We start from the raw sequence: 144,179 nt of genomic DNA, 5'->3' as shown, positions 1-144,179 counted from the left end.
GACTGGGACGGAGGGACCCAACATCCACCTTGAAGGAGTGCGCAGACTGCTGTGGCAGAGGCTTATCCGCTCCCCGTGTCACAGTGGAGGCTGTTGCCAGCATCACTCACCTTCCTGCATTCACGGAAACGACGTGACCTGTCATGGTGGCATTACCCATTCACCCCTACCCAGAGGGGACCGCTGCTGCTGTTGGCAGGGGTCACCATGACATACAATTTTATGTGCAACAGCAGTTGATCTGTCCCTCGTGGCCAAAAGCCGAAGCATCGTACAGCACCCACCTTCTGGCCTTCATGGAAAGGGTGTGAGGGAGAGGGACCCATTCCCCCCTGCTCAGAGGGGGCAGCAGGTGCTCATGGAAAGGGGGGCATGCGGTGCCACACTAACACCAGCAACAGCAGCAGAGATGCTCCTCGTGGCAGAAAGCAGCATCAGATCGCAGCACCACACCGTCCTGCCTTCACGGAAAGGACATGACTGGTTGTAGCGGCATTACCCATTCACCCCTGCCCAGAGGGGACAGCCGCTGCTGTTGGCAAGGGCCACTGTGATGTGCAATTTCATGTGCAACAGCAGTTGATCTGTCCCTCATGGCCAAAAGCCGAAGCATCAGACTGCACCCATGGCCTTCACGGAAAGGGTGTGCCCCCCTGCTCAGAGGGGGCAGCAGGTGCCTATGGAAAGGGGGGGCTATGTGGTGCCACACTAATACCAGAAACAGCTCCTGAGCTGCCCCTCATGCCCAAAAGCAGCAGCGGCAGACCTCAACCACCTTCCTGCCTTCACAGAAAGGACACGTGACTGGTTGAGGGACCCATTCCCCCCATGCACAGAGAGGATAGGGGTGCACCATGCAGCTCAAACCTGGCAGCTCAGCAAATGTGTATGAGCTGCCCCTCGTGGTCCAAAGAGGTGGCCGCAGACAGCACCCACCTTCTTGCCCTCACGGAAAGGGTGGGAGGGACCCATTCCCCCCTACTCAGATAGGACACCAGGTGCCATAGACGGGGGGGTACCATGCAGTGCCATTCTAACATTGGCAACAGCAGCAGAGCTGTTCCTCATGGCCAAAAGCAGCATCAGCTGGCAGCACCACACTTTCCTGACTTCACGGAAAGGACAGGATGGGAAAGACAGGAGAGGTTGGGAGGCATCTGATCAGATCCAGAGAGGGAGAGGTGTGAAGAGGGAACGGGAACTTGTCTGGGAGAGAAGGCAAAGGGTCACCAGCCATGGAAGCAGCCCCGAGAACTGAGGGAGGATTGAGCCCGCTGTGGAGGAGCTGGGCCTACAACCCCAAGGTGGCTCAGAGCCTGGGTAGGTCCAAGTCCATGGAAGGGTACCCCAGTAGGACATGAAGGGCAACATGTCCACCAGGTCCGGGTGCAGACATGTGCAGTGGGGACAGAGGAGGTCTCCCAGGTGGGAGAACACCCGCTCGCTCTGCATGCTGGTGGGAGGGCAGGATAGGATGTTGGTAGCAATGATGGACAGGTCCGGTCATCGGTCAGATTTCCTCGCCCAATATTGCAACGGATTGGCATGGGGGGGCTCGGGGGGCTCAGAAAGGTACTCACGCACCATGGCCCCCACCAAGTCCTCCACTGAAAGGGACGTGCCCACCGTGTAGCAGCCAACCACGCAGCCCACAGACGAGGCCTGGAGATAGAATGGGGCTATTTGGGCAGCTCTTCACTGGTGTGGCTGTCTTCCCACCTTCTTCCTCTCACCCTCACCCTCCTCTACCTCCACTGCCTGCCCCTCGCCCCTGCCCGGTTCCTTCTCTCCTGCCTTCTGTCTCTGGAAACAGAGCACCACTCTGCAGAGCTCCTTTTTCCGCTGCTGCAGCTGATCCGCCTGCATGGTGATGCCGCACTTGATGCGGGGGTCACAGAGGGAGACCAGTTGGTACGACACCTCACAGCATAGAGGATGCAAGCATTCAGCAACGCAGGCCTGGATCCTCCGGACAAAGTCCCGGAGCCTGGGGAGCAGCTCTTGCTCATGCTGGAGCTTCTGGGCCAGAAACTGGTTGAGGCCATGGATCAGAGAAAGGACCTCACCCAGGCTGGCCTCATAGGAGCACAAGAGCTCAGTGGCATCCTTGAAGGATTTCAGGATCTGGGACATCTAGGCAAGGAGTCTCCAGTCCATGGAGCTGAGGCTCAACTCCTCTCCCCTCCTCAGCACATCTGAAGAGGACAGGATGTCCTGCAATGGGCCCCTCTACTCCACCAGATGACATATCATGTCATAGGTGGAGTTCCAGCGGGTGGGCAGGTCCTGGAAGAGTTGGTGCTTGGGGTCCCCTGCCTCCCCTTGCCTCTGGAACAGCTCACGGGAAGAGTTTATGCTGCGGGAGAAGTGGGAAGCAATGCGGCGACAGCTGTCCCGCAGGTTGAGCGTCCGCAAGGTTCCCTCATCCCAGCTGTCCCTCAGCTTGCTCCCCAGCCAAGCATGTCCCTCATCATGAGGTGCAGCTTGTGCACCATGCACACCAGGCCCGGGAGGGATACCTCTTTCAGGGCTGCCAACATGTTGGCTCCTGCATCCATCACCATGAAGCCACGGACAAACCCTTCCACCCCGGATGTCCACTCACTCAGAGCCGCCTTTACAGTGGCGGCGATGTTCTTCCCGGTGTGGACCTCATCCATCCCCCGGGCCTGAAGAAGAACCGCCCTGTAGCCCAGGGTCAAGCTGGGCACCTTTTTACGGCTGCCAGATCTTGGCCTGGGGCGGCTGAGGTCCTCTGGTTGCCACCAGTGGGCAGTGATGGCAAGGTACCCATGATGGCAGCCACTCCACAGGTCAGCCGTGAAGTGCACCATTCTGCCTTGGGTGGCCGACAGCTCTCTGCACACCATGTCTCGCACTGACTCGTACAGGGCAGGCATGACTCGATGCCCAACGGTGCTCCGTGACGGCATAGAGAACCATGGGGCAAAGTGCTACAGCAGCTGTTGGAAGTCCACACCCACCACAGCCAATAGGGGGAAGCCTTGCAGGGCAAACATCTGCGCCACCACAGGAACGCCCGCCTCCTGAGCCCTTGACCTCACGCTTTTCAGCGGCACCACCCCCGAGCCCAATGGAACAACTTCCCCCAGGGTGGCCTGCCTGAGCCTTCTGCTCCAACCAGCCGCACCCTCGGGGCAAGGCTTCTTGCTCTGGGTGCATTCTGGATACCCTCCCACCAATCATGGATCAGACGAGCTGGTGGCCCTCGGTCTCCCCCCAAAGGACATTTCGCTGGCCAAGGACGAAGACCACAGGCTCAGGTGGTGCCTCTTCAGGTGCCTCTTCAGCGCCATTGATGACAGGTGCTTCGGGTCATTGCCCCTGCGCATGAGGCCATCACACAGACAGCACCGCACCACGTGGGGGTCAGTTGGAAGGGACCGAAAGTGCCTCCAAACATTGAGGTTGAACTGTGGCCCACTAATGGTTCCAGGGGAGGGAGGACGAAGGGTTACTGCTGGATGTGCCATGGAGCTGGCCATGGAAGGCAGAGTGATGGGTGGACTGCAGGCAAGGACAGCTCCACTGGTAGTTTGCGATGGGGACGGGCTGGATGTTTCCTCAAACCCCAACCATTCCTCCAAGGATCCCTCGGCCTCCTCCTCCCCAAAAATTTTCTGGAGTTCCTCTTCCACCGGCGGCAAGAGCTCTTCGGCCTCCTCCACTGTCTCAACAGGTGATTATTTGGGAGCGGGAGACTCTGTTGCTCCAGAGCCCTGCACAGCACTGCTTCCTGTGCTGCAACCGGGACAATCTCTGCACTTCCCCCCACGATCACTCTTGTCCCTCACCCGAAGCCTCATAGTGCCAGCAAACAACAATTGAGGAGAGGAAAGGAGATGACACTGTGAGCCCTTAGCCGAGGTGCCCACCGAGCTTGGCCCCAGGGCCTGGCAGCAGCCCTGGCACCAGAGGGAGGGAGAGACTAGAGCCCTAGCCCACCACTCCCACAGACCTGAACAGATCAGGCACTAATGTGAGCCCTCAGCCGAGGTGCCCACCAAGCTTAGCACCAAGGCCTGGCAACAGCCCTGGCACCAGAGGGAGGGAGGGACTAGAACCCTAGCCCACCAGTCCCACAGACCTGAACAGATCAGGCACTGATCAATAATAATCAATGTGAGCCCTCAGCTGAGGTGCCCGCTGAGCTTGGCCTCAGAGCCAGGCAGCAGCCCTGGAACCAGAGCCTATCCCCAAAATCCAAGCTCAGTTATACTGTGTCTCTCTCCCCAAAGCCTAGCAAGTAGCAAGCAGCAGCTCTGTCACACTCCACTGCTAGCTGAAAGTGAAACCCAGCCTGAGAGCCCACTGCTATTTATAAGCTGAGGACTCATTGAGAAACACAGGTCTGTGTTTGGATGTCAGAGCTGCCTATCAGGGTTTGCAGGGATGAGATTGGAGTGCCCGTGGCTACAGAACACCCCCTCCCCCTCCCTCCCCCGGGTGTCTTCTCCCAACTTGTAACCACTTTGCAGCTCCATGGTTGGAAGGAAGACCTGCTGATCAAGGTAAGCTGGGCTTCCATTCGGGTTTCCAGGGCGACTGAAGGAGCGCAGAGACAGTTCAGGCATTCCCCCGGCTCTGTTGCCAGGGGAATTGATTGATGGCGCCTGACTGTCTGGCTTCCCGAACCGCGGCCAAACGCACTGAACCAGCCTTCTTCTGAAAGCTGATTCATTGGCCGAGGACAATCACGAAATGCCGGGTCGCGATCGCACGATTGCCAATTTCATGGGTTTTTGAAGTTCGTAATGCAGTTCATGCCTATGTCTATTCAAGATACTCAACAGCCTCTTTCAATACCAGACTCCATACAATGTAAGACAGACAATATGTGAAAGAGGACTACTGATAGGAAAAACCCAACATGCTTTGGGTATTTTGTTTGCAAAATGTTTGGGACACTCAAAAACTTCATGCAATGCTGAAACAATTGCCCCAGAGACACAGCTGGAGATTCACTCTTTCATAAGCTTTATCTTTCTCAACAAGGAAGGAATATAGGGAATGGCTCTTTGAACCAACAATAGCTATGACTCATCAGTCCATGTGATGATGAATGCCATCAGCTGTGCAAGTTCATGGCGTGCTCAAAGCAGGCATTTCAAGTAGGCTAAGTAGAATTTTCTTTCCAAGTATTGAAGCATTGCTAAAAAGCACAAGACTTGAGCTCTCTCACTAATAATAAAAGGACCTGTCTGTCCGTCTATCAGTCAGTGGCAGGCATAATTCATCAGAAAATATAGCTTGGTGCCTCAAAATTGGCCACCAACTTCTAGGTGATCATGGGAGTTGCAGTGCTGAGAATGAAGGGAACTGGAACATCCTGGACCATGGAAACTAAAGTTCTTTGTTTGCGGTGGGCAAAACTCATCAGAAAATGAAGCAAAGAGGTTCGAATCCCCAATCTGTCACAGAAGCTTGCTGGGTGACCTTGGGCCAGTTACACCCTCTCACCCTAAGGTACATCACAGGGTTGTCATTGTGAGGATAAATGGAGGACAGGAGCTGCTTAGGGTCCACATTGGGGAAAAAAGACAGCTCAGACAGGCAGTGTGGAACACATATCCTCCTTTACAAAAGAACATCCCTAAAAACTTCCCTCAGCTATCATACCCAGTGTGGTGTAATGGTTACAAGGTCAGGCTAGGATCTAGGAAACCCTGGTTCAAATCCCCCTCTGCCACTGAAACTTGCTGGGTGACCTTCAGCCAGTCACACATTCTGAACTTCGGCCAGACACGTGTTCTCAATCGAACCTATCTCACAGGGGTTTTGTGAGGATAAAATGGGGGAGACAAGAACAATGTTAGCTACTTTCAGTCCCCATTAGGGGAAAGGTAGGGAATTACATTGGTTATAAATCCAATTTTGGCTATGGTTGCTATTGCTGTTGCTTCATCTGGGATTGCTGCTACACTTTTGGCAGAAGTCAGAACAGCTCATGCATTATAATAATAATAACTGCGCTTATATTCCACTCTTCTAGACAGATTAGTGCCTCATCCAGAGCAGTGAACAAGTTAGTATTATTATTATCCCCACAATACAGCTGGGGAGCTGGGGCTGAGAGGAGTGGCTTACTCAAGACCACCTACTGAGCTCATGGTAGTAGTGGGATTCAAACCAGTAGAGTGCTGATTTGTAGCCGAACCACTTTTATTCAAACTACCATTAAATATCTCAAATAGGGGTGTGCATAATGAAAAAAGAACCAAAAAGACACAAAAATTGCTGGTTATGCTTGCTGAAGTGACTTCTGGAATGGCAGAACAAATTCTGGAAACGAGGCTATAACAATTCCCCACCCCTACTTCGGCGAAAAGGTTTGTGTGTTTCGTTTTGGTTCTTATTGGGCAGAGGCCATGTAGGCAGGCCAGGCAGTGGGGTGGGCTATCTGGCAGCAACATATTTTCTTTCACAGCAAGTCTGTCTACACTCATCATGTAACCAACTGGATCCAAAGGAGAGAGATTAAGTTATTAATGTTAACTTTGTTGGCAGGAAGGTGTGCATGGTGCACATTAGTGCATTTTTTCAGTGCTTCCTGGGCAATGGCATTGGCATTGAGTGGCTCATAAGGATCAAATCGTAAGAGGTTTGGTTTGTGTGCCTTCCCCAAGCATTCCTTAGGGAACCTTGTTGTTGCATGGTCTCAAACTCAGTGATGGTTTAGAGTGAGAGCGGTCTTCTATGTGATTTTGATGCCAAAGTGTGCAAAAACAGGTACCCCAGAGTGGGGAAAGAGGCAGTGTGTGTTTGCACATGTGAGGCTAATGCCTACCTTGCGTACACACAGTACAGGCCAAAACTCATGAAAACATAAAAACCCAAACAGATCCAATCTGGCTCTGCCCCTGCTGGAACAAACAGTAATGGAATGGAATTATTCCACAGCCCCCTGGAATTGAAACTGGAACTGAAATTTTCTTGATTCACATCTCTAATCTCAAGCACAGTGAATTACAGGGTTAATAAATAGAATGAGCAGACACACTTCTAGTGAATAATAAATACAAGGAAGAGTTAACTAGTGGTCGTTAACTCAGTAAAAGTCTGTGTCAATGATCTATTTGCGGGGAGACCAGAAGGAGAGGAACTGCAAACATAGAAAGCAATGAGCATGTGTAAAGTATGCCTAGAAAATGAGAGAAAGAGAGCAGCATTAGTAATTAGTAACAGATGAGGGAACTTAAGACAGAGATGAAAATCAGAAGACTTCTTAATTTTTTTGTCTTATGCCACTGTAAGCATATTGCTGATACGCTGAAACCAAATGAGTAGTTGGGTAAGAAAGAAGAAGGTGAAGATATGGTTCAAGAGCTGATTTGCAAGAAATTCAACAACGAATAGACTTTTTAACTCTGGGTTGGGAAATTCCTGGAGATTTGGGAGTGGGACGGTGGGGTCTGAAGAGGGGAGGGGGGTATAATGCCATAGAGTTCATCCACACTTCAAAGCAGCGATTTTATCCAGGGGAACTGGTCTCTGTATTCTGGAGCTGTAATCCCAGGAGATTTCCAAGTATCAGCTGCAGGTTGGCAACCCTAGGTTAATGTCTTGTGTCTTTTCCAGAACACTATAGATGCCCATGGATCAAGTTTAACTTAGAAAGTGAGTCATAAATCATGCAGTGTCTCACTAGGCCATCCAACATCATTATCAAGTTATGATGGTTTCTCCAGAAGATTTTTTAATTCAGAATCTTTTGCCTCTTTTTTAGAGCATGCATTTTCAATTGTTTTCTTTTGCTTTGGATTCAGCTTCATTTACACTTGAAGAAGGCAATGGACATTTTCCAAAGCTGTCGTTGATATACTCCAAGCAGAAAGTGCATTTGAAATAGGTGTAAAATCTCACAAGGCTCACCTAAGTCCCACACAGAATGACAAGTCAGAGAAATAGCAATCTGTTTGTGAACCTAAGAATTGCATGCTGTAACTAAGTGCCTTACCGATAAGCCTAGTATAGGCCATACAAGCAGCTTAAAATGTGATTGTCATGGGTACTTTCTACATAATATATTCATCCCAAGGTGCACATAGATTTTTACTATTAGGTTTAGAGGGATTCAAGTGCATGTGCATCTGAATGTAAAACATAATAAAAAAGAGGAAGTTAACAATAAGATACGGTACTGGGTGGCCCAACAAGATGAGCTACGTTCAGAATAAACAGCAGGGTGGTCATTATTGCCAAAGCATATACATAAGAAAAGATACATTTTGTGGCATCTGATATTAAAAAAAAATCAGGTGAACCTGATCTCAGAAGCTAAGCAGGTTGGCCTTGGTTAGCAATTGGATAGGAGACCTCCAATGAAGATCGGGGTTGCAGAGGCAGGCAATGGTAAACCACCTCTGATAGTCTCAGGCTATAAAAACCCACCAGGGGTTGCCATAAGTCAGCTATGATTTGAGGGCACTCTCCACCACATGATTTTTAAAGGGCATTTTTAGCTCTTCTCCCTCGCAGGAGAGGACTGAGGAAAAGTAGCAATTGATCAGTTCTGCCCTCTCTCATCGCCTATTACAGTTTCACTTCCCTGTCCCTGCAATGGATCTACCATTTCCTTGTTTTTTTCTTGCTTTGAACATAAGCAAAAAACCCCTTTTTTGTTGTTCTTAGCATCTCTTGCTAGTAGAGATGGGCACGAACCCAAAAAAACAAACAAACCATGAGATTCGTGGTTAGTGGATTTTAACGAACAAAAAACTACGAACTGGCATGGAACTGGGGCCAGTTAGGACCCAGTTCGTGGTTCGTGGGGTTTAAATACCCCTTTCCAGCTGCTTAGCAGTGGCAGGGAAAGGGGCATTTAACAGTTTAAAGGGCCCTTTCCTGCCTTGCAAACAGCAGGTCCTTTTAAACTATCAGCAGGCAGGCAGCAGGGGCCTTTAAACTGCCCAAACCCCAGCCCCATCCCACCCCCACTCCCACACACCCCAGCCCCACACTTACCTTAAAGAGGCCTGTAGCGTCCTCCTCCTCCTGTGAGGGGTGGCAAAGCCGTTTTTGGCCTCCTCCACCCCTGCGCAGGCCCGCAGAGGGATGGAGGAGGACATTCTCGGCCTTGTCGCCCCTCTGCGGGCCTGTGCAGGGGTAGAGGAGGCTGAAAACGACCTCCTCTGTCCCACTACAGGCCCGCAGAGGGATGGAGGAGGCCGAGAACGGTCTTGCTGCCCCTCAAATGGTTGAGTTGCAGCCATTTGAGGGGCAGCAAGGCCATTTTCGGCCTCCTTCATCCCAGAAAGGCTGCAGCACAGCCTCCTCCATCCCTGCAAGGCTGCAGCATGGCCATTTGAGGGGCGGCAAGGCCATTCTCGGCCTCCTCCGTCCCTCTGCGGGCCCGTGTAGGGACAGAGAAGGCCAAAAACAGCCTTGCCGACCCTCTGCAGGCCCATGGTGGGACAGTCATTTTCAGTCTCCTCCACCCCTGCACGGGCCCGCAGAGGGGCAGAGGAGGCCGAAAATGGCGTTGCCGCCCCTCAAATGGCTGTGGCATGCAGCGGCCATTTAAGGGGCGGCAAGGCCATTCTCGGCCTCCTCTGTTCCTCTGTGGGCCTGTGCAGGGGCAGGGGGGGGGCAAAAACGGCCTTGCCGCCCCTCACAGGAGGAGGGGGGATGCCACGGCCTTCTTAAGGTAAGTGTGGGGTTGGGGCTGGGGGGTAGGGAGGCTGGGGTGGGGGTAGTGGGTAGAGGGGCCTGTGTTTGGAAAGTTTAAAGGGACCTGCCCTTGCAAGTCCCTTAAAGGGGCAGTTTAAATATCCATTTGGCCATTTAAACTGTCCCTGTAATACGACCCACCGAACCAGTATAAAGTTCATGGAAGTTCTGTGAAAAGAGCTTCCATGAACCAGCCTGTTTCATGGGGGGTTTGGGGTCGTAATTAGGTTCATGCCCATCTCTACTTGCTAGCCTAAGCTCATACTGAGCTTTAGCTTTTCTAACACTCTCCCTACAAGCATTGGTTATTTGTTTATATTCATCCTTGGTTATAAGGCCCTCCTACCATTTCCTAAATGACTCTTTTTTATTTCTCGATTCATTAGAAAGCTGTTTATGAAGCCACTGTGGCTTTTTAAAGCTCCTCCCATTTTTACTTCTCATAGGAATTGTTTGTGATTGTGCTTTCAGCTTTTCCCTTCCCCAAGAGTGTAAATTCCAAAATTACATGGTCACTGCTACCCAGTAGGATGCCCACTACTTTCACCTCCTCAACCAGTTCTTCCCTGTTGGTGAGTATCAAGTCCAAAACAGCAGAATCCCTTGTTTCCCTCTCTGCTTTCTGAAAAATGAAGTTGTCAGCAAGACAAGACATGAATTTATTTGACCTTTGCTAAAAATGAGAGTTAGACTTTCAACAGATATCCGGGTAATTGAAATCTCCCATGACCTCTGTGTCCCGTCTCTTTGTGATTTTTTAAATTTGTTCTAGGAGTTTCTCATCCAAATCCTCTGCTTGGCTTGGTGGTCTATAGTAGACTCCCACCATAGCATCAGTATTATTTCTTAAGTTAAGTGATAGCATAAGGTCTTTCTTGCCTTGGTATCTTCTTGGTGCTATTCAGTAAAACTGCTGGAAGGCATGAACCAAAACGAAACACACAAACTTTTTAGTAGGAGAGACTAATTTGAATTTTGTTTCCTGGATTTGGTTCAGTGTTCCAGAAGCTGCTTTAATAAGCCAAACCAGTGAGTTCTGTAAGTAATTTCAGCTCATTTTCCATTATGCACACCCCTAGCAGTGAATCCCACTGATCTGAATGGGCCCAACCTGAAATTTCCTGTGCCTAGATCAGACACACCCTGATCTGGATAGCCCAGGATAGCCCAATCCTGTCAGATTTCAGAAGGTAAGCAGGGTCAGCTCTGGTTAGAAGTTGGATGGGAGACCACCAAGGAAGTCCAAGATTGCTAGAGACAAGCAATGGCAAGCCAAATCTAATAACTTCTTCTCTTAAAAACCTACAGGATTGCCATGTCAGCTGTAACTTACCAGCACTTTCCACGACCAGACTAGAAACAACCATGTTCTGGATATCCTGGAATATCAGAATATCAGCAGCTGAATTCTGAAAGTTTTCATTTCTCAGGTGTGATGAGAGGTACAACTGAGGAGTGAGAGTGCTTCAGGCACCTGTCTAGCCAGAATACTAAGCATTGTCCCTGGTTGGTTGCCCAACAATTTCCCCAAGTCATGTTGCTTGGGGTGAGCTCTTATTTTATATATTTGCCTAAGCAATTCCAGATCTCTCACATGAACCTGATTGCAGGAACTGGTAAAGCTTTGCTTGAACTTATTGAGGAAAGGCAAAGTGGAGCAGGACAAGGGCAAAAATGAAAGGATAGCTATTTTCCTCCTCCAAGAATACCGACCGGCACCTTTGGACATATCGTTATATACTCCGTAAGATGAGAAAGGATCCCATGCTATTGGGTGGACAGTCAAAAAGCCAGATGCTCATGTGCTCCATTCTCCCATACATGCACTCTAGTGGTTGGCTGCTTGCATTCTTTGCAGAGTTGGAGGATGAGCCTTCCACCTGCCAATCATTTAAAAATACAGACCAAGGGCCAGGTGAGATAGATCTGGAACCAGAAGAGATCTCTCTATGCTGTTGAAGCTTTGTGATTTCTTCATTCCTCACTTAAAAGCAAATTGGAGGAGACTTCATTATGCAGGAGACTGCCTGTCCACATGTAAAATGAGCTGGCCTATTTTTTCAAAGTGGAATGGAAAATTCTACCTGCTGCTCTACTTGCTATGCTGAGTGTCATTTGTAGCATTTTTCATGTTCAGTCTGTTCTGCAAGTGAAAATTTTAATTGCCTGTAGAATGAGGACACTTTCTTCTATCCTCCTCAAGTAAAGAAGGATTCCATTGGAGACAGGCACAGTTCCTGAGAAGTCACCACACTTGATAGAAGACAAAACATATTTTCCCCACTGAAACCAATGGAAATTTAATCAGAATACAATAACTCTAAATGCATTCCATAACAATATTAAATACCTGATTTTTAAAAAAATGGTCTACTCAGAAGTAAGTCACATTTTATCCAATAAGGCTTTCTCTCAGGAAAATGGATTACAGATCATTCAAATTTTTGGGACTATGTTTCACATTTTCCCTTGGTTTTCCTTGTTTTATTTTTACCTGTGCAGTACTTTGATGTATTTTAATAAACCTTATTCGAATTAATCCTTTTCAGACAGTATCACAAGTGCTGCTTGCAAGCAACAACTCTGGAAGGAGTTCAGGATGTTTGCCACACTAATGAGATAATCCTGGGTTTGCTCACCAGAATTGTTACCATCAATTATGGTAAATTCTCCTGGAGAATTCATTCATGGCAAAGTTCATCCCTGCTTAGAAGTATCTTCAGCTGGTTTCTGTGAAAATTAATTCCATAAAACTTAACTAATGACAGCTCAGTCAGATAACATTATTATGATACTGATGCTTTTGGGACACAGTCAAAAGGATTTTGTGGAGCAGGAAAAGGGAACACTGCATTAAAAATGGTCTGTTTCAGATGAACTTTTTGTCATATTGATACAAGGGTTGACGAGATCCTGGTGAAGTTAAATAATTAATATTTTTAAAAAAGAAAAATTACAAATCATCAGTCATAACAAATCAGTTTCTTGGTCTCTCTTCTTGTGAGTTTACCATCAACGTAATGCAACAAACACATTATCATATCCTGATGTATCAAAAAGGTTGTGTGAATAGACCCCAAAGGAAACATGTTCTTGTATGTAGGAAAGTTAGCCTCAGCAGGAATGCTAAAATAGGTAATAAGTTTTCCATTTTGTTTTCATAACATTTCTAAAGCAAATTGCTGCTTGAAGTTGCTTCCCACGAAATGTTCCTTCTTACATCAAGCTGGTCAGAAAGAATTGGAACACCTTTGCTGAGCACAGAAATCAGCCTCAGCTGCTCTATGTTCATTTCTGTGGTGATAGAAGTTTCTTTGTGTAAATGCCTGGAACTGCCACAGTTCACAAATCATAAAAACAGTAGTATTCAAACCTACTGTCTCTCAAAGCAGTTATGGGGACGGGGATAGCTGCTTAAATACTTCAGTTTATAAAGCCTGTGGTATGAGAGATCAACAAATAACTGCCCTTGAGAAGTTTGCAGACAATTGGAGGGTTAAATGTGAAAGGCACAACAGGTACAAATCTCTGTTGAGTCATGAAGCTTTCCAAGCAGCCTTGGAGAAGGTGCCATTTCTCAGCCTTGTAGAGCTTCAGCTGGACAGATGCAATAAAAATGACAATGCCTTTTGTATATCCAAAAGGCTGCAGAAATGACAAATGTGAATGTCTACGGGACGTTTTTTAAAAATTACATTTAATAATTCCTGGCTATATAACTATGACTTCAACACAAAGCAATGATACTACTTTACATTTTATAGTAATTTTATTATTTATAAATTATGGGCTGGATCTTAAGAAGAGATTTCCACTCACGGAACAGAGTTCTCTCCCCTAGGGCTGTTGGACACTGAGGGAGATGGGAGGTGGAGGCGGGAGGAAGAACATTGCGGTTAGCTGTGATATCCTAGATCTTTTTTTTTTTTTTTGCTCTTCCTGCCTCAGGTAAATATCTTGGCCATGGACAAGATACTTGAGCCCAAGGGTGTGGGCTAAAGGGCAACAGCCAAAGGGCTTTTAACCCTTGACTTGAGGCTCTTGTCTTGTAATGTGGCCTGTTGGATTATAGTCTGGCCTCTTGTATATTTAAATTGCATTTTTGTACCTGATTATATTTGTATTGCTCTAAACCGTGTTGGGTACTGTTAGGGAGAAAACCAGCTAATAAATATTCTAACTAAACAAATTAACCTTCTCAGGTAGCACAGGAGCTGCAGAAGCCACAGAAATTGCAAATCCTCCTTGTGCAAGCAAAAATGCATTTTGCTTATGTATTAGTCCCTTTGTTTCTGACCTTATCTCGAGGACTAGAAATGTTGATGATAGCTTATGGGGGGAAAGAACTGTTTTGATTTTTAAGGTTCAGTGCCTTATTTTAACAATCATTATTTCTCTCTCAAAATACTTATTTTGAGGTGGGGATCTTTTCTTCTGCTTATAAAATAAATTATTGCCATCACCAGAACTGGGTTGGTTTAAGAATCTCCATAGTGATTAAAGCCCCAAACTGCCCCTTATCATTTTTCACACTTGTGTTCACTCACACTTTCTGACTTGTCTCCACTAGATCAGCTAAATTTCCCTTGAAAGATTGAGAACCTATTCGGCCCCACTCAGTCACAGTCCAGAAGGAATTCAGTTATTTCAAAAAGGCTCATTACATGAAATCCTTTTATTGCTTCTTGTTATTTATCTTTTTGTGCTATCACCTTTTCCTACCCCTTCTTCTTCTTCTTAATTCAAATTAATAAAGTCCCACAGAGAATGGTCCTTCTCTTCTATAGAAAATTCTTTTGAAAAGACTGAAAAGTCCTCAAATATCACAGTGCCCATAAAATGGTAACGTGGGGGTGGGGAGGAGAAACCTTTTTATTCTTTCCCTTAGACTTCAGTGACACTATGAAGTTTCACATAATTTGCAGACTGCATCTCATAAAATACTGGCAAAATTTATTCATTTCAAATTAAATAGATGTAGCACAGAGTAATCTTTCTCTATTAAATATGTCAGTTTTTGCAATTGTTTCTTAATATCCCTCACAGCTTCCATCTAAGATTAGCACTTTCTTTGCTGCCACAGTTTCACTAACCTCCTGAATTATTCACTGAAGCATAACCTTCAGATATCAGGTTAGAAAGGCCTTGATTATGGCAGGAAGTGAACTGTATAAACCATTTTTCTTTAAAGGAAACCCTCTCCATATAGAAAAGCCAGAATTCTGTATAAAATGTGTATAAAAATAAAAACACACCAAAGTTTATAATTGACAGGAATTTAGTCAACTGTGACCTTCTTGTATTTTGTTTATAATAATGTACATTAAACATCTGACAATACTGAAAAATTGTTTGAAAAAATTGATATTCATGGTGCTTATTTAAATGGAGCTGGTGGAACATAGTGGGTTTTTTTTTCTGTTTTAGTATTTAGGTACAAGGATAGTTACAGTGTTGGGCCTACATGGAATATGTCTTACACGGTTTATTTAAATTTTATATAATGGTTTTGCTCTGACTTGATTTAATGTAGAGTGCTTCATCACCATATCTGATTCCACAGTGACAGTGCAAAAAAAGCTTTTTTTTATGGCCAGCTTCCAAGACAGGCCATTACTTTGTGCCAGCCAAGTGTTGAAAAGTTGTTTGAACCTACCAAGAGGACAGCAGCTCCCTTTACTAGTGTTGAAATCCTAGAAACTCACCACTCATAGTTCTGCTATTTGATGACGTGGCCAGAGGCACCAAGGAGTTTGAAATATAACCCTGACACAGAACAGGCTAGAGGCACTAACTTTTTGAAGGCACTGCAATAGGAAGAAAAGTATTTTCTGCTCATATCCATTAGCCAGAAAGAGAAACTTTCAGCAAGCAATCCACCTTAAAAAGAAATGTCTTTCTTGCCATATAGAGTGATCCTCAAAGGACTGTTGTGATACAGATCCTTTTCAATAAATTGTGCTCAGTTACACCAATAATCAGCTTGAAGGTCATAGCTTTAGATAACAATATATAATTGTTCTTTCCCAATATCAAGCCCTTTTTTTCATAATTTATTTTATAGGTCTTTGCCATTTGCCCAAAGTAGTGCAATGATGGAAATTTATAACATTATGATGGCTAATTAAAAATCCAAAGGAGTTAGCCGTGTTAGTCTGTAGTCAAAAAATAGTAAAGAGTCCAGTAGCACCTTTAAGACTAACCAACTTCATTGTAGCATAAACTTTCGAGAATCATAGTTCTATGTATTGTCGAAGGCTTTCACGGCTGGAGAACGATGGTTGTTGTGGGTTTTCCGGGCTGTATTGCCGTGGTCTTGGCATTGTAGTTCCTGACGTTTCGCCAGCAGCTGTGGCTGGCATCTTCAGAGGTGTAGCACCAAAAGACGGAGATCTCTCAGTGTGAAGATGCCAGCCACAGCTGCTGGCGAAACGTCAGGAACTACAATGCCAAGACCACGGCAATACAGCCCGGAAAACCCACAACAACCAATCATAGTTCTCTTTGTCAGATGCAATTAAAAATTTAAAATGACATTAATATGATTTTCTGAACTATATTATTGATTACTGTAGAAGTGTACTAAACAGTTTTCGAAAAAATGAGCTTTGCTAGAGTTTGCACAGGTAAGTATGATGTGATTACCAAATATGTTCACACCCTTCCATAGTTTCTTTATCCATTATAGTCTGCATTCTAGATGACATCTTTGCGTAAACAAGGTACATGCAATAAATGTACTTGGGCCAGGTACTTGTATGTGGAGCCAATCTTGGGCCCAGCTTAACTGCCCTTTTGAGTAAGGAAGGACTCAGCCCACATTATCCCACGTCTAGGACTTTGCTTTGCACTGCTCTCACCTCTGTCGCCTTCCCTGAAATAACCTATATGCAGCCCGTAGCCGATTCTGACGGCAATGTTTCCCATAAAATGGCCTTATTTGCCCTGACTGCAAAAAAAAATATGGGCTAATGTGGTTCTTAAGAGACTCAATATTTGTAGGATTTTCACTGTTTTACCCATTTCACTTTTTATTGCTTTATCTTAAATTGTTAACTGAAAACTGTTCATTGGTTTTATCAGTTTCAATCTATACTGTTCTGACTTTGTTATATTAAGTTTAATCATTCATGTTTCTGTTTATACTCTCTGCTAGTTGTGATTTGTAATGGCCTATGGCTAAATACAATAAGTTTACTTTACTCTTACTCTATATGCAGCCCTTGCTTCATGAAGACATAAGCAGAGTCTTACTGGATTTGACCAACAGTGCATGTATTGAATCTAACATCTCAACAGTGGTCATATATAGAGATGGGCATCAACAGCAATAAGAATTTAAAAAAGCCACGAACAGCCCAATCAGCTGTTTGCAAACAAACTGTTTGTGAGGCCCCATTCTAAATGAACAGGTGGTCATTGCAAGCCTCGTTCATTGCTGTTTGTCAAGCCAGACAATCTGGCACCTGCAATCAATTCCCTTGGCAACCGGAGGCAGGGAGGGACTGAACTCTGTCTGCTGTTGCCCTGGAAACCCCAATCTAAGCCCAATTTAGCTTGATGGGCAGGTCTTCCTTTCAAGTGTGGAGCTCCAAATTTGTTACAGGGAAGCAAAGAGCAGGGGAAGGGGGGCTCCCAGCTCTGGTTTTGCAGACAGTGAGGGAGAGAGTTGATGTTGGCATTTTGAGAGAGAGACAGGGAGAGGGCATTGGAGGATGAATTTTCTTTGTGTGCGGTGGAACAGGGATCTACCTCTTCAGGTTCCAGGGCTGCTGCCAGGCTCTGGGGCCAAGCTATTATTTATTATTGGTACCTTTTCTGATGCGTGCTCAGGTAGAGTTTCTGGAAATGGTGTGGTAGAGATCTTGATGGCTGGAGGAGAGCCTGCTGGCCCCCATGAACAATGAACAACGAACATGTTCGTGTACAGGTCATGTTTGTCAATGATCGTTGTTCGTTGTTCATTGTTCGTGGATGGCAACGAACAACGAACACCATGTTCATTTTTTTTCTGTTCGTGCCCATGTCTAGTCATATATACATGCTTCTGGGAAGTACTTAGTAAAGAGATAAAGTAAAGTAAAGTTAGTAAAGGAATAAGTATACTATTGTGTATTGCCTGTTGCAACAAATATGCTCCTACTAGATAGTTTTGAAAATTGTTTAATTTGTCATATCATTTTGCTTATGCTTCATTTTAGCATCTTTTCTCTGCTCTGTATCAGATTTCTGCTTGTTTTCAGATTTCTTGTAACCTCACGCTATTGTACTGTTTATGGAATGACTCAGCTTTTGATCATATTGACTTGCACTGTGTAATCTGCCTTGCGTCTCAGTGAAAAAGGTGAACTATAAATAACATAAAAATAAATAAATCCCACAGGCAAAGTAGGAAGGCTGTTTGCTTCTTGTCAGTTGTTTGCTTCTACTTAACTATGAGTCTCTCTACCCGAGACCTCTTACACAATAATGCTCAAGTGTAGGGAGATGCAATGTTAGCCAGGAAGAGTAGTTTAAATTTCTCCTCTCGTGAAGATTGCTCCTCAGAGGGTTTCTTAATTTCATCTTTGCCTCCCAGAAGGGGAGGTGAAATTGACAGTGTTTTTGGCTCTGTCTTTGGCTCTGTCAGGTATCCCTACACTTGAGCGTCCTCGTGTAAGATGTCTCGTGTAGAGAAACTCTTATATTCAGGATCTTGCTTATTCTAAAAATGGAAGGTCCAATTAGATACTAAAGCTAATAGCCACTGAATTACCTGTCCTCCATGGATTTGTCTAACTGCCTTACCAGTAAGTTACTTACCAATTCTAGACTTTAATTATATATTGAATTCAAAAGTATTTTCCTTTTCTCTTGAATTGTCACACAATCAACTTTATTGGGTCATCCCAGACTCAACTTGTATTATAAGATGGGAAGAAAACCATTTCCTTTTGGTTCCCTTTTTCAGTTCTGTGGCTGTGAGTCCTTGTTCCAAACAGACGATGGTTGTAGGAAGAACCCTGTTAACGTGTATCTACAGCAGTCTCATCAGTTTGCCTGTGAAGTCCCTCTCTTCTCATTCCCCAACTGACGAGTGCTCGCCAGAGACCTTGCAGTGCTATGCCTTCCTCTGCTTACTCTTCCCAAGTGAATAAGCAATGAAGCCTCAAACAGCCAAGTTTGCTTCTAGGCATAATGCAGAGAAAACACAGGAATTTTAGTGATAAGAATATCTCTTTCTTATAGAAAAGAATTGAAATCATTTTGCATTTTTGAATAACAAACAGGGGGTGGAAAATAGCTGGGAGATTAGTTCAAGCATGTAATTTGCTACTCCCCTGGGGTGAACTGCAGCCATCCCTGAGAGAAACTGTGGGCCAATCTAAATGCTATATGACAGATGTGTGTAACAGTCTCCCAATGGGTGTTTCTTTAATGAAAAGTAACTGTAGGAGGTTTCAGTCTTTAGTGGTTTACTAGCAAGGGGAAGGTCTGCTTTCCCTGTTTGTATTTTTCCTCCTCTGAATCCACATAAGTTGCTTTTCAACCCAAGGAAAAAATATGGGTGTTCATATCCTGTTTCCACAGGTGAAACAGAAGCTTGGGAAGATAATTTTGAGTGGGAAAACAGTTGGAGAAGCCTTGCTCTCTTTCCCCAGCCTTTCCTTTGATGAGTTGCAGTTTCCTGCTGCTGAAATTTATTTTAAATATTTTTGGCAAAATGTGATTATATTTGCCCTGTTTGACAATTCATAGGGTTTGGATAGCATCTAGATTTCTGTAGGTGAAAGGAAGAGGGTGATTTTTGCCAATCCCTGCCAAGCATTAAATGTGCATTACAGTCCACAATGTGCATTTAAAATGAAATAAATGGGCTATCTCATTCCCCAAGAGCAGCATGGGGGTATTCTGAGCTGCTGTAGGAGGGAGAAAATAGCAAAAAAACTACCGCCTGCGCTCCTGCAGAAAATTTCTCAGGGTCCAGCCCCATATGTGTCTCTTCCAGCATTAGCCAGTGGTCCTGTAAAGCCGGAAGAGAGAGAGCTCATGTTTCGCACAAATGCTGTGCTGTGGAGAAGCACTATGGAGGCTGCATATTGGTGATTTTTCTATTTTGGTAGAATGTACATGACAATCAACTAGTGGACCATTGGCCAGTTTCTGGTTGACTACTATGCACCCAGTGAATGCTAGATCCTGCAAAGTATGCTGGACTAGGTAGAAGCTTGTATTTTCAGTTAGTAATGACACATATACGTTAGAAAGAGTGAATACTTTTGATCACTTAAGAAAAAATAATTTTGGTGTCAGAGAAAAATAATATGACTCCTTAGTTCTGAAAATATAAAACATGCTAATGGCCATGTAAATTGCAGGAGGAAATAATCATACAAAAGAAGATCGCTCATATGCTATGAAACCAAACTAAACTCATGTCTACATGACTAGTTTTAATTTTCCTGGCTCCAAAATCTGCTTCCCATTTAGAATGAAAAAAATATATTATCACATTATCACATTACAACATTAATTTCCTCCTGAAGTATTCAGAAAAAAAATGACTTTATAAACTAACTTCACCCAAGCCCACTCTCAAAATCCTGGCTGGATGAGGATTAATACTCCAGAAAAGGTGAAATATTGAGAGTAACTTGGTGTCAATAAAATGGAGAGAAATCAATCTGTTTATGTCCTGGAGTGGATAGTAAATCCTGAAACTGGAGATTTTAGGAAGAAATTTTTCAAAAATTGAATGCCTTTCCATGATTCTTTGTGGCCCAGCTTGTATTTAGAATATTAACAATGTTTATAACAATTATAACATGTATGCCTGATACGATTCTATAAGGCCTAGTCTCTGAACACAAATACAGCTTGATAGGAAAGCGTAATTATCTACCATTGCACAATTTCTTGGTTCTTTGAGTTATTGTCCTGCTATCAACATGACTTCTTTAGAGAAACCAATGTGGGATTTTACAAACAACTTCTGAAGGTTTTTGTTCCCTATCAAATCTAGGAAGATAGTATTTCATATGTTTTGTGAAACTTAATTTTTTATACATAATCTGAGATCCTCAACTAATGATGTATTCAGAGCTGTACAAAGAGATACACGTGTTCTTCAGGTTGTACCCATGGTTACTGTGTGAATTTTGAAACAGAAGGTGTAGTGCTAGGGAATAGTTTCAGACTGGTTGTATTTTTTATGTATTGTCACAGGTAAGTTAGGAAGTCAAATTATATGTTACAGCAAAATGTCAGAAAATTGGTGAATGTTAACACTTATCGATAACTTTAAATATTTTTAAGAAGTATGTTGAGAAATACTGACATCATCCATCTTTGTTTTTAACATTTCGTATTCTATTATGAATTAGAGATGTATGTAACAATACCAATACCAATACCAATACCAATACCAATACCAATACCAATACCAATACCAATAACAATAACAATAACAATAACAATAACAATAACATTTGATTTATATACCACCCTTCAGGACAACTTAATGCCCACTCAGAGCAGTTTACAACGTATGTTATTATTATTCTCACAACAATCACTCTGTGAGCTGGGTGGGGCTGAGAGAGCTCTGAAAGAGCTGTGACTGACCCAAGATCACTCAGCTCGCTTCAAGTGGAGGAGTGCTGAATCAAACCTGGTTTGCCAGATTAGAGTCCTGCCACTCTTAACCACTACACCAAACTGGCTTGTATATGCCTGTTTCCATGTGTTGCCACTTGCCACTGTAAGCCTTTTTGGCTCACTATTTTTATTGCTGATCACCCCAAATCCTTGTTTTTAAATATTACTATTTGTACTTAATTTACAAACCACCTCCCCCCCCCCCCGCCAAAAATCACCACAGTTGGGACTTCTCCTCACTGTCCCTTGCCATGTGACCAAAATGGTATCCTGAGGCAAAGACTTAGTCCTTCATGGCTTGTGCCCATCCAAGAAGAAGAGCAAAATGCAAAAGTGGCTTAAGATGGAAAAGATTTTCTTTTTGTGTTCTGGGAATTTATACTCTCACCTGCGGAATTTGTCTCCCCTCTGATTTTCCTGCCTCAAGAGAAAACTATCTATCCATTTCATTATCCAAACTGCTGTCCCCTGAAGTGTGAGTTTCTAGCTATGTGCAAGATGGCAATTACCTCCCCCCTGTGCTATTGACATAACTAAGAGGTTGGGGAATGGATGCATTGTTCCTGGTCATTAAGGATGAATTCTAGAGTACAGTGCATTTCTCCACAGCCTGATTGGCTGCAATCTGGACAACACAGGTATAGGGGTGTGCGTTGAGTAACCAATTTGGAAAAAATGCCCAAATCAGACCCAAACCCCAAACCCTGCTGGCCCCAATTCGGAAACCCCAATCAAAGGTTCCTGAAGCAATTCGGGTCACTTCGGGAAGCTTTGGGGCCTTTCCCGGAGCCTTTCTGGGGAAATCCCCCCCCCCACGGGCCAGTTGAAGTTTAAAGGGCTCCCTCTCACCACCTCACTTACCTGTGCCTTCCTGGTGGCAGTGTGGGTGGTGGAGGCGGCTGTGGCCTTCCATGCTGCCCAGCTTGCTGCTGCCACTGCGGAAGAAACAGCACAGGTGGCGGAAACACTGGATGCAGCCTTCCCTGCCACCCAGTTGGCTGCAGTAGTGGTGGAGGAAGGGGCACAGGCAGCGCAAGTGCAAGCTCCCCTGCCACCCAGCTGGTCTTCTTCCTGGCTTCATGGCCAGGTAAGTGGGGTGGGGTGGGGTGGGAAGGACAGGGGGACTAAGTGGGGGCTGGGGGCTGGGAGACAGTTTCCCCCTCACTTCAGTATGCTCCAAATCTTTACAGAGCATACCGAAGCAATTTAAATACCCAAAGTATTAAATACCCGGGTTATTACAAATAATTTTCCAGCTTCTGGTTTACCGAAAGAGCCTCTAAAATATCAATCCATTGAATTTTTCCTCAGTTAAACTACACACATGCACAAGGGACTCTGAAGAAGGCAAGTGTTGGTGGGTGCACTCTATGGTGGGAAACTGACTGGCAAAGGGGTAGTAATACAGAGGCATTAAAAAAAAATCTGCTTTATGTTCACTTTTTTCTTTTTTTACAGTGTCAATAAACTATTACCTTTACATCCTACTGTTTCTTGTTGGTACCATGTTTCCTTGGACTTTGCAGTTTTGTTCCCTTAATGAGGGGGTGTTGTTGCATTAATCTGCCAATGGCCAACTCCCAAGCGCAGGCAGGCCAGTAGCATGATTGTCTGGACCCCGCCCCCCGCCCCAGTCCTGTTTTTCATAAGATTTTTCTTTTTCTGTGGGCAGGCAGGATTGTTTTTGAAAGGGCAAAGTAGATGAATAGCTCAGAGGATAGAGACTAAGCAATCATAAACAGGTCTACTCAGGCATATGTCCCATGTTATTCAATAGTGTTTACTCCCAGAGAAGTCTCTTTAGTATTGCAGACTATGAGTCTCTCTATATGAGATCTCTTACATGAGGACACTCAAGTGAAGAGAGATGCAATGTTAGCTGGGAAGAGCAGTTTAAATTTCACCTCTCTACGGGAGCCAGCAAAGATTGCTCCTCAGAGGGTTTGTTAATTTCATCTTCCCGTCCTCAAAGACTATCAATTTCACCTCCCCTTCAGGGAGGCAAAGATGAAATAAATAAACCCTCTGGGAAGTGATCTCTGCCGGCTGTAGCTTCCTGGCTAACATTGTGTCTCCCTTCACTTATAACCTCGTGTAAGAGGTCTCTTGTAGAGAGACTCTATGATTAAAATCTTCTGGGGCTTTTTAGCAAGTGTGATTGATAGAGCAGACCACTGGCACCCTGCCCAGCAGCACGTTTCCTCTCAGTGACCAAGTGCCCTGATGGGAGTGGAGAGAAAGACCAGTGCCCAGGTAGTGCAGGGAAAAAAGAAGATGCATTTATGTGCATAATCCCCTTTTCCTTCCAACAGCGTTAAATAGGTGGTATAATGCAAAGGCTTTCTCCCCTTGTGATTTGATTTGAAGAATGCCAATATGGAAAGCAAGATGCTGCCAGTCCAGTGCCCACCTGCCTGCTGCCACTACTACGCAGTAAGAACTGAAACAAAACACACAAGCTTTTCAGAGCAAGGGTGCCATTAGTTTCCCACATTTGGTTCACCATTCCAGAAGCTGCTTTAATGAAATGAAACAGCAATTTCATTGAGTATATTTCTGGCTTGTTTGTTTCAGTTTGCACACCAAAGTGTGCACTATTTCTGTTGTGAGAGGGTAGATTTCCCCAAAGAGGCCACTGCAACATCACAGTCCATCTCCCAGATTTTTTAAAATGGTCACAACTCTTCTTAACTTTCTTTTAGCTTAAGAACGTAAGAAGAGCGTAAGAAAAGAGATGACTAATGGGTACGTGATGGAGGTTTATAAAATTATGCACAGGATAGAAAGAATAGACAGAACTTTTTCTCGCTCTCCCAAAATAGTAGATACAAGTGGGGGCCCGCAAAGACTTGCAGGGAGCATTTCATTTTCCCCTCCCCCACGATGTTCTTTCCCCCTTCCCTGCCACATATCCTCTCCTCTTTCATGTTTTCTTCTCTCCTTACCACCCACCTTTGTCAGCCTCTATCTTCACCTCCCCCCAGCAGCCCCTCTCCTATGGCCTAGTTGTGGGGTGCTGCTCTGTTGCATGATGGAGAATCTGCAAGGACTTGTGTGAGGTATTTCACTGTTCTCTGTACCCCTATTTCTTCTTTCACTCCACCTGGTGTCTTCCATATGCTCACCTTTCCCTACATCATTCTTTCCGTTAAACCCACTAAACAACTCTTTTTCCTGTTCTCCATCTTTATCTATATTTATTAATTACTTCATTTACATACTGTTTTTCTCTAAATTGGGGACCCAAAAGCAGCTTACATCATTCTCCTTGCTTCCATATTATCCTCACAACAACCCTGAGAGGTAGATCAGGCTGAGAGTGTGTGACTAGATTAAAGTCACCCAGTGAGCTTCAACAGCAGAGTGGTGTTTTGAACCTGGGTATCCCATGTCTTACTCCAAAACTCTAACCACTACACTATACTGGCTTTCCAGGGTGGAGTGAGGGCTGGGTAAGCCAAGTAAGTCACATAGGATCAAGTCATCTGGTGATTTCTTCTGGGCCTAACCCCAATAAGTTCTCCTTCAAAGGCCAAAATAGCACTGGAAAGAGTCCTGTGCCCGCCCCTGGCTGTTTACTGACAGAAACCAAGCCTGGACTACTGTTATGGTTGCCTAGCAACAGCCAATGAAACATCTGATTCTTAAAGCTACAGGGGCTCCTATTATCATTGTGGGGGGAGTTAAACCCTCCAATGTATTTATTTTTTATATTCCAGATTTGTCTGCAATCGGGATATTTTTCATATGTGTAGGAAAATCGTTCTTGTCTGTTCATGGCTTCAGTTTCCAGATTTAAGTATCCACAGATCAGGGCCACTTTGCTATTCGTATCTAAGATAAGACAGATAAAAGGAGTATGTAGTAATATGTAGTAATGGCCACAGGCATAGATAGCCTTAAAAAGGGATTGGACAGATTCATGGAGGATAGGTCTCTCAGTGGCCACTACCCATGGTGACTGAAGGGAATTTCCACATCCAGAGCAGTTAATCTCGATACATTGCTAGCAGGCAACATCAGAGGAAAGCCTTGGCCTCTATCCTATTGTTGGTCCTCTAGAGTAACTGGTTGGCCTCTATGTAAGACAGGATGTTGAACTAGATGGACCACTGATAAGTAGGCCTGTTCTTTGAACTGACTAGGCTCTATATACTGGCAGGATTAGTATGGGCCACTAGCATAATGGCAGTCATCTTTAAGCTGAAGGTATGTTTTCCAAGTCAGCTGCTCATTGGCATGGTGACTGTTGAGGGGTTGGGGAAGGGATCTTGGTGCTGAAACACAGCAGCAAGCCTTTGGGTTCTTTACAGTGTGAGGGGAAAAAAGAAGATAAGGCTTGGTCCACATGAAAAAACCCCTAGTTGACGAATATGTTTGTGGGACTTCCACACTTGCAAGGTAGTCATGGGATGCAGAATCGATGTTTGTCCGCGGCATCTTCGATTTTTCCCCCCTGCGGACATACCACAAGTTTATTTTGAAGCCAAGTCATGGCTGGCACAATCATTGTCACTGTAAATTCTATACTCCCCTTCTTTTTCTCTTCTCCCCCCTCTCCTATTCCCCGGGAGTTGATTGGTCTGTGCAGAATGAACCACTCCCACCCTCCTCAGCTCTCTGAACTCCTTGTCTACTGTTTTTTTTAGTAAGGCTGCTTCTCTGTTGGCTTCCTTCCTCCCGGGTATGCACGCACTCTCTTATTTTTCAAAGCCAGAAACAATTTCTAAGCATGCTGCTAATTGCCTGCTGGCTTTAAATGCCAGGAAAGAGTTAAATGGCTGCTTTTCCCTTCTTCCCTTGGGGTATGCAAATCAAGAGGCACAAGGAAAGAAGCCACAGCATTTTAACTCTTTCCTGACTTGTTTTTTTAAAAAAAGTAAATGAGAGTGGTACATATTTTCCCCGAGAACTCTGCCACCACTTGCCTCTCCAGTGGGCCAGGGACAGCCCAATCAGCAAAAGTGGGGGGGGATGGGTTCCAACATTGCAACGTTCCTACGCATGCTCAAAGTTTTTTTAAAAATGTGAATTGCAAAGCCACCAAATCCTGCAACTGCACTGAGGCTTCAAAGCAGGTCTGAAATGAAGCACAGACACCAAATCAAAACTGCAGTGGACAGTGTGAAATGAACAGGTGCAATGCCGAAGCCACTGCGATTGGGGCGAATACTCATAAATGGTGGTTTAAAGCATAAGTGCAAAAAGGGCCTAAACCTTGCTTAGACAATACTTCGTGTCTCCGTTTCGGGGTGCAAGGAACAATTTCCCCACAATGCGATAACCTGTTTGTATAAAGAGCCTCTGAAAGTCCGAGGCACACAGGGCATTTCCCAAGCTTCAGGCAAATAGTGCTTTCTTCAGGTACCCTCCTCCAGCCTACTAGCCTTATCACACACATGAAATAATTTACTTGCAGTCAAGCAGCCTCACTCAAAGTCACTAGTGTGCCAGTGAACCTCCCAGAGGCACAAACCTTATTCTATATATATCAAACAAAATTATAATTAGGGAAAACATAATAATCAGAAGCAAAACATAAATTAACCTACCTTTGTTTCAAAGCAGTCATTGCCAGATTTGGGTAAGCAAAATCAAGTACACTGAGGTGTCATGAATATCTTATAAAATCCCTTTAGATTTCTCTCTTGTTTCATTTCATCCTGAGAAGAGATCATAACACTTAGTACTTGCTTCAGACAACAATGCCTTCTTCCCACAAAATATGTGTTTCATTTGCCCAAAGATGTTTGTGACAAAAGTAGCAGATGAGCTTTTGTGACCCAAAGGGTTCTCTCCCCCTACCCAATCTTGCAAGACAATGGCTTGGATCCAAGTGATACCAAAGGCTATGAGCAGAGCAAAAACAGTCAGTAGCCCTGGCCAGGGCAATAATTCCAGATCAGTCGCTCTGCTTCTGCTTACACAAGAGGGTGCACAAGGAAAAGAACATGGGGGCGGGGGGGGGGGGCGGAATCCGATTTCATTTTGTCATCAAGGCTGTAATGCAAAGTGTGAAGCAGTCCTGCTCACAGAAGAAAGGGCATTTTTAGATCTAAGGCTACATCTGGATAAGGACAAATGTTCATGCCCATACTTTTCTGCTAATTACCTCTAACAGTCTATGGGTTTGTGTGTCAGAACAGTATTGGAGCATTATTACATATGTACTAAACATGAGATGGGTTGGGGATAACCCTACTCAATTCGTCTTTAATGTTTGACCACACTCATCTTCAAAATGGGAGGAAGGACGGGCTCCAGAGCACACATGTGGAGCAGGAGCAGCTTCCTTGGTCCCTGGTTTCCACCAAGTATGCTTTTGCATACAGAAGACGGCCCTGGAGGTGAGCTGTTTGTCTTACTGCCAAAGACAAGTTTGTAAGCCTGTACTGAAATAAGGGGTTGGGGCCTAGGGTCAAGGTCTGATTAGTAGACTGCAGATACCAGATTAGCAGATAACTGATGTGTACATAGGTTTGCATTAATTTGCATGTTTAGCAAAGGCTCATGGAGCATGTGTTTGAAAGGGCCGCCATGACTAGGAGAGGTGGTATAAAGCAGGACTGGGCTAGCTGAAAAGACTGGGCAGTAGAGAGGAGTGCTGAAGGTAGTGCTATTTGAGAGGCAAAGCTTGTTTCCAAGCTTTGGATCCAAATCAGACACAGAGCTGAAACTGCTAGCTGGGGAGGATTGAACCCTTATCCCTGGGAGAGCACTGCTGGCTAATAAGAGGTAAAGAAGCTGGGAAGACCAAAGAGCAGGAATTGTTGACTGCTCTTCATTGACTGCCTGAGATCAACACCCTAGTACAGAGCTGCCCCACTTCGTCTTGCCAGGAGGAAAGGGGAACTGCTCCTCAGGCAACGGACAAGCTCAAGGATTCATCCAGCAACTTCATAGAAAGAGTTCCTGCTGTTGCAAGAAGGCCTTCTGGATATTTGGGACTCTGTTCCGAGCGTAGCCTCTGGACGAACCCACAGCACTGTACGCGCCCTCTACCAAGTGGACTGTGAGTAGGACTCTGCTCTGGGGATGCTGGTTAGTGGAACCAGTATTGATAGCTTTGAGAACGTTTTCACAGTTGTGTTCTGTTGTATTTAAGTAAATTGGATTTACATTTTGAATTTGTGAACATTACTCTAGAAATTGAACCTGGCCCTCGGGACTCTGGGAGTTACACGTGTCTCCTTGTAAAATGTACTGTGTGCCCTGGCAGCTACTTCAGCATTCTAAAGAAATGGATCAAAGAGGACTTCCAAGCTATGAACCTGATCCTTTTAGGAACGTTTCACCCCTCTACCATAGGCATTTCCTCAATGAACTGCTCCACGAAGTCCCCTCTCTTAAACTCTTTTTGTGTCACTCTTATCCACCCTTCTATGCCAGTAGAGATCTGTTTGGCACATGATGGATATAGTTTTAATGCCTCAGGTGGTGCACTTTTTAATGGGGGGACTTGACCTGGGTTATATTACTTATTATTTATTCTGCTTGCTTTATTTAAGTTATCGTAACTTGAATGCTTTGAGGCTTATTTTAGCTGCAGTCTGATTTTAATGCCTATTCTTCAGTTAATTATTACAGTTTTAATTACACGGAAGTGCTTATCTGTTAAGAGATGTAGGGAAGAAATAAATAATATTAATTAAAAAAATAAAAGAACCCTTCCAGTAAATAAATGTAAGTAATTATGTTTCCAGGCATTTATCATTTTTAAAACAAAATCTGAACTAAGAGCCTTCAAGAAAACAGAAGTAGTAAAAGAACAATTTGAAAATCTTGCCCCATTCCAAATCACCCCTAATTTCTTGCATACTTGAGCAAGCTCATTTCCTTACCCACTCCCTTTTTAATATGAAACACTCAGCTGTTGCCAACCACCAGATAATACCTGGAGATGACCAAAATCAGTTCCACTAGAGAAAATGGCTGCTTAGGGGGACTCTTTTTGCATTATACCCCATTGAGAACATCCCCTCCCCAAACACTACCCCTTGCAGGCTCCACCCCCAAATATCCTGGGATTTCCCATTCGGTGCCTCATGGGGCATTCTCAGTCCCCATCAAGCATTGATAAAGAGAGTGCTGTTTCTTTTCACTGATCTACAAAATCATCTCTTTTTTTGCATACTCTTTGCTTTACTTAGTATTCAATGTAAGGCCTTTTTAGTGGTTATGTCTTACATGCATTTGAGAAGAACATGCTGATGCTGCACACGATCTTTTCAATACACACAATAAAGATTTTGATTGAAAGCAGCACTACAACGTAGATCTGCATGTACTGAAGGTGAAAATACACACGCTGCCCCTTTCAGAAAAAACAGTAATCGTGTGTATCAGGAAGAACGTGTCTAGTGCATTCTCCCCATACATGCGGTAAAAACATAATGACTGAAAAGATATATAGCGAGACTTATTCCGACTTCCACAAAAGAGTTCTGTAGGTTAGGCTGAGTGTTTGTGACCCAGTCACCCAGTGACCTTCCACAGCAGAGTGGAGATTTGAACCTAGGTCTCCCAGATCCAAGTCCAACACTCTAAGTACTATACAGTTCTGGCTCTCTAAAATATTAAAAGACCACAAATTCCCTACATTGATTTACAAACATCATAACTTGAACAGGGATATGGCCCAAGTTCTTTCCCAACATACTGGCCCTTTAAGAGCAAAAATATTCTTAAAGGACAAAACTGTTCCTAAAGGGCAGCTCCTATCTCTGTCTTTTGGATACTGAATAGCACTCCTGCTGTGTTTTTACACAGGAAACCAATCAAGCCTCCACCTTCGCATATTTCTAAACAATGCACAGTGTAGTGGATGGTCTATGCTCGGCATTGCATTTTGATCACGTTCTGATCCATGCACAAGAATTACATAAAATGTCACATTTAGTATATGCAAGAGAATATATTTTATATCTATGAGCACACATATGTACATACTTCATGCAAATACCATACAATCACCCTTTTAAAAAAATCAATGTAAAATACACAATCAAATGGCAGATTGGGAAGAAAATTTAAAACTCTGGTTAACAAGACATTCAGTGAAGCCTGCTGAACCTTTATAAAATACAAATTAACAGAAGTGTATTTGAATTGTTAAAATGAACATTGCCTTTCAAATTGGTTCTTGACTATTTTCTTATTATCATAAATATAAGAAAGCTATTGTTACAACGCCACCTAGTGGACAGTCAGATGGCTAGCAAGAGAAAATGCAAGTCTTTGTAAAGTTCAAGACGACTTACTCTCCAATAAAGTAACCTGCATAGGATTGTAGCCTAACAGTGGAAACCCATGTGCTCTTACAGAGACCTACTTAGTTCTATGGAGCTGACTTCCACATAAGTGTGCATAGCACTTTAGCCTAAGTATGGTTAGGCACTAAACTGCTAGGTAAGGCTGTATTACTACGCAACAGTTTTTTGTATTCTTTCCTACCCTATTTTCCTTTGTACAGAATATTCAGCTTGATGAAGAGTTCTAGGGAACTCAAAAGCTCGCAAATTGCTTAATGATGCACACTGTTTTGTATTTGTCCTAATAAAAGATAACTATTTGTTTCTACTTTTGGAATTTTTCAGAGGACCAATGCATCCACCTCCATTCTTCGTGAACCTTCATGTCACTGCTAATAACCATGAAGCAGGATCCAAGTATTTCTGATGAACAAAATATTTATTTTAAAAACCCTCTTCCTTTCATCTCCAGTTGCAGGAGATGCATATGCCATCACCTGATTTTTACTCTCCGTTGTACTCACCTATATGAATCACACATTTGTCTTTTTGAACTCATATATAGGTAATTTAAAAATGGAAGATGGGGAAGACACATTATCAATATGAAAGAGAAAAAAGGAGATATATATATATATTTCCAGCACTATCAACAAAACTCTAGCAAAGTATAACAAGATGTTATGTATCAGAACCCCTTTCTCTATGATATTGTAAACCATTTATAATGAAAAATTAGATAAAAGCAAAGCACAGCATATCCTAAACTAGTGGCAAAGAGAGTTTCAGGGGGGGAAATCCCTCCCCCATTCTTGCCTCCCTTAGCCATTGTTTCAAGAATAAAAGGTTCAAAGTCCATTTTTAAAATAACACTTTCCCCAATGCATAGCTAAGTAAGTAGATCTTTTGCTAGGAAAATTCAGATTATTGTGGTATCTTGAACATTTATGTGGCATGACTTTTCATATGCAAAAGCCCACCGCATCATATACAACTTTTTTCAAATGTACATTAAGCAGGTAAGCCTGCCATATAGTGTGCATAGAATATATCCCATGTACCTGAAAAGAGAAAACACTATACATGTAGTCACTGAAGTATATTTTTAGGGTATTTTTCCTCTATTCACAAAAATAAAGTTTCATCCCAACTAGGGAGGAAGTTTCAAAATTTATGATTAAGTATCTGGAAGATGTTAACAAGTAAAATACAGCCCCTAGCTTGAATTTTAATGGCAGCCTCAAACACTTTGGTTCCATGAAAACAGCACATCTGATTGTCAGATATTCATTACATTTTTGGAAATTATTCTGCCTTAATGCTACTGTCAGTGTTTAGGACCAACACTCAAGTTCAAATTTCAGTGAATAGCTATTCACTATTTAAGATTTGAAGCCGGTTCATTAGAAAAACTTCCAACCATACGTATAGCAACATATGTGTATGTATATACGTACAACCAAGAATGAAGATCATGTAAAACTTCACTCAAGGGCAGAATAACCAGAAATGCCACAGAACATTATCTTCTCATACCTTCCTGCTTTGGAATATCCTCCCCATCCTGTGTTGGACATCTGAGCAGATCTCCCATCACATACTATGGTTCTCCCTCTAGCTCAATGTATCGTCTTCCGCATATTATGTCCTCCGCATTGGTTATCGCAGGCCCTGTGCCAGTTCAAGGATATCCTCTTTTATGAGATAGCTGTAAGGGCTACAAGAAAAAGAAAAGATAAAAACAGCGGCTAGGACAAAATTTGACCATGGAGGGTCATATGAGAAACAAAACCTGCACATCTTTTGCTACCTCGCCTTACTTACTATTTCACTCTCCTCCTTCACCGCAGCACAACATACACACCAATTGTTCCTATTTACCTAGGAAAGTTTTCTGATACTTCATACATTACAAAGCTAAGAATAGCAACTATCTTAACTCAAATTAGTAACAATGCCTAACAGAGACTCAACACCACCCGATGTTCTCCAGAGACAAGCAATGAGGCAGAGTTTTCTTCTGAATCCACAAGCCTCTCTGCTCTCCCTCTCAGCTCCAAGTAACTGCTTGTCCAGACTACAAATAAGATTGTGTGTGTGTGTGTGTGTGTGTGTGTGTGTGTGTGTGTGTGTGTGTGTGTGTGTGTGTGTGTGTGTGTGTGTGTGTGTGTGTGTTATGGCTCTTATATCAGAGAAGACTGAAAGAGGATTGAAAAGCAGAATGTAAATTTAAGCATAAATAAAAATAAATGGCAACAATATTCTTCTACAAGCCTTTCATGAAGATAGCCAGTTCAGTAATATATCTGCTGCACGAATTGAGGATTAAAAAAAAATAACAGAGTAGTATACCAGCAGATAAATCATGGTTTGAGGAGAAGGATGCTTGTAGAAAAACAAGATTTGAGGCCATTGGCAACTTAGAGACTCAAAAGATTTTCAGGATGAAAGCTTTGAAGAGTCAGAACTCCCTTTTTCAGACGCCAAGAAGGGATCTCTGACTTTCGAATGCTTACACCCTGAAAATCTTGTTGGTCTCTAAGGCACCATTGAACTCAAAGCCTGCTGTTCCACTGCTAATATTCTGCTAATATTCCTTTCTGCAAAATATTTGATCTTAATTATACTGAAAATATTAATTTTGATTTTAATGGGTAATACAATTATTTTAACATATTAAGAAATTGATGTTAAGAAAGGCATTCCATTTACTAAAATTTTAAAATCATATCTGATGTCGTTCAGATTAAAAGATAAATATATGTTCTTCAAAAAGGGTGAGACAGATGCTATAAAGGGTGTGGTCAAAAAGGTACTTTTATCATTTATGGTGAGTATCAGATTTTTGGCATGGTAGTGCTGAAATTAAATAACGAAAGTGTGTATTATCATATGCTAGAACAATCAGTGCTACTTTTCTTAAGTAATTATAAAAAATACTCTCTTGTCTGGGGTGTTAGATGTTTGTTTGTAGCAATGGCTCTCCTTAGCAAAGGCATGCCAGTTATGTCTCTTCAAGAACCATGTCCTTACAGAAACTCAGACAACTAAAGCATGATAAATATAAATATTTATATTTATATTTATATATAAAAAATGGAAAATTTACTCATCCAAGGTTAGAATATTTAGGGAAATATGCCAAAAGCATTTAAAGAAATTTGATTCCATTTTATCAACTTCCAGTATTGCAAAGCCACCCAAAATATCAGGGGGGGGGGATCAAACCATTTCTTTCTTTCTTTTGGGAGGGGGCTTAAATAGCCTGTTGGACATGTACTGGAGAGATCTGAATATTAATCTTGGTTCTCTGTAGAAGATCATTTGTTGGCCTTGGGCAAGTCACCACTTTAACCTAGTCTACCTCACACTGTACTCAGGACTCTTACCTTTGATCTGAGAAAGATGGATTAAGGCATACGTTTAGCTGTCCCATGAAAACTAGTGGATAGAAAAGTACTTCGTTTGGGCTGAATTATTATGCAATTATTATACAATCTCCTAAGGCAATAATAGCCTTTTGTAATGCATACCCTGATAATTTAGGTCTATTGCCACTAATGTGGAACAATAAATTATTCTGCATGCCCACAAATACACAGAGTCAATCAGATATTTCTAGAAATCAGCAATGCTACAGTTTTCAGATTTGAAAACTGCCATTTTTCCTTGGGCTGTCTCATCTTTCTCTGAGGGAGGGGGGACTCCTCAACATAAATAGAGCATTCGCTGTTGTCTTTCTACTAAAGCTTTCTACTAAATTTAAGAAATAATAGATGCCTGTCTAGACAACCCTAAAATTGTTTTAGTTACTGATGTATGGATGACTGATAAATGTCATCTTGTCTGCCTGCAGTGCATTTGGCATCCTATCTACCAACATTTGTCTGTAGCTGACCTGATTCTGCATTTTTCGTTTGTAGGAAGCATTTAAAATTTTAGCACTCCAAAACTTTATAGATTCCATGGTGCAAAAAAATAAATGCTATCCTTTCTGCATTAGTCAGACTAGGAGGGAAGATCTGTGCTACTACGACTCTAAATAACCAGATGCATTGCATACCTTTCCAATTGAAATTGCAATTAATTCTTTCGCTTTATGTTCTCAATTCTCATGTCTTTTCACAGACCAAAGGAAACAAGAAATAAAGGAAATAATTAATGAATTTCACCCAAATATTCTTGCTTTTGAAGGCAGTGCAAATGTGTTGTTTACTGCTTATGACAAAATATGTATTTAACAACAACAACTCATATACTATATACCACTCTTTTAGACAGATTAGCGCCTCATTCAGAACAGTGAACAAGTTAGTTTTATTATTATCCCCACAATGCAGCTGGGGAGCTGGGGCTGAGAGGAGTGGCTTACCAAAGGCCACCTACTAAGCTTATGGCAGTAGTGGGATTCAAACCAGGAGAGTGCTGATTCGCAGCCGAATCACTTATCCACTGTGCTACAGCAAAAAAAATCATGTTTTTATCAAGAGCTTTGAGTCTGCAAGTAAGGAACAAAATATGATTGTTACCTAGAATTTCAAATGTGCTTGAGGCTTCTGTTGCTGGTGGGCTGCAGTGGATAGGGGAATCAATAAAATCCTTTTTTCCTGGAGGAAGTGAGCTACGCCAGCAGAAACCACCTTCAGATTCCATCCCATGTAAATCCCAGAGAGTAAAAGAAATATCAGGATAGCAAATTTATTTGTAGCAAAGAAGAGAAATTGTCTTCAGCCTCACTGATTTCAGCTCAAGTGAAAAATCAAAGGGATGGCAAGCCAGTGTGGTATAGTGCTTAGAATGTCAGGCCTGAATGTAGAACTGGGTTCAGAGAGGCATGCCAATTACGCCAATTACAAGCCTTGGCCAATACTCACTTGACCAAGAAGCTCAACAAGTTACCTTTAGCCAGTTGTTCTCTGTCAGCCTCCTCTACCCCACAGGTCGGTTCTGAAGATAGAATGAGAACCATTCTTTTGTTGATCTTTCTATCATATAACAATGATAACAGGGATTGGGAAAGCTGGGTGAAAATGTGCTTGGGTGAAAAAGCTCCTTGGAGGATGGTGGAATAAAACACACACAGAGAGTTGCAAAAGTAACAGCAATTATTGCCAAGCAGAAATTATATTCTACCCTCTTAAGCACATAAAGATATTAATTGGTGTAGATGTAGCTGAATTTCTACTTACATCATTCTGCTGCCTTTCATTTTGTCCACACAACAACCCCGTGAGGTAGGCTAGGCTGAGTGTATGACTGTCCCAAAGTCACCCAGCTGGCTTCCATGGCAGAGTGGCGATTCAAACCCAGACCTCCTAGATCTTAGTCCAGCACTCCAACCACTATACCACACTTGTTACCATGTGCATGACTGAAGTTGCAATAAACATGGATGTGGCAACGCTATGGCTTAGAGATTTAGCCTTTGTGTTTACAAAGCATATTACTGTTTTGTAAATTACATGGCCCTTTTAAAAGCTCACATTCTTTCATAGGAATGTGAATGCTATATCAAGAATAAAATGTTAATATTAAAGCACTCCTAAACATGTGCCTGTAAAGAAAACTGGCCCTGAGAAAGCTCAAATTTTTTTCAAGAAAAGCTTCTGAAGTGATTTTAATTCTAATATCATGAGCTAGACAAATTTACATAGTGAGCCAGGTCATTATGAATTCTGGGCCCCATCACTGCTTCACTAATGACAGCCTTGTGAGATATATTGATATTGTAGTTGAAGAAAATAAGAGGATATTGGCTTGGTAGAGGTTAGTAGTATTTTATTTTAACTTGTGTCTGACATGAAATTTGAATCCAGAATTTGAGGCACACAATTCATACCTTTAGTCTGTGCTCTGTGCTTGCTCTTACCTTTGCCATCACATGCTCATGCTTTACAAAATATTCATGGTCTATGCTGGTTGATTTGTAGGTATCACATTTACCCAGTATTTGGAGAGGGGGGAGAAAGGAATAAAGTTGAATCTGCAAGAAGTCTTACAAGAAGCAGAATTCCCAACTCTCAGCATTATACACAAGGCCCAGTCATGACAACTGTGCAAAGATTCTGTGTATGAACATACGGCTTCCAGGTCTTGGGTTTTTATTATTCACAGAGCAGTGTTGCTATTTTCAGAACAGCATTCAAAGGTATGACTGAACAAGCTCAGACATGAGTCAAACGAAGTCCTGGAAATGATACCAAGAAATAGCTGTAATAATACAGTGCAGTGGGAGTGTTGAGTAAAAATGCTCCCCCAACATATTTAAGATAAAAGAAAAGTAGGAAAAGGCACTGAGAGCCACTGTGATGTAATGGTTAGTGTGTTGGGCTAGAATCTGGGAGACCCATGTTTGAATCCCCACTCTGCCATGGAAAATTGCTGGGTGACCTTGAACCAGTGGCAACCCTGCCTCACAGGGTTGTTGTGAGAATAAAATGAAGGCAAGAACAATGTAACCCTCTTTGGATCCCTGTAGGGAAGAAAGGTGAGTTATAAATGAAATAAATAAATAAGGATGGGCATTCATTGCCATAATAAAAAACATGAAAAAGCATAACATCCATGCAGAGACAGTAATTGCCTTTTCATGCAATATCAAATGTTTTATCATTTTATAAAAGGAGAAAAACAGGAATGATCATCATCATCACCACCATCATCATCCACAGTTAATTCTCATTGTGATAGATGGCCTTTGTGTGTCCAGTTTTCCCTCTGCAAATGCATTTTGTAACCAAAGAAATATTTGACATTGGAAGTTGTTGCTCCCACAACAGCGGCAAGAAATCATTTGCATGTAAATAGATTTCCCCTCAAAGATGAAAAGTCTTCCATTACCCCAGAGGCAAGACAACTCTTTTACGTCTGTGACATACTTTTTTTCATAACATCCAGTGCCTATTAAGGAATCCTCTTTTTGTAACAGATGGCATTGAGAGGGTTGCCACCTGCCCAGGCTGCATGAGAATGAAAACTCTGAAAATCTGGGCACGGTTTGGGAATTTTTCCATCATGATTCACAGTCCAGCAGAGCTTGTGCTTGTGCTGCTGATCTCAGCTCAGGAGCCAGTGGAGGATATAAAGGAAATGTCTGGAAACAGATTTGGTAGGAAGGAGCTTTTGCTTCTCTGCTGCTACTTCTACTGCCATGTGATTCACCCAAGAGTGATGAGTCAGCAGTAGAGATGGGCACAAACAGAAAAAAAAAACCCGAACATGATGTTCGTTGTTCATTGCCATCCACAAACAGGGATTCACGAACAACCACGAACATGGCCCTGTTCATGAACATGTTTGTGGTTGGCTGTTCATGGGGGCCAGCAGGCTCTCCTCCAGCCATCATCCAAGTCAAGATCCCTACTGCACCACTCCCAGAAACCTTACCTGAGCAGGCAGCAGGAAAGTTACCAATAAAAATAATAGCTTGGCCCAGAGCCTGGCAGCAGCCCTGGAACTTGAAGGGGTAGATCCCTATCCCTCCACACACAAAGAAAATTCAAGCTCCAATGCACTCTATCAAAATGCCAACAGCAACTGTCTCTCCACTGTCTGCAAAGTCAGAGCTTGGAGCCCCCCTCCCCTCTGCTCTTTGCTCCCTTGCTGTAACAAATTTGGAGCTCCACGCTTGAAAGGAAGACCTGCCTATCAAGCTAAATTGGTCTTAGATTGGGGTTTCCAGGGCAACAGGAGGAGTTCAGACAGAGTTCAAACAATCCCTGCCTAAGTTGCCAAGGGGATTGCAGGTGCCAGACTGTCTGGCTTGATGAACAGAAAGGAACAGCAATGAACGAGGCTTGCAACGACCACCCATTCGTTTAGAATGGGGCCTCACGAACAGCTTGTTTGCGAACAGCAGATTGGGCTGTTCATGGCTTTTTGTTGTTCGTATTGCTGTTCGTGCCCATCTCTAGTCAGCAGAGAACAAAATGCATTGGGAGAAGAATGAGAGTTAAACCAAACCATGTTTCTCTTCTCTAGGGCTGGCTGCAAGTTAAGATCACATGAACACATGAAGCTGGCTGCCTTCTACGGAATTAGTCAGACCTTTTGTCTATCAAGGTCAGTATTGCTTACTCTGATTTGCAGCAAATCTCCATGGTTTCACATCACCTACTACCTACTCCTTTTAACTGGAGATGCTGGGGGGGTTGAACTTAGAACCTTCTGCATGCTGAACAGATGTTTTACCACTGACCCACAGCCCCTCCACCAACCATCATAGAGTACCATTGGATTGGGCAAAAGGGCCATCATTCTGTTTCCATCAGAGTCTAATAAACAATCCAGTGGACTAATGGAACAAGCATGAAAGCAAAGTTTTTTGTGCCCAGCAGAATTCTGTTGTTCCTAGGGTTCATTAAACTATTGAGGATACCATGATTGATAAATCCATAATCTCTCCACTTGTCATAATTTTCAAAAGTTGTATAAACTAAATATTTAAGATGCTACTTTTGGAACACTGCTCCTTTCTGTCCTTTACAGGCATCCCAGAGAAAAAGTTACCATCATCCATCCACAGCTGCTCTACATTGTAAGAGTCAATCAAGGTGGATGGTACTGCAGGGATTTCAGAGAACCAGAACACGGCTGCATGGGGAGGGGAAAGGGTCTCATCTCCCCACACCTGCATTGTTTCAACAATTGAAACTCCTCTCCCAGCACTCCACACAGGAAAATATGATCACCTTTTGTAACCCTTTTTCCTCCACACTGTACTCCTGATCCAGATCTACCCTTCCCCCTCTCCTGCAGTTTCAACCTCCATCAGGCTCTCCATATGTCTACTTGGACTCTGAAACGCACTTACATTTTAGAGTCTGAATCTTAAGGCTTGATGACACCTTCAAATGTGATGAAATGGAATAAAGTCGTGACAGTTCCTCACCTCCTCCTTGCATTGCCTAAGCTCTTCCAAGAGGCCAGAGACCGTCATCATAGTTCCAATGTCTGGGACCTAGAGGAACCCTTTCTTTTTAACCTGGCAAAGCTGCCAGACAACCCGTGCTGGGTCCCAAGTTGGTCTTACTCAGAAATAAAAAACTACTGTTTAGATATATAATAATCTTTATTTAATTAATAATCAAACAAAGCAATTAAAAAGCAAGTATAGTCTCAGCACATCTTCAAGCAGTAAAACAGTAAAACTTATCTGGTCTAACTAATAAAGTTGGAGCTCACATGGTAATTCACTCCACAGCAGTTAGTTGAGCAGTAGCAAGGTATCAAGGCCAGAAGTATGTATTTTATGATAAAGGTATAGAAGATGCCAAATTCAGAGATCCACAGGCCTTAGATGAAGTAAGCCAGACCAAGGAAGGTAGGAATAGGACAATTGGTAAGTTATAGATTTCCAGCCACTCTACTATCTGACCAGTGTTATCCAATAGATTGCTTCGCTTCAAGGAATCTTCCAGAATTATCACACCATTTACTCCTTACTTCCCCCTCCCAACTCTGAAAGGAACAAGAGCATCTGTGCCCAGGTATATCTTGCTAGCTGAATTGAGCAGTTAGTTTCTAACTGCTCAAGAGCCAGTTTGGTGTAGTGATTAAGAGCGTGGGACTCTAATCTGAAGAGCCGGGTTTGATTCCCCACTCCTCCAGTTGAAGCCAGCTGGGTGACCTTGGGCTAGTCACAGCTCTCTCACCCACCTCACAGGGTGTTTGTTATGGGGATAATAACAACATACTTTGTAAACTGCTCTGAGTGGGTATTAAGTTGTTCTGAAGGGCAGTATATAAATCAAATGTTGTTGTGTTATTGTTAAGTTAACCCTTGGATGGAATAGGACTCTATTGCATCACAAATGTTAACACCCCAGATTTTTTTTTAAAACACACAAGCAAAGTTACAGCCAACTGAAAAAGCATGCGGAGATGGGTGAAGGAAGTTATTCACTCAAGAATTTGAGGCTGAGTCTGTCCCAGACTCTACAATGTAGCATGCTCCATAAGCAACAGTCATGGGGAATGTGTCTTCTCCATAATGAGAAATATTTGGAGAAGTGAATAGAAATCATTTCATGCTCACATAGTAAAAGCAGAGCATCAGCACAAATTAAGTTTAGATGTGCCTTCTGGTCACTTCTCTGACTGCCTCATGCAGAAACCCTAATTAGATTTGACAGCTTCATTTTTTTTTAAAAACTTAGTTTAAAATAAAAAATGTATAGCATGTTTTATTTCTATTGGTTGATTTACACCATGTAGTCTACACCAGGGCTTTTTTTCAGCTGGAACACAGTGGAATGGAGTTCCGGCACCTCTTGAAAATGGTCACATGGCTGGTGGCCCTGCCCCCGATGAGTTTAGGTTGCCCTCCGCGCCACAGCACGGTCGCTGTAGTTCAACAGAAACCTTTCAAAAACAAAATCCAACGGAAGCTGCTGAATTGGAATTCATATGTAAATTTGACTCTGTCAAGCTGGAACTGAATAGGGACTATGAATGGTTATCTCATTATCACAGGTAACTGATTTCATTTACATAGGCGGGGTCAGGGAGAGTCCAGTGGCACCTGACGTGGGCTTTCGAGGACCACAGTTCTCTTTGTCAGATGCATCTGGCGGGGAGGGCTGTGGTTATCGAAGGCTTGTGCTGCAGTGGAATTGTATGGTCTCGGTGGTGGTGCTGGACTCTTTTTGATTTTGCTACTACAGACTAACATGGCAAACTCCTTTGAACCTTTGCACAAGCAAACTGATCCCCACATCAAAAGGAGCTGTTTGCATCTCCATATCAAAGGAGTTGTTTACATCCCTCCTCTCCTCCTCCCCTCCCCTCTCCTCCTCTATATTTGACTAGTTTCTTTCTGCCCTCCATGCACCTGACGAAGAGAACTGTGGTTCTCGAAAGCTTATGCTACAATAAAATTGGTTAGTCTTAAAGGTGCTACTGGACTCTTTTTGATTTTGCTACTACAGACTAACATGGCTAACTCCTCTGGATTTATTTTAATAAAATCAACCAATTTAGATAGAATTGCTCCAGTTCATGGAATTTGAGGACTGTATGCAGCTTACCCTTGCCCTTACATTAAGGCTAACTGAAGTCTGGAGACACATTTATAAATAAAAAAAAATATTTTATTGAGTTGGAAAAGAAACCTACCACAACTCAGAACAGATTTTGAATTTTTTAGTGCATCTTCACAGAAGCAGGCGTAAACCTGGATCATTCAGATTACAAGAGCTGTGATGGATTAATTTGTGGCGGAAGAAAAGGAATGAGGGTTGTGACAAGGATATTAGTTAACAAGGTACAGAAAGAATTCCAGAAAAGCTGTTCTTGCTTTACAAATGCACCAGACTTTTTGAAGCTCTCTCTGTCATGACAGATAAAGGGAGAGTTAGTTGCATTATATATTTAAATTTTCCAAAGGCATTTGACAAAGATAGGGCACCGGTGGCTTGTTTTGAAAATAAAGACACATGTGAATCTAGGGAAGCAACAAAGTGAATTAATAAGAGGTGAGGCAACAGCTGGAAAGAATAATGAATATAATATATTCGTATACTGATGGGGTCTGTTCTCTCAAGACGCCTGACAACCATCAAAGATAACCCTGCTGCACTGAACTGGTGCAACAGAACCTTTGAAATGTAATCTGACAAATACCTTCTCATTTGGCAGCAAGAGCAAAAATGTTTATTGCCAATGTAAAAGTTTCTTTGTCTTGTTTTGAATTAAGCTCTCTTCTTAATGCCAAACGGGTCAAGAATTATTACTAATATTTCTGAATAACTGAAAATATTTGCTGCCTTCTACTTGCAATGCATTATTTGGCAGTCACTTAGCATCTTGCTAGAAACAGGTACAATCAACCCTTTAGATGTACATTTATGGCTAGAAATAACTACCATGCAAGAAAAATGCAAGGGTCAATCAGCCATCATTAATATATTGATATTCTACAGTCTCCTGGATCTGTCCAAGGTAACTTGCTGCTGCATACAGTATTATTCCTGAACATTGGTAAAGAGTGTGCCTGTGGACTTTTCAATACACTATATATGTTTTCTTCAAATGCATGTACAAGGCCAAATGTAAAATTTGACTTGCAATACAAAATTAAATTGCCATTTACACAATTCAAAGCAGAGCTGTACCCTGGAATGTGTAATTTATATTTTCATGTGCCATATTCACAGTGAATGAATTCACAGGTTGCATCCTATGCTTCAGGGTGCTATCACATATTGTGTGTTTATGATAAGAACTCCTTAAGATTATTTTTTAAAAACTGGAAAGCTGTGAAAACTGTTTGCAATTTTCATTTCCATAATAAACAGCTACCATCATCAAAATCATCCAAGTGCATTCATTTGAATATGGATGTGAAATGCCACCAAATGATATGTTTCGATGCTCTTCAACTCCTGGTTTCTGATTATTGAACGTATTTATGAAATTTCCCTCAAGTTACCTTTGTGTTCAAATTTGGGGAACTCAAAGGCCTAACAAACCAGAGTCTTACTCACAGTACTCTAAGAGAGCAGGTCTCGTTGCGGAATCCGAAGCACAGTGCAGTTCCTGAGCTCCAGGGCCACTTCCTTCCCAGGGAGTGAATTCAGCCAGCAAACTAGGAGGGCCCACACCAAACGCAATCAGTTGAATCCAAAAAGATAGTGTGAGGATCAACCTCCTGTCCAGAAAGTGAGTTCAGCAAAGAGAGGTTTTGGAGAAAAGGCCTGTACCAGAATAAATGAGCTCAGCAGCACAAGAGTCCAGTAGAACTTGCTCTTGTCACAGCTCCTGCCTGCAACTTCTTCAACTGAGACTTTTCCAGTGATATAGCAGTTGCTCAGAGCAAGCACAAGAGTTTCCAAAAGGCTTCCCCAGAAGTTCCCCCACTCTCCTTTTCAAATTTGAAACAAACCAATCCCATGCTCCACAACACATCAAGGTTACAGTGAACAAAGTAGCTACATCCATTCACTCCTGCCAGTATGCAAACTAAGTAGTTGCTTTGCTACAGTCTACATTCTCAAAGCTCTGCACTTAGACCACAGTCCATCCAAAGTTAATCCCATTCAAGTCACATTGATTTCAATAGCAATGCTAACATCTTTCCCATTGATTTCTGTAAGACTTAAAAGTGCATAAAATTGGCTTTTAATATTTAGAGAGCATTTTCCCTAACTATACAAAGCAGCAGCTGCTCCGTCTCTTTCCTCCAGTTCTGCCATCCAGATCACTAACTGCAGATCTCTATTTTAAAATCAAGTACCATGACATAAATGATATTACTGGCCAATATATTTACTATAGTTCTTCAAAGAAAGACATTTCTTCCTTCAAAGGAACAGTCTGTTTTCTATCTCTTAACAGTGAGGTTAATGACTGAACATATCCATATTACAGTCTACTTCCAAGTTTGGTGTAGTGGTTAAGAGCACGGGACTCTAATCTGGAGAGCCAGATTTGATTCCCCACTCCTCCACTTGAAGCCAGCTGGGTGACCTTGGGCTAGTCACGGCTCTCTGGAGCTTTCTCAGCCCCACCCACCTCACAGGGTGTTTGTTGCGGGGATAATATTAACATACTTTGTAAACCGCTCTGAGTGGGCATTAAGTTGTACTGAAGGGCGGTATATAAATTGATTGTTGATTTACTACTTTACCAGTCTGGACCAATCAGGATAGTTTTTAAATATTTTAACTCTGAAGGAAGCTCCTAGATTAGTATATTTAAGGTATAGTAGAGAAGAAAGACATTTAGCCACCATTACATGAAATGATGGGACTGTTGTGGTTTCTGGATTCCACTGAATCTACTCTCTAAGGACTTTGCAGATTGTAAGTTACCTTTATGAACAACACATGATACCACACATGGGTCCTCAACAGTACAATCCTTCAGTAGACTTACAAAACTGTAACTCTGTAATGATTTTCTTCTTTTTTTAAATCTGCCTTGGATCTTTAATTCAGCTCCTCTTTAAAGGGTCTTTGTCACAACCAACACTCCTTTTTTTTCTCAAGTGCTTCTGGTTTTCTCTATTTTACCCAGGCTTCTACCTCACAAACACCTTCTATTTGGGGTTTGAATTCCACTATAAATACCACCTATGTCATTTGGTCCAGTTTGTGTGACCTATTTATTGCTGTTTTCCAAAAGGTTTTCACTGCCACCAAAAGCTTTTGCCTTAGATCTTGTCTGTTTAACTGATATTATAGGGCTGGTTAAAGAAGGTAACATGACAGAACAGTCAGTACAGGGGTGGGGGTAGCTGTGAGGTAAAAAAGGGATCTTTCTTACTTAAGCAGAAGTAGAATGTATTTATAAGAATATAAGCTTGATGGTTACAGAGTTTTGATAATCGTATTGTCTTCAGGATAGCTCATCAGCTTGGTGGTTTCAAAAATATTTAATATATTCTCAGACCCAGTCACAAAGACTGATTTTTCACACAGATCTTCACTAACAGAATAAACTCTTTTCTCATCGACATAGATAGATTCACTCAGGCCTTTCCACACAGCTTGCATGACCTAAATAGAATAACCTCTCTCTGAGATACATACAGGCTTCCACATAGTTTGCCTGAATTTCTCAGAACTTCCCACAGTTTCACTGAACTTGACAGAATTAGGCCCTTTCACGCTTCCACATAATTTGTGTGATCTGGCCAGAAAGAACACTTCCCTGTCAGCATAGTAACTAAAAACTCCAGCTTACTCCTACCCCCTACAAGTAGGAGTCCTATTGTCGCACACTCCATACACTCATCCAGCCCCTCTCCTTTCCTCAGAGGCCTGCATTTAATCTCACAGTAATAAATATTTTAAAAAAATCACATTAAGCAGAAATAAAATACAAAAACTAATTTGCATGCAAAACATTACATTTAGGATTGCACTAGAAAAGCACTTATCATGACTACTGCCAAAAATACCCTTTTTATCATTCTCTAAAGTCCTATCCTTAACTGTGACAGACCTCTCCATTTTCCATGCATTTGGTTGGAGTAAAAGTGAAACCATGAAGTTCCAAGAAAATGAGAAAAGATTAAATGGAGATGGCTAACATGATTCTAGCACTATTTAAAATCTACATGTATTGAATTTATTTTGGTTAGTGAAGCGCACAGGAACTTTTAAAATCTGTTACTTCTAGGGTATCAGGTCCTATTACCCTCTCAGCTGGAGGAGGGGACCTGGCACCTTGTTTTTGCTTTTTGTTCCTGGGTCTGCACAATGATGTCACTTTACACAAGAGACGTCATTAGGGTTGCCAGGTCCAGGTTGGGAAATTTCTGGAGATTTGGGGGGTGGAATAAGGGGGCAGGTTTGGGGGAGGGGAGGGGCCTCAGTGGGGTATAATGCCATGGAATCCACCCTCCAACACAGCCATTTTCTCCAGGGGAACTTAACTCTGTCACCTGGAGATCAGTTGTAATTCAAGGAGATCTCCAGCCACCACCTGGAAGCTGATAACCCTAGATGTCATCGCGGAGACCCAGAAATGCTTCACAGCCTGTTTGAAGCCCAAATCAGCCCACTGCGAAGTGTGGGAGCACTCTCAGGGCAGCACAAAGACATCACTCCTGGGAGTGATATTGTTGTGCTGCCCCAGAAGCGAGCCTGGGGTGCCTGCTCCCCCCATCTCCCCCCTCGCTGGCCAGGCGAGTGGTGGCGAGAGGGCAGAAGGTGGGAGCAGAGGATCCCCCATCCCCACCAGAGGACCGTGGATCCCTAGTTACTTTTCTTACAAAAGTAATTTTTCAGCTGTACTTGATCAACATCAAAGTTATTTTTGAAATCCTAGAGATCTGGAATCTTCTTATCTCCTTCTGTCTGTACTTTGAATATGTAGATTTCTTCTCAAAACTTAGAAGTTCAAACTATGGCCACTGGCTATGTAGATGAGCGATTCAAAAAAAGCAATTATCCAGGCTACCATTTTAATATTTCTTGTCATCTTATTTCTATTCAGGTGCATAAGTGGAATGTAATATGGATAGTTAGATATCCACAGATAATGTGACTATTCTCATTAAACTATACAAGGTCAAATAAATGTTAGAGGATTTTTCCCATTTTAATATATACTTTTTATAATAAAAAGATTGTTCTTTTATATCTGTGACTGAAGTTAACTTTATTATACAAATAAAGCTACCTTTTTTGCTTCCTTAATGGCATGAAGGACTTTTAGAATATTAAATTAAAACGGTAACCGAACATTAAGAATCAAGTCAGTTGTTGATGTCCTCTACCCTCAACATTATAGAGCATCTAGGACAATCTTGAAAATAACTGCCTCAAAAAGCTGATGTGAAAAGATCAATTCTTGGTCAGATACCATCCACAAGTCTGAAATGCCTTTATCAACAGAAGCAGACCACACATCAAACACATTCAGAAACCAAGCCCTGGAGGCAACACCTAGTTCCAACTCCAGCAACATCTTACAACATCATCATTCCACCAGAGCTGACATGACATCTTTTGTTTATTTGTGTTTGGGATTCTTTTTTCTTTTTTGCAAGCTTCTTTGTGTCCTGGGGACCAAATGCTTAAAATTGCTTAAATAAAAAGTATCTTTTTTATTTAAGTATTAAGTTGAATCTCTTGCAATAATAATAATGCCAGTTACATTATTATTCCAAGACATTTCACGGCACCAATTGTTATGGTGGGAGAAAGTGCTGTCAAGTCACAGCTGACTTATGGCAACCCCTGCTGGGGTTTTCAAAGCAAGAGACTAAAGGAGGTGGTTTGCCTGCCTCTATAAAGTGACCCTAGTCTTCTATTGGCCTTCTTGCAATTACTAACCAAGGCCAACCCTTGCTTAGCAGCCAAGGTCTGAAAAGATCAGGTTTGCCTGGGCTATACGGGTCAGGGCACAATGCAGAAATGCAGAGATGCAACCTTTATTTTCTGAGACCAACACAGCTAAAGCAATGTCTTGCTCTCAACTCAAAGCCCAGCTATAGCAGTATCATGCTCTCTCAAAGCACAATATGCAGCCTCTCAAAATATCATATCAAATCATTCTTGTGGCCAAGAGGCATGCTTTTAAAGTATGTAAATGGATTATTTGAAATTAATAACATTTTTTTAAAATTAATCTCCCCACCGCCCGATTAACCCAGCATGGAAAGTATTAACTATAGCCCTCATCATGGGCAATGTAAAGAAAGGCCCAGAAGAAGTTTTTTTTTCCCCTTGCCTTAAAATAGTCTTGGCTGTATCTTCTAAAATCACTTCTCTGTTGCCTTATTACCTCATCTTGAAAGCATTCTTTGCTTAAGTACTCATTGCGGGAGTGGTCGGTACACCAATCCTTGCTTCCTTTCCATTACAAATGAGGGCATTTGAACAAGTAATCCACTAGGGAATATTGCTTCCAGAACAGGCAGTGCACAGACCTACCATCTGCTGATCTACATTGGTGCCCTACAGCATTTCTCCATCCTGTCACAGTCCCACACTATATTTGCCTGCTCTTTTAAGCACAGCAAATTCAATCACCTGAATGTATTTTAAACTCTCTGGAAGTGTGGCAATCAATGCATCTCATAACTGGATCAGTGACTGGGTGGGTTTCTGTCCCATAATGAGAGCATCCAATTCTGTATCTATTTGTAAATGAAAGCAGCAGATGAAAACTTAGCAGGGAATGGACTGCATTAAAAAAATCCACGCTGCTGTGTTAATTTGGGACTTTTTTTTAATTACTAGCAGGGAATTTTCTTTTAAAATGGAGAAAACATTGAAAAATAGTATCCATCACCTTCAGGATGAAATAGTACCATCCACATGACCACCTCAGAGAGAATTCCAGCGGTGCATTACATTGCATCTGTAGATAGATCTTTCTCTGAAGAGTTCACATTCTCCCCTCTCCCCGCCCCCGCCCCCCTTCTTGCCTTGCCTGTTCCTGCAGTGCTCCCTAGTTCTTCAAGCCTTTCCCTGGTTCCTTGATTTCTCCAATCCTACATACTGCTTCTCTCCTTGGACTGCCTCTCTCAAGTGGAATCTTTCCCTTCTGCCAGATATTTTGACAAGTCTACCTCTTCGGGAAAAGGCACTGGTTTATGATAATCTCCAACACAAAGGGATAGAACTCCCTTCAGTGTGTACACTTTAGAAGCAACCCTTTTATAGAACAGTATCCATCTGATAGGAATCTGGTTTTATGCCCAGGCACTGGTCAATGGCATGTGAAATAAATTCCCCTTCTTGTACATTTCCATATGTCCACTGAAAGGTAAAAAATGGAACCACAGACTGAACTTTGCAGAGCTGCGTATCACGTCTATCAAAAGCTGGAAATTCCCTGAAACCAATGGCCTTGGCTCAACATAATGTTTCCTGGAAAAATAAATTATTAATAATGCATTATCAAATGGCAACTGAATTAATTTTCTCTAAGAAAACGCAAAGTTAGATCCCACCAGCTTTTCTGTTGGCACAAGAGGAGCAAGTAGTCAGTGGCCCACCAAAGGCCAGGGTTTATAGATTCACATCAGCTAAGGAGATGGGTGCTGTAGAAAGGAAGAGAACTGGCAAGATTGCATCTTCTCCCTTTTGTACCAGTAGATAAACTGGCAGAATCCAGCCCATGTAGACTTAATACACAACATCCAGTTTTTTAAAAAAGGTCACTTTTTATCCCTGAATAAAGAACGAACCAAATAAAAGCATTCTTTTCAAAAAAAGAAATCTGCTTTCTTGTAATACAATAGCTGGGGCCTTCAAATCACTCTCACTTCATAGAAATTTTAGCAAGATCAGTGAACAATTTTAGGGTAAAGGATAGGAGGAATTTAGCCTAATTAAAGCCCTCACTGATGTTGTACGAACTGTGATGTGGTCCTCATCTGATTTCAATATACTTTAACTTTCTCTTGTTTAATTCTATGACAGCCAATTTAAAAAACAACATCACTGTTTATATTATGCAAAGAACAAAAAAAGTAACTTCAAGGCCCATTTAACATTCATATGTTTTCAATATCTGTTTATTGAGCATTGATGAAAAGCAGTCAATCTGAAAACTTTTGCAGCAACCATTTCATGGTAACTCAGTCTACAGTCATACATGACATCAGAGGTTGGACAGTTCAGTATAATCAACCATGTTCACAAAGCCAGTCACTTTGATTTTGCACAATTAGGCTTACAAAAATAATTTCACACTTTCAAAATAAATCTGATTTTCAATAAATTACAATATACTTATTATTTAACAATGGCAAGTACTATATAAAATAGATAACAATATTCAGAATTAGAAAAAAATAAGGCATTTCACTTCAGAGACTGCAATCCTGTATGCATGCAAGTCCCATTGAACACAGTGGAATTACTTCTGAGTAAGCAGACATAAGATTGTGTAGTTCCAGTGCATCCTAAGCAGAGTTAGACCCTTCTAAGTGTATTGACTTCAATGGGCTTGGAAGGATATAACTCTGCTTAGGATTGCACTTTTGGCAGTCTGTAAATCATTCTGTTGTTCCTCTCAGAATGGCATAGTCTTAAGCATCAAAACTTCAAGCATACTACCTCCTTACCGAGCTGCTATGCTAGCATCGGATTTATCAGACAACAGAGGAATAAACCATATTGTGGCAACAAGACAGATTAGAAATGTAAAATTTCCGTAAGTTCTGAAGCTGTGATTCAGAAAAACTTCAGGGGATAATCGAAAGGTAGGCAGTACTTACTTTCTTATCAAGGCTAAACTTACTTTAAAAATATAAACATAGAATGTATAACTTAACTCATAAACATTGTTTGATATGAAAATTTTAAATATACATGCCTTCATTTTATTAAAACAATAATTACAACTAGACTGAACATTAGAGATAGTGTTCCAAACTATTGCTCACAATCAGTGCAATACTTAGAAGAGTAATCCAGTGGACAGAAGTAACTCTGCATAGGATTGCACTGTAAGGTATACCTTAAGTTCTACCACTTAGGAAACAAACATAAATGTTGAAAATAGAAACTATTAACATTGCAGTAAACAAAGAAGGATTTATTATCTGGGCTTGAAAACAATAAGAAAACCTCAGCAGCATCATGCAGAAACAAACGAAAGTTGTATTTTTCAGAGGTAAATATTTTTAAAAGCGCTTCCTTATAATATAAATAAGGAATGGCAATTGGACTATATTGTTAGACTTGAAAATATGACTGAATTTTAATGGCATACCAATAATATACATCAGTAAAGTGCAATCCTATGAATATTTAGCTGGGTTGAAGTTTCTCCAGTGTCACTGGAATTTGCTTCTGAGTAAACATGCATAGGATTGAGCTACTGATGTCACTCCCTTCCTGAGTTCATCAATATATCTAATTGTCAACATTGTTAAATCTGTGGATACTTAATTTCAGATTTTGGGGCAATGAACAGATGTTTTTACAAAGCCCCACTTTTGCAGAAAAATCTGAAATATTTAAAAAAATCACGTGGTGGAGGGTTAAAACCCTTCAAAATAATAGCAGCACTTACACTTTAAGGAAGGAATGTACTCAGTGGCCATTGCTAGGCAACCACAACAGAATTGCCAGCCTTGAAGCCTGTCAGTAGTAGAAGGCGGTGGTGGAGGGTATGTTTTTCACTGGCTTCATATTGTTCTTAAGGAATTGTAAATAGACCTGGTCCTTGAACATGTTAGGCTGTGACAAGGAATGGCATGAATAGGTTGGGTTAATATAGGTATGGTGAATCAGCAAGAACCCAGGGACATCATGATCGAAAGGCTGTAATTCATTGTATGGATGGTACACCACAGGTTCTCATCATTGTGCCCATGGGCACTATTGCACTCACCAACACCTTTCCTAGTGCCTGCCAAGTGTTTTTAGAAAGTGGGTGGGACTAAGTGGGACTTCTGCCAAGCATGGTTACTGAATGGCCATGGAAATTTGATTGGTTGTACAGATTTTTTAAAATATTGCTTTGGCAGAAGCTGTTTCCATGGCACAAGGATCATCACTGCATGACTGAAGGTAAGCTGTGGCAGCCATTTTGTGGCTGATTCCACCTCTTGCAGCAGCCATTTGTGGCAGCCATTTTGTAGCTATGCACATCATGCTGGGTCAAAAATCCAAATGCATCCACAGTCTCAAAAAGTTTGGGGACCTCTGCAGTACAATCTGAGTGCTGATGACATAGATCAACCATTTAAACAAATCAGTTAAACCATGTTGCCTCATGCCTTCATTAGGAAGGGGTATGCTGAGACAAACCATTCTACTTTTTCACATGTTGGCTCGCCATTTGATGGTCTGAGACAATGTTGTTCAACATTAAACACTTCATTTCTCTTGATGCAGACATGGAGGAATCCAAGGCACTGAGAAACAAGAGGTGAAAAGCTGTCTTAATAAACGGCCTTGCCACTGTACTGCTGGAACTTGATGTTCTTGACAGACTCCTATATGAAATTTTTGTAGATTTTGTTTTGTACTTCATTTGAAAGTACTTTTAAAACATTAAGGCTTAAGAATGTAATTTGTTTGATAATCCATTAAAAAGAGATCAGTAGCCATGCTATCATAATGCCATTGAATCTTAAAACTAAGAGATCTACAGAGAAATACATTGATCATAACAATGTTACATTGTGAGAACCAATGTGGTATATGGGGTAAAGTGTTGATAGAGCTGGAGAAACCTGAGTTTAAAGCTCACTGGGTGATCTTAGATAAGTCAATCTCTGCCTAATGGATATATTCTTCTTTGTGTCTACCGGACCCATAAACCATACATGTTGAGCCTTATCAACTTCATAGGGTTGTGGTGAAAACACACCAGAAAGCCAAAAACTCTATATAGTGCCCTGACCTCCTTCCAGGAAAGAGAAGATAGAAATCAAATTAAAAATACTTCTAAGTACTTTTTAAAAATCACTAATACTGAGCGAGAACACATTTCACCAGATTCCCCCCACCCCAAATTTTCCTAAAATTCTCATTTCAGTTTCAAACTTCAGAAAAGGAATACATTTCCCCCTACTTTTCCCAGGCTTTTGAATCTCCAGAAGGAGCCCTTTAAGAAGTAAATGCAGTGACATTATTAAAGCCATTGAAATTAGTGGAGCTTGGCTCACATACATGTGTTCGGACAATGTATTAGATGAGCACATGTGTCATACCAGATGCTGGCAGGAAGTATTTTGGCTTCCAACCTCTACTGTATATTCAAGAAAATGAGACACTTGCTTTGATTAACTGTTAAAACTGCTGGCTTCTGCTGTTTCATTATTTCTAAATTTCAGTCAGCAATTTTATTAAAATCAGGCTTTGCATTCTGCTAGGATTACATGCTTCAAAACTTTGGAAGATGACATATGTATAAAAGGACAATAAATTAAACCTCTTCAATTATGATTCAAAGGCATTGCAAACAATAAACAGATTTCTTTTTTCAGTCACGTTCTAGTGTCCACAAATTACATATGAATTCAAGCTTTAAAAAAATGCTAGCAAAGATGATAAAAAACCCATCTCCAAATGGAACAGTATTTGTCTCTTTAATAGCAGGTCTAAAATATCTATCCTGAGTTTTTTTCAGCATCCAGTGTCATGATGTTTTAATACAGTGCTTGTGCCACAAAAAGAAGTATTGATCAATATCACAATGGCTTTTGTTTTGGAAGAGATTGCTGAGAAATAACTGTAACTTGGTTTGTAGGCATCTTGTATTCCTGGCTAGAGCCTTGAGGAGGGGAAGGAAGTGGAGTTTCAGGTGTTGCTGGGAGAAAAAAATGAAATAAATTATTTTAGTATGAACAACAGGCATGACTTGGGTTGCCAGCTTCTAGGTGTGGCCTGGAGGCCTCCTGGAATTACAGCTGCCAAACAACAAGAGATTAGCTCCCCTGGAGAAAAAGTCTCCTTTGGACGGTGGAGTTTGATATTATACTGTCCCCCCAAACCCTGCCCTCCCTAGGCTCCACTGCCAAATTCCCATGAATTTCCCAACCTGGAGTTGACAACCCTGGACATGAGAGTTCCTGTGTTTACATCATGCTAATAGAAACACTTGTCATTTTTGCCCCGCTGGTTCAAACTATTACAGTTCTGACCCCTGCTTTTTCTTTAATATTAACTGCTTAGTTATGCTTTACCAGAGTGTACCCAATTTGCTCACAATGTACATTTCTGAGAAAACATTGCAGCTATCCATTTATTTATTTTTAAACTCAGTGAACCAATAGGACAAAAGATATCACTGCCTCCTCAGAGCTCAGCACTGAGGAAGTCTCTGCTGCCCATTTTTGGACCCAAAGTGTTAAGGACGCTCAAATGTTTTGTGACAATAAATAGACATTTTGTGCTGCCCTTGTACACAGCAGAAAGCCAAAGCCAATCCTGACTCTGTAATACATATACATCTAACAGACAGACTGCTCATCACACTAAAGGCTTTCCTTCCCTCCATAATACACCTGTTACTCCAGTGATTGATGGGTTGTTTTTGGAATGGCCCTTCATTCTTAGATACCTCATGGATCTTAACAATAGCTCTACTTGTACTCTAGTAGAACAGACTTTTCCTGCAATTCCTGTTGTGAACCTGTGAACCTGTTGCCTAACTGGTCAGAGACTAGGTCTCCTACTGATTGCATCCCAGAAACAACATGAAGCAAGCAAGTAAGCAAACAAAAAAATCTCTATTCATAGTCCATTTGAGGAGACCCAAACTTCCTCTGAGCCTTCTAAATGCTGACAGACAACAACAGCCCTGCTCTTCATAGGCTTCACTAAAAAGTACTTCAGAAAAAAATTGGGTTAAAAACGAAATTCTGTGTGAGCAGAAAATCCTGAAATATACATAGCCTTGATATACTCAAAAACAACTTGTTCTTCTAAGGCTGCAATCTTAAATACATTTACCTGGGAGTAAACTGTTTTGAATACAGTGAGTATTTCTTCTGAGTAGACATGCCTATCAGATGATTTAACATTACCCACAAATATTATGATCAAAATGATGAATTTGTAATAACTTACAAATCTGTTCTGTATGTATAGGAGCAGACACCGAACTTATAAGCAGAGTTTGCCCAGTGAGTGGATCTTGGGCTAGATGAGGATGAACTGGATGAAGATTTGTAGCATCATTGGATGTACCTGCAAGGATGCATTAGTTCCAATAAATTCTTGCTACTGCAAGAGATGCATTTTTTCTAGCTAAAATTGCAGAATCTCTTCTCAATGACTTAATTGTGCTTTCTGGTTCAGCAAGGATGCAAATAGAAGAACTATTACTCGGTGGGTTGGATCCAGACAAACAGTACAATCCTAAGAAGAGTTACTCCAGTCTAAGCCCCTTGGGTTTAGACTGGGGTAACTTTTTTAGGATTGCACTGTAAATTTCCCAACACTTTCCTGTCTCCCCCTCTCCCACTACAGCTGATTTTCACAAAATGTTGCTCCTGGGGGGCAGTGGACTAGTAAGAAGGAGAAATTGGTGGATTTTTCCAGTTTAGACTGGATTAAACTTCTTTTGGATTGCTGGGTTGAACAGGCCAGGGGACATTTTCATACACAGCAATGCATCTCCTAAAGCGAGCACAAGGATTAGAACTATTTACGCTAAATGGCAGTCTTTTACATCATTCTTGGAAATTGCTTCTCAGCAGGAATACCTGGTATCTAATCCATCTGGTTTCATTAAATCTTAGTTTTAGTTGAATATATATGTCACTGGTTTATATTGTTTGGTCTTTCATTTTTTATAATTTAATGGAAAAATGATACGTTGTAGTAAAAGTTTTTAAAGTACAAAAATTCTAACATACTTTGATTGGCAATTAAAGAACCTGTCCTTTGGATATCTATTAGACTAAAATTAAATGCACTATTTATTTTCATTGTTTGTTTTCAATTGCTTTTGAATTTTATGACACATTTGCAAACATTCTACTTGATATTTTTAAGGAAGTATTTAAGTGAAGACTCTTATCTATGAAAAATTAGGCCAAATTAATTATGAAAAAAGAGCATCATAGCCAGATCAGCAAACTGATAAACTGTAACTGACACCAACTTCATGCCATTTTATAATAAGAAATGGGTTTAAATTCATGTAGTCTGATTCACTGGTTTGCTGAGACTGATGCTATTTGTTAATCAACATCACGGTACCTCTGCTTTTTCATTATTGTATATTACTGTATAGCACATTTTGCACACTGCAAACACTAAAAATGAATAAAAGTGCATGGGAAATACAGTGAAATATTTTAATGTTGAGCAGTACTGTCCAGCTTTGAAAAGATGAAGATCTTGCAAGGAGGAGAAAGGAGTCTTGACCTTAAGGATCAGGACCCTACTTCCCAGTTGTTCTACTGTGCCTACAACTGGAACCAGGATGGAGTTTCAAATTCATCACTTGATGAATTTGAAGTTTTTTAAAAAATACTGAATCAGACCACTGGTCCACTAGGTCAGTACTGTCTACTCCAATTGGCAGGAGCTCTCCAATATCACAGGCCAATGGAGGAAGAAAGTAAGCACTTCTCAGTTGCCCAAGAAATGATTTATTTCTCCCCCATCTCAACTCATTTGAAAATATTAAATAGAAGTTTCTGAAAACTTACTTACACACCTACCTCCTAATAACATTTCCTGAAGTAAACTGTCAATTTTAACCATTCCAAACAGCTTCACAAACTGTATCTGCTCAATCATTTGCCAGGTAATACTCTGGAGAGTAGGCAGAAGCAGTAGCAGCTCCCCAAACCGTCCCCTGGAGTCATACTGGCGGTCATTGATGTAATCTTCCAAACTGATCTGGACTTGAAATCTCATGTTCCTGATCTTCCCTGGGTTGCTCAGTCCTTTTGCATCTTCAAATACAGGAAGTATTATGTAAGAATACATGAAACAAGAAACAGAAAATATTCAGGTTTGCCTATAGAAATGATACCAAAAAACATTTTTTCTATGTAGCTATCCAAGAGAGATTTTAGGAAAGATGAGGTTTAATATCTAAAGAGACAGTCAACAGGGATGAGTTCTGTGTTAGAGTTCTGCCACTGCCCTAAAGGGCACTCTGCTCATTGATTCTCCACATGCTCAAAGGCATATTTCTATTGGAGTAGAACTGACACAGCATGCTTGGACACTGGGGGTTGCTATTTTTCCCTTTTCCCTTTTACTAGAACAGACTATATAGCTGTGTATTTGTGCGATGCCTCTCTTCATCTAAACTGAAAGCTTCTATCTGACTTCTTCTCCTCTTTCTGTGCCCCTCTGTTTTCTCTCTCCCTTGCTGGTCTTGCAAGAAGCAAGACAGTTCTGTAGCTGTCTCTTGTGTAAGCTTGCAAGAAACACACCCATACTTCTACGCACAGCTGCTCATTTGTTAAGAGGAAATATTGTTATTTAGGTTAGGTTTCTATGTTTCTTCTGCCAGTACAAAGTGCAACTGAATGTGAATCAACTTCAATAAAAGTAAGTTTTATCAGTTGCAATATACTGGCTTGAAAAGTGTTTCACCACACGTGATTCCATGCTTTCCTAACTGCAACTTTGGTACAACAACTAACAAATATCCCCAACACCTTCCATCCTGTACCTATTTTTTAATATGCTCACTTGAAACCTCAAGTCAGCTAATAAACTCTGATTTTTTCATATGATTGTTAAGTGATTTAATATACCTATTGATTCTGTTGTTTGAAAGGAGTTTTTTGGGGGGAAGGGTAGTTGAATGAAATTGTTTTACTGAATCTTTTTATTTTCATCAAGTTGTTCCACCCTATTTTTGGTTACTGTTTATTCATTATTGATTTGTAGAAGCTACTGGGAGAGTTGGGATACATAATTTAAATATAAAATAAATACAGCAATATTCTACTTTGTATACCGTATGCTGAACTGCTGGAGCCTTAAATGCCATGCCTTGTAAACAGTGAATCATCTGGGTATGAATGGGAGACGGGATACTCTGTTATTATGTTAGAAAAGAACAGGCAGGTGGTTATGGTTCTGGACAGGGTGCAAGACAGACCCTAATCCCCTAACCATAATTTGGACAATATTGGAATGGCTGTTGCTGAGCTACATAAAGCATCCTGCCTAAGCCATTTGCAACAGACCAGGAAAACAAAGGGATCCCCAGGCCATCAGACAGCTGTTCTTCGTTAACTAGGACAAGATTCAGCTAGGTGGACCCTTTCCCTTATCACCACCTTGTTGAGCTGCTAGTAGTCAGGAAAAGGCCAGAATAAGAAAGAAAGCAGGCAAAATTGTTTCATCTTCCATGCCAGCTGACAGAGGAAAGTGCAACAGAACAACCTTTCCATTGATGAAATGCGGGGCAAGGGCACCAGATTTCCTGGCCTTACCCCAATTCCCTATATCACACTATCTATGTTGCATGGCCTGACTTAGACATTTACCTATATTGTTCCTTCTGACACCTGCTATTTAGAGGTCGCAGAAGGCTGCAGGAGGAAGGGAAAGACAGGACTTTGTTTTCTTAAGACCTTCTTGTTGTACATAGAATCCAACCCAATATCACATTTAAGACAGCATAGCCAACAGAAAGCCCTCTTTTCAACAAAAGATATGTAGAATATAGTATTGCTAAATTTCCAGAAAGGTTAAATTCTTCCATGACCATCAGAGTCCAAGGAGGGAGAGAGCGAGAGAGAGAGGTACATTTCTGGGGGTGAACCCTGAAACACACCTGGATCAAAGAAAACAATGGCTTTCAGGCAAGCATATTCATTGTCATCAATCTGAATTTCTTGAAATGGTCGTATAATCTCATCCAGAATCCGGTTTGCTACTCTGCTGATCTCAATTTCGGAACTGTTGCGATGGATGACAAAATTGTTGCCTTAAGAAATAAAATGAAATCAGTATTATGAACAGTATCTGTCACCCCAAAATTCAGCTCCCATTTCTACAGCACATTTCTGTGGAAGAATATGTTCTGCCTATATATCAATGTTTCTTTCCAACTGTAATGTGTTAGCATACAATTGCTCTCCTGTATGAACCTATCATTGTGCACAACATTATTTCAGTTCCTAAAGTTGTGCAGGGCTGAAACCCACATTTTTACAAAAACAAATCTGTGGATATGTATTATAATAAAGTGGGCATACTGTGTGCAGATATGCTGGGAATCCAAACAGGGAGGATTACAGAAGAAAAGACAGTCTCAGATAGACTGCCCCCCTCCCCCAGCTCCATATGTGCATAGTTACCTAAGATGCACATTCTTCCTCTTCCCAGTCTTTCCAAGTCTTGAAAGGTAAGACCCCTGCATTTTTTAGCATATACCAGATGTATACATTGTCTAATGCATGGAAGAGAAATCCCAGCCCCAGGCCTACTATACAATACCACCGTCATGACAAAAATTCAGAGCATTGTACTCACATTCTCTTCCCACTCATATATGCATAGACCAGGCTTTTGGTATATACATACCTGCTTCTCTGCTACATCCAGAGAACAAGACAATGCTGTCTTATGATTAATTAGAAGACGGCCAGGGCATCATGCTTTTTCTAAAGCATAATCAAATAACCTTACCTAAAAGAATAATGTCCTTGTAAACCATGGAGCGCTTTGCTGCTCCCAGCAACAGGTGTTCTCCAGCATGTGCTCTCAGCAGAGCAACCTTCAAAAAGAGTGGGCATAATCAACTATGGCAAAATCAAAAAGTGTATACAGATAAATAATCTGCACCAGTTCTTGTTGCTATTTCAAGCTACAGCTCAATTAGTAACTTATCATTCTGCAGGCAGGGCTTTCTGCTTTAAAGATACAATGGGAACTTGTTCTTTGGCTGCAGGTTCACTCTATTGTCTCTTTGTTTTTTGTGCATGCATCCCAATTTGTGATTGTATGTCTATGACACTTAAAGTCCTCATGAAAAGGCACACACTTTCCCTGAGTTCTGCTTCTTACATATGGTAATAACATAATTGTTCTGACCTCATTGGCTTTGGTCTCCCACCAGCCCTTCAAAAACGAAGGAGGAAGCAGGTGCTGGCAGTTCCCCTACAGAGAATGTTGACTGTGCCTCACAGAAATGAGATTCTTCCTAAATCTGGTTTTCTTTCATTGGATTGCAGTTACTTTGCTTTAAATCCTCCTCCGATTTTTTTTCATTTGCTTTCTGACTGTAGAGCTGGAATTTGATACTGTACTGTACTCTGCCCTGTGCTGGACCTTATTCCATCAAGTTTCTCTCTCTCAGACCCAATCTGTGAACATTCTTGGACCAGTTTAGGGATGATTTAAATTATTATTCCTACCACAAAAAAATTTTAGAGGGAGAAATCCTAAGCAGGTCTACAAGGAATCCTACTCAGGTTAATTCAATGCAGCTTACTCCCAGGAAAGTGTTCTTAGGATTGTAGTTTTCCTTTTCCTTGTAGGTATTTGTGTATTTATGTTTTATTATTTTAAATCTTATTTATATATGTTATATACTTAAAATGCTCATTCAGCATTTTATTGTACCCTGCCCAGAGCCTGTTCATGGGGAGGGCTGGCTAAAAATTGAATAAATAAATAAACAAACAAATAAATAAATAAAGCCAATGATTTTTTATTTTCATGACATTTTCTATTTATTCATCACATGTTTTAATAAAAAACTGGTCACATTTTTTTCATTATCATATGACTCCTGTGGTTAAATGGCTATCGGTGAACAAGTTGAAACTGAAAAGATGGTGGTGACACTGGTTGGGAAGACTGAGGTCTTAAAGGACATCGTACCTCCCACATTCAACAGAGTTCAGTTGGCTCTTGCTTTGGTTAAGATTCGATTATACTGGACCCAGTGATATTGCCGGAGAAGCAAGTTAATGCGGCTACAAAAATGCTTTCTTCCATTTAGCCTGGGAGATGGCTTCCTGCTATGAATTGGCCACTTTAAACCATGTAGATCCATGTGAATCAGGACTAGATTATTGTAATGCCCTCTATATAGGCTTGCCTTTGAAGGCAACTTGGAAACTCCAGCAGGTACAGAATGCCACAGCTCAGTTACTATTAGGAGCTAGGCATACATATTACACACATTTTGCGGTCATTCATTGTTTTTTCCTATCATTTTCCAGGTTCAGTTCAAGGTATTGGTTATCACACACAAAGCTCTTCTTGACCCTCATATAATGGCCACCTCTTCTGCTGTGCTCAGCCACGACAGCTTCATGTATCTGAATAAAGCTGTCTCAAAGTGCCATCCTGCAAACAGGTAAGGTTACCAACTGCCAGTACATAAGCATTTGCTGTCATGGCTCCCTCTTTGTGGCCTGCTTGAGGATATCAGGAAGACCTTCACACTTCTGTCAGTCTGCAAACTATGTAAAACAGAATTGTACAGGGAGGCATTTTTATAAACGGAGTAAGGCTGTAGCATAATGGTTTGGTTCTGGTGGGCTCTTTTATAAAGGGAACATGATTATAGTCTATTCCACTGTTTATTGAATGTATTATCTTGCACTTCCAGTATTGTTTTCTTTTACTTTTCATTGTTTATGACATATTGTGTCTAATTTTATTTGCATTTTGCTCATTTTTTAATTCTTGTCCTATTGCACTATTCATTGGATATCTCATGCTATTTGATTGCATTGTTTTACACTGTGTAATTTGCCTTGAGTATCCGCAAGAAAGGTGGACTATAAATAAAGTAAACAAATGAAATTATATTATAAATATTTGTGCCATATATTATCTGTAGATGACTAGTATAATATTACTGTATACATTGTATATAAGATCATATAACATCTGTATACAATACAAATTAATGTGCATCAAAATATGGAAAACCAAAACTATTAACAAAATATAAGTGATCATTTAAAATTGAAATAAGGAACACTGGCTCATTTGTAAACAATTCTCCCAAGGCCTTGTTGGTCCTGGTTTTGGTTTAATAGCATAGACTTCTCTTAAAGCCAAACTAAAAATATCACATGGCAGAGGTCATGTCACCAACAATATCAACATAATTAAAGTTTTCCAATGTATTAGGTCATACCTGATCATCCAGTCGTAATTCACAGAAAGCTGGAATATATTTTGCCCACTCTACAAGGACCAAGAGTTGTTGCTTCATTGATTCACAAACATCACTAATACTGGCAATTCTCTTAACATTAATATCCGTGCCAGCACTGGGGCTTGAAGCAGGCATCTGCTCATTATGGAGAAAAAAAAGAGATTGACCTCCAATTATCACAAGTAAAGGTGAGCACTGGAAAAAAAAAGGATTAATTTTGGATCCAGATTTCAAGGAGGATGTTGGTTCCATTTTCCTGAATTTACTGGAGTGGCCTTACTGATTCAGGATTCCTTTTTAAAAACATATTTTATTCCAGAGCTTTGGCTCCCTTTTTTCATTTCTGTCCATTCTCTCCTCTAGAGGCAGTGAGAGAGGGGAAGGAAGGAGGTAAGGTATTGCCGTAGAAAATTATTTTTCCTAGATGATCTCATTCATTTATGTATTTAAAAACTCAATCATTAGATTAAGTTTATATGAATCTTAACACAAATCGTGACGACAACAAAAGTGACAAAAATTAAACCGCTCACCAAATCAAAACAACAAAGTAAACACCAAATGCAAAGTAAAAGAACATTTGTCAGTTGCCATATGCCTCTCTAGAATATGACTTCCTTTGCTTGTCATTGAAAAAAATAACAAAGAACCAATAACTTCTATCTCCTCATCTCTGAATGTTTTTGACAATATAAGCAGCAGTGGCTACTCCTAAAGTTACAAGATCAGCTACAGGACCACAGTAGATGGTCCTTAGATGCACTTAGATGCATTCAGGCAACAATAGAGACTTTTCTTAACAATCAGTTATCTAGCTGCACAACAATGCCAAAGGGCTGTAGAAAAAGGACTGTGGAATCCAAAGGTAAATGAATACCTGAAAAGGGACAGAGGAATGATAAGATAGCATCTTGGGAGGATATTACAAAGAAGAGAAATCTAAAATGTTAAGGAGCCTTATGAAACATCCAACAGGCTAATGGCCTTTTCCAAATCAACAGTTCACTATTCTGAAAGTGCATAGCACTATTGTAAAAGCCACTGAAAAAGAATTTTTTTCTTGAGCAAAATTTCATTTCTTGTTTCAGTACTGCAAATTGAAAAGGGTAGGTTCATTTATATATAATCAACACAGCAAGTATTCAAAAGGTCAAGTTAGCCCATTAGGCCTTTATGCTGTACCTGACGAGAAAGCACTTCAGCCTGTGACAACGTGTTAATAGAAGGGCTGTTACTGCCATCAGACGTGCTCCGTCTTGTACTTATCCTGTCCCGTTCATTTTGGACAGCTGGAAAAGAAAAACTTTGTATTTAAATTAAGATTTCCAAAGATATATTATGAAGTTGTATGAACAACAGATTGTAAGGTTCACAGCTGTCTATGATATACATTCAGACAGAAGCAAGTTTGCTAGATTAAAACTGTGGATACCTTCACTCAGTCATGAAGCTCACTAGGTAACTTTTGGAACTTAGCCTATATCACAAGATTATTGTGAGAATAAAATAGAGGAGAGACCAACTGTAAACACTGCTTGGAGTTCCTTGGAGGAAGAGCCCATAAAAATGAGCTCGTTCAGAGAAAGCCATTCTACACCCTCCTTCGCTGAATTGGGGGGTGAGAAGGAGCCTGATCACAGCTAGCGGAAAGGAAGGACCAACCTGAGCTGACATCGTAGCTTTATACCCAGCATGACGGGCAGCCTGGCAAAGACCACACAAGAGCCAACTTCTCACTAATTGCCCTCACTGCAATTAGGTTTGGAAATTGATTATGGCCTGTGAGCACTTCATAGCCCCTTGAGCAATAACAATAATGTTGGCTCTTTGATTATCCCAGCTCATGTGTCAGCTCTAGAGGCAGGCCGAAACTGAAATATGAACCAAAATTTGTCACGAACTGGGCCGGTTCATAGTTCGCGAACTGATGGTTCATGGGAGCTCATTTCTCACCAACCATGACGAATTTTAGCCCAGTTCAGTTAGTTCATATTTCATGGTTCGTGGTTTGTGAAACACGATAAACCACAAAGCACACGGTTCAGAATTTTCCAGTTTGTGCCCATCTCTAGTCAGCTCTCCTAATTCCATGTCACGGACAAAGTAAACTTCTAAATGTCCCTAAGATAAATTCTAGTTAGGGTTAGTGTTACTGGACAGATGGGACTATTTTCCATGTTATACTTGGCATGGAAAGAGTAGCCTTAAAAATCATCATCATCATCATCATCATCATCATCATCATCATCATCATCATCATCATCATCATCATCATCATCAACAACAACAACAACAACAACAACGTTCAATTTATATACTGCCCTTCAGGATGATGTAACACCCACTCAGAGTGGTTTACAAAGTATGCTATTATTATCCCCACAACAAAACACCCTGTGAGGGTGGGGCTGAGAGAGCTAGAAGCTGTGACTGGTCACCCAGCTGGCTTCAAGTGGAGGAGAGAGGAATCAAACCAGGTTCTCCAGATTAGAGTCCTGTGCTCTTAACTACTACACCAAACTGGCTCTCAAGGTGCAGGGTGAATTCACTTAGGGTGAATTTTTAACACTCTGTACATTAACGCCAGATTCACTCATCAAAGAGCATTTCATAACCACCCAGTGAGTCTCCACTCTCCATGTTTCTGACAGCTGATGGGGGAAGCATGCAGAACTTGTAGATATTTCTACATGTTAACAGATGAGTACATGATCTACCATGGAGATATTTTGGGTGGCATCTACTTTCTTTTATTATTTTATTTGCTTGTTATATACTAATAGATAAGTATAACAGTTATAGGTAGAGGTGGACCGGAAAAAACCACAGGCCATCGGTCCGGGTTCCATCGCATTTCATGGACCACGGACCACGAACTTTTCATGGACCTGGCCCGGTTCATGGACCAGTTCGTTGGTCCATGGTCCGGCAGCCACCTCGCCCTCCTGGGCTGAGCAGGGGCCAGGAGCTGGGGCCGTGGCCTGGCTGCAGCTGAACCACACTTGCTCAGCAGCCACCTCAGGCAGCACAGCGGGGAGCCAGACCATGGATCAGCTGGGCTGCACACTCACTTTCCCCCACCCCGCCGAGATGACCCATCACTTGGGCCTCAAGCCATGGCTGGCTGGGCAGCGTGTGCCTGCTCAGAGTGGGGAGGGGAGCCAGGGCCATGGCTCATCCGGGTGGTGCAATCTCACCCAGCAGCCTCCATAGCAGTTTGGCAGGAGCCAGGCCGTGGATCAGCTGGGCTGCGCCCTAGCCTCCCCCCTGAAGAGCAACAGTGGCTGTGCACTTGCCTCCCCCCCTCCACCTTGCAGAGCCAATCTGTCACCCAGGCCTCAAGCCATAGCTATCTGGTTGGCGCGGGTGACTGCCTTGCAGAGTGGGGTGGGGAGCCAGGGCTGTGGCTCGCCAGGTGGTGCGAGCTCACCTAGCAGCCTACATGGTGGCATTTTGGGAGTTAGACTGTAGATCAGCTGGGCTGTGTGCGCGCCTCCCCCTGAATAGCAAGGACAGGGAGCTTGGGCCACAGCGCAGCTGGGCTGCGTGCTCACCTCCCCCCCTGCAGACCTGTCACCCAAGCCTCAAGCTGCAACCAGCTGGGTGGCATGGGCACTTGCCTTGAAGAGCAGAGTAGGGAGCCACGGCTGCAGCTTGGCCGGACAGTGTGAGCTTGCCTAGGCCTGGCAGTCTCCATCGGCAGTGCTGCAGGAGCTGGGCCTTGGATCAGCTGAGCTATGCGGCTCACCTCCCCGCTCACAGGGCAAGGGTGGGGAGCCTGGGCCACACAGCAGTTGGGTGGCTCAAGCTCACCTGGGCCTGGCAGCCTCCATGGGCAGTGTGGCTTCTTTCAGCTGACAGGCGGGCTCCCTGCCTGTCAGCTGAAGCAAGTTTAAAGTGCCTGGATTCACAACTGAATGGACTAGCCAAGAGTCGCATCCATGAAAAATGCACATCCCACAACCCACTGGTTCGCAAATGCTGAACCAGGCCAGTCCATGTTAAATTTTGGTCCATTTTTCGGTCCATGCCCGCCTCTAGCTATATCTCAGAACCTGCCATTTATTCCACCAAAACTATATACATTAAAACAGCAATATAAAAAGCTGCTTTTTACATTCAGGGCTGGATTAACCATTAGACAAGCAAATCTGTAGCTTTAGGCCCTCCGTTTCCTGGTCAGGTGATAATTAGGTGGGTGTTGGTCTGCAGTAGAACAGTAGAATTTTTGTCCAGTGGCATCTTAGAGACCAACAAGATTTTCAGAATGTAAGCTTTCAAGAGTCAGAGCTCCTGACACTTTGAAAATCTTGTTGGTCTCTAAGGTGCCACTGGATGAAAAGCTCACTGAGTGATCTTGGACCAGCCATTCTCTCTCAGCCTACCCTTACTTATGAGGGCATGGGGAGGAAGGAAAATCTATATTATCCACCCACCTTGAAAAAGGTTGTTCACAGCACTGGTGCTATGGCTTCATTTGTCTTGACCCTTTTTTCAAAAGAGGCATGAGGTAGAATTGATAGAACTGGTCAGAGCAGGAGAGGTTCCAGCCAAGGAAGAGGGGCAACAAATCGCTATATAAAGAGCTACACCCCGTTTTCAGGTAGGCTTCTGCTGTCTGCTGCTGACCCACCCACCTTCTCATGAGATACTGTAGCTTTAGGGGGCTGCTGTTGTAGGGCCAAGCAGGAATTGTTGAGGTTTCACTGGATTTGCTTTGGGGATGACCTTTTTTCCCCTTCTTCACGATGTCCTGGAAGGAGGAGTGTTTAGGCCTGGTTTAGGCCTGGCACAACTAGTTGGCAGGAAAAGTAAGCATTGTTCATGACAGGAAAAGATAATTGGCAAACACCCTGAGGCTTCAGGTGTGGCGGTGGATGTGTCTGGAACAGGCCATCACATCACACAATATTGTGCACTGTGAAGGTATACTCTTGGTGAGCAGTGTTGTTCCAAACCTGGTAGGATTTATGGCACAACAAGGGAATGTGATGAAGTTCAGCACCTCTCAGCAGATAGAGGGTTCCCAAGACAGGCACATACTGCATGATCAGGTGTGGATAAACAAGGGTGATAGAAGCACTGGCCAAGTTTTGAACCAGGGTAGATCAGCCCATAAAAGGCAGCCATGTCTTTGAATAGGTCAGCATATTTTAACAAGCAATGATCTAAGTCAGCCATTTAAATAAACCCACTTGCCTTGTGTCCTCATTTGGGTGATACCAGGGCAATTTATATGAAGCAGAATTTATGTTTTTATGGCTCATTCTGGCTGATAAATGATACCGTTGCTGTATTATAATGGGTATTACTTGTGTGTTTACACAAGAGGCTGGAGCTGCAATAACTTAGATCCTTTGTGCTCATAGAGGCAAGTCTTCTCTGCCTTTCCTTCCCCCAATTAGCCTCCTATGACTCCCCAAATGTTACGTTGGAGTCCCTCACGTACAAAAAGCACCATAGCACAGGGAACTGCAGGAAGAACGAAGAATGGATACAACTGTCCTCTCCTTCCTCTGCTAGAGAAGGAAGTCACAGAAAGTAGCACTCTGTAAACAGAAAAGGAAGGGAGATGGAATGATTTTCCTCAGTTCCCCTTCCTTACTGCAACTGTGGCATGTGCATTGTCTCAATGAGATTCTCCAGATCTTTGACATCTTGTTTTTGGGGATCATAAGTTTCAACTAGGGGGAAAGCAAAGCAAAGAAGATCCACCCTGGACTTGTGGTTCTAAGGATTCTATCCAATAGGTTTGTTTTTAGAGAGCTGAAGGAGATGTGAAAGTGTGATTGTAACCTATAGCATCTACACCTCTGCATTTCTCCTTGTATTGTTTCCAAAATATGTTTCACCACACATAGCAACAGGACAAAAGGCACATATGCATGTACAGCACTGTGAGATCTCTCTCAACTTTCAAATCTCTCAGAAAGCAACTGCTGTCTGTTTCCAACTAAAGATAATTTCAAGAATGTAGCACTGACCTTTCTTAGCTCAATAGTAAACAGCAAAATGCTGACTAGGTAGAGTACAGAAGAGAAATAGTAGTGTAAGAGGATGGTATAGTGGAACCCAAGAGCAATAAGGTGCCTTTTTAATACAAAAATGGAAGAGATAAATAAAGGTATCCATCAGATTTTCTGAACCTGCTTTACATCCAAGGTCACATCAAGCAGAGAAAGCACGCAGTTCTGATCAACATATTTCTTTACTCCACACAGAACCTCATAACCTTTTATAAGAGCAGCAGATGTATTTCCAATGATCCGTTTGTTATTTTTAGGGAAGCAATCTGCATCAGAGAAGTTGAGAGGCAGCATCAATGCTTCAATAAAAATGTGTTCTGTGTACTATATAGTGTTCTGCAGTTTATATGAAGAATGAACACACTTTATAGTGAAGGCGCACTAGATTCTTAGCCAAGGACATTCACTGATGGGCCTTTTATTAAGGTCATAATAAGAAATGTCGTACAGTGATAAACACTAAGTGATAAATGGTCATGTAGACGTGAATCAAGAATGATGCTCCAGTCCCTTTAACTGGAGAAACGCCATCTATTCATCCCTTAACCTAGTAGCTAAACACCACAGCGTAGTTATATTTTAAATATAAAATTATACCAGAGGGATAAATGTCTAACTGCTTTGATCATCTAGCATAAATGGCGTGGCTTCATCAAAAGACACACACTGTCTTTTAAAAAATTTAATGACACATTTCCTTAAAAATAAATGTGCTGCCTGCACAAAATTCATGTTCAAAGTTTACTGAACTTCTAGTCCATTTCAGGATTTTATAAGATGAGAAGAGAATATGCTGAAAATATGATGAAATGGCATTCTTTATCTTGAAGAACTAATAGAACATGAAATGAGAAGACTATGAGACCAGAATACAAGACCAGACCACACTGGTCTAGCTTTGCATTCTCATGCAACTCACCCTTCTCCCCCAAAACTATTATAAATTGTTTCTAGTTCATCACTAGCTTTTAGAGTAGGTAATGAAGGCTGTCATGGCAGGGAGGGAAAATACGTATGCAAGCCTTTATGCAAGACCGCCATGTGCATATGAAACTTTTTATCAATTTAAAGGAGAATGCTGGACTGGGGTCATACATATGTTAACAAAACGTCAAGCTTAGAGCCAAACTAGAAGATACACCTGACGCATGGAGGACACGCATCAGTTTCCCACAAGTTTCCATGGGAAATGTAGTGAGAAAGAACCTCTGACGGGGAGAATCCCCCCTCTCCCTGGCAGAGGTTCTTTCTCTAGGCATCTCATCTAGTCTGCTCAGCTCCCTCTCACTGCTGCTAGTATGCTTGGCTCCCAAGTGCATTTAGGGGAGCAAGGGGAGCACACTGGCAGCAGCAAAAGGAAGCATGCTCCCCTTGCTCCCTTGCACTCAGGAGCAAAGCACGCTGGTGGCAGTGAGAGGGACAGGAAACCGATCTTGCCAGCAGCTCCCTTTCCCTCTTGCTACTTCCAGCATGCTCATCTCCCAAGTGCATTTAGGGGAGCAAGGGGAGCATGCTTCCTCTCACTGCTGGGTTTCGGATCCACCATCACTCCTCAACAAAATATGTTCACAATGAAGTTGCAAAAGTTCTTTCTTTTTTCCTCCCAAGCTGGGTGGAAACAAAAGCAATGCTTTTGATTTCAACATTGCAAAAAGAAGAGGAGAAAATGATTGTTTCTCTTCTCACCCCATCTAAGCTGGGTGGGAACAGAAGCAATGCTTTTATGTTCCCCATTTCAAAAGGAAGAAAAAGATCTTGTTTCTTTCCTTTACTCTGCAGCCCAAGATGACAACTTGAGGCAGGGAGAAGAGGAAGAAAATTAACCGGGCTTGTGATCACACACCCCATAAGAAGAACCTGACTTCCAGCTGATTAGTTCCTGATTTCCCCCCCACACCCCTCAGAAAACCCTTTGCTGGGCTCAGATCAAAATTTCCCCCACAGGGAATCAGAAGCCAGCTCCCAGCTGCAAGTAGCCTGTTCCTGCAACCTGACAAAAACAGGTTGCAAACAGCCAGACAGCCCATCAATTCATTGGCTGCCTGACCATGTTTGAATGGGAAGATAGTTAAAATGGCAGGTATTTAAGAACCCCTAATTATATATGACCACCATTTTATTACACCCTTTTTTCACACTCTGAGGAACTTAAGCAAGGGAAGAATGAATTGCTTTGGGGAAAGACAGATATAGTTTCCTGCCTCTTGCTAACCAAGTGGCCTCTCCTCTTTACTAAAACCCAGTAATGCAGATAAGCAGTTAATCAAATAAAGGTTTCTTTAAATGCTGATTCGGCAGCTAAAGCAGATGAGAGTGCATAAGCAAGAGAAAAGAAAAGGTGTTTAGAATAGAAAGGTGTTCAGAATGAGCAAGTTTTAACAGGAAACAAAACATTTCAAACATTTTGACTGTACATTTTAAAATGAGAAATTTTTGCTGAAAAGAAGGCTTGCTTTTGAACCCTGTGTTCTTAGCTACAAAAGGAAGGGGCTAAGCAGAATCATTATATCGGTCAGCTTCTAGAGGTGGTGTGACAGTTTCACCCACTAATTCACCCAGTAGGAGAATATTTTACTGTGGTGTGGTTCTTATGTCAATGGGAGAGAAACTTTCAGGTGTCTGAATCATTCGGCTATGACCTCATTTTGCTTATGCTAGACCAGATAGTTAAAGATTAGGAGGGTCCACAAGGAGGTGTCGGAGTTCCAATCCACTTACCTAAGCTAATTAGTGCATTTCCTGGACTAAGAATCTTGGGTTTTATGAAGTAGTGGCAAATTAGCTTCAAGCTGGGAATGTGACAAATATGGTAGATCAAGAAGGACCCTAAGGACACTATGTCCATGGCAGCTACTGGATAAAAATGGCCCTTCAAACACAATAGATATCTAAGGCACTGTTTGACACATAAAGCAAAGGCTTATTTGAGGAACTACACATGAAGCAGTTCCTCACTCACTCATTCCCACACAGTGAGAGCAAATAGAACTAGATGTAATTAAGTATTGATAGCCCACAGTTTAGTTGACAATGTTTCTGTTTAGAGTTCTTCAACAGAAAATCGACTGTGAGTTCTTCCGTAGTCTATTACTAGGTTGGGCATTAACTACCTCATTTAGTTTTGATAATCAGGAACAAGTCAAGCTTTCAGCTGGAATTCGGGAAAGATGACGTAGGTTTTTGTTTGGGGAACTGGCCCCAACTAAGATAATTTATGCAAAAAAACAAGTCTGATTTGAACACATCTTTCCTTTTATAGAAAGAACAGTTGATTTTTTTATGGTTAGCTTCTGTATAGCTGTATCAAAAATTTTGTGTGTTTTTGATGTTTTGTATAACCTATTGGTAACCACTGAGGGCCAAACCAGACCATATCAGTTACTGAGACATTATATACCGCACATTATATACCCTGGATATGCTTCAATGTGATAACATCCACAGAACGTTTTTATTTATTCACACACAAACAAAGTGATCAGGGTTACACCAATGGCTCTTTACATTCTTTACATTCTGCAACAACCCAGTGACAACTTATTGTTAATGTCCCCATTTTACAAGAAAAAGCAGTGACTTATCCAAAGCTACCTGGCCATTGCATAGGCATATAAACTTGGATCTTGCTGTTGCGACTCTACTACTCTTATTAGATGTTCACTGCCTCAAAGAGCGTTACTTATTTTTACTCAGCTTACTTAAAATGACAAAAGGGCATACAATAAGAGAGAGAACTAGTATGGTATGGTAGCTGGAGTGACAGATTAGGATCTGGGCAACTCAGGTTTGATTCCCAGTCTACCATGGAAGCTTGCTGGGTGACCTTGGGCTTGTCAGTCTAACCTACCTCACAGAGTAGTTGTGAGGCAAAATGGAAGAGAGGGGGATTATGTAAGCTACTTGGGGTCCCCATTGTGGAGAAGGGTGATGTATAAATAAAGTAAAATAAAAATAAAACAATACCAGCAGAAGACATCGTTTTAATAATAATAATAGCCGCCACCACCACAACAACATTCGATTTATATACTGCCCTTCAGGACAACTTAACATCCACTCAGAGCAGCCTACAAAGTATGTTATTTTTATTCCCAACAACAATCACCCTGTGAGGTGGGTGGGGCTGAGAGAGCTCCGGAGAGCTATGACTGACCCAAGGTCACCCAGCTGGCTTAAAGTGGAAGAGTGGAGAATCAAACTTGGTTCTCCAGATTAGAGACCACTACACCAAAGAAAAAATGACCCTCAGCTCAAATCTTAGCATTAATCAAACCTAAATTACATGACAAGCCTACCTTCTTAATAGAGACATATTTCTACTGTTGAAAAAAGTTGCTTTTTTTCTTAGGCACCAGAGATATATATGTATTAGTTATTTGCTTATTGATTTTATTTCCTGCTAATTGATATGAAGTGTTTTTCTCTGAATGGGAGTTTTTTAAAAAAACATTACCTTCCTTCTTCATCCCAGCACGGAAACACTTTTTCAAACGACAGTATCGGCATTGATTTCTCTTGTCCTTATCAACAATACATTGCCGGCTAAATCTGTCGGACAGAATCGAGGGTAAATATATTAGAGCACAAAAATGCAGAGGGATCCTGATTAGCACGACCGAAACAATTAATGGGCCCTGTCAAAACAATGTCTCCAGCTATCACACGTCACGGGTATTTTTTTCTTTAATCAGCCTTGAAACGTTTCTCTTAGCCATTCTTCCAAAGGGAATAATTTCTTGTGATGGGCAAGTAAAATCCCATTAGGTTATTCATCATTTTGAAAAAGCAGAGAATATAAATTGTGCTCTTGGTTTAATGAACGTTTGGGATGACTCTTTTATAGCTTCCTCCTATCCTGCTGGATCAGAATTTTAAAAAACACATACACATGAAAAGAGATCTGATGGATCCAAGTAAAGACCCAACTATTTCACAGCATGTTGTTTCCTACAGTGATGCTATTAGGGTGCATAAAGGTAAGGCATACACGCCACAATCCTCTCCTAGTTGTTGTTTTCTGCAGCTGCTCTTTAGAGGCACACTGCCTTTGCATAAAGAGATTCCCTTCAGCCAACAGCTCTTGATAGGCCTATTGTACATGAACCTGAGTGGGACAGCACACAAGAGCCAGTACTTGGGAGACCTCCAGGGGAAAGTGTCAGTACTCAGTACTGGCAAGTAGCATTCCGAAAAAGGCCCGGTCTCTAACACGGCCCCGAGATCTTGTGCAAGTCGATTTATTTATTATACACAGATCCAGACCTAAAATTCACTAGGGATTTCCACAGTGTAGAAAACAATACAAACCACAACAATGTAAAATTAGATATGGCTAAATTTAAAATAGTAGTTTTCCAAACAATTTAAAGTTGTTATTATTTATGTGCTGTATAAAGAAGTGCTTGCCCTTCTTGGTGTACGCTACACCATTCATAATTTTATAAACTTCTATAATTTCTCCATGATTTTGGTGTAAGGATAAAAGGAAGGGCCTTCTGATGGTATACCAGGTATACAATAAAGAAGATTGTCTAAATACAATTTATAGGTCAAACCAAGTGTGGCAATATTTTGGTCAAAACATATGTAATAATATAATATCCTTCTACTACAATTGAGCAATGGTTTGTTCATATCACAACCAGAGCCTGTGGAGAAATCACATTATGCTCACAGTATGCTCCAGGAGGAAAAATTCCCAAATCTCCTGGGCAGTTGGCAATATACTCAGAGAAAATGGCATAAAGAATCACCATTGCCTCACATAAAAAGACCAGGAAGAATGGAGCAGTAGAATTCTTGGCTTGAAAAAGCAACTGCGAAAGAGGCTGTCTAAAGAGCTGGCACACCCGTTGCCAACTGCCCAGGAGATTTGGAATTTTTTCCTCCTGGAGCATATTGCCAACTGCCCATGAGATCTGGGAATTTTTCCTCCTGGAGCATACTCGCCCATTGTTGGATATCAGTGGAAATCCTGCCTAAAACCAGAAAAACATATCAAAGAGATAATTATTGAAATCAACAGATGATTGATACTCACCTGAAAGGGACATTGTGATAATTGATTAGTAATGTGATTTCTCCACAGGCTCTGGTTGTGATATGAACAAACCATTGTTCAATTGTAGTAGAAAGATATTATATTATTAAATTTTTTTGACCAAAATATTGCCACACTTGGTTTGACCTATAAATTGTATTTATTTATACTGAGACAATCTTCTTTATTGTATTAGTGGTCTCTTAGGAATTTCCTCCTTTGTTCAGTGTGTATTTGGGACCACTTTCCCTCATTGTTATTATACTATATATACCAGGTATGCCATACTAAGGTCTTCAACCTCTGGATTTATCCAAAGAGGAACCCAAATACAGCTCTTTAAAAAGAAAATGAAACCTTTACATTTAAGTACATCAGAATGCTAGAATAACCAGCATGTAAAAGGAATGGCTGGCAAAGACTGTATAGGACTAAAGGGTTTCTTAGAGATTCTGCTTCACAAAAAGGGAAATGTTAGAGGTGAACAGCTGGCAGTAATCCAAATGTGAACCATATACAGATTTATGCCAGTGCACTAAAACAATCATGCAGTGTTCTTCTGCCTATATTTATTACATATTGAGAGATCTTGTGTATGCCACCACCTAATAAAGGGCTCACATCAACATGGTCTGTAGAAACTTTATGAATTATTAATCAACATGTCACTGTTAAGTTATATATTTTCAGTTATGCAAATGGACTTTCTTATACTGGCTCTTTGTTGATCTCTTGGTCTGAAATTTGACATTGTTTAGCTCTTCACTTGCAAAAGGTTGCTGACTCCTGTGCCACACTAATGTGGCCCTGGCTGTCCTAATGGCAGCTGTTAAGCTGGCCCATAAAGAGTAAGAAACAATAATACAGGTATCCTAGATAACGAAGGGACCAGATATGGGTGTGGCTGCAGCCAGTAAAGGTCCAAGGTGGCTCTTCTCATCTTGCCAAGGTCAAATTGTTACTATAGACGTTGTGATGCAGCAATCTGAGCTGCTGCATTTAGCAGATTGATAGGATTGGGCTACTAAAATTGCTTTAGATTAAAAACTTGCCACAGCCTGAAACTGAGAGCCAAGCTACAAATGATGAATTACACAAGGGTTGCACGTGAAGGGAGTCGCAATGTTAGCCGGGAAGCTGAGTTTTAAAAGAAATCAGAAGGCTTTGTCAATTTCCCCTCTCTACAGAGCCAGGGAGATCTCTCCTCAGAGGGTTTGTTAATTTCCTCTTTACCTCTGGAAGGCTCTGTCAGTTTCATCTCCCCTTCTAGGAGGTGAATAGGAAATCAACAAACCCTCTGAGGAGCATCTCCTCTGTAGAGAGGGGAAATTGACAAAGCCTTCTGATCTCTTTTAAATACTCAGCTTCCCCACTAACATTGCGACTCCCTTCACGTGCAATCCTCGTGTAATTCATCATTTGTAGCTTGGCTCTTAGTACACAGAGATGCACTCCACAGTTGCAGTGATTTCAATATTAACTGATACATATAGAGATAAATTTGGGGCAGAAAGTCTCAAGATAACAGAAGATCCTGAAAGAGAGACCTAAGTTAAGTGATAGTAATAGCAGGAGAGACTACCTTTTAACCTCGGCAGCAGTCCTAGGCAACCTTCTTGAAAAATGAGAAAGAGATAAAAGAAAGTGCCAGAGGGCACCTTGTAGCAACCGATTGAGTAACACTTTGGGGAAAAAAATAAGAGAGATATGGGGACTAAGAATAAAACAGGGGACAGTAAGACAACGAAGAGCCTCAAAGTGGATGTTGGTAGGAGAGCCATAGCCGAAGATCAAAATCTACATTCACTATCATTTGCAAAAGAAATAGTTTGGCCTAGGATTATAAACGACTGCTGGAAAGAGCAGCTCGGTGTTTAATGCACAAACAACTGTTCAGCAAGGAACTTTTGCAGCATTATACAGTGGAATGTGGAAAAGATAAAGGTATATGAGATGAGTAAAAGGACCATTTCCTTCATGATGGAAGCTCCTGGGCGAGATTTTCTGAATCCCTTATCTAAATGCTAAGCTACAGGTGACACAGGAGATCTGTAATTAGAATCTCTGAGTGTGAATGTGTCTATTGAAGATATCTAATTAGCATCCTTAAGTGGCTGCTATAGGTACTTTGATCAAGAGGAGTTGCAAGAAGAGTGGTTAACTGTTTCTACCTATGCCTCTTTAAACTCTTAAAGGGCCATGGTACACATTACAGAAAACCCAGATTCCACTTGCCATCCTCACAGTAACTGCAAGGAACTGATTTTTAAAACATTTCAGAGATCTGATTCAGCCCAAAACATAAGTTACAATTGTCTAATATACTTTAGGTGACTACCTGGATTTGATTAGGTGATCTATACCATATAAAATGTGCGAAAAATCAACTTTTTCTTTGATTTACGCTTATATCACAAAAACGGTAACGGATAGAGGCATTATTAATATTAGTTACTTAAAGGGGATTTTAAAGAGCCCCATGGTGCAGAGTGGTAAGCTGCAGTACTGCAGTCCAAGCTCTGTTCACGACCTGAGTTCGATCCCAGCAGAAGCTGGGTTCAGGTAGCCAGCTCAAGGTTGACTCAGCCTTCCATCCTTCCGAGGTCGGTAAAATGAGTACCCAGTTTCCTGGAGGTAAAGTGTAGATGACTGGGGAAGGCAATGGCAAACCACCCCATAATAAAAGTCTGCCAAGAAAACGTCATGATGTGACGTCCCCCCATGGGTCAGTAATGATTCGGTGCTTGCACCGGTGCTTGCACTCAGTGCTTACCTTACCTAAAGGGGATTTTATTTACTTTATTTATAACCTGGGTGACCAAGTGGCTCACATCATTCTCCGTTCCTCTATTTTATCCTCACAACAACCCTGTGAAGTAGGTTAGGCTGAGAGAATATGACTGGCCCAAGGTCCCACAGCAAGCTTCCATGACAGAGTGGGATTCAAACTGGGGCCTACCCAAGCCAACAGTCTAATCCCTACACCATGCTGGCTGTCATCTTTATCTTTCCAACAGTGCTTTAAAATCTGAGACTGGTCAATTGGTCCATAAGTTATAGCTCAAATTAGAAAAGATAGGAAAAATTGGCTTTGGCCATGCTGATAACATCATAAAAAACTTAAGCTACCAATGAAAATGGGTTATCAAAATGGATTCACATCAAAGAAATTTTGCCACCTACCAGTATGTCAATTTTTGACTCTTGGCCCATGGACTATTCCATTACTCCTCAAGCTCCCCCTAACTAACATCAAACTTGACAGTCATGTACTTGACTCAAGGACAGTGAAACTAGATCACCCATAGATAAAATATATACTTCTGTACAATGAGATTCTCCCAAATATTAAAATGGATGATGACTGAATGCACTCATTGTCTTCAGGAGGGACAGAATATTGAGGGCAAGTGAAGGTCGGTTTTTAAAAAAGAAAAAAAAATGAAAGGAGGACCAGCTCAGTCCTCTCATAGGTTATAGGAGGGTATGAAGCATGTATGTTACATGCCCTTTCCAACACTTCCATACAGCATACAGGGGATACCTCTCTTCTTTTCACACTGAACCACCTAGGGTTCAACATACATTACAAAGTCCTCATGTGGACTTTACATCACACATGGACCATTTCCATACATCCTAAAAAGAGTGTCCCACTCACCGAACGCTGGTGGCTTTTTTGCAGGATTTCTGACATCTCCATTTTCAAAATGGATACAGGCAGTTTTACTTCCATTTTTGTGGTGCCACAAAAACTGCCTGAATCCATTTTGGAAATGGAGACAACAGAAATCTCACAAAAAAAGCTGCCACATTCGGTGAGCAGGGCACTCTTTTTCAGACATGTGGAAATGGCCATGCACTGGGAGTTTTGTGCCCCCCTCCCACCCATGCATACACATGATCTATTTGGTTTTTTTTTTTGAGAAATTCAAAATATTTTCAAAGATTGCAGCAACAGGGTGATGGATGGTTTTCTGCAAAGGAAGTTTTCCTTACTTTGTGAAAAGAGACAGTAGAATACAAAAAAGATAGATAGCAAATGCAGAGTTTTCAGTGGAAAAGTAAAGGAAATTATTGTTCGTCCATCACTCTAAGAGTATGTAAAGAAACTGGATACAGCCAGGATTTTTACAGAAAACACCCCATCAGCCAGCTTTCTTTGGCTGAGCTAGCACCATTTCCCTCCGAGGGGCACCTATTTGAGCATCTGTAAAACTGAACCACTTTGTTCGTTCTTGAAAACTTAGAAGATATTAGAGAGAGGCCTAAGTTCTGTGTAAATTTGGTACCATTGCCTTAAAAACAACTGCTGCAGACCCTTGCATTAGTTCCCCAATTGAAAATAATACTTGCAACTCCCCCCAAAAAACATAGATTTGAATCCTGAACATCTGATGAAGAGAACTTGATTCTCAAAACCTATGCTACAATAAAATTGGTTAGTCTTAAAGGTGCTACTGGACTCTTTTTGATTTTGCTACCACAGACTAACATGGCTAACTCCTCTGCATCTATGGTTAAAGGTGTCCTCCCTAAACTGCAGGTCCAAAACTGGATCTTGTTTCTTACAACATACCCCTATTTGGTGCTACCAGGCAATTACACTGTAGTACTAGATTGCTGAGGCTGCACAAGAAACTACTAATATCTCTCTGGGCTTAGCAGTCTTGGGCTTTCAGAGGGGGGTAGGCAACCACACGTGTTTCTTTCCTCCCTCCATGCCACAATTCCTTATTTTCCCCACCAAGAACCCAGTAACTAAATATTATATTACCTAAAACTGATGTGCCTCATACCTGCAGGTGTAAACATGATTCTTGCGTATGCTGCGTCGGAAGAACCCCTTGCACCCATCACAACTGGAAGCGCCATAATGCTTGCCTGTCGCTCTGTCTCCACATATTGCACAAAGGCCACCAGCTCCATTATCTGCAGTGTTCATATTGAGCACTTCTGTTGAGCAACTATCTGATGAGTAAGAACAAGGTGCATAATTACCAGTAAAGCATGGGGGGTGGGGGGTGGGCACAGAATGCAACACTGTGGCTAGAGTGTCTCTAAGATTTTACGAGCCTTCTCTTTTAATTAGCACTTACCATTTAAGATTGCAAGAACACAGCATGCCTAATTACCTCCAATTGTTATTCTAATGAGTGCTTTCAAACCTAGCCTGCCCAGTTGTCAGAATTTATGATGCTCATAACAATGAATGCTTTTTTTTAAAACTGAAACTCAGTCTTGGAACAGGAGTTCCCATGCAGACATGATAGCCCAGATTTATATTTTTACTGAATTGCTTAACAGTTTATTTAAAATATTTATATCCTGCCTTTCCACAGTTCCCTAAGTCGCTTACAAATATAAAAATACAGAATTAGAAACATTAGTTAAGCACATGGACTTAAATTCATCAAGTTAAAACTGCAACATTGTCACTACCAACTGCCAAAGACATTCATTAGCTGTTTCTGCTAAAGGCATGTAGAAATATTTCGGCTTTGCGCCTTTTATGGAAGACAGTGTACCACTGACAAGGAGAGTGCATGGGCTGTAGCTGAAAAGAGTCCTGAACAGAGGAGACTGTTAGAAGTGAAGTGCTTGAAGACCTTGGCTGGCACACAGGGGCATATGAGGAATGGCAGCCTATTAAACATGCAAGTTTGAGGCCATGAAGAACTTCAAAGGTAACAATAGCACCTTGCATTGTGCCTGGAAACCAATGAAGTTAACAAAGTGCCAGTGTTATATGATCATACAGACATAAACCAGTTAGTAATCTAGTAGCAGCATTCTGTCACAGCTGAGGGTTCCCAACATTTTTCATGGAAGGCCCACGTATAACACCCCTCACATTCCAAACAGACTGAGAAGGATGAAACTCTACTTAGGACTGTACTGTAAATACTTTTGTTTTAAATAATGAAGAGATGCTGTGAAGCTGGTAGAATACTTAGGCGTTCATTCTCAAAATGGTTTGACGGCAGCTAGTAAACACTGTTCAATAAGGAAGTTATAAATCAGGGGTTTCAATCCACACATCTTGACACATAGCAAGAATCTACCTGCTAAAAAGGGACAGCCAATAATTATCACGTATGTCTGAATTACGTTTCCTCAAGTAGCTGATTGGCCATGTCTCACATAACAAAATATACCCTTTGTTTGGTGGATGTTTGAACTCATCATCCAGAAAAAGAGGTGCATGCAACAGTTGGGTTTGGGGCCTTAAATGTGTGTGATAGCAGGGGTCCTTTTGTAGAAAAAGAGCTGGAGGAACTCATTAGCATAACTCATTAGCATAACTCATTAGCGTATGCCATGCCTCTTGCCGTCACTGGAAGTGTGTCATTAGTAGAACTCATTTGCATATGCCACACCCCCTGACATGACCTATTCTGGCTGTTTTGGACCCAATCCTGGCCGTTCAGGGCCGAAATTGGGCCCAAAATGGCAAAAAGGGGCTGAAAATGGCTGAAAAGGGGCCAAAAATGGTCACAATCAGGCCGCTGCTGAGTGGGAGAGTGATCCACTACCCGTCAGAAGCCCGATCCGGGCCGCTTCAGCCCCAATCCAGGCCAAATCGGGCCCAAAATGGCTGAGTCAGGTGGGCGGGGCTACCTTACATGTGACTTCTTTGGGGAACTACCGGAACTGCGTTCCTGTGCATTCCCCCTCGAAATGAGCCCTGTGTGAGAGGGTATTACTGCATGCCACAACTTTTGTAACATCTTGTTGGCAGATCTGCGGCATTAATATTAAAAAAGGAGAGGGGATCGTTATATAAATATCAGTCAGTCGGATAATTTAGTTTTTCTAGTTGCTGAATTTTGATAACACATGGAACACATTGGCTGGAATTTTGAGAGATGCATAACATCTAAATCCAAGAAGAAGAAAGACCAACCGATGTGATTTGAGTATGTCGACATACTTGCAGTTTATTATTTGTTTACTATTTTAGTTCACAATTTGTGGGTTTCTTTTTTTGACATTGGGAATTTTATGGCACTTTTATCACCAATGAGGAAGTATATGAGCCATGAAGGTAGAAGGGAATATCCAGATCTGGAAATTGTACAACCTTTCTATGAATGGGGAAGTTGCTAAGTGATTTTCCTCAACTACTATGAAGACTAAAGACTTTTCTGAATCTTGATTTTAGGGACAACCATGCTTCTTGGTATGATTGTGTCCTTCAGTTTGGTAGACTAACCCATGGCTTAAAATCATTGTTCTGATGCCGCAAATGGAAAAATGGCATTTAATGAAGAAAATAGTGTTATGACAAAGTATTAAAACTGCAATTCTAAGAGCACTTTCCTGGGAGTAGGCAGGCACCACATTTTATTTTATTTTATATTTTATTTTTAGTCTTGCTGAGCCTCAAGGCAGAATACAGGATATAAAATGAAATAAGACAACCAATAAACAATGCATTAGGACTCAGATTACAGACTCAGAGAACAGCATGAATGACAGTTCATGGCAATTCTAAGGCAAAGTATACCACAAACAATACAGAAAGTGGATTACAAGGTGAAGACAATGCAGTAAAAGCAGGAGATACAATAATCATTGCAGTGGACTACAATCCTATTCCATTATAAAGGTGCCCTCATGGGACTGACCTCCAAATATATGATTTTATCATTAATTCTGGGTGAATGCAATTATAATAGGACTCCTAGCTCTGTGCCATTAAAAAGTTTTGCTTTTTCATCTAAACTTTCACATTAGGTTGAACCCAAAGTACTTCATAGAGGGTTTTGGCCACTGAGAAGGGGTTCCTTATCTCACTTTTCTTGCTACGCTCCCTGCACTCCTCAAAAAACACTTCTGAGGGAACCTTCAAGGATGACATGAGATGTTTATAGGGAGCGGTGACTGAAAGGAAAATCACAGAATTTCCTGCTTGCATGGAAACACCAGATGAATCCTAGCCACTGACGTCGATGGCTATAAGATTTGCAATACACTATATTCTTATACAGAAAGTTTATAAACTATCAGATCATGTTCTCACTGAGAATAGATTAGTATTTTTCTGCTCCCAGCATTGCTTCTTTTATGATTTGTTCTTTTGCCTCTCCTAAACTCATTAAAACGCCCATTCAAAATAAGCCTGAATTACATGCTTACTTTAAATGAAAACATCTGGATGTTTCAAATAAAGCAGCACACACATGGTGAACAAGTTCTCAGTCAGGAGCAAAGAGATTTGCTCTAATTAAACAGGTTTGTCCCCTTGACCTCGATAATCAGCAATCAATATCAACAAATCAAATACACATATATATGTAGTAACATGGTTGCGGAACAACCCTTGACTGTTTAAAAAACTCATCAGAAATGTGCCCAAGTACCGTTGAATTTCTAGGTTTGATGTCACATATGAAGAACAAACATTTCTCTGAAGAAAAAATAACCCCAAAAGTTCCAGCCGTTCCCTGTGAAGCATTTATTCTGTCTGTTGCCTTCCTCCTTCTCAAACAAGGTAATCTGTTCATATGAAAGTTAAATACGACTTGCTTCATATCTGAGTCAGTAGATTGCACTGGGACAATACTCTTCACAAAGACAATTCCAACACAACGGAAGTTAAAATGTTACTCTAATCAAATACCAAGAGATCATCTCAGCTAAACATTAGCTTCTAGAGTTGTTACAATTAATTCATCCCATTCTTCATATCAATATTTTGACATATTGCTGTATATTAAATATATCAACTGCAAATGTCCAGATAATGTGTTCTCTGGGTATTTGTACCATAACCATCTTTTTTAAAGAAAAAGATTGCATACAAAAAGATTCCTTTACTCCTCCAGATCTATCAGTCAGTTCACTCTTTGAATTGCACAAAGAAACTTTGTCTACTTCTGATTAATTGTCCACTGTCCTAAAGTTTCTTTATTCTGTAGAACTGGCATTTTATATACTCTAAAGATGCTATAATGCCAGTTAAATAATCTTTAACAATTACAAAGAGAAAGACTTTCCCCCTTAAAAAGAAACTTCAGCTGGGCTTTCCCTTTCAAATCAAGTTTTTTATCCATTGAAAAAAAATTCAGACTCACCGCTGCCACTATACAAGACCTGCATCGTTTCAAACTCCAAACTCGTGTAACCTGGGTCTAAGACTTCACTGTAATTCACCATCTCCATGTCCAGGACTGATTCTGAGATCCTCATCATTGAACAAACCCAAGAAACGACTGCTCGTACAATCTGTTTTGCTGGTAATCAGTGATTGATAATTCAAGTGTAACTGTAATTATGTCCCTTACATGTTGCAAGGGGAGGAGTTATCAAAGTGCTTTGGCATGCCATATTTTGCCTGTCTCTCTCCCCCTCCCAACATGCTCACTTTATGATTCACCAAAGCAATTCCTTGTGATAACTGGGGAGTATTTCATGGAATGTTTTAAAGAGGAGTTCTGATTGGCTTGACTACTGTGCTATATGGCAGCAATGTCAACTAGATGCCTGCTGTTTTTCTTTAAAATACCTAAGCTTTGTCCAACAACTTCTTAACCCTTAAAGTACTCATAATTAGACTTAAATGTGTATCAGCTCTGTATGTTTCTTTTAAGCAGCTATGTATGGTGTTTGCTGTGCTCCCTTTGTATCAAGTAGAAAGGGTAGTGATTTGAGGGTATTAGCTTGGATGTATACTTCCCTTCTACTTGTGAACTGTGATCCTCTATTTTGATCCTCTAACGCTAGTCATGTTCTCCTCATATAAGATGCAAATGGAATGTAGGTTCTACATCAAAAGAATAAACTAAGTTTCTATGATTGAAATACAGAACAAGAGGCTTAAATTCATTATTAAGCAGAAAAGGTCATAATGCATATATACAATTCTGTAAGACATTATAAACCCTCCACATTGTTTTTTGTGTATGTGTGTATGTGACAGAGAGAGAGAGAGAGAGAGAGAATACGTGTCCAAACTGTTCAGTGTTAAAATTATCTACAGGCTTTTGGGCAATCTTTCTCTGTAGAAAAAGATGTAAGGATCTCCAATTGCTGTATCTATTTCCCATCTATATTCCAGCAAGAGGGTTCTATCATGTGAAGGACTAGAAGGGATGAGAGCAAGCTCAGGGATTTTTCTTGTGACTTACAGTGTATATACTTGCATGTAGTGAAAACTAAACCTAAAAGATGCAAAGGAATTCTTACATCTCCTATGACAGCAGTATCTATGGTTATTGTAAGTGTACCCATTCCACAGAAATGGTTTCATAAAGAAAGAATAATTGTGCTTAGATCCTTTTATCAGACCTTGCTCTGCTTCAGGTGCTATAAACATTTACTGTCAAGCTACCACATAATATGATAATCCAGGTAATTCATTACTTGGCAATGTACTATTTATGTATTACATACAATACGCTTCTCTTGAAGATAACATCAAGAGAGCTGTAAAGCTATGATTTGTTGCACCTCATTAATAGTTAACATGGTGTTCTGAACCTTGTTCAAATGAGGGAAAGATATTTAAAATGGTTTTATCTAGCACAGAGTGACCACCCAATGAACTCTCAAAGCTAGATTCATAACAAGAAGAAATGTAACCTTGCCAGTCAAATATCAGCAGGAGACTGCATAACTGGAGTGGTTAATGCTTTTGATATATCTCTAAGAAAATTGTCAACATTTTTCCATCTTCCACTTTTAGGAAACAAGCAGGTTTATTCAGACTTAAGGATTTGGTTTATGGCAACTTACTTACAGCAAATACAAATCAAGCTTCAAGCTGAACAAATTAGCTGGGTCCAGATAAAAAAGGTTAAACTCATTTCTCACTCAGCAATCTTAGTGCAAGCAACTTACCATTTGACCACTTTTAAATTAGTAAAGGGTTGCCTGTCAATAGCTTCGAAGTAGGTAGAATGGCAAATTCATCAATGTAACTTACTTATAGTGACTCTATAGGCTTTGGGCACTATGGGAAATCAGTATTGGCCAGTCCATTCCACCAGAAACATGGAAAGAGATTTTGTCAAAATCTTCTCATAAAAATATTTATGCCAATAATAAAAAAGGTATTTACAGTAGTCCACTGCTCATGTTTAATACTGATCAAGTTAACAATCATACATCTTCTTAATACAGAAGGTATGATATAAATTCATAAGGATTTGGTGATTTGATGTATTGTCGAAGGCTTTCACGGCCGGAGAACGATGGTTGTTGTGGGTTTTCCGGGCTGTATTGCCGTGGTCTTGGCATTGTAGTTCCTGACGTTTCGCCAGCAGCTGTGGCTGGCATCAGTTCTCTGAAACTCAATCCACAAGACATACTTGTCAGTTTTGATGTTGTATCCCTGTTTACCAAGGTTCCAGTAAAAGACACTATTGCACTTATTAATCAGATTTTCCCAGAGGATGTAACAGCCTTATTCCATCATTGTCTGACAACCAGTTAGTTCCAATAACGAATTCTATGAACAGATGGATGGGGTGGCCATGGGGAGCCCTCTCAGCCCAGTTATAGCAACTTCTACATGGAACATTTTGAAAAAACAGCTCTAGAATCAGCACCCCACAAACCTAGTGTATGGTTCCGGTTTGTGGATGATACATTTATCATTTGGAGCCATGGGGAGGAAGAATTGATGGAGGTTTTGAATCATCTCAACAACATCCACCTGAACATACAATTCACCATGGAGAAAGAAATCGAGGGAAAACTCCCATTTCTGGATACCTTGGTCATCCGCAAAGCCAACTTTCAGTTAGGTCACAAGGTCTACAGGAAACCAACTCACACTGATCGGTACTTACACAAAAACTCCAGTCACCACCCCCGACAGAAAAGAGGCATAATGAAAACATTAGTGGATTGTGCAAGACGGATATGTGAGCCGCACTTTCTCAATGAGGAAATTAATCATCTAAACCACACACTTCAGGCAAATGGCTACTCCAGAAATGAAATCCGAAGAGCAATCAAACCCAGGATGAATCAAACAACCAAGGAAAAACAGTCTCCTACAAGAAAAGTGTTTTGCCATATATCAAAGGAATTACTGATCAGATGGGAAAGCTTATGAAAAAGCATAACCTTCAAGCAGTATTCAGACCCACCCGAAAAATACAACAGATGCTACGATCAGCAAAAGACAGTAGAGACCCCCGCACTTCTGCAGGAATATACCGTATACCCTTCAGCTGTGGACAAGTTTACATCGGGACCACAAAGCATAGCATCCAGACAAGAATAAAAGAACATGAAAGACACTGCAGACTTGGACAACCTGAAAAATCAGCAGTGGCTGAACATAGCCTAACTCAAACAGGGCATAGTATCTTATTCCAGGACACCAAAATACTGGACAACACTTCCAACTACTTTGTCAGACTGCACAGGGAAGCCACTGAAATTCACAAGCATAAGCAAAACTTCAACAGGAAAGAAGAAACCTTAAGAATGAACAGAGCATGGTTTCCAGTTCTGAAAAACACCAGGCTAACAAAACACTCTATACTCGACAATAGCCCTGCAGAGAAGATTAGCACATCAAGCACCAATCCATATGCAAAAGAACCTCCTCAGGATACAGTGAAGTCTCCCACCATTAGCATTCCACACCCTGGGAAACTCTTACAGGATGACTCAGCTCAACCCCACCCCTCCTGAGTAGATACAAATGACCTGCCAACATCTTTTCCACACTGTGACACTGAGAGATCTCTGTCTTTTGGTGCTACACCTCTGAAGATGCCAGCCACAGCTGCTGGCAAAACGTCAGGAACTACAATGCCAAGACCACGGCAATACAGCCCGGAAAACCCACAACAACCATCGATTTGGTGATTATTTGCATGTTACCACAGCAAGAATAAAAATGGCCACATATTGGAAAGTTTGTCTTTGACATCTTGATTAGACATGGGCATGAACAGCAATATGAACGAAAAAACCCATGAACAGCCCGTTCATCTGTTCGCGAACAAGCCATTCGTGAGTCCCCATTCCAAATGAACAGGTGGTCGTCACAAGCCTCATTCGTTGTGTTCGGCAGCCGTTTGTCAAGCCAGACAGTCTGGTGCCTTTCAGTCAATTCCCCTGGCAACGGCAGGGACTGAACTCCTTCTGGCTTTCCTTCTGGTTTTAATCCTTCAGCTTCCAGCAGACAGTCCAGTTTTTGCCACTCAGAAGAGAAATAGACAGCAAAAGGGGGGGACCATGGATCATACCTTTCCTGGGGTGCAATCTCTCTGAAACTTGGGAGGTCTTCAGAGGACACTGAGGACTATGTCCCCTGCAAATTTGGTGGACATTGGGAAGGTCAGTTTTGTAACCCCTCAAAGTAGCTTCCAACAGGCAGTACAGTTTTTGCCACTGTGAAGAGAAAATGACAGCAAACGGGGCAGCACCAGCTCTCCCGGTGCAAGAGGGACGGAAAGAATCTCTCTGTCCCGCTGGCACCAGGAAGGGGCACCCTGCAGTGCCGGCTCTGCCTGTTGTTATAGGGACGAGGGGAGTTTCTCCTCATCTCTCTGACAGCAGGCAGAACCAGCCCCATGGTGGCAGTGGCTCTGCCCACTGTCAGAAAGACGGGGAAATTCTCCTTGTCTCTCTGACAGCAAGTAGGAGCCCCACAGCAGCACTGGCTCTGCCCACTGTCAGAGGGATGAGGAGATTCTCCTTGTCTCTCCGACAGCGAGTAGAAGGACCCCCTCAGCAGCGCTGGCTCTGCCTGCTGTCAGAGGGATGAGGGGAGTCTCTCCTTGTCCCTCTGACAGCAGGCAGAAGTGGCCCCGTGGCGGCGGCGGCTCTGCCTGCTGTCAGAGGGATGAGATTTTCCTCATCTGACAGCGTGCAGAAGGAGCCCTGCGGCAGCGACAGCTCTGCCCGCTGTCAGAGGAACAAGGGGAGTCTCTCCTCATCCCTCTGACAGCGGGCAGAAGCGGCCATGTGGTGGCGCTGGCTCTGCCCGTTGTCAGAGGGATGAGATTCTCCTCATCTCTCTGACAGCGGGCTGAAGGAGCCCCGTTGGGGTGGGGCAGGGGCTGGGGGCTGCGAGGTGTTTAAAGGGCCCTGCCCCTTGCACGTGGCACGAAAGAGCCCTTTAAACTATCAGGTGGCAGGCAGCAAGGGGAATTCCCCCCTGCCACCTGCCAGCTGATAGTTTAAAGGGGTTTTTAAAGGGCCATGAACACGAACACTGAACATGTTCGTTAAGGGGACATGTTTGCTTCTGTTCATTGTTCGTTGTTCGTAGATGGCAACGAACAACGAACAGGGTGTTCGTAATTTTTTTTCCGTTCATGCCCATGTGTAATCTTGATACCATAGACTATGGTACTTCCATTATGGAAAATATAACGTATCAGCTAAACATGACAAAAGTATGAGATTTATCAGAACTGCTTTACATTAAATGTCATTGGTTTATGCTATTTAAGGAAAACAGTATCCTGCAGGGCCAGCCTAAGTCTAAATATTGATCTTATTGGTTTTATGGTTCTTTATTTCTAGGCTGCTTTAGTTGGGCACACACATTACTGGAGATGTTTTTGTGCTGTGTACTGAAAGTTTTGGTTTATTTTAATTGCTAATGTCATTTTTATAAAGTTTAGGAAAGAATGAGCAGACTCATTTCAAAAAAGTAATGGAAACACCTTTCTTCCTAGATGGTCAGCCAGCCCTTTTTGTATTTGTACATTCTAGAATATTTTTTCTTTATTAAGTAATTTCCAGTCATTGACTCATGAACATCAGTGTGTTTCAGTGGTAAGCCTAGGACTGGGGAGACATCGATTCAAAACCCCTGAGATGAAGCACACTGAGTGATTGTGGACCAGTCATTATTTTTTGCCTCAGCTATCTCACAGGACTGTTACATACACACACCAACACATTTCTAGACCAAGAGGCCAATTGTATGAAAAAATTAAAAGCAAATTAATGTTTAGGATGAACTATGTCAAAACCAATACAAATGTAATATTATGAAACACAAAAGTGAGTGGAAAAGGTGGATGTCAAGTAGAGATGCTAAGAACTTTGTGGTGAACATGTTTGGCAGTCAAATATACTTACTGACTTATGCAGTCAGATATTTGCTGATTCTTGTAGCTCTTGTAGCTCATATCCATATGTACTGTAGATTCCTTAACTTTACTACATAAAGTTGTGGGTCATACGTTTCACAGGCTTAGTTTAACTTAAATATTTTTGTATCTAGTGCTGAAAGTAGAGCTGGTTTTTTAGAATGTTTCCTTGTAAATCTTCTGTCTTTTAGCTGTAGTTGCCTATGACTGGCTTCAGAAGAATTACCAAGAGTTACAAGATTGACCTCTTACAAGTGGAATAGCACAAAAGTTTATTAAAAAGGCTGCCAGTGGCTCTTGCTTTGTAGACTCACAACGTCTTGGCCCAAATCTTTTCAAGTGGGAACTAGCTTGTTGTATGTGTCATCAGTGGGTCACAAGTGAAACCAACTAGTCTATCAAGACCCAACATGAAGTCCATTAAAAAGTCCATGCAAAGGCTGGATTTAGTTTTCCAAGAACATCAGTATTTATTTCTCAATAAAATATTTTGTTCTGATGTGAAAACCAAATATCAAAAAAGTAGATTATGCCATACTTCCACCTCCCCTACTTGCTTTGTAGCCATTCACAGAGAGATCAATATAACTGTAACTATCTCTGGCACACCATGAACTACAAGAGAAGGGACTATGAAGATTCCTCAGAATTTTACCTAGCTGTTGGGGTTATGATCTCAAGCATTAAAATGTTTCATGTCAAGAAGTGTCAGAAATAAGAATGTTGTTCTATACTTTTTTATTTATATATTCTCAAACATTATTAACTCTTTTTCAAACAGCATTGTTAAAGGTTTTTTGTGCAATGAAGACAGAAAACAAACCTTTGCATGAAAGACTACCACCTCTTAGCAAAACCTTCTGAGGTGGTTGTCGAATGGATTAGCATCCCTTAGGATTCCTGTATAAAAGCTGCATTCAATCCATCCCCCCTTAGAGTGCAAGTGAGAAAGGACTGATACAACAAGCTATCAGAAAATCCTTTTGTTTTATTACTGCTATTAAAAAAAAATCTAGACTAAAATTTAAAATATCAACTCTGGGGTTCATAACTAAAAAATCTTATCACCCTTGTCACCCATGTATGTGTTTTTGTCTCAAAGTAATTAATTATGTGGAGTCAGTTGGCCAAGATCAGGGATACCCAACATTTTTAAGCCTATGAGCACCTTTGAAATTCTGACACAGAGTGGTATGTACAACCACAAAATGGCTGCCACAGAAGGCGGAGCTAACCACAAAATATCAGAGAGTGAGGTCATGCATAACTCTAATAGTAACTCTTCAACATTTCATGCATAAGCTCTGTTTAACAGGATTTTTTTAAAAAAACCGAATACTCAGCGAAGATCCTTGTGCTGTGGTGACAACTGAAAAAACAACATTTTTAAAGATCTGCTCAGCCAAACGGATCTCAATGGCCATTCAGAAGCTCTACTGGACATCTGGCCCTGCTCACTTTCTAAAAACACTTGATGAGCTCCAGGGCACAATGTTTGGAACTAGGGTTGCCCACCTCCAAGTTGGGAAATTCCTGGAGATCTGGGGGATGAAACTGGGAGAAACCTGGAGAAAGTGGGTTTTGGGGAGGGAAAGGACCTTGGCATGGCATAATTCCATAGAGTCCACCTCGCAAAGTAGCCATTTTCTCCAGGTGAACTGATCTCTGTGGCCTGGAGACCAGTTGCAATTCCAGGAGATCTCCAGCCACTACCTGGAGGCTGGGAACTCTACTGGGAACCTCTGGCTTAGGCTGTTACCCATTATGGAGGCTTTCTTACTATTAATGTAGAAACAGCATGAAAACTTGCTTGGAAAAGTATCCTTTTTATGTATACCCAAAGAGTAGAATGAAAGCCCAAATGAATGAAAACATATTCCCAGTGCCCCAATACAGAAATGCAGAGCATACTGTCATTAAGGCATGTAGAAGTAAGGACTGTGGCTCAGTGGCAGAGCACTTGGTTTGCATGCAGAAAATCTTAGGTTCAATCAGTCCTTCTTGTCTACACTTAAAGGATCTCAAATAGCAGGTGCTGATGCTGACAACTATTGTGGAAAGCTGCTGCTAGTCAGAGTGCACAATACTGAGCTAGATGAACCTACAGTCTGATTTGCTGTACTCTAGTTCACATTAAGAAAAGGAACCAAACAAATATGAAAAAGGGCTGTCATGCCCAGCACGGGCAGCTAGATGTTTTCATGAGTTATTGCTGGGCATAGAGTACTAGTGGCCCCTTCCTTCAGTATGAAAAAGTAACTCAAACATCTTGTACGGCAGTTTCTAAGCCCTGTTGTAGAATAAACCAACATCATGCAATGTTAGGAAAGTACATGAATTTCCAGCTGTGCAGGGAATGTCTCTATATTCCCTGCATTACAACAATGTTTCAGGAGCCTCTGTGCCAGTTTAGAGAGATGCCTGGAGAAGATGGCAGAGGAATGGGGAATGAAGGGTTCTGAAGATGCTCAACCATGCCAACCTCTGACAATGGTCCTGGGAGTAAGTTCAGTGTTGTGTATATCTAGTTCTACATACAGAGGGCAACCTGTACTCTGGACAAGATGCTAAAGTTAGGACAGAACATGGGGAAACAGAATAATTTCCAACTGGCAAAGTTGTCAGACAAGGATACATATTATCCCCCTACATATTCAACCTCTATGCAGGGCATATCATAAGGAAAGCTGGATTAGATCTAGAAAAAGGTGGAGTGAAAATTGGTGGAAGGAACATTAACAATTTGAGATATGGAGATGACACCACATTATTGGCAGAAAATAGTGAAGACCTGAAAAACTACTGACGAAAGTTAAAGGAGAAAGCGACAAAGCAGGATTACAGCTGAACATCAAGAAGACAAAAGTAATGACTAGACATGGTACAAACCGAAAAAAATTAATGAACTGGCAGTTCATGGTTCAGTGCTGACGTCGAACCCGAACCAGCGAACCGCAACGAACTTTTCCCGTTGCCGAACCAGTTCGAGGTACGTGGGCGTCAGAACGGCCCCCGTTGGAATTAGAGAGCCCATATTCCTGGGGAGTGTTTAACAAGCTCTCCTTCAGCCATTAACCAAGTTCGGTCAAGATTGCAATAAGGATCTTGGAGTTAGAGCCGAGGTGCCCACTGAGCTTGGCCCCAGGGCCTGGCAGCAGCCCTGGAACCAGAGGAGATAGATGCCTATATCCAAAATCCAAGTTCAATTAAACTCTCTCTGTCTCTCTCCCCAAAAACTAGCAAGTAGCAAGCAACAGCTCTGTCACACTCCACTGCTCGCTGAAAGTGAAACCCAGCCTGGGAGCCCAGTGCTTTTTATAAGCTGAGGTCCCATTGAGCAACACAGGAGGTCTGTGGTTGGCCATCAGAGCTGCCTATCAGGGTTTGCATGGATGAGATTGGAGTGCCCATGGCTACAGAACACCCCTCCCCCTCCCTCCCCCAGGTGTCTTCTCCCAGGTTGTAACCACTTTGCAGCTCCACGGTTGGAAGGAAGACCTGCCGATCAAGGTAAGCTGGGCTTCCATTCGGGTTTCCAGGGGGACAGAAGGAGTGCAGACAGAGTTCAGGTATTCCCCCGGCTCCATTTCCAAGGGAATTGATTGATGGTGCCTGACTGTCTGGCTTCACAAACCACGGAAGAAAGCACCGAACCGGGCCTCTAATGAACGCTGGTTTGTTGGCCATGGACGCTCACGAACCGCTGGATCGCGAATGGACGATCGGGCGGTTCATGGGTTTTTTTGGTTCATAATGTGGTTCGTGCCCATGTCTAGTAATGACTGCTGAGGAATTAGACAATTTTAAAGCTGACAACAAAGAAATTGAAATTGTTCAAGATTTTCTATTCTTTGGCTCAATCTAGGAGCCAGTTTGGTGTAGTGGTTAAGAGTGGCAGGACACTAATCTGGAAAGTCATCTTTGATTCCTCACTCTTCTTGAAACCAGCTGGGTGACCTTGGGTCAGTCACAGCTTCTTGGAGCTCTCTCAGCCCCAACCTCCTCATAGGATGATTGTCATGAGGATAATAATAACACACTTTGTAAACTGTTCTGAGTGGGCATTAAGTTTTCCTGAAGGGTGGTATATAAATTGATGTTGTGGTTGTTGTTGTTCAACCAACCAAAAGGGAGACTGCAACCAAGAAATCAGAAGAATTTTTAAGCTGCTGCTATATTCAGTTGTACTGTTGTATTATTTGTTATTAATTGTATTGTCGCCATCAGGAAAAAGAGTGCTGCTATTTATGTATGATATTTTTGTATGATGTTTTAAATGTTTTAATATGGAATGTTTTAAATGTTCTTAATGTTGTCATCCGCCTTGAGCCTGCTTGCGGGGAGGGCGGAATACAAATATGATATAAATTAAAAAAAAGAAGACTGAGATTTGGAAAAGCAGCTTTGAGGGAACTAGAAAAGATCCTTAAAGATAAAGATTTCTCTGTATGGGCCAAGATCAAGTTAATCCAAACTATGTTATTCTCCATTACTGTGTATGGATGTGAAAGCTGGACAATGAAGAAAGCTGAAAGGAAGAAAATTGATTCATTTGTGGTGCTGGCAGAGTTTTGTGGGTACCATGGACAGCCAAAAAGATAAAAGTGGGTTCTATATCAAATTGAGCCTGAATTCTCCCTAGAAGCTAAAATGACAAAACTGAGGCTATCGTACTTTGGTCGCATCATGAAAAGACAAGATTCTCTGAAAAAGTCAATAATGCTAGGAAAAGTAGAAAGCAATAAGAAAAAAGGAAGACATAAAACGAGATGGCTTGACTCAATAAAGTAAGCCACATCCACCAGTTTGCAAGAGCTGAGCAACTGCTAATGATAGGATATTATGGAAGTCTTTCATTCATAAGGCCACCATAGGTTGGAGGTAACTTGACAGCACATAACACACCTATAGAGGAAGGGGGAAATGTGCAAGTCACGTATATTTCTTCTAAAAGATTCTGATATCATTACCAACTGATAAGAATGCTATCAGAAAGCATTCCCGTGTTATCTGTAAGACTCTTTAGTGTGCTAATTGTCATATTTTATATTCAATTAAACAATAAGATATGAAATAGAACATAAGCTAATAAAAAATCAAGGTTATTTTCTATAAACAACTTCCTGAAAAGCTAAACAAAGTAGACACAGAATTCTGATGTTCAGCGTGTCATTACTTGCACTGGAGCAAAAGCTGGCTTTCCCTTACCTCCTCATTATACATTCTTTTCCACAAAACTTTTCCTGACCTGCTAAACTCTTGCCAATGCTAATATTTCCTTTCCAACTAACTTTTACATCACAAATTGTCCATGTTTGGTGTAGTGGTTAAGAGCACGGGACTCTAATCTGGAGAGCCGGGTTTGATTCCCCACTCCTCCACGAAGCCAGCTGGGTGACCTTGGGCGAGTCACAGTTCTCTTGAGCTCTCTTAGCCCCACCCACCTCACAGGGTGATTGTTGTGGGGTAATAATAATAATAACACTTTGTAAACCGCTCTGAGTGGGCATTAAGTTGTCCTGAAGGGCGGTATATAAATCGAATGTTGTTGTTATTATTATTATTATTATTATTATTATTATTATTAAAGGGCCACATTACATATTGGGACACAGGAGCCAGCTATACATGGATCATGCAGGGGCTTCATTTTGTGCAACTGACAGCTCTGTGTAATAATGGCCAACGTCACAGCAGCCTCAATGGGCTGCCACTGTATGGAGACTGCTATCTGTAGGTAGTGACTCATAGGTAGGAAAATTCAGTTCAGAGAGAGAGAAACATCTATGCATATTACACGTGTGTTTTAAAACACATGCTTAAGAACACCAGAGGTAACATTTTACAATGTACAATACAAGCAAACTATATAAAAACAGTATATAAAGCAACATTAGATTGTTCATCTAGGGACTCCTGGCTAGGAATCCAGAGGATGTAGAAGGGAACTGAATTAGTTAACAGAAAATTTGCAGTATAAGGTTAAACTAGGCAACCCAATGAAGCATTTAAGAAATAAAGCAAGCTTGAAGTTACTGCTAACTAAAACAGACTTGTGCAAATTTCACTCACACTGTGGTGCCAATATATTTTAATTGTACGCTAGCATGCTGTAATCGGAATTTGTCCAAAATCTGCAGTGGTCGGTACAGTTGACTTCAATGGGCTTTAAAAGATGTAACGCTGCTTTGGACTGCACTAATAGCTTCATAGCATACCTATTATATCAAACTGGAATCTTAGTCATTTTATATGGCATTAGGGATGCTTGAAAACCTGCTGGCTCTGCTCATGTCCTGTTGGCTGAGCCATTCGCGGCTCTTCAGCAGGTTGCTTCACTATATTCCTTCTTAACCGTGCAGGACAGTGAAACTGGCTTTTCATAATGTGTACATTCTTGCATAGCCCCATCAGGTCTACCCCTCCCACCTCCACCCCCCTACCCCCCCCACACACAAAATATATAAATCAATCATTAAAATGGAAGTTTTAAAACCTCCTACCATTCAATGCTTGTTTAAGTAGACCTAAGCAACCTTTTAGACTGCCAATCTGTTTGTAGCAGCAGGCTGTTTGTAGCAGCTGGCTTTGTAGCATTCGATGACAAACTGAACCAAATGGGTGATTGACTATCACAGTAGAATACAGTAAATTTGCCATTTGTGGCATCCCTACATGATACTATATGAGATTTAAGTTGGGAAAATCCATTATGTAGAACCTGTTTCCCTGACACACATTCTCAGAGCTACCTGCAAATGCTTCTAATGCTCTTGATCTTATGTCACATTTACTTGGAGGTAAGCCCTGCCAAAGACAATTGGCATTTACTGTACAACTGCAGCTACAGTCACCCGGGTAACACCTGGACGTGAAGAGAAAGGTTACAGTGTTCCATGTTGGAATACAACAATCCTTAACAGGGCTTTTAAAATGGTGTTATTCACCAATACAGTGGACTGGCACCTTAATGGGGGCTCTCTCAAGTCCTGATGGGGGAATTGGTGGAAATCAGTGCAACCATATATATGAGTACTGGTACCTTTTATAAATACAAAACCACGCTGATCCTTAGCATTTATACTGCATTTTACAATATTTAAAACTCTTCACAAAGCTCTTCTGTCTTTATAACAGCCCTAAAAGATGTGTCAGTATTATTCCAAATTCCAGGCAGTGGCACCAAAGCTTAGAGAAAGTAGCTTACCTAAGGTAATTTTGTTAGCACATGATAAAGGCAAATGGGATTTCTGGATTCCTAGCTTATAACTACAACATGATGCCTGTTCTCAGTTGCCTTTAGAAAACACCCTTTCTGTAAAATACTAATCATGATATCACCAAGAATCCAGCCCGCCCAGCCAGCAGCTAGCTGCATAAGGCCGGAGGCTGCATTTGCTACCCCGCAGGAAGCTGAGCTGATTCCTTGCTTCCCGGCTATCCAGGGATTCAGGATAGAGCAGAGGCAAGTGCCTTATAAGGCAGCTCCACCTCTTTTCCTCTGCAGCAGCTACTGAGCTCAGGATAAAGTTGGGGAGAAATGAGTGGACCGGTGAGCAACCTTGGCATATCCCCATTTGGGGGAAATTGGGGTCTGTCAGGATCACTGGTATTGTTTGCCAGCTACCAGCTGATCAGGAGGAGTGCCACATGGCTTCCCCTGTACAAGTAAGGCCCTCATACTTTATGGCTGGGGTGCTATAAGGCTTGGAAGGAAGAACCATTTGCCTGGCTAGCTGGGTCCCAGCCATGGGTGGCTCATGCCTGGGGCAGTGGGGCTCATCCAGACAGGTCAAGGCAGAGGTCCAGGGATGACCCCAGGGCTTGACCTGTACTACTAGTTAGGCCCTTTCTGCGTATATATGTTTAGTAATATGTTGTTGCCAAATAAATATGACCTATTAATTCCCAATACTTGTGTCAGTCTCTTCTTTCCATCTGGGCGGGGGGGGGGGGGGTTGGAATGATCTGCAACTTAAGGACCCTTATTGTATAAAACAAAGCAAAATCATGGAACACAAAATATATACCGAACCACAACCTAAATAACAATGAAAAAACAGGAACGCCAGTATTCCACAGTACTACTGGGCATAGGCATATAATATCAAGAACACACTTCCGTGTTTATGACTATCTATTAGTAGTGGCAAACACTACCATATTACTTTCATTGAAAGACAAACTTAATATCATAAATTGTAATCATGGAAAAACTAAGAGAGTTCATTCTTATCCCAGCCTGAGCATAATTAAAAAGAAGAAATGGGAGAAGCACAAGGGATGTAAAAATTATTTTAAAAGATTAAAGGTTGCTCTATTAACTACCTGGACAGGTGATCCACCTGATTGTTCCCTTTGGAGGAGTGGGTACTTCTTTCTTGCACCACCATGACATATGTTGGCTAGGTCAGAGAACTGGAATCTTCTTACTTAGATAAGGATGTCACCTAAGAAAGATATCAGAAGGTTTCCAGCAGCTAGCAATGTTAGTCTGCAGTAGAACACAATATTCGAGTCTAGTAGCACCTTAAAGACTAACAAAATATTCAGGGCATGACCTTTCCAGAGTTAAATTTCCCTTCTTCATATCCCTTCTGAGTCACTTCAAACCATATAAGTTTGACTCTTGAAAATCTTGTCAGTCAGTCTTGTCAGTCTTTCTAGGCTACTGGCCTAGAATCTTGTATATCAGAAGCAGCGAGCTGTGACTCATGAAAGCTCATATTGAAATAAATGGTGTTAATTTTTAAGGCACTGCTGGATTTTTGTTTCATTTTCCCTAAGAAACAGTCATTGCTTCTACACAATGGCTTGAGGCCAATTTAATTCCACGCCACACATTAGAGAATTCACTTTCAGTTCTGAAAGAGGTCACAGCCACCTAGTAAGTGCCATACCTTGTTTGGGCCTTGCAATGCCCAGCTAGAAGAAAAGGAAGCATCTGTGCAAAAGGCAGCTATCTTTCACCTTGTGATCTCATAGGAAAGGGAAGATGGCTAAGCTACCTGTTGATCTTTTGTCAACAATGTGTGTAGATGGGGACCAGCATGGTTTTAAATCTGCTATTTGCACAGCCAATGAAGATATGATTTTCTGACAACAGCATCCATACCTGAAAAATATCAGTATGTGGGTGTGCCTTTACTGACCTAGCCATTATATTGATCATTGTGCCATCCAAGCACTGGAGCTTTCTTGCTAGTGATTCTACAGGAAACATAATGTGTGAATTAGGATTGCAAAACCTAATCCATTTAAGCAGTTATTCCATCCACTAAAACTATAGCTGATTAATAGGTAAAAGCCAGTTTTAATCAGTGAAGGACAAATCTGATGAGCTGAGAGCACTTTTTAATTTATTTAGACAATTTTGATTCTGGTGTGATATATTAACAATAAGAAAAAGTTTTCATACAAGCTATCTCACACTTCTTTCAATATCTCAAAATGCACCTATTCTGGAGACTGGAGACTTTCATAATAAGCAAATGCCTTAGATCTAATTCTGTCATTGATTAATCAGTTAATAATCAGATATTAAATCAAATTACATTATTTTAAAAATTGATTCACTGCCCTGTCCTGTATGCAATATATTCGTGAACCACTTCCCCAACAACCTGTAAATTCTATTAGTTTTGACCCATCAACCTGCAATGCTTAGATTGGACAAGACACAATTGATATCTGTAACCTTATCATAAGAACCCACAAATGAAAATCACTCACACGCTTCTCACTTTATGAATCATCATTTTTTTAAAAAAGAAAATTAACCAATATGCAGGATTTTTGTGAACGTGGTTTATGATGGGCCAGTACAACAGTTTATGGTCTTAAGCTGAACACAGCCCCTCCAGCAGCCTGATGAATCTCTCATTCTTGCTATGGGTTTAGGACTGCCATAGCAAACACCCATCAAGCCACAATAATGGCTGGTGAATTACAGTTGATCACAACTTCTACAGGCTAGGTATGTAATCCTATGCATGTTTACTCAGAAACAAGTCCCATTGAGTTCAATAGAGTTTTAAGAAGCATGTTTAATATTATAGCCTTAGAGGACTATGATGAACGAGTCGGCAATTTTGGAGGGTGCTTTCTTTTTAAAAAAAGCCCTGTTATAGGACAATGAACATAACTGTGGTGAGAGAACGAGATTGTCATGCCTACTCTGAACTCTATAATGCTCAAAAGTCTCTTCTGAAGCACAGGCAAAACACTCAGTTTTCAAGGGTCTCTGATCACATATACAGACATCTGGGTATACACGTGTTGGCTCGTTGGGCAAAAGAACATCAGAAGCAGGACAAGTAGGCATGATTCCAATCAAGGCATTAAATGACTAGAAATATGGTGCCATATCCAACAAAAATGTGAGGGTTTTTTAATACTTTCTGTTAATTTCAATTCATTTCAATGTAATCTGGATGACCATAACATTTCCACTTTATGGAAGGCAAGGAAGTACCTAGGATATAGGTTCTCAATGATCAAACTAAGATTTGCTGAGTTTTAGTTAAATAGCATGTGACTGGTACAGTTAGTTAAATATTGTTTAAATAAGGTAACTTATTCTTTCCCTTTCAAAAATACTTCATGGAAAGTAGAATGAAAATGGGGGAGGAAAGAGGAGAGAGTTCAAAAGTAAGATAAATACCATGATGTGGTTGGTTTTTCTAAGATAAAAAAAAATCTCCTCGTTGAAGAATAGCTTGATAATTAGTAGTTTGTTAATAATCTTTGGAAAACTTTGGCTCGTGGTTGGTCATAAACAGCATTTTATATAGATGATTAGATAAAGTTTACACACGCCTTATTCTCATTTACCTTGACAAACATACTTTTATAATGTTGTTTTACAAAGAGAGAGTGGTGGCCGTTTTTCCTCATCATTCGCTTTTACCATGAAAAGGAAAACAGGGATGAAAAGCAAAGGCAGGGGGCTGAGCAGATAAAAGCCTTCAAAACTTTAAAAAAAAAAAGATTTATTCCACATTTTCTTACTGCTTTCTTTTCAGTTAACCATGTTCCTGATCACAGTTTGGATACTGGAGTCTTCCCATATGATCCCTGTTTGCCAAAGGAAAAGAATACATTTGATTTCCATCTGATACACAGAATCTGCAGGCGTTGTGATGAGAACCCACTATGTTACAAGGATACTGTTTTTTCTAATGCATCTGACGAAGAGAACTGTGGTTCTTGAAAGCTTATGCTACAGTTAAAGGTGCTACCGGACTCTTTACTATTTTGCTACTACAAACTAACACGGCTAACTCCTCTGGGCACTCCCAGTTGATCTTCTCAGGGTTACTTTTTATATATGAACTGGCTATAGGCCAAGACAGTAGGAGAATCTATTAGATAGATTCAGTCACTGTTTCTGATCAGCTGCCTATACATAATTATATTCCATTTGACAAGACATTTGTTAAACATGTTATCAAGTTGTATGCTACTACAGGACCCAGCTCCTCACGGAGATGGCACTGCCTTTTTTATGTGAAACCCCTAGAGATCCCCAGTCCCCTAGTGGGAGTAGGAGATTCCCCACTCCCACCCTCCCCTCTTCCACCACTCATTTTGCCAGTGTGGGAGGGGGGGAATGTGGGGAAATAGGCCTCCTGGACATGATCCCAGGGCAACATGATGATGTCACTTCCTGGAAGTGATGTGATCGTGCTGCCCATGGAGCCCCTCTTTCAAATTATCACCTTCCCATATCTCTTTCTAGACTATAAATCTTTATATAGGGCATGTGAGTCACTTTTAACATTGTAAATTGTCTAAACGCTAAATAAAGATTATATATTAGGTGTAAAATGAGGAAAGGGTAGAGCAGGAGAGGTTCCCTTCATGCCAAGGTATTCCTGAAGTATGTTTCCTGAAGTATGGAATGTCTATTTGGAAGCAAAATCTAAGAGTCCAGCAGCACCTTTTAAGACTAACCAACTTTACTGTAGCATAAACGTTCGAGAATTTTGCGTGCACCCAGTTCTCTTCGTCACACATCTGATGAAGAGAACTGTGATTCTCGAAAGATTATGCTACAGTAAAGTTGGTTAGTCTTAAAGATGCTACTGGACTCTTTTCGATTTTGCTACTACAGACTAACACGGCGAACTCCTCTGGATCTATTTGGAAGCACTGCCAAGTATGAATCCCACTGAAAGCGATGAACCTACTGCTATAACTATTTAGATAAGTACTCCTATGCAAACCATGAATCGTTTCTGTGGTGCTACCCTGCTTATTCAAATTATACATTGACAAGATTTTATGGCACAATGCTGAAATGTCATATATGCAGTTGTTATGGGATAAATAAAATATAGTTAGGACTCTTGTAGAATATTTATACACTGCTGTTTCCCCCAGCAGAAACCCAAAGGTACATCATTATTGTACCTTCCTCTGTTTTATCCTCACAACAACCCTGCAAGGTAGGTTAGGCTGACTGGCCCAAGGTCACCCAGCAAGCTTCCATGGCAGAGTGAGTAAACAAACCTGGCTCTCTCAGATACTAGCCTGACACTCTACCCACCACACCGTGTTGACTTAGAATCCTAAAGAGGTAAAGGTTCTTACAACAAGTACAACTGAATGTTACCACACTCACTCTATAGAGATGATGGCAGTGAAGTGCTCTTATTTCTTCCCTACTACTGCAGTCACAGGTAGCTTCCAAACTCAGTTTTATCATATTGTGAGAGGATTATTGAATGTAAGCCTAATATCATTTCCTAGGTTAACACCGACAATTTTGCAAAGCATTTCACAGATAAAATGGCTCGCATCCGTTTTGACATTTAAATCACTACACACCAAGACTAGGGAACTTAAAAGACCACCTCTTCCCATATTGCCCTACCCATACACTGAGGTCATCATCGTAGGCCCTATTCATACAAAGTAAGTAAATTGGAGATCCAAAGACTTCAGATGGAGCTTAAACACAATACCTTTCTGTGGAGACAGCAGGATAACTATTTAGGCAAACCAGTCAATTCTTATTCTGAGCACATATTGTCAGAAGTACTATAGTCAAGCCAACGTACATGTTCTACACAGTGCTATCTAAAGAGTGCTTTCCTGGAGGAAAATCCCATTAAATAGACCAACTTTGGATTGCTCTCTAAATGCCTAGTACATGCAATTAACTGGGCATATGTGCTGAGTAAAAAATGCCAATCACTTTGGTTTCAAAAAAGAAGTTACTATTGTACTAGATTTTTTAAAAAAAGACAAACCACCAAAATAAATATATTTAAAATACATGGATCTTTCCCCATAATTTAATCTTCAAGAAGCCCAAGCTAAGATCATGCAACTCAGTATTTCAAAATCCAAAATGGTACCCAAGGCAATTTACACATTTAGTTCAGATTCACCGTGGCTTGGTCTATACTATCCACAGCATAAGATGGAAATGAATAGCAACCACACCGCCATCCTAAAAAACCCTGAGATCATAGAACTAGACTGTATCTCTTGCTGGGAAATATATTTGAAAGTTACCCTATGCTAAAAAAAACACTCCGGCAAATAGAGGACTTGCAAATCAAGGAGAACGTTGAAAATCTAGTCCTATGTATATCAGGTTTTCATCTGCAGACAGCTTTGAAATGTAGCATTCAAAAATATTATCCCCAAAGTTTTGTTCTCCGGCACTCTACAACTTCTTTCTGCATTGATTAGCACCACCTGATCTAAACATGTGTCTGCATGTTTAAATCACCCAATAACATATACTTTTCCTTTGTCTCATCAACTTACAAATGTCTATAATTCCACAATTTCCAAAGAATATTTAGTTTGTTACAAATCCAGGGTAAAGCTTTCCAGTGCTAGTAACTATGTAACTCTGGATTTTACTGTATAATCTTCATTAATCATCAGTTGTTCAACAGAATCCACTGCTTCCAGATACTTTACTTGGAAAAGTTTTAAATTTTAACCAGAAGTCAAACTGACTCATCAGATTCTTGCTTAAAGGCATCACCACAGACTGTCTCATTCATATATATATATATACACATACACACTCACACACAAGTTGTGTTTAGTTGTGTAATTCCATTCTGTTTATTATTAAGAAAATAAATCACAAGCAGCTTAGGAGTTGCCTACAATTAGCATGAAATACAGTATCTACATTACCAGGAAATGTTTATTTCTGGACTCATGAAGGCTTAATTCTTAATGGCTTGGATCACCTGTGACTAGAAATTTATTTTTAGTTTACTTCGTTTTATTTCTTTTACTTCATTTACACCCTGCCTTTCTTCTCTAATGGAGACCCAAAGTGGCTTATATCATCCTTCTGTCCAGATCCTTTCAAGGAGGATTGTCACTTTGTCCAGAATAAGTAAGTACCTTCAGGCAGGATCCAAATTCATCCTGATAAAAAGAAAGGCTCTATCCCTTTGGGTATTTGAAGACAGACACATCCCATAGGAAAATCCCAAACATTTTGCACTTTGTAGTCAAGGGTATGTATTAATTCCCCAAAATCTGCTTAGGTTCTTCTGAGCTTCTTGGCCCAGATACTGAAAATGGAGTATAAATTAAGTCAATCCTCACCTGGCCTTGGGCACCATGGCTTAGTTCTCTTCCCAACTAGCTTCTACAGGCAGCCTCATGTAATTCATGGGTTTCACCAGACCAGAGCCTCCCACCAGGCCCATACCTCTCTACTGCTAATAGGCTACTTTTCCCACTCCAGTCTTAATAGCTCTGACATGAGGTGTCACTTAAACAAACTAGCCCTCTCCATCAATCAAGCCAATTCCTTCTCTTAATTTAGATTTGTCCTTAACTCCATTTGTACTACAAAGCTTTTTCTAGATAAACTAAATCTCATATATTCATTCTACCACTTACCTAACAAGCCTCTTTCCTTCTCTTAGCATTGCTAACCCTCTGTCACACCCTATTTTTACTTGTTTTCTATTGCTGCCTATACCACAAAGGATATTTCAAGTTAAAAGTTAAAGAAGGGAAATGGCAGGGTTGCTGGAAAAGTTGCTAAGGGCAATTTTATTTATTCATTTCTGTCCTGCTTTCCCCCCCACTGCAGACTCCAAGTGGCTCATTGAAAAACACAAACATATAATTGTACTTCTGAGGTTCTCCTCTTCTCTCCCTGTGTCCCACGGATTCGGACATCCACCCGGATGGCCTCCATCTGCCCTTGCAGTCTGGTTCAGGGAAGAGGGCTTCTATGACCACAATAATTTAGACAGAGAAACACTTTTTAAAAAAATATGTACAGTACAACCCAGCATTATGCTGGTCCTGTATCCACTGAGCTGGTTCACACAGGGCCAAAGACTGCAAGCCATGGATTCAGAGCCATGAGCCAAGGTCCCTTTTGATTCATATCTCGGACAGTTCCAGGCTTAGATACCTGTAACATGGAGGGGAACAGAAGCTCAGCTCAGATCTCATGCAGCCACAAGAAATATTCCCAAGATTCCTCTCTCTTGCAATGGGATAATGATCAACAACCATTTTTAAGACAAGCTGGGCAAGCATCTGTTAGAAATAGACTGGCTGTACAAATCATTGGAATGTATAGTCCTTGGGGTCCCTTCCTTCCTTAGGATCCTATGATTTCACTACTATGTATGCATTTTTTCCACTTTGATACTTACCTTTGAAAATGTAGGAACCTCTACCAAAGGGGCAAAGCAAGATTCAGCAGAAGTTAGGAAGTTCTTACATTCACAGAAAATCCATCAAATGTTTCTAGCAAAAGATGAACTCTTTGTACATTAAAAATGAAAAGAAGTCTTTGAAAGTGTATTTGTAGTTTGTTGTGAGACTACCCCTTAGTGGCAATTTCTTTAAGTATTTATAGGAAGGATGGATTCTCTAATAACTTATTTCTTCTTTGACATATCCATAATTCAAAGAAACAGTTTGCACTTACTTTTTAATCAGAAGAACATCCTGTTGAGAAATTTGTGCCATATTAAAATATTCACTGACAAAACTATTTCTTTAAACTTTTTGGGCAAGGTAATTTAAAATATCATACCCTAAGGGAAAAAATATTAGAATAATTCTAATATGGGCCCCAATTGAGTCACCCTAAATTTGTCCTGACGTGTGCAATAAATCCCCTTTGCCACAGTCTGCTCACAACAGCAATAAAAGCAGGTCCATTCTCAAGTGTGTGTGTGGCTCTTACAGGATTATTTGGCAAGCACTTTCATCTTGTTAATGTGGCACTCACTCGGAGTGTTCATCCCTCCCATTCATGGCAAATTATAGCCAAAAATTGAGCTTGCTTGTTTTACACTATGCATGCACAATCTATGAAACACACAGCTGTCCACAGCTCATCACTGATGTATTGTAACCTTCCAGCTGCACAACAACTGGTTTCGTAACTCCAGGCAGGCAAAATCTAAAGGTCAGATTTCCTTACACTGGCAGAGGAAAAAAGTTGTTTCTTGAAATATAATCTATAGAGCTTACATAATGGAAGAACAACAAAAAAAAGGTTTCTTCAGAATTGCCATGCCGCAGATCACTATGAAACAAAATAGGTGCTTTTCAAAAGGACAGGCCCCAGGAATTTAATTTGACTACCTCAGACCTTAGCCACTGCAGCTCACTGTCTGTTCTGGCAGATTGTCCACCGTGCCCAGGAGCCAGAACTGTGCATCTGGATCATGATTTTTCCAAGCAGAGGTTGACAAAGGGAGTGAAGTGAAGGAAGGAGTGAAGGAAAATGGAAGTCAGGGTGGCAGATAAAGGTAGGTTGGAAGGAGAGAAGGAAGGAAAAGGGAAGAGGTTTTAGGGGCTTTCAGGGAAGAAAGAGAGGAAATAGTGGACATGTGAAAATGAGATGCCCTCACAAGTCCTTGAGGGTTCCCTGCTAGTATATCTAATTCTCTATACCCACCCACCCCCAATAACAGAAGCAGCACCTGTAGTTTTAAGAAAAAGTAGCCATTATGAGAGCTGCTAGGCATCCACAACAATATTGCCAACCTTCAAGCATTGAAGGTAGCTAAATACAGCTGAAGATGGGGGCAGATATATTGCAAATGGGAAGGAGAAAAGGAAGCAGGAATTTGTGAGGATATGAGGGTTGCAAGGAAGAAGGAAAGGGGAAACAGTGGAAGAAGAGATACAGAGGGAAATTTGATGCCTCCTGCAAATAGTTGTGGTGGGTTCTCCTCTTGTTTATTTCTCAAAGTTAAAAATTATTGATTATCTAAATGGATATCCATTGTTTGGAGACATGGAAAAGAAGCATGAACATATAAGGAGATAATATGAACCCTTATCTTTAAATCACTAATGTGGCGCCTTTGACCATCAAACTTTCATATCAAAGCAGTGGCCTTTCTGCTTGGATCACACTCAAACATTTGACCTTATGCATCTGAAATTTTCCCACAGAAAGCAGTTACTTGAATAAGATATATAACCAACCATGTATGTTCAGACTTGTTTGGGCAATACTGAGCAAGTACAGGTACTGGAGCTGCGACAGGGAAAAACAGCATCTACCAAAATCAACATTAGTGGTCAAAAGATAGCCAATTCAAGTTACCACAACACTGCTGCCACCTGGGTCTTCTTGCCTGCCTGCTTTACAATCACCAAGTAAGAAGAGAGGGTTGGGTCCCTCAGATCTGTTCCACAAACAGATGTGGTTCCTTCCAGCAGAATGATGTTTAGAATGTCTTGCATTAGAAGCACGGGTATGCACCAAAAATATTGGGGTGATCTGGATCTGAGTTTCATTTTAAAAAAACAGGATTTTTGATATCTGGGTCAGATTCTCTGATCCACATTAGAGGATCCCAGGTTTAATCAGCCATTATTTCCTATAAGGAATAATGCTTGAAGGGCTGAGGGGAGAAAGAGTTTTTAAGCTAACTCCACCAACCTTGGAGGAATCTTCTCCTGACTATCCCTTAAAGACTCCCCAAATTTCAGGAGATTTGGACCCTGGGGTCCAATTCTATGGTCCCCTGAACAACTACCCCTCTCCATTTTTCCCCAGGGAGAGTAGATTTTAAACTCCATGACTAACCCCCCCCCACACACACACACACTCACACACGCTTGCTTGGGATTCATGCTTTTTTGGAATTCTCTGATCCAACATTATTCCCTTGCAAGCTTAGAGAATCCAAATGTCAAACCAGAGAACCCCAATGTCAAATCAGAGGATCCCATTGGGAATCTCTAAAGTGGAAGAGTGTTGAGGCATGCAGAGTTGCAATTTTAAAAGGCAGCTGGTGGTGGCATGAAGGGACTCTTGGAGATCCAGAGGGAGGAGAGGCAGAATGGGATACAAATATACTCTGCTGCCTCTTCTCCCTCTCTGCCAGCCTTGTGTTGCTTTCCTGCAGCTGTGCGGAACTTGGCTTGGCTCCGTGCCACTGCCTCTTGCTCTCTGCAGCTGCTTGCTGCCTGTGGTGGCTGCCTGCAACTCCCTGCTGTGGCTGGATAATCCAGACCAGCAAAATTCAGCCCTGGATCTGATCTGGAGGTTCAATCAAATTGGCATAAATCCAGCTTTTTGCCCATTCCTGGAGCTGAATTGCACATCACTAATGAGAAGAAAGCCCTTTCTGCCGTGAAAACAGATCCATTTGTTGAATGGTTTTGCAGAATCCAAACCAGAATCTATTGGGTAGTATTCTTTAATTTGGGAAGGAAACTTAGAGCCAAGCTACAAGTGATAAATTACACTTGATCAAGTGGAGAGCAAGTGAATGGCAAGTGAAGAGGGAAGAATACACGCGAGTCTGTTCACTTGCCAGGCAAGTGTAATTCGTCACTTGTAGCTTGGCTCTTAAAGAACTATGAGGCTGAGGTGAGGACAGCCTTCTGAGAACACGCCAGCTAAATGAGTCCTAGGGTAGGGTGAATGGCGTGCATTCCAGATGTGCATCACAGTACAAATGGCCTCTCTGTATGGCATTGTTTTAATAGAATACTCACTCAGCTGTGCATTCAAATGTCCACTTTATATACAATGAAAATTAATCTCATGTGCCTAGGCTACCCTTTCAGGTTTCCAGGAATGAAGCTGGTTTGCTGGAACCAAAATGGGAAATAATCTGAAGGAGGAAAGGAATAGGCCATGTGTTAACAGCCATGTAGTTATAAACATTTTTGCATGAGGATTCATACTTTCTCTAGACAGCTACTCAGAAAGTTATGAAGGATAATATGAATTGTTGCAGACAGTGATTATATAGTAAAAAGAAAAGGTGTGGATACTCATATATGATTGCATTGATTTCAACCAACTCTCCTCTCAGGACTTTGGATGGCCCCCCAAAAGGTGCTGGTACTCTTAGCAGTGAATACTGCCACAGAAAAGCCCTGGTCAGGCAGAAGCCATGTAGTTGTTGGCCTCTGTGATAATGCGGCTTCAGCTGCTCTGTTTTCTCAAAGACAGTTACTATGCCTTGGTTCACACACAGGTTTCAAGTATACTATGAATGGCATGACTGAATTTTCTGCATGTGATTGTAATTAGTTCACATGGATTATTTCCTCCATGCAAAAAGTACTTTTTACTCAACCAGTTTTTTCTGGCAGGAAAATAGCATGAAGCCATTTTTCAATCTCAAGTAAATATAAAAAATTCCGCATAAGCCTGGAGATTAGTTGCAATTTTTCTTTGAATAAATCCAAGAATTGTTTTAATGGGACTTTACTTACGAGTGTTCCATACCCTCTAACAACTAGATAATGTTTACCAATTTGGCTTCTATTGACTATTTAATTTTAAGTGAACCACTTGGTAAGCTTCAGATTTTTTTATGCTGAGAGTGAACCGATAAATATATGTCACTTGTATTTTGAAATGGAGAACAGCTTGAAATCTTTTTTAACTATCTAATCTAGTAGAGTTTGCAAAATCTTCTGACCTCCACTTAAAAAATGTTACAAATTTCAAACTTAGAGCTTTCCCATCATGCCTTGAGACTAGAGATGGGCACAAACAACAATACAAACAAAAACAAAAAGCTATAAACCGCCCACTCTGCTGTTTGTGAGCAAGCTGTTCATGAGGCCCCATTCCCGGCGAACATGTGCTCCTTCCAAGCCCTATTCATGGCATTCGTCAGCAGTTCGTAAAGCCAGACAGTCTGGAGCCTTTCAATCAATTCCCCTGGCAACATAGGCATAGACTGTTTGAACTTCGGCTGAACTCCTTCTGGCTTGTAACCCCTCAAACTAGCTTCCAGCACACAGCCCAGTTTTTTCCACTGTGAAAATGACAGGAAAGGGAGGGACCCATGGATCATGGCTTTCCCAGGGTCCAATATCTTTAAAACTTGGGGGTGGGTATTCAGAGGACAGTGAGGACTATGTTCCCTGCAAATTTGGTGGGTATTGGACATTGGGAAGGTCAGTTTGTAACCTCTCAAAGTAGCTTCCAGCAGACAGTCCAGTTTTTGCCACTGTGAAGAGAAAATGACATGAAAGGGGGAGACCCATGGATCATGCCTTTCCCAGGGTGCAATCTCTCTGAAACTTGGAGGGTCTTCAGAGGACAGTGAAGACTATGTCCCCCGCAAATTTGGTGGGTATTGTACATTGGGAAGGTCAGTTTGTAACTCCTCAAATTAGTTTCCAGAAGACAGTCCAGTTTTTGCCACTGTGAAGAGCAAATGACACGAAAGGGGTGTAAATGGTCAGCCCAGCCTCTGCCATTTTAACAGCAGTTTTTATATGGCTGCTTGTGATATTAACAGTGGACTGGCCTCTGGGGTTTAAAATGGCTACTGTATTGTCACCAGAGAGCCTTGAACAGTTGCTATGTCCCACCCGGGAGAATATAGCATGCATTCAATGCCGCATTGGAATGCGGAGTGATGGAGAAGCGACTGGTTTTACTATCCATTCCAGCCCCCAAGGAGTACAGTGCAACAAAGGTCTCGCAGAGTCATCCCCACTTAGCACATTCCTTTCCCTCCTTCCGTGATGAGATCTCCTGTCCTTGATTGAAGAGCTAATCAAATGACATTCATAAATATATACAGTCATTTCTGGAACAGTGCATTCCCCACCTAAATTCATTAACTTAGTTCTGGTGGACTTCTTCAGCAAACTATCCTTTTTGGGAAACTCTAGAACTAGTTTTACATTTGTATTCACACGCCCTGGCAGCTATCACTCAAGGTAATCATATCTTTTGTTAAACACAGGAACTGACCATTGTAGTCTTTGTTCTGACTGCTAGGTGGGTTCTCCCACCTCAGGGAACATTTTACCTATAAAGGCAGGCCCTGGCCTCATTCAAATCATGCAAGCTTTCTGGCTTCTCCCTTAGGGTCACTTCCCTACGCCTTTTGCTCTCTTGGCCGAGGATGCTGGCGTTAGAAGCTACTCTCTTCCTCCATGGACTGGACCCCTTCTCCAGGATAGGTAGATATATTTTCACCCTCTCTCTATTCTCAATTTCTGGCTACATTTCCTAGGACTCTGTGTGTGTGTGTAATTATTTTCCCCAGTAATTTGTGTGTATGTGCAAGAAGTTCTTGTGTTCAATAAAAGTTATTGTTTGATATTAAGCACCAGACTCACTTGTTCTATTAGGAAAGGGACTCGGTCCATGCGGTTACAGCCTCTCGTTTAGCAGTCTTCCTTGCTTGCTAATTCCCCCACAAATCATATTTATTGCAAGGAGACCACTTCCGGTAACAGGGGGAGACCCGTGGACTCTCCTTTCCCTGGCTCAAGTTCAGTTAAGTCCCAAGGGGGGCGTTCTAGCTCCCACGAACCTCCAACTACGAAGATGTTAGTGAACGTCATGTCTGTTGATGTTCGTGAATCCCTGTTCATGGATAGCAACAAACAATGAACATCGTGATCGGGTTTTTTTCCTGTTCGTGCCCATCTCTACTTGAGACATCTTCCTCCCCTCTTTGTTGAACATTCAGCCTGATGAAGAGTTGTGGAACTTCTGGGGACAATACTGAAGCTTACTTGCTGTTTGAAACTTTATCTGGTTCTATTTTTAAAAAGTTATTCACTGATGTTGTTTTGGATTTCTTCTAATGGATAAATATGGCCACCTAGAGTCTTTATTCTTAGATGTTCAAATATGGTAACCTCTGAAAATCCACCACCAAATGGCACAGTGCACCTACATCATACAGCCTCTAAATGAACCCAAAGTTATTTGACTTAACCTGTTTGTGGATCAAGTTTTGACTCAGGCCTAAGGATGCTATGAATTTTGTAGACCCAGAGGAGTTAGCCGTCTTAGTCTGTAGTTGCAAAATAGTTTTTCCAGTAGTATCTTTAAGAATAACCAACTATATTGTAGCATAAGCTTTCAAGAACCACAGTTTTCGTCAGATACATGAATTTTGTATTGACCACAGTTCTCTTCATCAGATGCATGAATTTTGTATTGACCACATTTGACAGTCAAATATACCATGTTCAAATGCAACAATCAGACATGAGCTGAGCACCTGGTATCATCTGTTCACACCAAATCAAATGCTTGCCAAACAGTTTTTCAAAACTGAGCATGCACCAAAACACTGCTGATTCAAATGGTAACCCATGACCGCCCCCCTGAATGGCACAGTGAACTTACACTATACAGCCTCTAAATGAGCAGCCATTAATACTGAACTTTCCCCCTTATAACTCTGGAAGGAAAAGGGCTAGATACTTTAAAAAACGAAAGCTAAGAACTGAGAGATCATGGCAATCGATCATTAGAATGTCAATGTACAATTCTGTACAGCTTTGTAATAGCAATAACTGAATTTTGTTTAAGGTTTCAGGAAGTCCTTTGGTGGCATGGCAGGGAAAATGGTGATAACAACAACAGTACGAACAGCCAAATGTGCTGTACTGTGCTGTTAGAAAGGCACACAGTGAATTAACCTCCCAAACAGACATGAATGTGTTGGCAAACCGTCACAACTGATCATCGAAAGACCGGCTCCCTATTCAAGACTGGTGAACAGGATATGAGCCAAACTGGAAGGTGTTTTAATATCCCTGCTCAAGGTCCAACAAATTTTGCCAATACAAGCAAATTTTCCACTATTTTTCCGACTGGCTTGGTGAACTAGAATGAATGGAAAATATAACCACAAAAAATTATTAGGCCATCATTGTTCCTTTTCCTCGGAAGCACTGCTGCTAATTTAGTAAGGATTTATTTTAGAAATATCAAAGATGAAAGGGCTTTATATAAAAAATTAAAATAAAAGGTAATTCAATAGTGAATACTTTCACAACACATGGATCAGAAATTTTGTAGGTAAAAAAAAAAAACCTTGACTGTAATAACAGCCTGTCTCCCAAAGGGGCAACTAAAAGGTTGCATAAAAATCATTGCTGCACAAGACTGAACATAATAAAACCAAGGAACGAACCTGCTTTAAACCCATCTCCTACACAGTCACTTATCTATGCAAGGTAAATTAGTCTCTCCATCATCCACGGTTAAGAAAAGCTAGACTCTCTGTGGGAAACATTTACTTTCTTGTATGCTTCCTTCAATGCGTATATTTTCAAAGCTCTTACACACCTAATCCAATAGCCATTAGTAGGATAATAAAATGACTTAAATTGAGAGAAGGGCACTAAAATGATCATACCCAACTTGTTTATTTAGCTATGCTTCTCAGTGATGTAGACCTTTGTACCTTTGGCTCAGAAGCACCTCGACCAGTTTCCCTGTAGCCATCTTACCCCAGAAATTCTATAGGCTTTTGTGCAAATGAAGTAATTGCAATTATTTATATGAATAGCACCTTTAGATTGTCAAGCACAGCAGAGGTTCCTTCTAGTCGGGCCAGGCCAGTGCTCCAGACAGCACCTCTCTATCATAAGACAAAGCAGCGCTACAGTGGCTCCTACACTGAAAGAAATATGAGCTTGCCTGGGGTGGAACACAGTGGCAGCAGGTAGGTCAGACAGTAATAGTCACATCTAAAGAATGCATTATTGAAGCATCATTGAGGCATCCTTACAATATACATATGAGATGGAGGTGAAATACCCGTTTACCCACTCAAAGACATGTTGGCCACCAAGAACATACTGCTGTAGCACAGAGATTAAGTTATTGGGCTACAAGTCAGCACTCAACTGGTTCAAATCCTGCTACAGTCATGAACTCAGCAGGGTGCCTTAGGTAAGCTGCTCCTAACACTGACCTCATTCACCACTCAGAGTGGTGCACTAATCTGTCTAGAAGAGCAGTATATAAGCACAGTTGTTGTTCTTGTTATTAGTGCATGCATACCCATCTGTATATCTGGTACTTACACATGACACAATAAGACCAACCTCCCATCAGCCTTGTTGGAATACAGCACTGGTAATGCTAACATATCCTTCTCAGTCATATTTTGTGACTATTATACAAAACATATGTCAATAAACTGCTAAACAAATTAAAGTTGTTATGGGGTAGGAAATTTATTTTGCCAAAATTCACTTTTTTAGATATAGCCATTAATTCCTCTTATTCTCTTCATTCTTTTTTAAGAGCAGAAATTCTATTTCATTTCTCTCCAAAGACATATCAAGGCACTCTTTTGTAACTTAACCCCTTGCAGTTGTTTTATACATCTCATGGTGGTGTTCCCGCAAGAAGATAGGAAGGCTTGGGAAAACATTCCCAGCCTCTGAGCATCTACAGAGTGAAATTATGAAATATTGCAGAACCTCTCTTCCTGCCTCTCCTCTTTACAAATTTCTCTTTTGATCTAATTGAAATTGATTAGAAACTAAATCCAAATTCCTAAAAAAAAGCAGAAGAAAAGGCTTGTTGGATTTCAGGGGAAAAGGAATAAAGAGGGTAAAGAGGAATTAAGAGAATTTCTCTTAACAGCCCTACAACCAATCATGTACATTGAAAGGGAGGTATTCTTACTACTAGGTAACTTGCAAAAAGTTCCTATGGCATCTCTCCCACAGGTAAATGCTGCCACCACTTGTTCTTGAACGCTTCTGAATTATTTGAAGACGTACAAATTAGGTTGTTATTTATGGGGGAAAACTGCTTTAATTAGCTTCCAAGACTAATTGTATATACGTTCTAAATGTTTTCTAATAGCTCAATTCATTAACCAATTACGGGTAAGTAAATTTCCAAATTACAAAACTTCAACATAGGAGCTATTCTGAAACATACAACTTACAAATCAATAAATAATAGTTGTCATTCATGACTGAAAAGCTGTCTGTCATATTTTATGGTATCACACCTATTATAGTAACACACCAGCCCTAAATTAACCTTAGGGAAAAAACATGTCCTTGATTCATGGCCCACAGTTTAAAATTGGCCTTTACCAATGAATTAAAAAAAGTTTTAGGGGGCAGTCTAGTCCCACTCATTTAAAGCCCTCATGTCGCTGAATTAGTCTTTTTTTTCCTGTTATCTATTCAGCCTTCATATCAGAGATGCACAGTGATGCTTTAGTTTGCATCAGGGATTTTTTTCAGTGGGAACGCAGTTGAACGGAGTTCCGGAACCTCTTGAAAATGGTCACATGGCTGGTGGCCCCGCCCCCTGATCTCCAGACAGAGGGGAGTTTAGATTGCCCTCCGCGCTGCTCAGCGGCGCTGAGGGCACTCTAAACTCCCCTCTGTCTGGAGATTAGGGGGCGGGGCCACCAGCCATGTGACCATTTTCTCCACAGGCAACCCACTGAGTTCCACCACCTCTTTTCCTAGAAAAAAAGCCCTGGTTTGCATAAAAATGTAATATGTGTGAAATGAGATATTTTTGTGTTATTGGACATCTTTAATACTTTTGTATTATTGATAATAATAATAACAACAACAACAACAACAACAACATTCAATTTATATACCACCCTTCAGGACAACTTAATGCCCACTCAGAGCAGTTTACAAAGTGTTATTATTACCCCCACAACAATCACCCTGTGAGGTGGGCGGGGCTGAGAGAGCTCCAGAGAACTGTGACTCGCCCAAGGTCACCCAGCTGGCTTCGTGGAGGAGTGGGGAATCAAACCTGGCTCTCCAGATTAGAGTCCCGTGCGCTTAACCACTACACCAAACTGGCTCTCTATTATTGAATGATAGTTTTATAACTACTTTGGACTAGGAATGTTATGCAAGTTCATAATGTAATCAGGTAAGATAGCCTCTCATGATAAGACTCACTAGCCTGACCAACTTTTCTGGTTTAAGCAAAATCAGAAGCTGTTTATATGATCCCTTTCAGGAACCAGGAACAAAACCATAAAGGAGAGCAGGATGGAGTATACCACGTCTAATCCCTAAATCTCAAATAATATTACATCTGCATTACTTCTGTGTTTGCATTTATAAGGTATTTTGTATAAATTAGTATCAAAACACTGTAAAAACGCAATTGCAAACAATCAGGATTTTAATAATATTAACAATAAATTATAATAATTATCATAGCTACTTTGAGATGTGAAATGCTTTACTGGGGGAACAAAAAAACCCTTCTCCAAGCCTGTTTTTATTTGAGAAGTTCTATTCAAGCTTGTTTGAGGAGAAGTTTGACTAGCTGGAGGTTTATGACCACTAATACAGCTTCTTTTATGGCAGAGAAGGCAATAGAGACTACACAAACACTGATAGGTTTTTAGTCTTTGTGAGAAGTCTCCACCTATCCCAGTGTGTTGGCACTGGAAAACCCCACTGTCTGATAAGAAAGTAGACCAGATGAACTTCAAGGGGGAAAAAAAGTGGCTTCACACAGTAATTCAAAATGGAGACATTTTTCCAGCACCATAAATATAGGATAAATGGCAAAGCTCCTCACCCTACACTGAAACCTACAAACCAAGTTGTAAACTAAAGTTGCTAAAAATGCAACTCATTACCCGTGTAGAGTTTTCAAAGCAGGGGACATTCAGAAGTTGTTTGCCATTGCCTGCATCTGCATAGCATGTGGTCTCCCATCCACATATCAAATAGGGCTGACCCTACTTGGCTTCTAAGATCCAACAAGATTGGGCAGGCATGGACTATCAAGGTCAGGACACTGAGTGTTTTGTACACTTTTTATTTTGTTCCAGAAATTCAACATGATGCTGGGGAAGGCAATGGCAAACCACCCCGTAACAAAAAGTCTGCCAAGAGAATGTCATGATGTGATACCCCCCATGGGTCAGTAATGACTCAGTGCTTGCACAGGGGACTACCTTTACTTTTAATGGCTGGAGAAACATGTTCTTAAAAATGTATTTGATGTATTTTTATTTTTATCTCATTATTTCTCCAAGGAGTTCAGGGTTGCATACCTTGTTCTCCTCTTCTCCATTTTATTCTCACAACAATCCTGGAAGGTAAGTCTGAGAGAAAATAACTGTCCCAACATCACTCGCTAAGTTTCATGGCAAGTACGAATTTAAACCTGGGTCCTTCCTGTTCTCAGTCACAGTCCATCTCTTTAAGCAGTACATCACATTGGCCCTCAGTTTCATCCTCAAATATAATGGTTAGAGCATCATACTAGAATCTGGGAGACCCAAGTTTGAATATCCACTCTGCAATTAAGTTCTCTGGGTGACTTTGTGCCACTTGCACACTCTCCGCATAACCCACTTCACAGAGCTGTGAGGACTGGCGAATGATGTAAGCAGCTTTGCGTACACATTGGAGAGAAAGGTGGGGCATAAATGAAGTAAAACAATTCAGAAGCTAAAAAGGCACAGAAATATGGTAGAGGGTACATGATATTGCAGCCTCATTGAAACTAAAAGCTATACACTACAGTTTTCTGGCATCTTGCCCAGACTGGACTTTTGATTTGATAAGCACTGTGATTTTTGTGCTCTAGATTTTATTCCCAGACACATAAGAGTCCCAATTCACATTTGGTACAATGGTACATGGGAAGATGAAGCTTAAGCCTTTTTCCACGCCATCTCTCTGACCTGAAACAGCCCCTGAGAGACATTATTGCCCTGATGGGCAAGCTTACTGTCATGGGTCTGTAGTCCTCAAGGAAGCCTGAGGCCTCCAGTAAATTTCCAATACACATGGTTGCCAATTCCTCTGTATTTCTCAAGATTCTTCCCCATTAAAGGATAGAATAGGACTAAGGAAAATTGGAGGGAAAAGAAAAGCCAATCGGAACCAAGGAGGCTGGGCCATGGGAGAACAAATATAAAGCTCCCTAGAAGGGGGAAGGTGTTCTTCTGGGAGCTGAGTGTCAGAGAGGTAACTAACAACAGAAGAGGTTCCCTCACCCAAAGAGGGTGGGCTGGACACAGGAAGGGCAAGGAATTGTAGGGACCCATTAGGTAGCCATTTTAGGAGGCTTTATTGTTTTTTGCTCTTCTTTATGTATTCATTTTGCCCTGTTTGTTGTAAATGTATCCCGTTAAACTGTTTCTCACATATGTTTCTTTTCTTTCCCCACCTGTAATTGTCTGTTTAATAAAAATGTTTGTTTTACTTTATCTGGGTCTTCACACCTCAAGCTCTACTGGTTACCTGGCAATGCCCTCACTAGTACAGGGGCACTGTTAGGAAGGATGAAGGGAAAGGAGGGGTTCTAGTTGAACTCTCAGACCACAGTGTCTGCTCCTGGACTGAAGGGAGAAGGAGGGAGAGGGGTGCATATGTGGGGCTAAAGGACCCCTAGAAGGAACACCCATGGTAGACAAGCCTCCTATGACCCCTCTTACCTGTGACACTTACATATACTGATGGCTTCATATAGGATTCTCTAATGGGGCAAATAATGGCTGTCCAGGTCAGCGGACTCATACTTATGGAACAGGTTATCTGTGTGTGAAATCATATCTCAAATTTTCTTATTGCTGGACTGCAGTCATAAGGAGCCATTGAAAAACAGCCATTCCAATTTTTTAAAAAAAGATGTAGATAATAGTATTAATTTTTAATCACCAATTGTTTGTAAATCCAATAAAATGCACAACAGGAGCAGCATTGATAATCTGCCAACATTTTTTAAAAGAGGAAAAACAGCTTTGTATTTTAGCGACTTTTCATAATATAAGCATACTAACTCAACAACTGTTCCAGCTAAATCCATATATATCTTCCTATCGCCTCTCTCATTTTCCTGAAAACCTAGTTATTTTATCTACCTCAACAACCAAGCTACTCTACCTTGTCATTTCAATTTTCACATATTTTCTGTTTGTGTATTAGTTCTATGATTCCACGAATCTCATCTCTGCAACCCACAGCCATAAGCTACTGTCTGGAACAAAGCTCTGTCTAAAATTCAATCTCAAACAAAATGAAAAGGAGGAGGGAGAAAGAAAATCACAAATGAGAAAGTGGACCACAACCAATCCTATGAGTCTCATTCTCACAGGTTCTGCAAATTCTTTTTGATTCATCAACAAACCTGAGTTTCAGGAGCATGCAGCATTTTCTGCTACTGCAGAGTTAACAAAAAAGGGAGATTAAACAAAAAATATTGTCTGAAAAACACTATATATTGTCGTTGCTGGTTGCTAGGTCAATACACAGCTATATACAACATGGAAAGCACTCAAATAGTCTTCTGTTCATTAAAAAACCCAGAGAGTGGATTTCTAGAATACTTAAAAGATAATATGACCAGTCTATCAAACTGACCGATATCCTGCTGTCCTCCACCTAGACCCTTTGACGTTTGCAGGTGCAGGAAAAGTCATATGTCCCATTTACAACCCTAACACTGCATTCCCTTTAGATTACTTAAAATTAGTAGAGTGTAAATCTTATGCTCATATGATACAACAGTCCAACCCTAACCAAAATCACACCCATGGGCTTAGAAGGTAGTAAATATGTTTAGGATGACACTACAAATCTTACATGGATCGGTATCTCAAAACATCGCTAACCACTACCACCACCGCCCTTTGATTGGTATCTGCATGTCAAATCTGTCCTACTTCATTGCCCTTGCTATCATAGCTGCCCTATCATACTAGCCTGAAATCTCTCTATACACCCAGAATTCTTATTCAGCAGACTGGCTGAACACAGCTCTTGCTGCTTTTTTTTCATTAGAAGAAATGTTGCTTTGATTCTTATGAAACAACAAGTGAGGCACTCACAAGGACTTTCCGGGGGGTCTCATTTTCTCCCCCCCCCCCACTATTTCCTCCTTACTTTCCTTGAAAGCTCTCATAGCCACTCTCCCTGCTTTCTTCTTTTCTTCATACCCACCCACCAGCCAACCTACTTGCTCTTTTCTTCAGTTTTCCTTCTCTCTCCCAGCAGCATCTGCCCAGGAAAACTATGGCCTGGTTATGCAGTGCAAGCAGCCAGTTCTGGAGAAGTCATGCAAGTTGAGTGGTAGCAAATTGTCTAGTCACCACTGGGGCTGGCCCCTATGAGCCCTCTTTCATGGGTCCATTTCCCCTGCCTTTACTGAAAGAAAGAAAGGCTTGAAGGCTGGCAATAATGTTGCAGTTGCCTAGCAACAGCCACTGAGGACAGTCATTTCTTAAAGCTACAGATGTTGCTTCTATTATGGGTGGGGGGGTTGACACCAATGGTTTATAGAAAGGTGTCTTGTTTGTTCATGGCTCCAGTCTCTGGATGTAAGCTTCCATAGACAAGGCCAAGTTAAGAATTTGATATATTGATTATTCTGTTGATATTGCCCAAGAGCTCCCAGAGACCTACTATATATAAGGAAGATATAGTGAGGAGGCATGACTCAGTGGCAGAGCTTCTGCTTTGCATGTAAAACATCCTGGGTTCAATACCTGTCATCTCCAATTAGAATGATCAGGTAGTAAGTAGGTGGTAAGAAAAACCTTCTCTCTGAAACTTGGACTTGTATTAACTCCAAGTTAATATTGGAGCCAGTATTAACATGAATAGTTCAATGGTCTGACTCAATAGAAGGCTGCGTTACTATGACTCCTGAACGACTTTTAGGGTCTATCATGAAAATCTATTCTGTTGTGTCCAGTAGGGTTGGCCAAAAAAAGTGCCAGATTCCTGCTATGCATAGTGGATAAAGCCATTTTTAATTCATTAAAACCAAAAGCAAAATCTGCAGAGCAGCATGAACTGGACAAATTTGCACACAATACATACTTGTCTTATGTGGTAGCAAATGTGTAGCTATTGTAAAGTAGTGTCTGCACATCTAGTTCCCCATCGTACTCAACAGCATTCTGCAGAACTCTTTGCTTCAGAAGTTCAGAATGTTCTTTATTTTTCCTCTTCCTGCTGCTTCCAACAAAGAATGTGAAGAAGAGACAAAGAAATAAAGAATATCATAATACCATGCAAATTTGTGGGGGGGGGGGGGGGGGAGTGAGAGAGAAATGTAGCCCATTTTGATAGCAGCTACCAACCTAATCTTACTCACAGGGTGCTTGCGATGGTAACATGGGGAAGAGGAGAACAATGTAAACCAGTTTGGATCCCTGTTTGGGAGAAAGATGGGGTATAAATGAAATAAAATGAAATAAAAAAATACTTCCTGTTGGGTTCTAAGAAAACTAAACTAGAAAAACAAAAGCTACTTTTTGTTCCTCAGACTTCTCAGGATGTTATCTTAAAGATGTCGTTTTTAAAAATGAATTGAAATGAAAAGAATAATACTGAGAGAATCCTTGCTGTTATCTAAATGTTAACAGGCTAAAACTGATTTGTGCTTAACAGGAAAATAAAAACTACAATGACTAGGAGTTCACTGGGAATTTTATGAAGAGTCTTCATCCTGTCCAGTAGCATCATCTATGCATGCTTTTAAGAGCAATTGTTTTATTAGAATAGATGATGCTAGTTCCTTCCAATCCACATTTTAAGGATTTGTGCAACATATTCTGCATTATCAATAATCATACGTAGTACAAATCATACAAGAAAGGCTCAGTTTAGCATCACCTCTGAGAGCAGCTTCAAAGAGAATCCATGGTACTGGAAGATATGCGGGGATCTAGAGGAAGCTGGTCAAGGGAATCAAGAGCCACACTGCTTGTTTTACAGTTGGGACTTCCTGGATAACCGTCATGGCCCCATTAGAGAAGAAAATGTATCCGAAGGGTAGGGAAGGAAAACCTAGTCACATTACCATTTATTTTTATTTACATTATGTATCTATTTTGGTATTTATAGTCTGCCTTTTTCAATGAGTCTCAAGGCAGAATACGCAGTGTGAGTCAATACAGTCAATTTTAAAGGCATGTAATAGGGTAAATGCAAATTTTCAAAGATTTAAAACCAGCAGAAATCCAACACAGAGTTGAAATGCTGAAACAGAGCATAAGCAATTCTCAGGCTGACATATTAAATAACACAGAAGCTGCCCAGTAGGATCATACTTAAAGCCATAGACAGAACATAGTAGTAAAGGCTATAATCTCTTTACTGATGCATCTCTTTAAGAGCACTGTACAGCAATCCTATCTGAATAAAAAGCATTCTTGAATAATTCAGTATTGCGTAGTTTGTGGAAAGCCAGGAGAGTGAGAGCTTTCCTAATCTCTTCATGTAGGCCATTCCATAAAGTGGGGGCTACCACAGAGAATGCATGTGTATCGGCAGTTGTTGATTTTGCCTATGTGCAGGGTGACACCTGCAAAAGGCCCTGTTCAGATGAGCGAAGTTGCTGTGGTGGGACACAGGGAGAGAGAGGCAGTTCCATAGATATGATGGACCAAGGCCATGAAGGGCTTTGTATGTGATAGCCAATACCTTGAATTGAGCCAACAAAGTGACTGCAGAATTGGGCTAATATTCATACTCTTCCTTGCTGAGCTCCACCGACTGGAGTCTCCAAATGAACTTAGAGAGGAGACCTATGTATGGTCCATTACAGTAACAGTGTTATTGTGGCATGGATCTAGGTGGCCAGATTGGCCATGTTGAGGTAAGGGCCATCTTCCAGGCTAGACTGAGTTTGTAGAAAGCATTTTTTTGCAGCTGCCTTATCTTGCTTCAATGACTGATCAAAAAATTAGAGCAACAGCAATAGCAAAAATGCTGAAATTGATGCTTAATGAAACTTCAGGAAAACCTCCCTTCTTTAATAAATGCCTTAAAAGGCATAGGAAATATAGTGGTCATAGTACAGCTTAATATTAGCAAGGGGCTTGGCTTAATCTATATATGCCACCCTGTTAAAACAGCTGATTTGAACTAAGTAATTTGAACTAAATCGTATTTTCAGAAGACACACATACAAAGTAACCTAATTACTATCCCCCGAAAAGATGAGTACTCAACACAGAATTCCCAGCAAACTCACTGGGTACTTTGCCTTAAAGATCTGATGTCAACCAGTACACTAGATTTCAAAGTTTTCCTATGATAATAGACTGTGAATTATTCCTAGACAGCATTCGTGCACATTCACTTCTCATGTTCAAGAGCACCCCATCATTTTGAAGTTATAGCAAATTGCTCATATGGAGAATATGACGGAAAAATAGTTAAATGGGTTTTTAGTTTCTACTAATATGATTTAGGCTCTGTAAATAAGGAAGAAGATATACCATCAAGTCATCAATCAGTTGTTTGCAAACCACCAGGAAAAGCTTTCTAGACCACAATGTGAAAACCTCTGATCTATTTATTCTGTAAATGTAAGTGTCTAGAGACCACCAGGCACATACACTGTTATCAAGACACTTTGTGACGGGAAAAATAAAAATAAACACACTAATGACACTGTGTAACAGTATGTGGGAAAGGCATTTTACCCTTAAATTACATGACTAATGAGGCATATAAAGTGGCTCTAAATGGATTTAGGTCAAGCTGTAAGGCTGACCTTTAGCAGCTTATCGATTTTCAACAGTGATCTAGAATCTCATATACCAATAACAGAATTAAATGCTTCTCGTCAGCAGGAGGAGATAGGCTTCTGACAGGCTCATCACATACATCAAGTTTCCATCCCACCATGAATAACCTAGGAGGATTCTCCCAATATGAAGCGTATCATCTCTTTCCTTAACCACTTCAGAAATTACAGAAAGGATACTTTGAGGCTGGTCATGAACAAAAGGACAACTTCCTGTAGGAAATGGATGTTGAACAATGTTGTTTCAGCAGTATCACAGGAGTTTTTTTAAAAAAATAACAGATCAGTGATCTCTCGAAGAACTGAAAACACATTAGGACCAACAGCGTTATTTTCAATAGAAACTGTTTTAACTTTATGATAAATTTACTTCACTCATTCTCTAGCAGCTTCATCACTAAAAACCTAGCTGCAATATTACAAGATCAGTGATCATATCTTCTCAGCAGCTTTCTTTAAAAAAAGCAAAAAGCAGCAGCTGCACAGGTCCCTAATTCAGTTTGGGGTTGTAGGCCTGGGCAAAAAGAGGTTTAGTTTGCCACTCCTACTTGGATTTTACCAAACAAAACCAAACGTCTACCACATGCTGATATTCACCATGAAGAGGAAAAAAAAACAAGAGGATGCCAGCCTTTCTCCTTCCCTCTCCAGGGAAGAATAGTGCATATGAGGCAGTTTTGGTATGCAAAACTGTGTATGGTTGCAATTCAAAAGAGACCCCCACAATTTGCTTTTTTAAAACTCTGGGAAGATCCCATTTCTGCATGTCATCTACTTCAAACCTCATTTAAATGTGTGGAGCTGCCTATACAGAATCAGACCACAGGTCCATCTGGCTCAATATTTTTGTTGTTGACTGGCAGTCACTCTCCAAAGTGTCAGGCAGAATTGTCTCTCTTAATACCAGGTCCTTTGATTGAAATGCCAGGAACTGAAGCTGGAACCTTTTCTATAGAAATAATGTACTTCTGAGTGATTGTCCTTCCCTCACTTAATCACTAACGACATTAACAGGAAGGAGGGGGAGAGGACTGGTTAGCCATAGGCAAACCCGTTGCTTTGATGATGGCAACATTATATGGGGACTTGTATGCGTATCCATCCAAACTCAAAGACCACAAAGGGAATATAAGAAGGGCCTACTAGATCAGACCAATGGCCCATCTAGCCCAGCAACCTGTTTACCACAGTGGCTGACCAGGGCCATTTCCACACAAGTTAAATAATGCACTTTCAATGCACTTTCGCAATCCTTTGGAAGTGGATTTTTTGTTCCACACGTGGAAAATCAGTTTCAAACGTTCATGAAAGAGTACTGAAAGTGGATTATCCAACGTGTGTGGAAGCAGCCCTTATGTAATGGAAGGTCCATAGCAGAGACACAAAGTTTGCCACTGCTACACCTCCCCTGCAGCAAATGACATTCAGAGGTATACTGGAGGTCCCATTTAGCCATTGTGGCTAAAAGATATTGAAGCTATCTATGATACTGGTTTTCATCCAGCTTCAGAAAAAGTTTTTTCCCCATTTGTTCTGAATCATATTATTACTTCATATATAATGCTTTCCAATACAATTTGCATATACATTTGTAACAAGCTGAGCTACCAAGGAATGACAAATTAAGTGACAGAGGTATACTTGTGAACCAGTGCAAAGTATATTCCATACTAGCACTATTCCTAATCCACCATTTGTAGAGCAATAGAATGTTCCCAGACAATAGACGGGGTACCATTTCTGCAACAGAATGATAACGCTTCTGTGAGGAGACTGTTCCCTGGAAGGGCAAATGTTTTGGAAAAAAGGGGCAGCACACACTCTACTGTGGGAGAGATGAGGTATGCAGCCTAAATCTCACTTTTTTTTTTAAGAAAAAGGAATAGAAAAGATATGGGCAACCAATGGTATTATATAACCAATTTGCTTGTCATGTACATTGCACAAGTTATACACCATCCCAAAGCGCCATATCTGGGGTGGGAAATAAACAAATGTTCCTGTTGTTAAAATATTAGAATTTGAATGTTCTTAGAGTGCAATAGAGGAACAACTACATGAAACCACTGTTTATTTTATTCATTTAGGAATTTTTTACATGGCCTCTCCTGAGTCCTTTGTGAGGCAGTTTACAAATAAAAACATCATAAAATCATTGTAAAATCATAGAACAAAACAAACCATTTAAAAAGCCATAAAAATAAGTCATGATGAGGTTTAATGATATGTTAATGTTCTCCTAAAAGCAGTGATGAGAAAGCAGCATAGTTGAGAGGGGTACTTAACTCTCTATTCCAAACTACTGTTTGTTTCACCAAGGAAGTTTATAAGAGAGGCAAAATGGTACAGGGTAAAAGGGTTAACCCCTTCCTGACAAGCTCTGCATCCCCAATCAAATTAACAGCCCTTGTGCATGTTTTTGTGAAATTCGGTTACCCATCTCCTGCACTTCACAGGATTTAACCCCTATATTCTAGGCAGGTAAACATATATTTAAAAGCCTCAGAAGTATACATTTGTGGTGCAACAACATGGTTTTTGGAAGGGCCATTCTTGTAACACAAACACATGCTTTTATTCATTTTATTTTAGTAAACAAGTTAACGTTTTTTCTGGGCTCTTCGGTCTTTTTTTCAGCTATGGAAGCTATTTGGTTTCACTTCTTTGATTGCAGTTAACAATGGATTGGAGCCCAGGGAAGATTAGTCAGGTTCCTTTTGGTGCACTGCCTTGGCAGCCCAGAGCCATGAGACAGGCAAGTCCTGACATTAAGAACACTGAAAGTTTTGCAAGACATTGAGCATTCCAGAGGAGCACTTCATGTTCTCAGACAGGTTTCTAAGAGACAAGCACCAGTGTTAAAAAATTCATTTCAACCATTTTACCTGAATTGCAGTTCAGCTAGGAGAACAAGAACTGACAGACTCAGCCCTCAAATCCAGATGCAAGCTCTCTGCCTTCAGCTTGATTTAATAAAATACTGTAAAAATTTCAATTGTTTTTTTTTCTTCTTAAGAAAGAAATTGTCACAAATAAGCAAACTTTGCCAGGAAATAATATACAGTGGATGGGTAGTACCAGTTAGCGATCAGCCTAAGGTCTGGATACAGATTGGGGGCAGTAAGGGACACTAATTAAGTTGTGTGGAATGGATACTTTCCCATGTTGTAGAACATTCAAGAACCTGTGATAGTGGGTCACATATGTAAACAACATGCAACAATGTCTTCATCATATCACTTTCAATTGTTTTGACCCTGTAACAATGTGGGGGGAGGGGCTTAAACACATTGCATTTGCAAGCCATTTTCAAAGTATCTTGGGTAGAAAAAAAAATCTTACAAGGCTGTTTTTATTTCTGATGGCAGAAATTGTTCTGTTTCACATGCTAAAATATCCAGAGCTTGGAAACTCAGTTTGACATGAGGCAGAATATTTCTGTTACACAGATTCACTCCTCCCATAATTATTTTTTTTTTACCCCAATAGTAACATGCATAGATTTCTGGCTTTTTTCTCCAGAGTGCACTTTTGTTTACAGAAAGCAAACTTAAGTGGCAAGTTTTTTTTTTTTTACTTTGGAGACATGGTTTACTACTGTATAGGTGACAAATTCCCAACAAGATGGTGTTGAAGAATACTATCTCCCCACCTCCTGTCTAATAGGAACAGTTTTCCAGTTAAACAAATCATGAACATTTGCGTAAGTTCAGAATATATATAAGGATGGGGGGAAATGTCCAATTGGTTGCTGAATCTGGAAATAAACCAAGATGGAGGCCACACCACTGTCTACCAAAGACTAGTCACTATTAGAGCACCAGCAAATGTCAGGCCCTGAAAAGCCTATTACTGTTGCAAGCACTAGATAGAAATCTTTCCCTTTTACTTATAGGGTAGTAAGACACAGAGTCTGGACTAAAGTTCTCTCTACTCTTTCTCCTGAGGAGTTACAAAGGGCAGGCAGCTAGCCCATAGTATTTTAAAATCTCAAGGGCTGCCATGTCATGTTGTGAAGTAAATCTCATACAATTCATCACCCAAGTTGGAGGAAAATAGTTTGAAGCTCAAAAATAATGAATTCTGTCATTTCCAATAGAAGTGTGAAGGGAGAATTATGAATGAACCTTTTAAAAATACGTGTGTGGAGGGAGATTGCCCTTCTACAAAATGAAAGCAGCACGCTTGTGTTTAAATGGCCCAATCCTGAAACCAAGACCTTTCGCTTTCAATTAACTTAAATTGACAATTGGAAAAGGTTTGAAAATGTAGCCTGGCTCTTTCTGTTTGATAGATTTCAGCTTTGACATTATATGTGTTATTCCAACCTGAATTTTACTTCTCCTTTAAAAAAAAATGTAAAGTGAAAAACCTGATTCAATCATAGCTGTTGAATTAAGGATTAAAATACCTCTAAAGTGAAGAAAATTTAACACAATTTTTGTTTTTGATACCATCTCTGCCAATTATTTCAATTATGTTATTACATCTGTACTTTACAATGATAAAGCATTCACAGTCCCATCCTAAGGATATTTGCTCAAAAGAAAGTCTCACTGTGAGCCCTTTCAGATGCATAAGACTGTGAGCTTAGCAATTATCAACAATGTGCAATGTAAAGAAAAGAGGTGTAATATGTATTCCTTTAAGTTACTACATATTACTAAGAAAATTTTCTGGGGGAAGAAATCCTTACATTCACCTTTATGATAAGTTGCAATTGTCATCAGAAGAACAGTATTCCTTATCTGCTATATGTCTGCATAGGACTGGGAAAATGCAGCTATCAGAAACAATAAATCATGCAGAAGCAAGAACTGGTTCCATATAATGAATCCAGGATATGCAGCCTGGCTTACATTTCATGCTTAGCATCAATGTTGTAAAGAATCTCTATTTGCTTTTGTACTTACTTGGGATGCAAGAGAAGGTTTCTGTACAGTTAAACAAGGCCTCCAAAGAAGGTTAACAAGATCTGACCAACTATAAAAGAGGTATATCTACTTACAAAATTACCATTAATACTACTGAAAAATTAAGTTGGAAGATCAATGACATTGAGAATTTTGGAGCACATGTCATATAACCCCAAAGCCAATTCTTCAGTTGTTATTCAGCTGGTAGATGTGGAGGTCTATTCAGGTTATCTTGTCTTTGCAGGTAATTAGTCTGGGGTGGTCGGAGGGTGATGCAGAAGCATTTCTGAGATGAGAGGAAAGATCCTGCTAACAGCAAGCTAGCAGCAACTGAGTTTGTTTTCCTCTCCCTGCACGTAGTTTGTAGGGAGGAGAGACAGAAGAAAGAACTGAAGGAAATTTGTTCTGCTGCTCGTAGCATGAAACCAAGACCAGGCCAGATATGTTTGTTGTATGTTTAAATGGTTTAGTAATTTGAAATGTTTGCAAACCACTTTGAATAAGCAACATCAAACTCTGTGGCACAACTTTCAAATTAAAAAAAAATTAAGGTCAACCTATAAAGTACTTCCTGATCCAACCATAATGTTGGTAACTGTGATGACATCAATACAATTATTCGTCAAAATTATCACCACATTACTTCATGGACATACAGGTTTGCATACATTTTCACAGGTTTGCATATCGTTTTGTATCTTTTTTAAACAACAAAATTTTCACTTCTCATTTCCTACACACAAAACATCGGTAGTGGTGTACCAACACAAATTCCATTAAGCAATCACCTGGACAGCTCCCGTAGAAAAAATGACGATGGCCATTGCCCATAAGGAGCCAAAGTACCGGCTCAAAGCAGCTTGAAACTGCCAGGTCAAAGGGGAGACACAACACTCAATAGGTCTTCCAATCTACTGGTCCATGGCTAAATATTTGCAAAGCCTGGACAACTTGCAATTTAGCAAGCCAGATGAACCCCACTGTGGCTTTTCAAAAGCTCCCCTGCTTTTGTAGTTTAAGGCATGTAGCAAAGACAGGAAGTTTATTGAATACCTGGTGGCATGGGCTGCCTTACTTTAGTGAGTCACAATTCAAAAGAATTAAATCAACCCAGTCCAGTCTTTCCTTGAAAGAGAAAGCATAAGCTTCGTAAACAGCTTGTTCCACATTTAAATTGTTCCTACTGTTAGAATTAAATATAATTTTTGACCTAGGTGACCTCAGGCCTCTAACCAGAAATCTGGTGATGGTGCAACGGTAATTATAAGAATGCTGGAGAGAGGGGCTGCAATTCAATGCAAAACAGCAGGGGGGGAACCGCAATTGAAGTGGTCTTTTTATTGACATTTTAAATAATATTTGACAAGCGCTTGCCATTTATTTTTCATTTTATTTACAAGTTGGCTATTATCCCAGCACCTCTGTCTTCAGTGGCAACTTTAAGGCCGTAAGAGAATTACTGTTATTGAACATTTGGCCTGTACATTTTCCAATTCTCTTCATAACTAAAAAAGCTATTTTTAAAAAATTAAAACTTCATGTAAGGGGCCTGGGATGGACTCTTGCAACTTTCCCCATTCTATAAAAAATGAACCGTTGTTCTCCAACATCTTTCCTGCATCTTTGAAATGTTTGAAATTGCCACCAAATTCTTCTTTCTCTAGGCTAAACTCAGTCAGTTTCTTCAGCCATTCCCCACAGTGTATGTCTGCTAGCACCAATAATTCTTAAATGGCAACCCACGATGTACGCGGGAGGCTCTGTGAGATCACAATAATAAAAAGATGTGCATTTACTAAACAGCAATAAATACCCAATTCATTTCATTTTTAAAATAATCTGCTTTCTTCTGTATCAAAAGTATTCCAGGATCTCCCACCCAGGCAGCAATCATCCCCAGGACTGTTTAGCTTCATATGTTACTTTGTTATACTCTCTTCAACATGGTTGCCAACCTCCAGGTGGAGCCCAGAGATCTCCCAGAATTACAATTGATTTCCAGACTACAGAGATCAATTCCCCAGAAGAAAATGGCTGCTTTGGAAGATGGATGCTACGGCATTATACCCCACTGAGATCCGTGCCCTCCCTAAACCCCACCTTCCCCAAGGTTCCACCCCCAAATAGCCAAGAATTTTCCAGCTTGAGGTTCACAAACCTACCCTCCAACCATACTCTAGGACCACATGCATAACCTTTTGAAGCTACTGTACTGGATGTATTGGAAAAGAAAAAAAGGAGGTTAGCTAGAACATGGTTAGCCAAAGTTTGATTTATACATATACCATGTGATTGAGATGTCTGCTAGCAGCACTGTTTTAATTCTCCTTTGTCCAAACCATTGTACTTATTCAGTGTCACAGGGCTTTTTTTCTGGGAAAAGAGGTGGTGGAATTCAGTGGTGGAACTCAGGACCGCACAATGACATCACTTTGGGTTAGCTGGAACAAGGGGGAGTTTTTTAAAGTTTAAATTGCCCTCAGCAAAAATGGTTACATGGCTGGTGGCCCCGCCCCCTGATCTCCAGACAGAGGGCAATCTAAACTCTCCTCTGTCTGGAGATCAGGGGGCGGGGCCACCGGCCATGTGACCATTTTCAAGCGGTGCCGGAACTCCATTCCACTGCGTTCCTGCTGAAAAAAAAAGCCCTGCAGTGTCAAGAATTCAGTTCAACTTCAGCCCAGTCACAGAATGCAAAGATTTGAGTTTTTGGGAAGCTTTGCCAGCAGTCTCCCATGCAGCAGCTGTGTAATAAGACATAAATGGAAGTAGGCACCCAAAACAGCACTCTACAATACAATACAATTAAAGCACTGTTCCTCCCCACCCCGATCCATTTTCCTCATGATTAACCTTTTCTAACTTGCTCATATTAATCTTAAATCGAAGTGCTGAAAATGAATAGCTCATGCATTATGTCAAGCATTAGAACTTCCAGATGAGGGGATAGGCTGCTTCTGTTGACATAATCTTCAAATGCACCTTCCTTTCTCATTTAGCCACTATGTGTCACCGAGAATTGCTTTCCGCGATGAAAGGCATAACTTGTTCCTGGAAGCCTCAGTACTACAAAAACATTCACCCAAAAAGGAAGGCTCTGTTTGGCATTTACGTCAAGTCAAACACATGGCAAGAGAAATTGCCCCTTATTGTAATAAATACGACTTTAGGAAAGTTGGAAGGACAGAAGGAGAGTAGAAGGCTTTGCGATATTCCAATTGCATGAGCCACTAAAATGAAAGACAACATTTCTGAACAAGGTAACTGCACTGGGATCTTGTCGGACACCTGATTTTTTTAATGTGTATGAGGTGAGCCTCAGGCAGAGCTGCCTTGCATCTGTGAGACAGGAAGAAAGGGACAGGGAATTGAGGATCAGGCAATGAAAACAGCATTTTAAACTGGCTTTTTTCCACCCTCAAAGCTGTGGAGTAACAGAGGAATTATGGGAAGTATGGACCAGGTTACAAAAGAGCATTTTAAGTGTTTTCCACCTTAAGTCCCTTTATACACATCAAAAAAGAGGGGAAGAAAGAGAATGGGATGATCAATAAAAGGTTCCAAACTCTCTCCCCACATCCAGCTTTAACTGAATACTTCATGTTTTTGTTAAGGTTTTTTTAAAAATCTTGTGTATATTACATGACACGCAAAATTATACTTTAAATCTTACAACACACTTACAGTTTTATACTTTCTCCTGTGAATTCAGTGCATTTCCAAAAATTGTAAATTTGGAAATGGGTTTTTTTTTTACACTTTATTATTTCTTACCGTTTATCAATATTCTGTAGAGTAAAATAAATCTCATAGTTCTAGTACATAACCCCACTTACAGAGGTTTACCTGAGCGGGGGGGAGAGGGGCTCATTCAGTTACAGGAACTTATTTATGGAAGACACTATAGCATGGTAGCTAAGAAGGCATGCTGTGATCTGCTGTAGCATAGTGGTTAAGTGGTTTGGCTATGAATCAGCACTCTACTGGTTTGAATCCCACTACTGCCATGAGCACAGTCGTGGCCTTGGGTAAGCCACTCTTCTCAGCCCCAGCTTCCCAGCAGTCTTGTGGGGATAATAACAACAATTTGTTCATCGCTCTGGGTGAGGCACTAAACTGTCTAGAAGAGCGGTATATAAGCACAGCTATTGTTATTAATGTTATTATTATCCAAGAAGTCGCTGGTTCAAATATCTGCACAAACCACTCTCTCATCTTGTATATTATTAGGATAATAATGCTGCCTAGCTTACAGGGATACAGGAACAGTAATAATTTATGTGGGACATGGAAAGTACTCTATAAATGTTAAGTCTTACTATAAAGCATGTTAACATCTAAGCCATGTACAGTATGCACCTCAGTGGAAGAGCAACTCCTTTGCAGGAAGAAGGTCCCATTTTCAATTCCTGGAATCTCCAGTTAAAGGCTTTCAGGTAGCAGCTATTGAAAAAGATCTTTCCCTGCTTGAAAGTTGCATACTAAACTGGATGTACCAGTGGTCTGACTTCTTCTAAAGCTGCTTCATGTGTTCATATTTCAAACTATTCTTGCAGAAAGTGTGTAAGTAAGCTACAAAGACCTGCAACATGAGAATCCATGTGAAAAGAGGCTCTTGCTGTACTAGATATCTCTTCCTGCATTTACCTCTACACTAAGAGGCATCTATCTGGCAACCGATCCAAGTGTTACATATGCGATTGTAGAGCTTTATACAGTTCCAGCTGACGAACTATAAAAAGAGTGACCAGACACAGAAAACAGGGTTCCATAGATGAGGGCATTTGGCAGCTACAGTTCTCATACTCCTAGTACTCCTGCTTCGTTTCTTTCTCAAAGCATAATGGATTTTTTTACATCAGTTCATATGAACAAATGTAACAAATATCTTTGTTACTGACCCACATAGATTGCCTCTTACACTGATTCATAAACATTCAGGGAGCTCTTCAATATGCAAAAATGTCTGTATGTTTGCAGGTTATGTTCTGTGAGGAAAGGGAAAATCATCTAGTCAGCTGTGATATAAACCTCATACCTGTACCTTAAGCATGCAAATAGCTTTGTGGAGCAGGCTGAACACTGGGAAGAGATCCTAGAAGGTAGAAAAGTTAAGGTCAGTGAATCATGTGGCTGAAGGAAGAGTGTAAAGTGGACAACAGGCTTTAAAAAAACAGAAAGAGTGAAGGAGGTTTAACATAAAAATCAAGAAAATACAAGGGAACGCAGCAGGAAGGTACAATGAAAAAGGAGATCCTGAAGAAACTTCAGAGCCCGTGAGCAACAGGAGCTGGATGGGAGACTATGTAGCCTCAGCCAAGGGAAAAGATGAGTAAAGGAAATGGAGGAAGCAGGTGGTGTGACCACTGTTGGTGGATACAAAGAGGAAGGGAGGAGTAGACAAATTCATAAAAGTGAGCCATGGATGGACCCATTAGCCTTGACAGTTGAATGGAACCTTCATGTTCAAAGGCAGTATACCTCTGAATACCAATTGCTGGGAGGCAACAGGGAGAAGTCTTATGAACCTTCTGTGGCAGCAGTTGGTGACTGGGGGAACAGAACACTGAACTAAATAGACCATTGTTCTGATGCAAGCAGGACTTTTATGTTCATGATCAAGGAATTAGTACCTGCTATGGAATACCCTCACAGGATCATATGGCTATGCATTGTGTGGTCTGAAAAAGACAGACAGGAACATAAGGTCAGGTGGGCTATGGTCCAGCAAGGTGGGGGGCACTGGTTGCTAGAGCTTAAATTTAAACCTTGAGGGTGTCGTTGTATTTTTAAAAGTCACATAGAAGGGAAATTCTGCCACTTTCAATTTCTACTGAGGTTCATCACTATGTACCAGCAACCCATGTAAATACCACACATTGATGTACACTAGCCAGCCAGTTCTTTGGCTGCAAGCTTCTAAGCAGAACCACTCACAGAAGCACAACGCAGTTGGGGTTTATTTATACAGGGCAATTTCACCTACTTGGCAATCTAGGAATCCTATATTCCTGGTGGACCCGAAGCCACTACGTGCCCACCGCCACACTAACAAAATTGCATGTGAAGCTTCAAGGACATGTATGTGTGTGCCTATCCAGCACTAATTGTTCCACCTCAAAAAGAAGCTGTAGAAAATTGCAGGAGTTGTACATATGGTCATTATGGCTGCAATCCCTTCCATACTTAGCTAAAAATAAATCTCAACAAACTCAGCAAGATGTACTAGTACAGGACCTGGTCTATGGTGTCGGCCGCATGCAGAGGCCTGCAATTTGACCCATGGAACTACTTATTGTTTAACCCCTGACGAGTTCTAATGCTAAACCAACAAGAGAGCCCGGCAGCACTTTAAATACTAAAAGGTCTATTCCTCCACAAGGCTTCTCGAGCCAAAGACCACTTTTAACGTTGTCCAAGAACGCCCGGCCGCCATCGCACGAACAAGGAAGGGAAGCCAGGATGCTTCGAGCCGCGCCCCCTCGTTGACTTCCTCCAGGCCTTCTGGAACCTGGGCGTGGAGCTGTGAAACTCCTCCCCTCCGAGAGTGGCGTTTATATGATGTATTACTGGGAGGTGAAAGAAACGCGGGGGAGCAGGAGTGGCCGGCGCTGGCCGAGGGGCGCCGCTCAGCCTAGTTTCTTTTCGGCAAACTCGGCAGTCCTTTGGCTATCAGGGCAAGGGAGGCGCTAGTGCCCGAAGGGGGAACCCCAGCGAGCGTCGAATGCCGAATGCCCAGCGGTAAAAAGAACAGGCGGCCCGGCCTCGGTTCTCTGGGGAATCTGCGGGCGCGACTCTCAGCCGCTCGAGCCCCCACGAGGCACGTGAGCCCTCGTTCTGCCCGGACCCCGGTGGGTCGCACCGGGCTAGCGAGAGACGTTCTCGCGGGCGGCACCGGAGGCTTCCGACCTGGCCCTGGAGGCCTCGCTCCGGGCAGGGAGGCGGCAGCGCTCCGCTCCGTCTGCCAGGAGGCGCCGCCAGATATGAAACTCACCTGGCTGGCCGAGTCACTCCTTGGCCTTCTCGCGAGTCAGATGCGCGGCGGCGAGAGCCGCATCTCCACGCCTCCCCAGCGGCGATTGCAGCCCTCGGTCGCCTGCGCTGGCCAAGCCGCGCCGCACACGTGCCCTGGGGGGGATCTTAACTCGGCTCAATGGCGGCGGGGCAAGCGCCGGAGCCCCGAGCAGCATCGGATCGATTTACTAAACAAACTGAAACGTGGGTGGGGATGTTAAACAGTAACCAGGAGCCTCCAGGAAAACCGAAAGCGTCGCGGTTGCCTCCTCTCTGCCTGCGACCGGCCTTCCCTTGGCCCGGGGTCAGCGAACAGAGGAAGTCACAAGTTCCTCTGAGCATGTGCAGAGTGCAGCTTTCTTGCGCACCCGCTTCCTATAATTGGCTCTCAACTATTGAAAGAGTGGAGTTCTCCCGTTCAGAAGGTGAAGCTAAGGTGCTAGGAGGGCTTCGGTCGTTTAGACCGATCCTGTGCATGTTTACTCGGAAGTAAGTGATGCCTTGCTTAATGGGCTTGCCTTCCGGGTCAGTTTACAAAGGATCGCAGCCTGGACACAGGCTGTTCCGCAACCGACTAAACTAAAAGTGGAGGAATTTACGCGCCACAGTTAAAAGGGGACCCGGGTGAAGTCCCGTTGAGTTCGAGTGTCTGGCTATCATCTGCAGTTTTAGTAACCGCAGGCGGATTTACTTCGCAGCCGGATTGAGGGTCCCTAGTGACGGATCCAAGCACGTTTGTGCAGCTTTAAACTGGCTCAATTTGAACTGAGCAAATTTACTTTGAAGTCAACACCACCAAGGCTTCTGAACACTGCCCGGGACTAAGTCAGATTTAATTCCGCATAAACAGCCCTGAATCGCGCAACTGGTTGTCTGGAGAGGAGGCCCTGCTCTGCCTTGGGCGCTCACTGGCCTGGCCCGCTCGCCTCCCTCTGTTTCAACTTAACCTACCTCACAGGGCAGTTGGGAAAAAATGGGAGAAAAGAGAAGCAGGTCCAGCTTCTTGGAGGAAACCAGAAATAAAAATGTAACTGCGACAACCAGTATGAAAGTTTGGGAGTTACACAGAGCTGAAAAGCAGAAACTTTCCTCTCGCTCATTGGAGGAGTCCCCTCTGTTAAACGCTACCATCCTTCACAGCTGATGGCAAATAGTTTAAAGATGTTGTGTAATTACTTATGATTTGTTTCAAGAATGTTTTCATCTTCATTTTCGGATTGATGCTTGTTTTCAGATTTTTGCAAGCCATTCCCTGTTGTGTTTGTTCATTGCCTGTTGGCTCGTGATCATATTAATTTGCGTTGGGTAATCCAATTTGGGTCTCAGCTAGAAAGACGGACTATTAAATAAAGAACAGAACAGGCAATTTGGTACATTTGTCTAAATGTAAGCCCTGCCGACCTAAGTACACTTACCCCTCCCCAATGTGTATAGGACTAAATACACATATTTCTAACAGGGCAAACAGCAGTCGGGACTGAGGGAAGACATTTCGGTTCCTGCTTGGTTACATCCTTGCAAGTTTGGAGGTTTTCTGTTCGCGAGTCCAAACTCGAGGGGGAAGCCCAACTGCACACAGGCATGCTACGCCTATACAGGTTTATTCGGAACCGCCCAGCTAGAGAAGGGGCGCAATGCGATCCTATGCGTCAATGGGTCTTGCACCCTAGTTAAATATGTTTAGGATCGCAAGCATCTGAACAGCAAAACACAGCCTTGAAGGGTGTGATCCTATGCAAGCATCATGGAGCGCTGTGGGACTCCCTTCTTAATAGGCTTGTTGAGCGAGCGCCCTCGGGGCACCGCGGTTCGCTTGGTCCAACAAATATTCTGGGAATGTTACAAAGGAAGAGGCCGCGAAGGCCACCGGGCGAGCGCAGTCCCGAGTCAGGGAGGCAATAAATAGGAAAGAGTTGTTATGGCCCGAGGAAACTCTTGGGAAAGCGTGCTGCCCTTATTTTGGCCGGCATATAGCAGACAGCAAGATAGGTAATAACACACACCCTTCAGGGTGTGACCGGCCTCTAGCCAGCGATGAAAATTCCATTATAGACAGTTGTTGCCCCAGAAAATAGGGGTGAGGGGTAAAATACCCGTGTTTGATTTTTCTTTTTTTTAATGGTTCTTGGCTCGGCTTGTATTGGCACAAGGGAATATGCAGGCTTTCGAGTCTTACAGAACTCCTCCTCACTTGAAACTCGGTAAGTGCTGTGTAGCTGGACAGCTAACTGGAATTCAATACCAGCTCGCGGTACTGGTAAAAAATAGAGCCAGAAGGAAGTCTTCCCGACGGAGTACTAGCAGGAATTAAGCAGAACTTCGGTAAACAGCTATTTGATCCCCTGCAAATCCCCCCTCCCTTGAGCCTTCCTTTTCTTCCAGCCAGGGGCTGAGGATGGGCGTGCAATTCTATGATTACTGGCGGCGTGTATTGTTTCCTATCTCAGGTTTGTCCAGTCTTGTTTAATGCCAGAGATTATCTTTTTTAATAAAAGCGAGTACTTAAAAAAAATACTAGCCTCAAACTGGATCTTCTGTTTGGAAGGAAGCTGAGCAAAAGCGCGCGATTCCATTTAAGACGACTCGGTCCTTTCAGCTAAGGATCTAATTGCGAACTTTCGGGCGCCCTCCTCGGTCTCCGTCTAAACCAGCTGGATTGCGGAGGGTGGGGGGGGGGGAGTATTTTCATATTAGCACAAACCGGCAGCAGATCCCTGGCCCCATTTGAGTGTGTGGCAGCCCAGCCCCCCTGACTTCGAGGAGACTGAGCCTTGGCTGCAGGTATAGTTCTCTAAAAATGTCCAAGACTTTCTTCCGAGGAAACCTGCGCAGGCCCAGGATGCCCAGCGGCCGGGCTGTAAATGCACGGGCGGCGCTGCAGGTCTGCTTGGGGGGTGGGGGGTCGTTGTTGACAGCGCTTCGAAACTCCCGGGTCTTGTCCAGAAAAATAAGCCCCCGTTTTGAAGACAAGGAGAGGTCTGAGAAATCCCCAACGATGCGTTTCGTTAAGGAACGAGCAGGTAGCGGAGGAGAGGTTAGAAAATCGCGTCGCCTGTTACTTGCACAGAAATGTTGTCAGAATGAGGCTCCGGTTAATTTCTGTACGAAGAAATGCACACTGGCTAAAGCAGTCCCGGATATTGACGGGGTGGGCTGGGGTGGCGAGGCAGTAGAGCAACGAAGGCGTTCTGCACATGTTCAGATGCATTTGTATCGGTCAACCTGTCACCTCAGTTCCAAAGGAGGGCGCCTATGTGCGGTTTTACTGTATTTTCCACGTTTTAAATATGAATTTGTAAAACGCTTTGAACTGTGGCAAAAGTAAGGTTGAAAATGTTAAAGAAATAAATTGGAGGAAGAGACCATGAAGTCTCTTAGAAGGGAGTTCCGCGGCCTTCCTTAGGGTGTCGCAGCCAGGGGGATATCGAGGCATGCAGCGCTTGTAGACTGAATTGGCAGGGAAGGGTGGGAGGCCAGGGGGTTTGCTTCCGAGTGAAAAACTCCAGCCCGCCTCGGCAGCTTACCGTTGATCTTCGTTAACTGTGGGCTTTACCTTTACAGGCGATTATTTGGCCTCTCCAAATTGTAGTTCGGCGCGGAGACAAGACTCCTTCCCCTTTCCGGGAAGGATTCTCGTCGACTAAAGAGTAGCGCAAAAGAACCGAACTCTGCGAGGGCGGAGGACAGAAACGCCTCTGGCGAAGTCGCCCCCCCCCCCCCGGGGCATTGCTCAGCTGCATCACACGGCACAATCCGCCTTGAGTGTCGGTGAGAAAGGCGGACGTAAATAAAATAAACAAAATGAATCTTCACCTGTTGAATTGCTGCGTGTTGAAACCTGAGGCGGGGAGGGGACACCAGTGCTCCTTTACAGTCCCATCTGCAGCTCAGTATAAATTATACTACGATGTAAAGCTGAAGCTGATTTGCTTTCCCCGTTCCTAAAGGTGCTCGCGGAACTCCACGGCATTTGACGCCTCTAGGCTCAGCCCCGAGGAGAACAAATGACAAACCTCGATCCTGAACGTGGCAGTCGAAATCCATAGTCTTTCGAGGAGTTTAATCGCTGCGTTTAAGCTCTGTGCACCGAAGTATGCATACTCAGAAGTAAAAGGTAAAGGTAAAGGTAGTCCCCTGTGCAAGCACCGAATCATTACTGACCCATGGGGGGACGTCGCATCACGACGTTTTCTTGGCAGACTTTTTACTGGGTGGTTTGCCATTGCCTTCCCCAGTCATCTACACTTTACTCCCAGAAAACTGGGTACTCATTTTACCTACCTCAGAAGGAAGTAAGCCCCATTAAAATCTGTACGCCTTACTCCAGGGCCCAAACTTAAGGGGGGAAATGTTTACCGGGGGGCACCTGGGCTGCAAGTCTATAATACCTATTTATGTCTTTCAAAAAGAGGGGGGGGTGCGCTTTTCTCCTGCCTCCTAACCAGATGCATGGGATAAATTTGTGCTGGTCGTCCCGTGCTGCTATACTATAGCAGGCCCAGTGAAATGTTACTTGGGCCCTTAGTAAACGTAGCGCAGTCGCGAGTGATGTAAACGTGAAGTCAGGTTGGTCCTAGGCTGCGTGGAGACCCTGCTGAGTTACTGTACGTTAAAAAAGTGGCGGGGGTTCGCATGGAGAGCGGGCATGAATCGGGTCCTATCGGACCCTTACTCCTCATTTGAAGAGGGCACATTGTCACAACGGTGAGAAAAACCAACAGGCCGGTAGTTTTTCTTGCCCTTTCTCGGGGTCCCGATGGCTCGAAACTGGCCCGCGAATGCCCTGGAGAAAGGCAATTGCCACCAAGCTCCGAAGCGGGCTCGTTTGCCTTGCATTTGGCCAGAACACGTTCGTGCGGGTATCCAAATGAAGGGGCCGCTGAAATTAATGGAAACAGGAACAACTCATCCCCGGAGTTACTTGGAAGTAAATCCCTGCAGGACAAAGGAACTGACGTCTAGCCACGCCTGTTTTCTTACCTTGCTGCCCTATCTTTATTGCCTTCAAAAAAGCTCTCCTGACAATCAGAAGAGAAGAGTGGAGAAGCACGAATTCTACTTTAGCCTAAAGTACAATACTAATTTAACCTAAATGAATTCCCCAGAAATGAAAGTGAATCTCCTCAAGTTCAACATTTCCAGGTACAGGTACTTGGAAGAATTGAGGAGTAGGGTGAGCAAGGTTCATCCCTTCCACGTGTATACTTCGGATTAGCTGCTACCTAAAGTAATTGTGGCTGCTTTCCTCTTTGCCTTGCGACTTTTTTTCGTAAACGCTCGATCTCTTGCAAACCATTTCCTCGGGACCGGTAAGGAACTGGTGGAATTAATCTGGGGCGATTCACTTGTTGCTTAGTTAATTCATTGAGCTCCTGATCACTCAATTCATTGAGCTCCTGATCACCTGATCACCTGTGTAAACGACTGCAAGCGATCCCGGCCACTGAGGGCGGCGGAGTTAACGGTTTGAAAGAAACAGGCGATACGGTATCTGTTGAAGGGCAGGCTGTATCTCTTTCTCCCCCTGAATCCATAAGTGGCAAGCATTTTGTAATGCAGCAAGCTTTCTTCTGTTTATCATCCCTTTAAACGGGCAAAGTGCCTTCTCGGTATCTTATGCAATCTTCACAACCACCCCGCGAGGTAGGCCACTATAGCCTTTTCCGAGAAACCAGGCCCACCATCTACTAGCAGCCAAATCTTGTTGCATTTATCGCGGGTGGCTTCTAAGGACTGGGTTCTAAATCCTCGTACCCCTACTTAGGGATTCCTCGCACTGAACGTAATGCGACTTTCAGGTACACGTGTAGTTTGTTGCCAAATCTGGCCGCTCTTCTTTGCTCAGGTGGGAAAAATTCTAATCGCTCTCCCCCCCCCCGCCCCCCGGCAAAACCCAAACGTGTGAGCCCGCGAAACTGTATCTTCAGGGCGACCCGATCGGTATCTTTGACAGTGGTATGGAGGAAGGATTAATAGGGGCACGTTTTTTCATACCTCTTGATATTTTTTTACTCGCACCTTCTCCTCCACTCCTATTAAAGTCGCCAGAATTTAAAGTTGGCAGCGTCTGCACACTGCGGAGGGAGAAAATCCCCCTGGGCTTCCTTGTGAGTAAATATGGAGATATTCGAGGGGCGGGGAGACGAGACCTGCTGCAGACCTGACTAGACCGCCGGACGCGGAGAGGGAATTCTTTCTCTGGCTGTTGGCCGAAGCCCTTCCGCGACAGGCTCCCTCAGTCCCTGCTCCTTTCAAGCCTGCGATCCCCTGCAGAAAGTGTCCGTTGCTGGCCTGCGGGCCAGAGTGCCAGCTTTTACAACCGCCTTTTATAGCCGGGGCAATAAAGCCAGCGGGAGCCCGGAGCGCAAGGCAAAGCCCTGCGTGGTGCCGTGGCAACCGTCGGTGGGCGTTGGCGGTGCAGGCGGAGCACGCCCCGCCGGGCCAGGCGCCCGCAGCCCAAATTCCGCTCCCCGGGAGAGGTCGGGACCCCCGCGACACTCCCCGCCCAGCCTTGGCAAGCGGGGCAGAAAACCGTGCTGGGGACCTCTGAGAATCCATGCCAAAGTAAACGTTAGTCTTTCGGAGCGCTTTCAGGTGGGCAGCTGTGTGGGGCTGCAGTCGAAGAGCAAGATCCGGGTTCGACAGCATCTTTGGTCTTGAAGGTGCTGTCGGACCCGGATCTTGCTCTCTGTGTATGTGTGTGTGCCTACTTCTTTTGCAAATTGACAGGTTCGAAACCACGAGGGCCGCTTGAAGTTATTGTCGAAGTCCTGAACCGTCCCGTGACCCACTCTATATAGTCGAGGTTAATCGAATACCGGATCGCAGTTAGGAAGAAGGCAGCCCTTTGTTGAGTTCAAGGGGTCCTTGGCAAACTTCTGGATCAGCCTCACACACTAGTATCTCGCCCCGAACAGAGTGCAAGCAGGTTAAGAGCAGACGCGGGGATCAGGAATGTAACTCTCAAGACTACGAAACTAGGGCCACGTGATCAAAGGGCCTTTCCCCATACACGATGGCGCCTGTGAAGTCTTGCCGTCCGGAAATATAACCATCCTATTTTACAGGACGTCTGCTTTTTAATTTGCGAATAATTCCTCTTGGTTTATGAGGAAGTGACTTTTGTACATAAGTGTGCTTATGGTCGTTATCGTTCAGGGAAGTCAGATGCCTCATTTCAGCTAAATAGATAAATAAAATTGGGGCAAATCCCCCGAATTAACCGGGCTGGAGCTTGATCTGCCAATGTCAAGCTCCTGCCATTGATGGGAGCTTCATTTGCAGATAAGCCGATTCGGGTCGAAATGGAAATGTATTTGCATACGATGCTAATACTGGAGGCAAAATATGGGGAGGGGGCGGCGGCAGGGAAGAGAGGCCAGAAGCTTTTAATTTAATTTTAAGATAACTTGGAAAGCGTCCTTGCCCCCATTTCTATCACTGGCAGCTGCTTGGTAGAGAGGAAAAGTTCATCTCAGTCTCTTAAAGAGGTGAACTTTGAAATTGCAACCGTCGCGAGGCAGTTCTTCAGCCTCCAAGCAGCAAGTTCAAGAGTGACAGCAGCCGGGAAAGCGAAAGTGTCCCGCTACAAGACCCAGGCGCCCCGGGTCTTGGGAAACCCAGCGGTGCCATCTAGTGGACTCTCCGGGAAACGACGAGGCAGCCGGCTCAAAACAACCGCCCTGCTGTATTGCTAATCCAGACAGTATATACGCGACATCTGCAAGGAAAGAAGGCTTTGGAAAACGGGCCGTCTCTGGCAGTTCCTGACAGGCACATTGCTTTGCACGGGTTTACACCGTGTCCACCGGGAAGCTGAAGGGGGACTGTTAACAATGCTGTAGTGAAACGGTCCAGCGAGTCTTGGGCATGTTTACTTTGAAGTAAACTTCATTGCATTCAGTGAGAGTTATTCCTATTGCACTGAGCTGCAGTCTTCTCCCCTAAATTTATGGATGTTTACTGGGCATAATGCTTGCAGTCTTGTTTGTATTTACACAATGTTGCTTATTTTTGAATAAATATGCTGACTGTGCATGTCAAAGAAGATAGTTTCAGGTGGGTAGCCCTGTTGGTCTGCAGTAGAAGAGGAAGACTCAAATCCAACACAGTGTGTCATAATCTACTTCATTTTTATTTGATTGGAGTTTTATCTACCTTACACCTAGGACTCATATGTCAGTATCAGCAATTGCCTCTTTGAAAGAATGGGTGGGGTGCTAGCCAGGCCTAATGAGAGGCCTTGCCTTTTCCAGCCTATCAACAATCCAAACGTCCAGTAGTAATTTGGGATTAGGACTACAGCGATCATGTTCATGTTGCAGAGGATATATTGATCTGGCCTCAGAAGATGCATCTTTGAAGTGTGCAGAGCTCCATGGGCAGCTGCTTCCTTGTTCTAAGTACCTCTATTGTATGTGCTGTTTGCTGTGTGCACCTCTTAGGGTGATGGCATATGATTCTTGGGAGCAGTTCATATGTTCAGCAGAATCAAGTGGTATAGCTTTTGCTAGACCATACCACTTGAAACCGCAAGGAGGTTTGCACTGTTTGAACAGTCAGCCATCTGCACAAGTTCTTGCAAATACAACTCGAGTAGGCCAGAGAAATGTTTTCAGCCTGCCTTTCTTTCTGCCTTGCTATTTACATCAAGAGTTTAACCATCTTACTATTTCTGAAGGGTACAATTCATGTTGGTTTGCAACTTTTGCAGCCTAGGAAGGGATGAGACTAGATATTGCTTATAGTTCAGCTTTATGAATGCAAAGTTTAGCATTACAACAAATACAATCCCATTGAAGAGACCTCAGTAAGATTCCAAGTATACCTGCTTAGGATAATATTGAACACATGTGAAAATGGGTAGTTGAAGCTTTTCATGGTGTTGAATTAAATGACATCACCTATTTAATAAAATCCCATCATGCTTCTGTTAAAGGGGCAGAGCATTTTTCTCTGGGTCTGTTGGCAACCCTAGATCCAACATGCCCACCTTTTGCAGTATCATTTTGGACAACAACAACAAAAAAGTGAGTATATCAGACCATCCTCAGCCTGGGGAAAGGCTGTCTCCAATGAGAGTAAAATCAGTTGGAGGACAATGATTTTAGATTTAAAAAACCATCCAAGAGCAAAAGCTATTCTGGACTACTTTTCCTTTTTAAATCATAGCTCCAGCAGCTGTACTGTATGAAATTAAAGAAAGTCTGTAAAATGAATCACAGAAAGTTGCTTAAAAGCAGCTCCAGCTTTCGCTTGATGCTCTGACCTTAGCTCAAAACCACACCCATGTGCCAAGGTGCTCCGTGACAATATTGCCCCGGATAGGTGTGGATGCTAAGGAGGCTAGCAGGCGGAGGGGGGGGGATCCAGTGCTTAGAGTGGAGGTTGAAGAACCACCTTGTCATATACCCTACTGGACTGTCTTTCTCAAAAGAATACTCTTACCTTTGAGAGAGAGAGACAGCCAAGAAGAATCGCCACTGCCACCAGCCCTCTGAAGCACCCACCAGAGGAAACGTTTTTAGTCAGGACTTGTGAAAAATCCACTCACATGAATTGTTTGGAATATTTGTTTTCCAAACTGGTCACCCGGCAGATGTCACTGCCTCCTATATGCTGGAACGAAGGTATGGGATAACAGCATCATAGACAACAGTGCAAGCCTAAACAAAGTTACACCCTTCTAAATCCATCAAAATCAATCGGCATAAAAAGATGTAAC

General features: G+C 41.8%; 1 protein-coding gene across 5 annotated transcripts; it reads right to left on the bottom strand.

Moving 5' to 3' along the window:
• Nucleotides 1–49,536: 49,536 nt before the first annotated feature.
• On the bottom strand, nucleotides 49,537–134,579 carry HNF4G (hepatocyte nuclear factor 4 gamma). 5 transcript variants are annotated; one of them, XM_054984931.1, is made up of 11 exons: nucleotides 134,436–134,579; nucleotides 97,073–97,194; nucleotides 78,470–78,641; nucleotides 72,084–72,178; nucleotides 62,787–62,893; nucleotides 61,584–61,739; nucleotides 59,114–59,201; nucleotides 58,257–58,409; nucleotides 56,173–56,409; nucleotides 54,569–54,688; nucleotides 49,537–53,306 (listed from the first exon to the last, which is right to left on the bottom strand). In XM_054984931.1, exons 2-11 carry the CDS (start codon nucleotides 97,140–97,142, stop codon nucleotides 53,188–53,190), a joined length of 1,317 nt encoding a protein of 438 aa, XP_054840906.1. In that variant the 5' UTR covers nucleotides 97,143–97,194; nucleotides 134,436–134,579; the 3' UTR covers nucleotides 49,537–53,187. The 5 variants fall into 5 exon arrangements, with proteins under 5 accessions (XP_054840906.1, XP_054840907.1, XP_054840905.1 ...); XM_054984932.1 differs by lacking the exon at nucleotides 97,073–97,194; XM_054984930.1 differs by lacking the exons at nucleotides 97,073–97,194; nucleotides 134,436–134,579 and adding an exon at nucleotides 82,751–82,985.
• Nucleotides 134,580–144,179: the final 9,600 nt, after the last annotated feature.

Source organism: Eublepharis macularius, chromosome 7 (genome assembly GCF_028583425.1).
Source record: "Eublepharis macularius isolate TG4126 chromosome 7, MPM_Emac_v1.0, whole genome shotgun sequence".
NCBI classification, from domain to species: domain Eukaryota; kingdom Metazoa; phylum Chordata; class Lepidosauria; order Squamata; family Eublepharidae; genus Eublepharis; species Eublepharis macularius.
The sequence above is the reverse complement of the archived record's forward strand: the minus strand, read 5'-3'. Positions and strand labels throughout refer to the sequence as shown.

What these genes read in the sequence shown, in the direction of transcription:
- HNF4G (XM_054984930.1), bottom strand. Translation starts at nt 82,868, where the DNA reads ATGATGAGGATCTCAGAATCAGTCCTGGACATGGAGATGGTGAATTAC. An exon ending in AATTACGACTGGATGATCAG is followed by an intron (nt 59,202 to 61,583) that starts GTATGACCTAAT and finishes CTCTTTTTGAAG; the next exon opens with GTTGCTCTGCTGAGAGCACA. An exon ending in TCAGGAAATGTTATTAGGAG is followed by an intron (nt 54,689 to 56,172) that starts GTAGGTGTGTAA and finishes GCATCCTTGCAG; the next exon opens with GTACATCCAATGATGCTACA.